This window comes from Symphodus melops, assembly GCF_947650265.1.
Source record: "Symphodus melops genome assembly, chromosome: 19".
Taxonomy (NCBI): domain Eukaryota; kingdom Metazoa; phylum Chordata; class Actinopteri; order Labriformes; family Labridae; genus Symphodus; species Symphodus melops.
Window position 1 is genome coordinate 1,966,615 of NC_136709.1, and position 144,179 is coordinate 2,110,793.

A 144,179-nucleotide genomic window follows, 5' to 3' on the forward strand; every position below is an offset into this window, starting at 1 on the left:
CAAATACTAATGTCATGAATTTGCTTTGCTGTTCAATTTGGAAAATAGTGAAAGTAAAATATTGTACCATCACTGTGACTTATCTGAATTCCCTTCAATGTAGAATTTTGATGGTGAAACAAAGGAGATAGCACTCCCCTACCCACTCGATGTTATGTATATGTATGTGCGAGATGGCCCCGCACAACAAAGAAAATGTGACATTACATCTTTTAAAAGCTACCCAGTTGGAATGATTTCAGAGAAATAAATATGCTGCAGATCCCGAGGGGAGTCGAAGTCTGCTCTCTGGAAATGGGAGTGGGCAGCTGCTTGCAATTGAGACCAAAGTGCTCAGTGCCAGGAATGTCCCCAGTGCCTCAAAACAGAACAGAAAACACAACACAACATTAAAAGCTACAGAGTGAAAGGGCTGGAAGGTTTTGGTTCCCTCATTTACTTCATCACCCCCCCCCCCCCCCCCCCCCCCCCCCCCCCCCCCCCCGTTGTGTAGGGGAATGTATCGTGTACTGTAGGCGGGATGAGGGTGGAGTTGGGGGGCTGCAAAGGACATCAGTTTAAAACTGTCAAGACACTGAATGACAGAATGAAGACAAAAGCAGTACACCAAGCGTTGATTTCAAACACACCGTTTGAAGGGATTTATCAGTTTCAAAACATGTGCAAGAGTTATTTTCATCCCATGAGTTTCCCCCACTGCTCACCTTGTTTACTGAGATTGGCAAGGAAAGAAAATCTGTCAAATAAAGAACATGTAACATGGAGACCTCTGTATTCTAGTTGCTAAGCATCCCAGTATGCTTTCACACTGCGGAGCAGGCTGGCAACGACCACTTTTCTTACATATTTGCCTCCCTCATTGTGTCATAGTCATGCATTTAAATGTGACCCATTACACTAACCCCTATTTTAAAACTCACATTTAGAGTAATGATGCCAATACTAAACTGCACACTGGGCAAAGTTTCAGGTCATGAGGTAAACGTTTCCCAGGATGAATCTACAGAGGGCGCTAAACAGCTTTTATTGCAAATCATACAACAGTTCCCCTGATATGAAACCAATTATTTCATGAGACAGCTTTAGCTTGTAGGTAATACACTAACATTTTTTCCAAAGGCTGTTCTCCAGCACTGGAAGGCCACCCTTCTCTGGCAGCTCTGCAGCGTTTTGCCACTTGAAGGCTTTCCACAGAGCTGACCAATCAGGAGAAAGTGGCCACATTGAAGTCAATCGTAGATACTTTTTTTTTTTTGGTCGTGTTCTTTTAAGATGCTTTTGTGACATTTTGCCCCATTTGCAACAGTCATTGGGATTTTACCTGTCCCTAAGATGTTAGGGTTTTCTTGTTACCTTTGTTTGTGGTCATGGAAACAAGTAAAATATAACGTATTTCTGCTTTCATAAATGTTCTGCTGGCACACTGATACTATAAGAAAAGAAACATAATGAAACAAAGAGAAAGCAGAAGACTTAAGGCAGAAGGTTCAACTTTTTAAACACTTAAGCAAGCATTTAAAATCAATCATTTATGTCGATACAAACTTTGGACTCATTAAGGTTAAAATTAGACAAGTATTGACAATAGCTGTTGATATTTGTCACCCCTGGGACACCATACATAGGATTAGACCAGTGTTTACTTTGGCTCCAAACTCATCCATCTAAATTATCATTACTCCAGTGGCTATTATTTCCTCGAATCTGAAGCAATTTGTCATCTGCTGACGGTTGTAGGAGCTAATGGCTGACCTGGAGGGTATCCCCACCCTGAGTACAGGTGAGGGACAGGGCGGCTCAGAGGTCCCCCTGACACCCTGACCATGTTACCATGGGAACAAAGGTCAAAAGAGAACCCAGATTAGGCCTATGTAATTTGTCTGCTAACACTTGTGTCCCTGAGAGTTACACATAGAGTTTTCCAATGAAGAGCAATTCATGCAGTCTGGGAAATGTTGGAAAAAAATAAATTTCAAGAGCGTCTAATGTGAGTTGATCGGTGAACTCAGAGCAGAGTTGAAACATCACTTACTACCCTCGGCAGCTCCCACACGAAATCCTGTTTTTATTGAGTATTTTTTCAAGTAAGTCGAAGCGTCTAATCTGTGTCTGGATAAAAAGGAAACACTTTGCTTTCATCTTCATGAAAGGAACAGTTTAAATTTTTTCTTGCATTCGTAACCGTGGAAGTGGTTTGTGCAGTGCGTGAGATTTCAAAGGAAACTGTCTTACGTTACTCAAGTTGCCCAGAAGTGCTCGACATGACAGCTGGGCTGTGATGGATTTTTTTGTGTGGTTGAAATCTCTGCGTTGTACTACTGCTCTGACCTCAGGCTTCTGAGGAGTTTGGCAGCACTACACTGATGGCTCTACCGTTGCAGAACGACAGTACCTATGTCGTAAGATAGGAAAAAACGACATACATACCTATGTTGTAAAATTGAAAAAAAAAACAACATAAATAAAACATGCATAAATATATCGTAAAATGAAAAGAAAACAGCATACATACCCCTGTCGAAAATATTTAAAAAACCCGACATACATACCCATGTCGAAAAATTAAAAAAAGCGACATACATACCCATGTGGAAAAATGTAAACAAACGACATACATACCCATGTGGAAAAATGTAAAAAAACGAAATGCATACCCATGTCGAAAGATGAAGAAAAACGACATGCAAACCCCTGTCGAAAAAATGAAAAAAATGACATACATACCCCTGTCGACAAATGAAAAAAATGACGTACATACCTATGTCGAAAAATAAAAAAAACAACATAGATACCCATGTCGAAAAATTAAAAAAACGACATACATACCCATGTTGAAAAAAAGAAAAAAAAAGACATACATACCCATGTCGAAAAGAAAAAAAAACGACATACATACCCATGTCAAAAAATGAAAAAGAAAACAACATATATACCGATGTAGAAAAAATTAAACAAACGACATACATACCCATGTGGAAAAAATTTAAGAAAACGACATGTATACCCATGTCTAAAGATGACAACGACATACATACCCCTGTCAAAAAATGAAAAAAAACGACATGCAAACCCCTGTCGAAAAAATGAAAAAAATGACATCCATATCTGTGTTGAAAAATGAAAAAAACGACATATATACCTATGTCGAAAAATGAAAAAAATGACATAGATACCGCAGTTGAATTTTTTTTTAAAAATCACATGCATACTCATGTCGAAAGATGATGACAACATACATACCCCTGTCAAAAAATGAAAAAAAAAACGACATGCAAACCCCGGTCGAAAAAAAGAAAAAAATTACATACATATCTGTGTCGAAAAATGAAAAAAACGACATGCATACCATGTCGAAAAATTTAAAAAAAACAACATACATACCCATGTCGAAAAAATTAATAAAACGACATACATACCCATGTTGAAAAATGAAAAACATGACACACATACCTATGTCAAAAAAAGAAAAAAAAGAAATACATACCCCTGTTGAACAAACAAAAAAAACGACATACATAGCCATTATGAAAAGTAAAAAAAAATGACATACATATCTGTGTCGAAAAGATGAAAAAAATGACATACATACCAATGTTGAAAAATGAAAAAAAAACAACATACATACCTATCAAAAAATACAGCATACATACCTATGTCTTAAAAATTTGAAAAAACAACATACATACCTGTGTCGAAAAATGAAAAAAACGACATACATACCCATGTCGAAAAAATGAAGAAAACGACATGCATACCTATGTCGTAAAAATTGAAAGAAACGGCATGCATAACTATCTCGTAAAATTGGAAAAAACGACATGCATACCTATGTTGAAAAATTGAAATAACAGCATACATATGTCGTAAAATTGGAAAAATGCATTTCTATGTGTATGCATGTGTATGTGTGTATATATCTATATATTTGTATTAATGTGTTTATGTATGTATATATTTATATATCTAGTTTGTATGCATGTATATAATTTTTTATGAATGTTTTTATGCATGTATATATTTATATTTGTATGCAAATGTATGTATGTATATATCCATATATTTGTTTATTTATGTATATACTTATATGTATATGCATGTGTATGTATGTACATATCTATATATTTATGTATATGAACGTGCTTATGTATGCATGTATATGTATGTATATATCTATTTATTTGTATGTTTATGTATGTATGTTTATATATGTATGTGTTTATGTATTTTTTTATTTTGTATGCATGTGCATACATGGGCCTATCTCTATGTATGTATGTGTATGTAAATGTTTATGTATGCATGTATGCAGTATGAATCAAAAAATGCATGTATGTGTAATGTAACATAAAATGAATAAATATTTCTTCAGGACATTCATGTTAACAAGACCAAGTTTTATTCACCTTTCAAAAAACAATTAAAGAGTGCAAAAACACAGTTTGATATTTTCATAGATTGCAATAACCAGTTAATCTGTTCAAATAATCCTTTTCGACTGATCACAGAAACAGTCCTCCTCTAAAGTTTAAGAAAGACGGCAAACAGGTACATGAAATACGTCAACCTCATATGATGTACGTACGTCGAAAAATGAAAAAAGAACGACATTCATATGCATGCCGTAAAAATGAAAAAAAAAAAAAAACACACATACCTATGTTGTAAAATTGGGATAAAATGGCATACCTACCTGTAGTAAAAAAATTGTTTTTTAAAAAACACGAAAAATCTTCATGCATACCTGTAAATTGAAAGAAAAATAATTGATATCGTAAAAACAAAAAAAATAAAACATGAATTTTTCGACAGGTATTTATGTTGATTTTTTTCCTTTATATACAACATAGGTATACATGTCCTTTTGTTCCTTTTTATGACATAGTGTCTATGTATGTGTTTTTGTCTCTGTATGTACATCTATGTTGATGTATATATCTATATATATATGTGTATGTCTTTTTGCGAATGTATCTATGTACATCTGTATTTATATATGAATGTTTGTATGCTTGTGTATGTATATATCTATATATTTGTGTTTATGTATGTATATACTTGTGTATGCATGTATGTATATATATTTGTGTATAAACTTGTGTATGTATATATTTATATATGTATGAATGCATATAGCTATATATTTGTATGTATTTATGTACGTATATATCTCTATATATGTATGTGTCTGTATGTATTGATTTATATGTATGTATGCATGTGTATTATGTATATATCTACATAAATACCTGTCGACATACATGTTAACAAGACCAAGTTTTATTCACCTTTCAAAAAACAATTAAAGAGTGCAAAAACATAGTTTGATATTTTCATAGATTGCAATCACCAGTTAATCTGTTCAAATAATCCTTTTTGACTGATCACAGAAACACTCCTATGTTCTTTCAGCCTCCTCTAAAGTTTAAGAAAGGTAAACAGGTACAACATGAAATACATCAACCTCACATAAAGTTTGTCTGTAAACTTCAGAGAGCGCCTACAATCACTCTTCCTTCTCTTAAAGGGGCAGTCCGCTCTTAAAAAAAAGTCCAGAGTAGCTGCAGGCCCCTTGAACTCAGCATTCATTGGGTTTCGCAGTGCAGAAAGGTGGACCATCTCTGATCCCAACCAAAGACACAGGGAACACAGACTTTAGATTTGAACCCCCCCTGAATCCATCCACAGTGCTTTTTTTCTTGTTTCTTCTTCTTTTTTTCCTTCTTGCAGCGATTCAGAAGCTTTGGTGGTCCAGACAAATCCTGCTGTCATCTCCTGCAGATCAGCGAATCAAACAGGTGGTTGACGTTTCCACAGGTTCAGCTGGAGCTGCTGCCCAGCTGCCGAGTGGAAGCTGAAACACACACACAAAGAACAACGTCAGATTAAAATTGAAGTTCATTAATATTCTTTTTAATCCAAGTCATCAGTCATCGTTGAAGTGCTTCACTTGCATGGTAAGACATCGGCAACTTTGTACATGTGTGTTATTGTTTCAATAAAAGCATCATGAGAAAGTGAACATGTGTTGATGTATAGTGATGTGTGAAAGAATAAAGCAGACACACCCACCTACATACATGAATATTTCAAACACACAACCAGTCACTTTCTATGTGTGTGTACCTGTCAGGTCTCCTGTGTGTCTCTTTGCCTCGGCTCTCTCCTCGGAGTCAAAGTACCAGGGGGCGATGGCGTACCTGAGGCAGAAACATCAGCTGATTTATTACCTGTGATCACTCTCGCTCAGTTTTTACACCTCTCACATTTAAAGCTGATTTAGTCAATTTGAGCCCGCTGAAATATCTGGGCCCCCGAGAGGTCCAGGGACTGGACCCTCCCAGGATGTGATTTTTTTTTTTTTTGTCTGAACAGCACTATATAAATAAACTTGCCTTGCCTTAATCTAAGTATGAACATTTGAACAGTCGTGTTAGCGCTAGCCACCTGGCTAACAATAGCTCCACCTGGGACTGGCTCGTGGGCGGCCTTGTGTGTGAACATCATTCTGTCGTTCTCGGACAGATGTTGAAGTTCATCTTTATGTTTTGTGTCCTGCAGCTTTTTTTCCAAATTATCATGGAGGCCTCTGACTGAGAGCTGCTTTTATTCGTTTAAACGTGAAGCATCAGCAGGCGAGAAAAAGGGGCCGGGCCTTTAACTTTTATCAGAAGTTTGAAACTAATGTTTAAAAACGTTACTTGACTGCTGTCTGCAGAGATCAAACAGAAGTACATGCACGCAGAAATGAATGTGCGGAGATATGTGAACATTTTCAGATATGGTTTTACTCGGACGCTGCAGTGCCACCACCTGATGAAGCATTCACAGATAATGCCTTTGACGTTTGACTATTTGTTTTGAAACCAATATTGCGTCGGCTCTGGAGCCTGCAGCTGGTGATCTGGGCATATTTATTGTTCTTACAGCAAGCTTAAAAGCTCTCAGTGTGTCGGCATGATAAAAGCCAGATTCCCTGACTGCAGCAGGCAGACACAGTGGAGAGGGAAACAGGCTTTTTTTAAGATGTGGTTGGTCTCCAGTTGGACTCTTCCAGTCACTCTTTTATCATGACAGTAGATAGTGCTTCAGTATTGATGTTCTCTTCCTAGAGGAAACACAGCTGTCTCTATAGTAAGGGGTGCAACACTGAACACTGTGTCCAGACTACACAGGGATTAGTCCACTCACACTCTCCTCCATGAGTGGCAATAATTCAACTCGCTTACTTATCCGCAGTGATAGGAACGAGCACTGTGTGATATAACCAGAAGACAAATGGGGGGGATGGTAATTGTGAAGCAGATTGTGAGTGGGAAAGTTTAAACATATTTTATTACTCTGACTCAGGGTCACCACTGGGTCCCACTCAAACTTCTGTGAATCTAAACCAATGACAATCACCCATCCTTCAAGAAACAAGATACAGACATGTTAGAGCTTGCAGATGGCCAGGATTGTCAAGAGGCCAACAAGAGTCAAGTTGCACAGTTTGATAATTAAATAAACTGGGAGTTTTTGTTTGTCTTGGGGCCTTTAGGGATCTATCACTTATGTTAATCTGAAATCTTTATGGTTTAGACAGGGGTCACCTGGATCAATACATGGTCTTAATCTCGAGATTATTGCTGCATGGACCAGTAGTGTCAGCTTCCCATATGCTCAAGGCTCCACAGTCAAGGTAACCTTAAATAATGGATGCAACATCGAGGTTGGGATTTTTAAAACTTATATATATTTTTTTTTAAATCTTTTGGCCCACATAAAAGTGATTTACAAATAAGTTATAATTTGTTAATTTCCCTTGAAGAATATGTAAAAAGGAAATGATATCACACCCTGCTAAATTCTCATAAAACCCTCCAGGTGAAGACATTTCTGAATTCATGACTTATGATTTCACCCAAATTTCACACTTGGGGCCATGTTGTCCATTTTCACATGTTTTACAATGAGTTTGTGTAACGTCATATTGTGTAAAATCTGATTGAAACATGGAACACAACAAAAAGGATTTAAATAAATCTCTCTTAATATTTGCTAATTTCAAACCTCCATGTGGTTGTCCTCAGTGACTCTCCTCAGAAACTCCGAAATGACTCTAACTTTTCACACACTTTTGAGGCCTTTGGTTAAACTTAAAGAGGGATTATAGCAATATGATGAATTACACGTGTTTCCCCTTTTCTGTAACATTAAATGTGATCATATATGTTTGCTGTCTGACCTGGTATGTGTGTTAGAAATGTACACTTATTTGTTTTTCTAAGGGGTCATTAAATCACTCACTCGACTGTTGGGTACCTCTGGTCTGGGGCTACAATGTTTTTCTAGCTAATTATAACAAAATACCATGAATTGCTGCTACTAAAAACAAAACAACTCGGAGCATCAGACATAAATGTTTTCGTTTGGTTATTAACAATTGAAATTGCAGCTTGGCAGCCTCAGCGACTGCAATCAGCTCGTCTAATTGTGAGGCATTTTATTTGCAGCTGAGCTCAGAGCAAACGCAGTAAACGGGGCGAGGCTGGATTCTCTTCACTTAACATGCCATTACTCAGCACAGCTTGAGCCTGTGTGGACAAGGAGAGCTTTTCTTAGCGCACAGCTCCCGTCATTACCTGACATTAACAGGCTAAATGACACTTTGACTGATGCTTGTAATTTGGTTGGAGCAGAAACATTAGCTTCTGCTCTTGGAATGGATGCTTAATGAGAGGCAGGCACCGTCACTGACCTCCTGTTTTCCTTTCATCTGTGCAGGCAAAACATTGATGGCAATATTATAAACTGTCACGCATTAGCTCAGAGCTTAGGATCGCAAGATGACTAACAAGAGGAAGAATTTCAAAGTCACATCATGAAATGTCTGGCATTAATGAAAATTCTGAATCAACATTGATTTGATTAAAAGACTAAAATGGCCGGTGTGAAAAGTCAACGCACCACTACAGTAGTCCATAAAGATCTAACTATCGACGAGCAAGCTAGCTAGCATGTAGATATAATTGAATAAAATGATCTACACATTTTAAAGTCTTACTATGCAACTTTAAGAGTTTCAGATCGAAACAGACGCTCTCTTTAAAAACAGCCCCGTCGTCCCTCATCCCCCCGGTTCTGTTTCGCTAACAGAGTTCTGTAAGGCAGCAGTATAAATAAACATCTGAAAACATCAATGCTTGATCAATTTCAATCAACCCAACATTATTCATATAGCACATGTATAACAGCCAAAGTTAAAAATAAGTTAAAATGCTAAAGAATAGTAAGAGTGAGTGGACACTGAGGTTGGGATAGGAAGTCATGATATGCATCTGAAAGTGGATTTAGTTTGGCTTAACATCGCAGAACCCAAAAGTTGAAGTTGATCACGTTTCCTAAACTTAACCATTAAGTTGTTGTGCCTCAAACAGGACAAAGCAAACAGATTTTTTCCTGATTAGCACATACAATCACACGTGGAAATGAAGGCTGAGAAGACCATGTGTTCCACATCTGTATGGGACATCGAAGGACAGCTAGGAGTTGGTGCTGGATCAACCCAGAATGAGAAGACTTTGCACATTAGTTGATTTTCCAACATGAACTTAAAAACGTGGTAAAAAAAAAATGCACCTTCGTAAAGAATCATGTTGTTTGTATTGCACTCTCCAAACACATGGGTTAACCCTTACGATGACTTCTCTGGAGTTTGACAGAAAAAAGGGAATTCAGTGTAGCCAGCGGGTGTCATCCAGTCCTCTATCGTTTCTTTACATTCAGAACAGCAAAGGGAGAGTGGAGCGAGAGTGGAGAGACAATGTTCAGGACCAGGTTATTAATCTCACTCATTGGCAGATGTGTGTTTATAGAGATCAATATACAGTTGTTGTCAGGACATAGCCAATGGCTTGACAGATTGCAGTCATCGAACTCCACTCTTTCTGCTCTCCACAGGGACGGTTTTCCCTGCAAACATCCACAGACTGCTCAAACATTATGAGTCATTACGACTTGGATTACAAACAGAAACTGATACGCGTTTACAGAGATTACTTGTATTGTAGTCATCTCAATCATTCAGTTGTTCTTCATATCACAAGCTGTACCACAGTTGGATAACATGCGAGCGCCCTGTCCATATGTTCTTCTGAATGTTTTTTCCAGCGTCTCAACCATCAGTACTTCCCCGTGATTGTTTTCTGCCGTGCGAAATGATTGATGACTGAAAAAGAAGCTTTCCTCTCTTCATCTGTGTGTGTGTGTGTGTGTGTGTGTGTGTGTGTGTGTGTGTGTGTGCGTGTGTGTTTGTGTGTTTGGAGCGCGGGCGGCGGAGCCTGGGACGTTGCTAAGAGAAAGAAACTGTTGAGAAAATAATCATTTGGCAAGTGTGACCTCACATGTGCAGCGCTGTTTTGGGTAGGCTAATTTCCCCGTTTTGATGGTCTCTGCCAAACTCTGGCTCCAGAATGTTGCTTTTCAAAATGGTTAACATTTCTTGGCTGTAACATGCGAGAGCTGAATTAACAATATGTGAAATTTTAAATAAATAACCCACATGTAGCCAATCATGCTTGTCAGCAGCCCTCAAAGCTGTAATGGTCCCGAGGGTCTAATGTTTATCTAAACTCAGAGCTTTGCAGCCTACAGTTGTCCCGGCCAGGAGGTCATCATAAGACCATTAAATACTTTGAGCGAGCGACCACAAGTGCTGCTTCTCCCGGTGTCTGGATCAATCACGTTTATCACCGGCTGTAATGTGACTCTGGGGTTTGACATTGCTTATCTGTAAAAAGGATGACGGTGAGGACTGGGAATCAAACTCAGGATCATCTTCTCTTTTAGTAAAAATAAACCGAGATGAGGTTTTGAATTTTAAAAAGGTTCATTAAAGGGTAACTCAGCCTCTGCGGCAATAATCAGCGTTTAGCTCATTATTGAGAACTGGAGGAGCAGCAAAGACTGTTCTTGGTCTCCTGTAGGCCACGGCGGTCAGCAGCAATATAACTTATTTCATCCATCCACTGAACAGCACTTTATTTGTGTTAGTGACGCACTCTCCTGTGCTGTTTCCAAACTGTGTGTGTTTACATTAGTGATGTTGTCACTCATGTTTTCTCTGTGTCTTGATATCAACATCGAGAAGGTACGGTGAGTCAAGCTTCAGTAAGAGAAGAATAGTCTGTTACATCGGTCATGTCAGGTATGGATGAGCGAAAAGATGAAGAAAAGGAAAAAAAAGTTAAGCACAGATGTGTTGTTACAGGGCGATTTACTAAATAAGAGCTGCTGCTTTGATTGAACACCAGACGAGGCGCTCTGAATGATAATACTGTATCATTTGAATATTTGAACATTTGCAAAAAAAAATATTAACACCAGTGTTCTTGCCTGTTCAGAAACAGATTCAGTTGCATGTATATCCTTCTAAACAAGATTTGCAGGAAGACTTGGACAAACAAAGATTTGGTTATCATCGAGCCAAAGCCAAAGTCTCACAATAATTCTACCTGCTATGACTGACACTAAGGTCACATTGAGATGCTGGTTATGTCCGGAACAAACCAGGAAAACATGCACGATTTGCTTGACAAAATGTGAGTCTATGAAAACATGAGCCAGGCTGCAGCAGTGTGGATGCACAGAAACATGTCACGGTCTGCAGTCGGCAGCTCCCCCAAGAAAAGCAAACATGGCGGTGCGGTGCAGTGACAGAGATGGAGCACATGATGAAATCTGAGGGCGAGTGTCTGGGTGGAGGTGACGGCTCTCTGCAGAGATAACACCTCGGCAGTACGACATACACACACACACACAGCAGCAGCAATGTGCTTAATCTGTGTTTACTTATAGAATTATTAACCCGCAATTACCTGCAGATGGGGTTTACTTGTCGAGACTTGGGACAAAGTGATTATGAGGTTAATAATCGTTTCTGGGTCGAAAAAAAACCACACCAGCCCCAGAATCTGGATTATCAGAAGGGGACCACTTGTATGATTTTGGGATTATTTTCTGACATACATTAAGTAGCCAAATATGAATTAATGTTCACAGAAGATGAGACCATGATGTTGTTGTTGTTATGCGACTGAAATGTTGTCTTGTTTGTCCAATTCAAAAGTCTTTTTTCTTCCTGAAGTTTCTTGAATCCACTCGTTCCATCCTACGCAAAGTCTAAACAGCAAGTTTGATCGTATTTTTAACAACTTATTTTTAAAGGTCCAATATGTGTGAATGATCTCCTGAATGAAATGATAAAGTGACCTTACTGTCTGATCAGATATGAAGGAAACATGCTGTGTTGAAGCTTCTCTGACAACAATGCAGCAGCCAGTATGTCCTCCTTCTAACTTTAGATTCTGCTCCTGAATGCTCTGGATTTGATTGGACCAGAGAAGGTAGGCGGGGCTTTGAAGGCCGTTTTGGAAGCCCCTGGGTTTGCCAGATATGAGAGCAGTTATCAGGTCAACAGGTGTTGCAGCGATGGAAGCGGGCAGTGGAACTGCTTCAGATAGAAGTGATTGTACCTGAGCTAAAAAGCCTCTGCATGTTTCTAATAAGCTCCAGCAGCAGAAAGCTGCTCAAACTAGGATCAATGTTGGAGATGCTTTTGAAACATGGAGAGAGGTTAGAACGCAGAAAGCTTTACAGAGCCATGCAGAGCTGGCTAAACACTGAAGCTACAGTGTCCACCACATGCAGAGCTGGCTAAACACTGAAGCTACAGTGTCCACCACATGCAGAGCTGGCTAAACACTGAAGCTACAGTGTCCACCACATGGCGACCTGGTGAGCATCCACTCTAGAGAGGAGGAGGGAGAAAGACGTCTCTACAATGTTATTTTTAAATTTGGACTGCTGTACCCATTTTAAACACTAGGTGTCAGAGTTACATATTTCTCCTGTAAGCTTCATCCCCACAGCTGTAGCCCAATCAGATCAGGTCTTTACTTTAGAACAACTCCCCCCCCCCCCCCCCCCACCCACACGCACACACATACCCACACACACAATTTTAAAACAAATTATTTTTATTATTATCCTCAATTTAAATATTAGCACTCAAATTCATTTTCTAACCTAGTAACCCTTGACCTATCCTGTTTATATAAACCTATATCTCTGTATTATTCATTTTCAAAAGCACACATATACATGCACACACACACACACACACACACACACACACACACACACACACACACACACACACACACACACACACACACACACACACACACACACACACACACACACACACACACACACACACACACACACACACACACACTTGTTGAAAAAACATTTCTGTAACCATAAAGCTCTGTATGTCCAACAAAATCAGTTCAACTCACATTTTTCTTTCCTACTTTACATTTTTTTACAATGATGCAAAGAAATGTAGTTTTTGTACATTATTGCACATCAGAGGTTTTTATACACTATACAACAAGGACACAGGCTTTAAACACTGACCTGCAGGGAGTGTTAATGTGGTCAACAGGATCTGGGTTATCTTTTCTGTCAGGTCCGGGGTCTGTGTGTCACTTCATTATCAACATGTGACTGTAAAAACTCTCGACCTCATCATGTAAACAAAGCCTCCGCTTTACGGTGATGTTGTCCAAAACAAATTTCCCCTTGTGAGCATCATCACCATTTTTTCACCACTGCACTTTTGTCTCGTTAGTCTTGTATATTTAATCTGTGTGTATTGATATTGAATGTTGTACTTTTAGTACATAGAGAGCACAGTTAATTCCTTGCATGTGAGTGAATAACTGGCTCAATAAAGACGAGTCTGACGAGGCCTGACTGTAAAGACATAAAAGGGGAGGTCAGTTTGATTGCATCTCTTGATGAACCTTAAAAAGGTCACAACGTGAAACAGTTCAAAAACAGTTAGTGAGTTCTGGTAGACGAGTTTAAAACTGCACCTCACCTCCTGCAGAGGGAACCAGCACATCAACTCATCAGTCAGCCAACAATGAAGCCGAGACAAAGAGAGCATCGAGTGTTTACCTGGAGAAAGGACAACATTTTTTGAGGCGTCGCCCCTTCAAAAGCTCACTGTTGACATCGCTCGCTACACTTCACAGATCGTATTACTGATTAACGTGTGAGAAATGCTCAGAGACGCTGGAACTTTCCTAAGCAAAGATGCTTAATGATGCCTCTTTTTTAAACTCGTGTTTACATGTCAAACAGTCGTTTTTCACTCATGCTGAGCAAACGTGTTGCTCTTTTGAAGGTAGAAGACAATGCATGTGTGATGTGGGGCGAATCAACTGAGCACACGCAGCCTGATTACATAAACACCTGTGGAAAAGTACGGCACACTGACTGACACTGGTCCTCCAAGCAGGCGGCCCGGGTTTGAATCCAACCTGCTGCTAATTTCCTGCATATCATTCCCCTCCCTCCCTCTCTCTGATTTCTGACTCTGTTCACTGTCCTGTCTCTGAATAATAAAGGTATCAAAAATCCACAACAAAAATAAATAAATAATTGAAGATGAGACTGGATAGGAAAAAAACAAGTTTTAACTGATGAGCCTACTCGAGCCCTCGGGTCTTCTGGATTGTTCCACCTACAGTGAGGCATCTTTTTTATTATAACGGTCCCCGTCTGTGGAACAGTTTACCTGGAGACCTGAGGGCAGAACACGATGGAAACAGTTTTAAAAGAAAATTCAAGACCTTCCTTTTTAGTCTCGCTTTTAACTGAATCTTATTTTACCTCAATTAGTTTTATTACACTTTTAACCTCCAGTGTTTTTCTACTCAGGGAAGAATTAACAATAGTGTCAGTACCTGTTTTAATCTAATTATTTGACCTTAGTTTTTGAATTGTGGGGTGGGCTGGGGGAGGGACTTGTGTTGTTGCTGTTTGATTTACTGTGATGTAAAGCACTTTGTTATGCAACTTTGTATGAAAAGTGCTGGACAAATAAAGTTTGATTAATTGATTGAAACATTACTGACTAAATGAACCACTGACAAAGGAAACTCTCTACTCATGGAAAAGTTCATTAAAACAGTGAAAGAGGAAAGTGAAAATGTGTGACGTGACAAACATGATTTTACTTTTTGACTGAGCTTTCTGGGAGTTTTTTTTTAAGTGAAATTATTAATCATTCAAAGCTGTCGTATATTATCGTCACTCAGCCTGTAAGAAAATGCTAAATGGATTAACTATGGTTGGTCAAAAGGGACAAAATGTCACAGCATTAGTGCGATAATTCATGCATTAATTTCAGGCCTTAAACAATCAGGAGTTAATGTTAGGAGACCATCAGAGCTAGAAGTAGGGATGTGATCCTTTTTGAATCCTTGGACCCTTTTTGGTAGATGTTTGAGGCCTCAAAGACACAAGACACCAGCGCTCCAAGAGAAAGCCTCCAACTATATCAGAATGTAATAGTTGCACCAAATCAAAGACAGGTTTACCCCCCCCCCCCCTCCCAAAAAAAAAATGAATTGAAAGAGTTGATGTTTTTGTTTGAATCCAGATCCAGCCGTCTTCTTTGTCAAACCACCAGACTCCATTCACAAAAGAATTCCTTTTACCTGGCAGAACGAGGAAGTGGTCTGCAGATTCGAGTGGATTCACCGCTGTGCTCTGAAGAGTAAATTTAGCATTCTCGCAACAGAGTGTGGTGATTTTAAAGGGAGTGATGTACCAACAGAGAAGCAACTTTCTCTTTCACAAAAAGGTCTACTTCTGTAGTTGAAGATATTTTAAACACTTCAACATCCAGGAGTGTGGACTAAATACAAGAGGTGAGTTTTCAAACACCAGAATCCCTCCTGAACAGACTTGTAGTTCTCCTCTTCACTATGTTATTCAAAGCCTTTATTTCCCATAAATCCGAAACATGACCTCTATTGTTTGTCCATGCAAACAAATCCCTCTTTAAACCATCCTCAGAAAATGCTGAAATGTTCCTTTTGTAACAGAGATCAAACACAACACAGCTGCATTGTTTTCTATTCACGGGGTGTGCATCACTCGTCAGGAATGTATGATGGATGACTTTAGAGGAACAAGAATTTGAAGCATTGTGACTTCATCGTCGCTCCTCGGTGTCCCTCGCTGCTGGTCTCAGATCAGTGAAGACATGAAGGCTTTCAGCAGTGAACCTCAGTCACCATGCCGTAAAGTTTGTCCTTTGTATCGCTCTTTACTTTCAGCAGAGGAAAATTGGGTTTCGTTCTCTGATTTGATGGTTGATTGCAAACATTAGAAAACTCCATTCTTCCCCCCCGACTCCAGCGGCCCGAGGTCTCATTAGGAGATTTATCACCTCAGCTCTTTACTACTGAACACAATCTGCTTCACAGCCTCAGAGCTGAAATGGACGTGACACTCAGATGATGGAAAAAGGACTCCTGGACTGGGTCGCAAGTTATCATGTTCGGGTTCTGATAATGTTGGCGTTGACTTTTCTTTGGGGGTTACCTCCTTAATCATCACCTTGCTCTGGTAGCTGTGACTCACTGGAGGAACTTCCACCTGGCAGGAAGCAGGAAGTCAAGTCTCCATTTTCAACATTATTTCAGTGCAACTCCTGCTCTCCTGAAAATGTTTAACGCTTTAATCACGGTGGGATTGAAGTCAGAATCCATGCATGACATATTTCTGCCCATCAATCCACAGCAGCATCTTCTTGCAGCCAGAGTGATACAGAGTGAAATAAACAACATGAAGTCACCTTTCACCTGATCAGTTCACTGGTTTTTTAACGAAACAGTAAGTGACCGGAGCGTCTTTCTAACAGCCAGAGTTTTATCCAGTGAGGATGAAATTCAAATTTGGTTTTAAACAGTACAAAATAAAAAAAGTCAAAGTAAAACAAAATCTGTTTTCAAATGCAGCATAATGGAGGTTCAAACATGCAGTAAAAAATATGATAAATCACAATTAACTGCTGACATTTGGTAATTAAATTTTTCATAGTTTGGCAGTCCCAGTAATTTTAATATCATGGTTTGCACAATAGCACGAAGAAAACAATTCTGTAGCTCCAACTTTTATTGCCTTCATTGTCTTTCTGTGTTGTTGGTTGTTGAATGTTTCCACACACACTCTGCTACAGGAAGTGGAAAACAGACACACCAACAGGTAAAATGAAGGTCAGAGTGACAGGAGCTGCCCCTTGTTGTTTATGTGCATCATTTGAGAGGGTGTATCAGAAATAGACTAAATAAAGATAAATTCATAATTCTGAGGGATTAAAGGGCGTTTAATCAGAAGTGACCATACATGGACGAGAGGATGTCTGACGTCTTCTCTGAGGGGAAACCAGAACTAAAGTCCTGACACTCAGACATCACAAACAATTATCAGCTAACAAGCCATGGACAGGAAGTGTAGATGCTAATACCCGCTAATAATTGTGAACATGTTGTTACAAATAATATTAGTATTTAAGGAGCACAGACCTTTTTTCATTTAGTTCTCTGCATTATTTGTCTGATATTTATTTCACGTGAAAAAAAAATCTCCAAAAACCCAAACAAGGTCAAGAAGAGTTCGAAAGCACCCGTCACTCAGAGAGACCCCACCCGTAATTATAAACAACATTCAACAGGGGTCGTGTGATTAGCATCCAACAGTAAACATGTTTCTGTCTGTTCTAAAGTCGAACATTTTAAAATGACTCACCTTCGAAGTCAGCCTCTAGTGGACATTCAAGGAAGTGCAGGCTTCTTATTACACGCCGACATCCTCCAACATGCTGCGCTTACCCTGCACCGAGCTCTGTGATTGGTCATCTTTCATTGTAGCGACCATTAACACTGCATGGTACATATGGGCCGACATCCACGACATGGCTGATTGTTGTTTTTCAGGTGGATATGTACGTTAACTGCACTCCAATGATTTTGTTCTTTCACAACACATGCTCCTGTGGAGGAGCAGCAGCTACCATCTGTGCTGTCTTTTTAATCAATTAAGAATGTCCTCGTATTTATTTATGGCGTAGTCGTGTCTGCAGTAATGATCTCTCAGCGCCTGAGGGAGAGAATCCAAACACAATGAAAAAGCAGGTGCACTGGGACACCTCCAGAAAAGACTTTTTCTGGAGCGTGTACACACACATACACACACACACAGCAGGGGGCCTTGAGGTGCATTTAACACCAAAACACCTCACTCAGTTTCCAACATCCCAGATTATTATTGAACATTTGGCTGATTCTGATATGTAAAGCTTTAACATCACATGGTAAGCACTTTAAGATGTTCTCCTAATCTCTGAATTCCCACTTTATCAGAAGAAAAACAACCACATCATCCATGTCTCAGAAGTGGCCTTGTGTGGGATCTATTCCTTCTGCACCGAGCCCCTCTGGCTAACAGCATGTTTAACACATGTGCTTCACACTCAGCTCATCCAATAAATCTGTGCAGCAATGGTAGACAGCTGGAGAATCTGGCACCTTCTCTGTCCATGAAAAACGGAGCTCCATCTTTAACTGCCTGCAATACAAGACAGGTGGGCTTTGTTGTTTTCTTACATTGGTTAGACTTCTCACTTCTCATTCCTCTTCTTCTTCTTCTACAACATGTCTGTTTTACGAGCGTTTTCAGCCGAAGCTTGAATATTGTGGTGGCAGATGGATGAGAAGTGAAGTAAGGGAGATGCTCATTGTTATCGGGCCACAATGGGGAAAATGATCCTCAGAATTCAACATGTGTCTTAAATCATCTTTCTTAAAAATGAGACTGGACCCGTTTTCAGTTTATGTGGCATGTTTGATTAGAGCGTAGCAGAAATATGTGTATTGCGGCAACCAAGACAAGAAGACCAAGCTCAATAAAGAGGAGACTTTCTTGGAGCAAGTGACAATAAACAGAGAATTCTGCCCCGCGGTTATGTTGCGTACTCCGTTTACAGAGGCTGTAGTCGTCATAGCAGTAGACATGGGTTCGAATGAAATGTAGAAACAGGCATTTGGGAATGTGGTGAGTATGTGACTTCTGGGGTACCTCACCCTCTGAGGTAAGACGTGACATTTAAAAAAAAAAAAGGACAAAAAAGTGGAAGTAAGGGACGAAGATACAGAGTCTGCTATACGATGCTTTTTGACAAGATTTGTCTTTTTATCAAGTGCAGTTCAACAGAATCACACTCAGTTCTGTTCTCTGGTGGGAAGACCGAGTTAACAATGTTTAGCGTTCACACATGCAGCTCCTCCAGCAAATTTCCATGAGTTTGTCAGGAGTTTTCTGCAGCCCTATTACCAAGGCCCTCTTCTCCCAGCACTGGAGAACATCCCTCCTCTGCAGCCCTGCAGTGTTCTGCCCCCCCAAGCCGGCCAATCAGAGGACAGTGAGCATGTGAGGAGAGGGGCCTTAAAGAGACAAGAGCTGAAACAAACAGTCTCAGGCACAGGGTAAAATGTGTACGCCAATAGAAGACAGATAAGAAGCTTTATGAGTTGAAGACCCTGCAAAGTTTCTCTAAAGGTCTCACAGACAAAAAAATAAGGATTAAAAGGCGAAAAATCCAGCAGGTGAATGACGAGAAGTGTGGCCTTCATCGTGTCACTTTGCAGGAGTCAAACAGTCGATTCAGTCAGAGAGAGGGGACAGAGTCAGCGTTTTATGGACTCTCTGACAGGCTCACTGCGGAGGGAACAGCTTTGATGAAGAGCAGCGACTCCCTTTATCCAATGTAGCTACTTACAGAGCGCTTTCAGAGGAACTGGACATGCTTAATACACATTATCTCTCTCATTTATCACCACGGAGCTGGTGAAATGACAAGAGCCGGGCCTCCGAAACTTTCCCAGGAGAAGACGTCTCACAGGAAGATGGAGAAGCTCTTTTATTGAACGGAGCGTCTGAAGAACCGCCTGCTTCTCGTTTCAGACGTCTAATTATGACAGCTTGTCGAGAGCTCAAATGAAAACATGCAGAGTGTATTATAAAATCACTTAGTCTTCATTCAGGATCCTTTTAGAGCTAAACAGGCAGATGTGCATGGCAACAAGTGGCTTTAATAAAGTTGGATTTTTGTCTTTGTGTTTGCAGAGATAAAAGAATGAGAGATTTTCATCTCTGCATGACTTCAGATAAACTATCAGAAACATCACTCTGGGATACGGAGCGCCGTGGCTTTTTCCTGTTATAAATACATCAGCGGTCAAAGATGAGAAGCAGAAACCTTAAAGAGAGTTTCTCTCTACATTAACGTTTCTTATTCTTTACATCTTAATTCAACAGGCACATGCAGGCTGTACGCATGAAGTCAGAGGAGTTCCTTTACAGAACTGATTATCTGCTCAAGATGGATTTTATTTCTCATGAATCAGAGCTGATCTTTGCAGTTTTTACTTTTTAGGTCTCAGCCGCAAACATCCCGTCGGGATCTCCTCGTAATGAGAGTACACAGCTCCACCAACGACAACGACAAGGAATCCTCATTAGGTCCCATTGTACAACACCTTAAAGTCAAACAGATGGGTCGTTTTTATAGGTAACTTATCTGTTTGAATTTTATGCAGCATCAGAGTTGTGCATACGTTTGCATAACTGGAGGTGTGACTGAGTTGACTGACAGGTGACCCGAGAGGCTTCAGGCAAGCCTTAGCTCCTCCATTGATATGAAGTCATTTGGAGTTAGCGTTTAAAGTATGGCGGCCGCCACTGATGGGCTTCAAAACGCCACGATCAGAAACCAAGGGTCCCATGTCACAAAGACAAACTTCCCAATGCTTTTACTGGATAGGCCAGTTGAAGAGAGAGAATAAACTGTTCAGAGGGGAGAGCGGGGTCTGACATGCAGCAAAAGCCCGAGGTCAGATTGGAAATCACCTGGACCATGGCGCTCTTAAACCAGCTTAATTTATATCTTCAATCACTACAGGTGACAAAAATCTCTGCACATACGGATGTACCCTCGACAGAAAGCTGCTTCAGTTTCTGCGCCGTTGTTTGGATATTATACTCCAGAGACATGATGGGAAAGAACAGAGACTGTGAGAATACCCCGTCTCTTTTTCAAATCTTTAAAGTCTTCAAACAAACAAAGATTTTAACATGTTCCAGACATACTGCTCTCTTCACTTTGCTTCTGGACGATTACCGAATGAGAAAAACAGATTTGGATTTGGAGGGATGTTCAAGTGTGGCGCTGAACATGTGAAAGCTCCGTCTCTCAGCACGTCATGAGCTCCAACGTCACTCGCTGTTGATTCATAATAAACGACGTCTTTTGAACTCAGATGAAAGCGACGCTCTAGTGTCTGTTCTGGCTCAGTTAACTTCTATTCAGCGATGTTGACTTTCAGCAGCTGAAACTCAAACATGTAAGTGAGTGAAGTGTGAGCGCTGCCTGCCCGTCCATGCCCCTGTGACACCCTCCCATTATGACCAGCCGTGAGTCAACCGGGAATTAGTCCCTCAAAGAGCGACGCTGAAAAGAGATTTCTCAAGTAGGGTTAAAGAGGGCAACACATGAAGGGGCGAGGGGCGTGTTGGGCTCTACATCTCTACACTGACAGCAGGGGAGGGGGGGCTTTAAGGTGCACGGGGGGGGGGGGGGGGGGGGGGGGGGGGGGTATTTACTCTGCTGGTGCTCGAGTCCTTTGGTCCACATTTGTCCCCTGTTTGCCCGCTCCTCCCTTCTTCTTGTGAACAGACATGACAAACACGGCCAGAGGACGCTGCCCACAGTAACACCACCTCATCTGTCAGGGTGGAAACTGAAGCAGCAATTACTTATTTCACAAATAATATCAATTATAGTCAAAGTCACTGAGGCTGAAATAATGGAAAGCGCTGATGTCAGGAGGCTGGAAATGAAACTGTGGTTACAAACATGCAGCTGCAGCACACAAGCACTTTCTAACGTTTCATGGGAAGTCCTGAACACGACCTGATGTCACCGAGGTCACTGCGGAGGACGAAGACAAACATGTTTCAGGGTTACAGAGGGGGTCAGGGGTAGGAAAGGATATAATACCCTGTGGGAGAAGGGTCATTGATGTATCAGGATAAACCTCTTTAGATCTAAACACAAACTGAGGTGTGTGGTTTGGCCTGCAGAAACCCTCCTCTCTCTTCTTTAATGTTCTATGTATTTCACGTGGTCACTTCCTGGGTGGGAAGATGGAGTGTTTCCTCCAGCCAATGACAGGTGACTTTGGGAGTGAATACAATTCAGCAAATCGAATGCCACTTAGAGCTGCTAATATTACGGAGGTGGACTCAGCGGCTGAGAGAAGTAAATGTAATCATAACGTAGTGAGGCGAAACACCCCTCAGATAAAGCTTGTTCCATTACGAGGTTGTTTTTACCTGCAGACAAGGAGTTTGATTTCTGTTGAAGCTCGCCGAATACCTGCGGTTAGCTTATGCACACGTGCGTTAGCTGACAGTGTAGGCACAAGCAGTAAATGTACACGCGTCTTTTAGTTTTCATTTATGTCTCTCTACTTCAAACGAGTTGAACTACAGCTCGGACAAAAAGCTCAAACTGGGGCGATGTACGGAGGCTTTGACCCACGAAGCGGGCGGCCCGGGCTCGAGTCAAGTCCGACCTGTGGCTCCTTTCCCCCCGTGGGAGGAAATGTCTTTCCTCTCTCTCTCTCTCTCTCTCTCTCTGTCTATGATTTCCAACTCTATCCTCTTTTCTATGTCTTCAATAAAGACTCAAAAGCCCAAAAATCAATCCTAAAAATATATATAAATGATAGTAATTGTGCAGTGAGCTCCTCAGAACACCTGGTGTGGCGAGGAGGCCTGTGGGTGCCGGGTACGGCTCCCCCGTGTGATCTGCTGTGGATTTATGAGGTGTGATACCAAAATAAGAATGCCACATAATGTATTCGTCAGCCGGGTCCAACAAAAATGTGAGCTTAGAAGGCCTGTATTCAGGCCTGCCACAGACCGCAGGTCCTCACTGTTTCTAATTAGAATGATTTGTACAAACAGTCTCTGAGGTCTGACGAGCAGCTTTGTTTTGCATTACGCTTATTTTCTCGGTTTCAAAACAGGAGAAGCCTTCGACCGTGAACACTGTGTCCCTAAACTATATTTCTTTCCTTTGTGTTTTTAATGGAAATCAGACCCTCAGCGGAGGAACTCACAAAGCTTGAGATGTTCTCAGAGATGGAAAAAAAATCCCCTGCATTTCGTTTTGTTTCTCACACAATCGAATTAAAAATGACTGCAGTGCAAACAACAACCACCCGACGGCCGTGAGACCCCCGCGGCTGTTCAGTGAGCGCAGCCCCCTGAGCCCGCGTGTCAGCGGCGGCGGCGGGGAGGGACGGCGGGGGGGCTGCAGGCGTTCAGACTCACATTGTGTACACAGTCCGACATTTCAAACAGTGGCTCACAGAAGGAATTTCTTGTCAAAACACGAGGGTTTAGCAGGAGGAAACTGCCGGATGTTCCACAAGTGTCTTCCTCTGCCAGAAGCCGAGTGTGTGAGAGTGTGTGTGTCAGATCTGAAACTGGCCCGTCTCTTCAGCGCCAGCGTTTACATTACCGAAGAAATGATCCTTTATAAACTCAGCTTGAGGACTATGTCAAAGTGCAGTGTTTCTGTGGGACACTTAACTGGAATCATAAAAGTCTGATCTGGAAAAAGACGCTGCTGGCTGATTACCTTCAAGATTCATAAAAGATCCTTAAGGCTAAAAGTCATGTGCAGTCACTGCAGTGATGTCTAATGTTGAGGGTCTGAATCCTAGTTTAGTTGGCTTGCTGTACGGGCGTCACTCAGCACTCGACCATATCTAACAGAAACTTGTTTGTGTGTATTTCCACTAATTTCCAAAGCCATTCTCTTCCATTTTCATCACCCCATAATTACCTAATTATTATAATTATAATTATCATTATTATTATTATACCGCCCCCTTCTTACTTTTCATACAGTTCCTGCTGTATCCCACCAGATGTGTGTTTGGTAAATCTCTTAACTGTGTGGGCTGCGTCAATCCGGAGCCCTTATCAGCTTCTATTTTTCCCCCCTTGCAGGAGCATGATTGAGATTGAAAAGGACAGGAAGTCAGACATCAAAACAACATTAAATCTGGTCAATTTTCAGAATAAAACACTCAGTTTTGACTCTCGATCATATTTCACGACATCAACGAAACATCAGAAATCTTCCCGACAGAAAAGAAACGAATCCAAGCAGGTCAACTCTTCTTCCTGCCTCTCCATCGGTTTGTTGTGTTTACACCGGCTTGATGCCACGTCTCGCTGTTGTGAGTGATTTTGTAATAAACACAGTAACTCCTAGGTCTCTTAACTCCAGCTGTCTTGCGGTGTTGCTCCATGCTGTGCTCTGAAAATGCAGCCTGTGGGCGTTGAGAGACGAGGGATCACAGAGCCGTGTCGGAGCGGAGCCGACGTGCAACGCAAACGCATCTGGTGGAAGTTTGAAGTTTGTGTAGCCTCGCACAAATAAGAAACACGAGAAAAAGCTTTGGAGATTTTTCGGGATGCAATGCATGTGTGAACTCAAACAGCTGACGTTTATCGGGAGTTTCTCCTTCCAGAACTTCTCTTTCTCTGCAGAGAAGTGAGCTGAGAAAACAGAAGGATCGAATCAATCAGGAGGATTCCCATTCTGCTATCAGTGGATGCACACGACTGCTGAGATCTCCATGCACGTGATTAAAAGGCCGCATCATGTTGTCCGTGTGTCGGTGTGAACTTCTCCGCTGTTTTGCTGAAACTCTGTTTCTGTCAAACTGTGACTTTGTCAAACTTCTCCTTTCACTAAAGTGCAGAGAAAAACACTCCTTAAGCTCCTTTCAACTTACAATAAATGGACTTACACACTCACTCACTTTATTAAATGCGAGGCAGCTGGAGGACTGGTTCTGAGTGTCTGATGTTGCCAGAGATGAGTCTCATTTGTTGTGATAGTGTTATTATGTGAAGCTACACCCGGTGAATGAGAACAGTCTGAAGCTGTTGGTTTGATTTCTCCTGGTCAGGTTAATCAAGTCATTTCAAGGTCAACATTTAAATCCTGGGTATTTAGATCGGCATTTGAATAAAACATTTATTGACAGGAAGTCGTTCAGTCCTTTCAGTGTTTCCTTTGTGTCTTAAAGAAATTGATTTCCTGTGTTGCGGACATGTAAGCAGAGCCAGGGACGCAGCCCGTCATCAGATCAGGATGCAAACGTTGCATCTCTTCAGTAGTGCCTCCTCCTCTTCCTCCTCCTCCTCCTCGCCGTGGAGCTGTCACACAGAGCCGAGTTGGCCGGCTTCCCGCTCAAAGTTATCCACTACAAAGGACTACTGATTCAGATGTCTTTTCCTGTTTAGACAAGGGCCTGAGGTATGCAGCATGGTCCCAGGACCCAGAGTGTCATGTTAAGGGTGCATGAGAGTGTGTGTGTGTGTGTGTGTGTGTGTGTGTGTGTGTGTGTGTGTGTGTGTGTGTGTGTGTGTGTGTGTGTGTGTGTGTGTGTGTGTGTGTGTATACAGTGTGTAATTTTGAGTGTGTGAGTGAAGTGGATTGTCACAGACAGATCTCCTCTCTCGTGCTCAGAAAAGTTTTGAATGTAAAGTTTGAAACAAAAGTGATGAAACTAAATGTACAGAAAACTTGAAACACACCTTATTGTAATTAATGTTAACAAATGGAGCACATCCAGTCTGTTCTCTCCCTTCTATATCATCTACTTTAACTTCACTGGCTCCCTGTACAATACCGCACCCAAAGCTTTTCATCATTTAGCCTCCACGTACCTCTGTGACCTCCATGACCCTCACGCACCCTCGGCTCAACCTCTGCCGGACTGCTAACCATCCCCACACCACACCTCAGGAGCAGGCAGCCTTCAGCGGCTCGGCACCCAGGCTTTGGAAGTCCCCATTCCCCACACAGTCAGACTCCCATCTCCACCTTCAAATCCAAACTCAAAACTCAAACTGGCATACTCACTCTGATTGGTCACTGCACACTTGTCTTTTTTATGTCAATGTTCGGTTTGAATATTCTGTTATTTGACACTTTTATCTGATGTAAAGTGACCTTGGGTGGCTTGAAAGGCGCCGCGACCGTCAAAGAAATAAAACGTATTACCGTGAGTGCAGCACTGTAAGGAACATCAAGTGAAGTGACAGTGCAGCGTTGGGCTATGAAGAAGAAGTGGACAGATGTAAACAAACTTTAAACAGCTACATCCAGTGTTAAAGAATTAGCAGGAACAGAAAAATAAACGGGCACTGAAAATCATGGATCAGAAATCAATGAGATGTCTGTGTTGCCTCATTTTAACGAAACACAATATACATCGTTTTGACAGTTTTTCCCTTTAAATCACTCTTAACTTGTATTTTTATATTTCAACTTCTGTTATAACAGTTTTTTTTTGTTTGTTGTTTTTTTAAGATTTATTTTTGGCCTTTATTATAGAGAGAGGAAGGTGGAGAGAGGCGGAAATCAGGGAGAGACATGCGGGAAAGGAGCCACAGGCCGGACGTGAACCCGGGCCGCCCGCGCGAGGAGCATAGCCTCGCTACATGGGATGCGGCCCAGTTATAACTGTTTATGCCCTTCATGTGAATATTAATAAACTTGTCTTGTATTTTATTTTCTTATTGAGAGCAGAGCAGCTTCTTCTTAACTCATTCATTGTGTGCATTAACATTTCCTAAAATGTTACACTGAACATTTAAAAGTTCACCTTTAACTCATCAAAACACCTGCAGCACGTTCTGGTAACTCTTCCTTGTCCTGTAGGTTCTGAAAGCCGTTTGTTAAAAGTGTTCCTTGGTGGACGGTGGCTTGTTGGGTCAGGTTCATGTCAGACACAATCATGATTCAGGGTTAATCTGCAGCTTGGAGCCGCGCTGAACACCCACAGGGTGATCACACTGTGTGGTGATCAGAGATAAGATACGATTAGATAAACATCGAGGAGTGTGTGAGCGATGACTCAGAGACAGGAATGAAACCGTAACAAAAGACGACTTTATTTTATGTTGGGGAGGAATCCAAGGAGGGGGGATTAATAAAAGTCAGATTCCTCTCCTATAGGAGAGTTTGAAGAGGATTAAAGTCATAAGAAGGTATTTAAGATCTGCGCCAGATGTCAGACTTTGTTTGCAGAAAAACGTAAAAAAAAAAAAGTAAAAACAGAAGAATTCAAAGTTAAAATGAATAAATCACTAAAACTGAGATTTAATTCAGAGATTGTGGTCAGAATTTAAAGATGTGAGTTTAATTGCAGAACATTTCTCTCAGCTTTACGTGCACATTAAGTCCTGGACTAATTCTTTCTGTTATTATGACTCGTCTGTATTTTTTCGTGCAGCGGTTGAGGGGAGTCTTGCATGCTCTTATTGTGGAAACGCTCATTTCCTTCGCCGTGACAGCTCGGGTTATTATCTTCATCACAGGTAGGACAAGAGACAAGCTCAAATACCTGCTTTAACCTGCTTCATTAAAGGGATCAGCGAGCAGCCGGCATGCATAGCTAACAGCTGACCAGTGAGCAGTGAGAGAGGGTGTGTGTGTGTGTGTGTGTGTGTGTGTGTGTGTGTGTGTGTGTGTGTGTGGACGCTTGTCGTGTGAACATAGAGAGGACTGCATGACAGATACATGGAACTGGGGTCCTTTCATTTGACGTGATTCGAGGTCCATGACGATAAACTTTGGATGAGCTTATTATCACAGTCGTTGAGCAGAATGAGCAGTTACATCTCTGAAGTCAGACTTTCACTCACAGCGACTTGATGTTACTGCAAAGAAGATCTTTTTGACTTGTTCGAATGTTTAAGGAAAATCCTGGTTTATATACAGTATTATTCTTAGTCTTTAGATTTTTACATTTAGAAATAAATTCAAAACAATGTAAATATATTGAAATAATGAAAGAACTTGGTCGACTTTGCCTTTTTTTGTTGTGGCTTTCTTTTAAGCCTTCAATGGAGATCTCAGAGAGAGAGAGAGAGAGAGAGAGAGAGAGAGAGAGAGAGAGAGAGAGAGAGAGAGAGAGAGAGAGAGAGAGAGAGAGAGAGAGAGAGAGAGAGAACAACATGCAGAAAAGGAGCCACAGGTCGGATTTGAACCCTGTACCGCACTCTTTAGGGACCACCACAGCCTCCATGCAAGGGGCCATGCAAACTAAGCACTACTTTACCAATATTATTAAAAGCGGTTGCACTCCTGACTTCACTCATTTCCTGTCCAACCCCCGTCCTATCAGCATCATTTTACATTTACATTATATTTAATTTGTGGTAACCCTAACCCTTTAATTGAGGAACTCACTTGTGAAATTACTGAATTAAAAAAAGTTCTTTGTTTAATCTCAGCTTTGACATCATTTATATAAGAAACATTTTAATGCTTTATTTAAATGATTCAAAATATCAGAACACTGTCGTCAGAATATGATTCTTTGTGGGTGACTTAATTCACTTTTTAATTCATACCTGTTCTTCGTCCTTTGGCGAACCCCTCCAGGTGGTGGCGCCCTGCACGACAGAACGTCACCTTTACCTGAAAGCTCTCCTGACCACGCCCCGTACGTACCCATCACTGTATGCAAACATTCACGTGGCTTGCACAGTGACTTTGTGGAGGTGGACTGGCAGCGAAAGTTTTCTCTAATGTAAAACAAATGATGGTAAAAATGGCAACGCACGCCAATAAACGATATTCAAGCGATGCTTCTCAGGATCAAATTTAACCGACAAACCATCGCGAGCACGCTTAGAGCGAGGTATCGGTTCCCAAAGGCCTAAAAAACAAAGATGAACGCAGATCAGTTTGCAGAATGAGAGCGGCGTCTGACGAGGTTCTTATAAAGCTTTGGTTTACACATTACACAGACTCATTATGCCTGTCCTGCTCATCAGTTTGAATGTTTTATTGTCATAAATAAACCATAAATCTTCATCTCGCGGCAGCCAAAAAAATTAGCGGCCGTCATTATGACACCGGTGATGCTATCTGCAGTGAAAACAGGTGGGTGTGTGTTTTCTATTGGCTTCTCTCAACAGCACATTCCAGCAGAGCGAAACAGCTTAACCACAGTACAACTTCTGTTCTCGAGATGAAACAAAGGAGGTTTGTGCTGTCTGTCTGTCAGGGAGGCTGAAGCGCCGCGGGCAAATACTCCGCACGGCTGACGCACTGTTATTGTTTATACAAGCATATACTAAATAGCTGCAGATATGAAAAGTGGCTGTCAGGGGCGGGGCTGCCGCAGCACAATGCTAATGTCTAAATCAAACCTATTTTATGGTATGCAACGATAAATACATTGTGTAAGGATTGTAAAGCCTTTAGCATTAGCCTTGTTATCCGTTAAAGGTAAAAAAAAAATGCACATGTGGCCGTTTCAAGCGATCTTTCTTAAGGTGGCTGCTCCCCGAAGTGACTGCCAAAATCTGAATCTCATTTGATGGGAGTGTCAGGACAGTTGAGAGCAGACTTGAATGCACTTGCTTGTGATGCTGAGATGTCCTGGTGACGCTCATAAACAGACGGAGGAGGAAGAAGTGGCTGACCTCTTTATCCTCTCTGGGAAAAAAAGAAAAAAGCGCGAACACTCACACTTCAGTCTTCTGTTGTTTTTTTTTGACGCTAATTACACAGCCGTGTTTTATCACCACGTCTCACAGTAGACGATGTGAATGTTGACCCGCCCTTTGACTGAATTCGTCAGCGCTTCGCCTGATTGTTAATTGTCAAAGTTGACTCATCGGAGTGTTTTCTGATTTTGCGTCGCGTTGGTGAAAGAAGCTCTGTGAAGTCGACTTAAAGAAACAAACACTTCACCTCGACGTCGAACAAACTCACAATAACGAAGCTAATAGTTAAAATACCGTTTGAAGCTGATGCACATTCCAACATTCGTCCTCTCACTCTTTTTACATAAAAGATTTTTAATGTGCAGAGCACAAACGTTACAGGCAGAGTGACACATTCAGGTCATACTGCTTTGTTATAACAGTAAACATGAGCTCTGATGCTCTTGTTTGTTCATCTGTAAAACATCTGTCAACGCCCTCTCTCTCTCTCTCTCGGTTATTTAATATTGGTGTTGCCTAATGGTTTAACTAGATCCAACACAGTATACTTCATGATGTTCTGTCCCCCGGCTGGTTTTCTCTGTCTGTAAAGGACCCGACTCTTGAGATGAACAATGTGGGGATACACTTGAACGATTGCAACAGTGAGGGTTTTGCTGTATGCAGATGATGTCGTTCTATGCTGGCGTAATCAAAGGATGACTAACAGAAGATGTTCAATCCAGTAGATGTCGCCCGTGAGCGCCAGCATGAAACCAAAACAAACAGTCACCAGTGTCTGCACTGTTGTATTAGCATGTTAATATTAGCAACACTTAGCTCCATGTTACGCATAAATAGGACGGAGATGTAAACACACTTGCGTGACAGCCAAATAAGCAGTGAGTATGTTCTTCTTCTTTTCTCTAGTCCTGGACTGAAACAGCTTTATATGCTGTAATGGTCATGTAAACATAGCACGACAACAACACAGCTTCTCACTCACTGAACACAGTCAGGACTCAGAGAGATATAAACTTGTTTCTGCTGTATTCATGTGTGAAATGTTGCCTTTAAGACTTGATGTTACAGATGATGGCTGTCAATGTACCACAGTCAAACAAGTTCCTTATTTAGTTCCTAAATATCAGTAGTTATTATACAGCATGGCAGATTAAATATATCTGAGTGAATGTGTAATAAGATTCATTAAAGCACAACTAACCTGCTGCTCGGCCCTCTTCATTCTCTGTCTTTTCCTCTTGTTCCTCTTCCTCTCTGCTGGAGAACAGAAATGAACTGTTTTTACTTGATACGCGTTTCATTCATCAATTTCAATCTTTGCTTGCAATGTTTTGATGAGAGCCAGATGCAGGGCAATGACTGTGCACATGCGTGTGTGTGTGTGTGTGTGTGTGTGTGTGTGTGTGTGTGTGTGTGTGTGTGTGTGTGTGTGTGTGTGTGTGTGTGTGAGTGTGTGTGACATATTCCACGTGTCCCCACTTATCTGCTCATCGATGTGTTTTGATTTGTTCATTAACAAATGATTTTATTTATGATATGGATTTTTTTCGTGGCTGTACTCAAAATAAATGTCCACTCAAAGCCGGACGAAGCCCCTTTAAGGAAGTCCCAATCCCATTAAAGAACTGCGGACCTGGACCGGCCTGGAACAAGGACCAGAGACACTACAGCTCTGTGGGCCGAGTCCTGACTTAACTCGTCATCTTCACGTCTTTGACTTCAGAGGAGAGTTTTCTCTCACACTACGCTCTGACGCTGGAGGTGACTTTAATTCAACTTTAATTAAATCAAATTAAAGCAGAGTTTGCCGTCTATGTGGTTTTTACTTCTTCTCCTCTGTACATTGTCTTTTCAAAGAATATTACCCAGTCAGATTTAGGATATGCTTTTAGTCATCTTCTCTGTTAATTATAACTTCAATACATGGATGTTGTTCCATTTATAACGAGTGTGGTTTTGTTTTGATGTTGACAGGTTAGCTCTCTCTGTCATCATTAATAAATGAGTCTCTCTCTCTACACCTGATCTCTCCTTCTTCTGTCAGTCATTCCTTTATTATGTTACTATTCTACTTCTCTTCTTGCTTATCTATGTCCATAAAACCCCTGCTTTTAGAGTCACTAATGAATTTAAGTCCATTTGATTAACTAGATAATGTACAATGAGGACTTCAGTCAGTAATCTTCCTCATCCTTACAGATTTACTGTGGAAGGACTTTCTTTGTATTTCCTGATTTCTATAGAATAAATCTCTCCATCACTGCAGGTTCATCTGAGCCATGGAAATCTTTCCTTCACTGACTGATTTAAGACTTCTGTATTCAGTGTTTCTGCCATTCAGCACATGCTGGCATGCAGTGATCAGAAACCTTGAGCCTGAAGAGGTCAGTCAGCGCTCCGCTGCAGGATCCTAACGCAAGCAGAGCTGCAGAAGGCCCCATCAGCTCGTGCAGCAGGCCCATGCACGAGTCGGCAGGGGTGAGAGGAACTGAGCCTGAGCCAATGAGAGTGAATGTGCTGCCCTTAATGTGCAGGAGGGCAGGAGAGGACACACACACACACACACACACACACACACACACACACACACACACACACACACACACACACACACACACACACACACACACACACACACACACACACACACACACACACACACACACACACACACACACACACACACACACACACACACAGAAAGGTCTTACAGTGAGAGAGAGTTTACGCAGGAATTCGGGGAGTTGTCTGACGATGGGTCCTAAAATAACAAACACCTGTATGTATTCCCTTCACAGAGCACTGCACTGTTAAGAACCTGTTTTTCATCCAGCTCCTTCTTCTGACGAAGACATGCACGACTCAACATGTCGATCCTCCGGGGTACGGCGGGGAGAGTCGCTGCACGTGCCCGAGGCCCAGTCTGTATCTCTGCTCAACATACATGCAGGGATGCAGAATCATATATTTTGCGGCGCCACGAGGGCGAGCGGAACAACCCCGGTGTACACGAGCTATTCCTTCACAGCGGCCTTGGACCTTTGCTGCATCTCATTCCTCACACTCTCTCCTCCAGATATTTCCTGCCTCACTTCAGCTGTCCAGTCCAATAAAGACAAAAACTAGCCCAAAAAAATAACGTCTAAAAAAAAGATGGAATCAAATGCAAACATTAAGACTTCGAGCAAACGTGCAGCAGATCAGAAATGAGGCAGCCAGAAAGGAAACAGAAAATATCTAGATGTACAATATGATCCTCATCACACCGCCTCCTGCATATGACCTTCATAAATAACACTTGCATATGAATACATATTAGCCTTTTATTCGATTTAATGAGCCCGTAAATGTAAACTCATGTAAACAGTCTCGTGACATGATATCTTATTATTTTATTTAAACTCTTAAAACTGTTTCATTTGTAACATAGTCATTCTACTACACCTCTGTCTACGTTAACATGTCAGAAATATGAACGGTCAAGGAGTCAGAATTAAAAAGAAAAAAAATCTAAAGATGTCACAAGATTGCCACAGTAAGCTCTGAAATAAATATACTTGTCCTAGTGAGAGGATGAGCATTTATCCGGGCCCCTACAAACCACTGATAAGTTACATAACCGACCTCGTGGCCCTTAGTTGCCACAGCAACCAAGACAGAAATGCCCCCATCAACAGCCCCAGAACAGATAAACAGTCTCCCTGCTAGCCGATACTACCGAGCCATACCTCCCCCCCATCATGCAGAACCTCTCTTATTATCTTATCACAGCCCGAGCCGCTCCGCCGCCTTCAACAGACTCAGGCTCCGTTAGCTCCAGCTAACGACCACGCTGATGCTACCTACCCCATCACATGGACCCTGACGGCCGTCACAAACCAAATGCAGATATTTCAGGTGCCAACATCACACTGCTAATGGAGTTAGCAACTGAAACACTGTGCAGGAGTTTTTGGACATTAAACAAGAAATAAGCCAACACTGCACGGCCAGGGCTTGTGGTTGGTATTTCTACTGTGTTATGGAAGGTTTTACTAGAATCATGTGAAGTTCACGAAACTGGTATCATGATCGCTCAAGTAACAACTTTGACCAGCAGACAAGAACCAGAACAGATTCGAATACAGAAGATTGTTAAACTGACATTTTCATCGCATTAAACCACCCTTAAATATATTTATTATGGACGTACATGCAGTATATTCTAACCAGTTTACAACTTTTAAAACACTTCTGTTTGTGCGGTTCATGTTTTCCTGGTATAGGCGGTGATGGGGGGAAAAACCTTTCATTTTTGTCAAGATATTTAATCCTGAATTTCCTGAAAACTCTCCATCAGTATCTCCCGTGCGACTCTAACAGTCTGACTTCCTTAATACTTTACATACTACACTCAGACATCTGTGACCTATTGTTTCAAAGAAGGTAAGGTGAGATACTGGAAGCGAGTCCCACGTGTCTTTGACCGAGAACAGGACTGAGCTCTTATTTCTAATGAGCAAGAAATGTGGTCGGACGTGATACGATGAAGCATCATTAGGAGGTTCAGTCAGTGCTTAAAGGCCTTTACAAGAACACGTATGACGGTTTCCTCCCACATGCTGCACTGAGGAAAACACTGCGTAATTGCTCCACAAACCGTTTCTAACAGCGAGTGATTGACAGCTGCCTTTTGCTGTGGCATTCATGTGTAACTGTAAGCGTGTAGATCTAACTGTGGAGCATAGTGCAGGGTGCACCACGGCTCAGTCTGAGCCTGCTTCTTATCTCCTGTCTGTATCAGGGGGGGATGAAGAAACACAGAGTCAGCCATACAATCCAACTCTGGCAGTTGAAAGCGATCCCAAAATGTGCCAAAAGAACGAAAGGTGTTTTCCAAAAGCATCTCTTTAACAAATAAGCATTGTTTGAAAATTGGCAGGAGGGAGCCGTGCAGGATCCGTCCTCACAAAACATTCCTTCTTATTGTCACCAACACCCACACCTGACTTCCAGCTCCTTATTAAACCAATAAATCGTTGATGGCTTGACACCCGCTCAGTGATAGAGCAACAGAAAAACATGTCCGTGTTGTGTAAATGATCAGTAACGCCTGCACAGGAACTCAAGCTGCTGTTTTCACTGACACACAAACCGCTGGGAGACTCTCAGTTTCTGCCTGAACAACACTCCTGTTTTAACTGTCACTGGAAGAACGTCTGTGTGAGAAATTATTACAAAGGCAGCCAGAGAGATTCAACCACAATAAACAACAAGAACACGTTTTTTAAAAAAAGAAGTTGATATTGGTTCATAAAGATTCAGAATCAACAGATCTTCCATCTCCTGAAGCACTTCCTGTAAAGTTTTGACTCATATTTACAGACCGCCGGCCTGATTGACAAAAGCATCGCACTCAAAAAGTGTACATGTACTTAATAGACACCATCTAATTCATGTAACACATGCAAAGGGTTAAATTCATCCCTTATAGCGCCCGCAGAGCAAATAGCAGCTCTGTAAATCTGTCTTTGACCAGTGGGGGAAATCTTCTGCACGAGGATGTGAGTCGTGTCGTTTCTTCGACGTGTGCCGTTCAGAGCGGAAGCTTTGTTCTGCATGATGATTTGTTCACAACAAACACTGGGAAAGATCCCCCTCCCCTCCAAGCTCATCATCATCTTCACTAGACCAAAGAGCTTCATCAGTCCACAGCACAGAGCAGGACAGCTTTTAGGGTGGCTCCGCGCCTGAAGGTCATCAGTGTGACTGTGTGTGTGCTGCAGGCAGAGCAGATAGCGGCTGCGATCCCTCCTCAGTGAATCAGGCGCCGAGTGTGATGAACCTGCAGAAGGCCTCGTTCAGGACGCTTCATTTACAGTCACATTTGTTTAATTCCATAATCAGATGTCCTGACTGCTGATGCTCGTTCTGTTATTATCAGAGTTCCAGTCAAAGAGCTTTGTAAACATCTGTTTTTAAAAGTGCTACAATATTATTACTATCATTAATATTATTATTACTGTTGCGATAGGAGAGATCAAGACTCAGAGTTAACCCAGGGACGAAAACATTCAAGCGGCTCAGTCCCGACAAAGACGCTCGACTGGATTATCAGAATCCTTCAAATATCTTTGTTCAGATCACAGAGCGAGAACAAGAGCATCTTAAACCCTGCTCTAACACAGATATGACACAGAGGACATTCGCTCTACATTCAGCTACTTAAATAAAGGCTGCTCGACGGTTGTTTGTACATGCTTAGCAAATCAATCAGAACTTTGTTTAAATGAGGATAAAGAAGCCGACGGGCTTCAATGAGTTTTAGTAAACACTATCAACTTTATTTCTATGTAGCTCCTACGTATATGAGCACATGCAGCGTGACAGAAAACACACAATTATAAAAGACTACGACAAGACAGAAAAGGGAAATTAAATCATTACAAAAAATACATTGAAGAGTGTGAATGCTCTGCCCTGAAACCCGTCAAACACTAAAGTCATGATGTCGCTGTTGGTGACCTTAAAAAAAAGTGTTGAATTGCCTTTAAATGAATGTACTTTGTTATGTTCAATATTAGATATTTTAACAAGTGTATCTCTAACACAGATGGCAGCTAAACCAGAACAGGAGCAGCTCTGAAATGTAGGCGCTGTTTTCCACCTCGTACTTTCTTTAAAAGCCTGATGCTTGGCTGTGTTTGTAAAAAGTGCAGGAGCTGCAGTCTGATAGGGTTCATGTTGGACATTCCTACATTATGATGCTTCATTTAGCAGGGGCTCTGGTTATATAGTCCTTGGCAAGTCCCTGTTTTCATAAGCAATTAATTATTTCTCTCACTGGCTCCAAAGTCTCCTTTGAATATTTTTCAGCTTAGGCACAGATGGCTAACAATCAAGCTAAATACAGAATCAGGCTTATCCAAGGCCACTCAAGCGCACCTCTCCTTATTAGTTCCCAAAACTGCTCCACGCTCAAACTGGAGAAATCTTATCAGCGCTGTTCGCTGGACACATCTGTACAGTTTCCTCGTGTCTCTCTGCTGCTGTAGGGACAGAGGTTTGGCTCAAACATGGTTTCCTAGATAGAAGGAATAATATTACACTCTGTCCTATCGATCAAACGGCTGCAAGTGCAAAAGGCCAGAAATACACTGTGCTCACAAAACAGGAAAACTGCTGCATGCATCATCAGTGGTTCCCAAAGTGGGGGTTGGGACCCCGTGAAGGGTCGAGAGAGAGTGTGTTTGCTCTTCTAGTGTTTCTGTTGACTGTTATTTTGGTGGTCGCGGGCTGTAAACTCATGAGAATGAGACAAAACGTACGGTGGCTGACAAGGTCAACTGGAAAACTGGAAACATTCAGAAACAGGCGAAGTCAAACGATGTTACGACGATGAACGCAGACAACCCAAAATAAACGGCCCGAGCCAAGGCCGTTTGAGGCATGAAAGAACTGTTTCTGTTTCAGACCTAAAAAAATGTTTTTTTAACGGTTGGACTGACACTTTGAAGAAGTGTGTATTTGAAGTATTATGTCAAAGAGCAGTGACAGTTGTGGAAGTGAAACCAGTGATGCCAAAGGACAAGGACAAGAGGACAACAGAAGTTTCCTCCTCTGGGGACCATCACATCAACTCCAGTAACCTTTACCCTGCTTTACTAAGTTTTCAACACAAACACACACACACACACACACACAGACTCCCTGTGGCCATCTCTGTGAGCCTCTGTGGGTGTTTCAGGGCTTTCCCCAGTCTCATTACACATGTAATCAGCCATTCATCCAAACCACACAGCAAACCACAACGTCAGCGAGGTTGAATAATCCAACAGCAGCTGGAGAAGGAGTACAGTCGGTGGCTGTCAGTCAGACGTGAAGCTCAGCATTAATCAGTGCAGACAGCCAGCCAGCAGACCCTCTAATGTTACACGTTCAGTGTGGGATGTCTTTAAATAGGAGTCATAACTTTGGAGCTTGAGATACCGCTCTGTCAAATGCCTGCTGCTCGTGTGACTGCCGTATAATGTCAACATTGAAACCCAGAATGTCGTGGTTTTCAGTACAGATTATGTCAAACAGAAGTGTGGAGAATTGTGCTTCAATATTTTTCTGTAAATGTTCCTTCAATTTACAAACTGCTGAACGCGCATTTTGCAGTCTAACTTTTTATTGTTTCAGTTTAATGGTAATTACACTATTTGAGAAACGTTGGCAGTCTCGTACCGTTCTATGCGTCGACATTCAGCTGGAACCAAATCATTACAGTGGTTGTTAGCTCCAGTATATCGAAGAAGTGAAGTCACTGTTGGACGATTCCTCACAGTTTAAATGTACCTTCAGTACTGAAGTCAGAGCCAGTGCAAGGGGGAGGAGTCTTGAGGTGGATGACCTTTAACCTTCTGTTACAGCGTGACAACTCTTAATCACGCTGCGTTGTAATTGAGAACTCCTTCGTGGGAACTCGACTGGAGGGAGGGGTTCGAGGTGTGTCGCTGGAGGAGAACCCGAGGCTTCAGCGTGGAAGAGGGGTCGCCTCACAGAAGTTTGTTTTGGTTCAGTGCTGGTGCTCAACGGTGACCTCTACTGGATCAAAGAGTTGCACAACCAAAAAGAGAGACAACGTAGTGAAAAGCACACAACAAAAAGTTCGGTTCTCTAAAATGGCTGCAGACATCCGACCTCAGCGTGTGTGTGTGGCGCTTGTGTTTGGGTTTCTGTTTGGTAGCCCAACAACAGTTTGCAGTAACCAAACAAACCCACTGGCTGCTCTGGAAGATTTAAAGAGGTCAAGTCTGCGAGCGTTTCTTTGGAATCAGTGATCTCTGAATGCCTCGTATTGTTACACGCTGACGTTTCACCTGAGCTGTGTAAGTGCCTGTCCATAAATTACAGCAGTAACGATGAGCCTTCCACATAATTAGAGTGATTCAGACAACCTGGAGTGTTGGATGGATTGGCATGTTGGAGGGTGAAACAGTTGGTTCAGGAATGTTTGGCTAATAAAGGCTGATATTAAAAAACAAGCTGGCTGCTTGGATTATCTGCAGGGTGCAGAAACCGAGCAGCCCTTTTTTAAGACTCTCTGACCAAATCAGGCAGAGATGAGACGGTAAAAAAAAAAAACAATGAGTCAATCACATCTCAGTATCGGTCAGTTTAAACACAGTCAAGTCTAATGCACGATGTGCTGCCTGGAGTATAAGATCAGTTCTGTGGAGTCTGAATGTGTCTAAGTCCTGTCAGGGAGACAATATCATTACCTTCGCAAGCGGTACTCATCTAACCAATGGCATGGCGTTCCTCCCTCCTCGTCAGCCTATCATGGTTTTAGATGTGGTTCTCCCTCGGCCTTCGGCTCCTTCGTGCTGCCCCTCCACCTTCACATCACCGCACGTCTTCACAGATTCATCATCCATCAATTCTTCACCCGTCCGCTCTCATCAAGTCCTCGGCTTCTCCACCACCACCAGGGTCTGGACTCCATGGGGGGATTTATTCTGTAACACATCAACCAGCTCCATCAAGTCCAAGCGCCAAAGTATTCCTATCAAGACACATTTACATGTTAGTCATTGTAATCAATCATTTTCTTAATTCACTCGTCTTGATTGAAACGTTATGAACCTAAAGATCTCTGCCATAGAAACGCAACCACATAGATCATAGATTTATGATGTTGAAATGCTCTCCTCTTCCTCCACCAGAGGATTTAAATTGCTAACTCAACCATCCTGAGGAAGGCGACATGCTGGTTATAGTTTACATATTAATTCATCTATTAATAAAAAAAACAAACAGGAAGAGAGGCTGCCAGACAAAACGCTCCTGAAAATGTCCCACAAATGAGTAAAGTTTAATTACTTCTGATTTCATCCGGACAGCAAAACTGGCTCCATCTAAACAAAAATGTTTGAATATTATGTGGCAAATAAATTATTATATAATTTAAGATTAGCTACTTAAAAAAGGTGACTATAATGAAATGGTAGTTACATACTGTAGATGATTTAAAGCTCATGTTGGGGCCCAATCCCCCGACAATTCTCCTCCAAAAATCTTCACGTGTGTGGCGTCAATACAACAATACAACCGATTTGCTGCCTCCTAACAAGTCACAGCCTCCCTGATACCACAACAGTTTAGTCAATTAGCTAAAGGCCAATGAGAGCGAGCACACACTGAATGATCCATCTAGTGTGTGTGTGTGTGTGTGTGTGTTTGGAGGATTATGATGGTCTCCCACATGTTTGAATTCGGCTGATTTTGCACCCAGCCTTCATGATCCTCTGTGTGACTGTGGTCTCCACGGCAACACCACAGCTGGTGTAGCTGTGATTAGTTAGGCAGGATGCAGGTGACCTTTACTGCAGGGCGTCTGTCTGTCACCAGGGCAGGATGAGAACTGGGTTAAAGTGAGGTCAAGTGCACAAACACTCACTGATGGACTGATGATTATGACGGGGATGCACAATCCTTTTTTTTCTTTTTTTTGAAAAAAAAAAACCTGAGGGCAGATAACTGCTCTGTACTTGTGAGACTGATGAATAAACATTTTTAAATATAACAACAAGGTTTATGGAGAGGAGACATAAAGAGCAAAAGATGGAATAGTTCCACGTCACCCACAGGTGCTGAGACTTAATGCATGTTTGTTTTCTTTAAGTTGCCCTCACTTGCTCGGTGCGGTGAGGAAGCCTTGTTCTCAACAGTAAAACTCATTTTACATTTTTCTGTCTGCCATCAAAACAAAGCCTGAAAAAAAGTTCCCCCTTTGAGCTCATCATCTTCATGTGGACAAAATAAAAGTGCTCCGTCAGCCTGAGAGCTTATTTCCACTCAGATTATAGGTGCAGACAGCTTTTCTCCACATCCAGACGCACAACAAGCGCCAACTGCTCGGTCCGACACGTCTTTTTGGGCGTGTGAGCCTCGATATCACTTAGCACTATGTAGTTTGTGAATTAGACCTGAAGACGGAGCAGAGAGTGGAGCTAATGAGCAACTTACTCAAGGTCTAAGAGACAACTGAAGAAGACATGAAAGATGCATGCTGTGTTGAAGCTTCTCTGACAACAATGCAGCAGCCAGTATGTCCTCCTCCTAACTTTAGATTCTGCTCCTGAATGCTCTGGATTTGATTGGACCAGAGAAGGTAGGCGGGGCTTTGAAGGCCGTTTTGGACGCCCCTGGGTTTGCCAGATATGAGAGCAGTTATCAGGTGAACAGGTGTTGCAGCGATGGAAGCGGGCAGTGGAACTGCTTCAGATAGAAGTGATTGTACCCGAGCTAAAAAGCCTCTGCATGTTTCTAATAAGCTCCAGCAGCAGAAAGCTGCTCAAACTAGGATCAATGTTGGAGATGCTTTTGAGACATGGAGAGAGGTTAGAACGCAGAAAGCTTTACAGAGCCATGCAGAGCTGGCTAAACACTGAAGCTACAGTGTCCACCACATGCAGAGCTGGCTAAACACTGAAGCTACAGTGTCCACCACATGCAGAGCGGGCTAAACATTGAAGCTACAGTGTCCACCACATGCAGAGCTGGCTAAACACTGAAGCTACAGTGTCCACCACATGCAGAGCGGGCTAAACATTGAAGCTACAGTGTCCACCACATGCAGAGCTTGCTAAACACTGAAGCTACATGTCATGGACATGGCGACCTGCGTGAGCATCCACTCTGCAGTACCTATTGTAAACACAAGGTGTCAGAGTTACATATTGCTCCTTTAAGGCATTCAAAGACTTTCAAACCTTTTCTGTATTTTCTAATCTTTCCTTGTAAAAAACAACAACAACCTTTCCTTTGAAGTATTTGTGTTTGTATTGTGTCATGTTCTTCGGGCTTTTATTTGCTTTCAGCCTACAGACAGTGTGTGGCTGTCTTTGTGTTCCTCTGGTGGAAGTTATGTCTCTAATTGCTGTTTTGTGACACACAGCTGACAGATGGATCTTACAGGACGCTCTGTGTTCATGTTTACTCGACATATCTTTGCAGGATCTGTGATCAGTTGGTACTGCACACTTAAACACAAACAATGCAAAGTTCCCCAGATCTATATTGGTCCTCTCAATATGTGGATATTATTAAGGAGTAATTGTTTAAATTGTCCAAACATAATGTCAGAGCTGTTTAAAGTCACCTCAAGTGGGCACTTGAGGAACTGCACTTTTCGATAATTAATTTGTTCATTTGTCCAGATTGGTTTTATTTTTCCGATCCAAAGATCCTCGCTTGTTTCAAATAATGAAAGAAATAACATAACACAGAGGAAAAAATGTTGTTAATCCATCACAAAAGAAGACACAATGGCCATTAGGATAATTATAACTTTACACTTTCGTTGGAGGTGCGTCTCTAAGAAGCAACAATTATTGACGTGACGATTGAAGCAGATTCCTGACAAATTGCTCGAGCGTTTCCGAAGGATTTACTCGACCACAGAAAGAGCTGCCTTTAGAGAAGCAGGCCAGCCGAGGATCAGAGGGGATTATGGGTGAATAAACCAGGAGGTGAATGATCATTGTCTCCTCGGTTGTCGACTAAGAGGAGGTCCACACACAGCAGTCGTCTGAGCAGCGTCTGCATGTTTGTATTCATACGTTTTGTTGCATGCCGTCTGTCATCAGCACACACTCAAGCTGCTGTGCTGTGATGAAAAGCCAGCCAGCTCTCTGTGAGCCATAATTTAAGACGTCAGCGTCCATGACTGATGTGACCACTGTTTGGTAATCTTTTAAAACCATGTCATAAATCAGACTAAAGCAAAGACAAAGTGTGAAGACGTGAGTGGTCAGAGTTCTGTGAAAATCTGAATATTTTGGTTTGGATATTTAGAGGTAAAGGGTAACTTAAAGGGATACTTCACCCATTTACATGAAGCTGTGTATCATTAGAAACATGGTAGTAGTGTTGAATGGACGTGAATCCAACCCTCATTTTGCCCTGAGACGAGAAAAATACGTTTTTCTTTGCTTGAAAGTTTTCTTCATGTGATGCAAAAAGCGTCATATTGCATCACATGAAGAAAACTTCCAGGCAAAGAAAAACGTCTCAGGGCAAAATGAGGGCTGGATTCACGACCATTCAACACTGCTACCATGTTTCTAATGATACACAGCTTCATGTAAATGGGTGAAGTATCCCTTTAAAAAAAAGTAGTAAAAAAAGTAAAAAAGTCTTTCATTCCACACATTTTCTTTTTCAAAACCTGCACCATGATAACCAACACATCAACTTCTGCTTTCATTTTGTTTTGTTCTTACAGTATTTGGGCTAAGGTAGCTTTAGGCTAATACTCAGTTACAGAGGATGACCAAAAACTGTTTTTGATGTTTTGAATCTATTTAAAATCTCAGAAGATAAGAATCTCCATTTTTACATAAACCGTGTTATTCCCCCCCCCCCGTCACGATTCCTTTGATACGTGTGTGTCACAGCAGTGTCTGATGCTGTGACGTGTCGACTCTGGGTGGAGGGTCACACACCTCAGAGTTTTCTTTTCACACCAGTGATGGAGTAAAGACCGGCTCTGATGAATATGTGATTACTTTAACACTTAGGTATCAACTGCCAGCGCTTATCTGTAGGTAAAATACAAGCATGTGTAGGACCGTTCAGCATCATTAAAGGTAAGGGAGGTTATTTCCTCCAGATACACTTTTTAAGTTTTTGGTTGAAATTGTGAAATAAAAAAAATCCATCATATGTAGCAGTTATAAACACGTAAAAACGTTGACTGATATCGACACTCGGTACACGTTTTATGTTGAATGGGAGAAACATTTTGGGTCAGTTACTGCATCATGGGGCCGGCAGATTATTTTTCTCCGAATAATGTTACAGCTTCTTACAGTTTTGGGCAAAAAGTTTTTTAATTATCGACCAGTTATTACATTTCAGGTCGTTGTTGTATTTCAGGCTCTAACGGGGCCATTTGGCAAGGCATCGAACCCCCACCAGCCCTATCACGCTCCCCATGTAGCAGCCCCTCTCTGAAATCTCTCTATTAAAGCATGTCCACAGGTCCCGTTTGTGTCCACAGGGTCCGTTTGTGTCCACAGGTCCCGTTAGTGTCCACAGGTCCCGTTTGTGTCCACAGGTCCCGTTTGTGTCCACAGGGTCCGTTTGTGTCCACAGGTCCCGTTTGTGTCCACAGGTCCCGTTTGTGTCCACAGGTCCTGTTTATGTCCACAGGTCCCGTTTGTGTCCACAGGTCCTGTTTGTAATTGTGTATGTATTCGGGCCGATGTGCGTCAGAAGCATGTCTCTCTATACCGCGGGGGAAAATCATAATTCTATATGTAGGGACAGATGTGTAGTTGTCAAAAGTGTTTAAGATGTCCTTGTTGAACAGTCAAACATGCTGCACTCTATTATTCTATTTTCTTTTCATGGAAACTAGAAGCTATTCCTTCAAACCTCTCCACTGTTAACGCTCAGGACAGAAGGTAAACAGATAGAGTGTCCAATGTGATTAGATGGTTCAACTTGTTGAAGTTATCACAGCAGATTTTCTTTTTCTTTTTTCGTAAATACATGGAAGTGATTCTCATGAGCCGCTCTCACTGTCCAATCAGAGAGCGGGTATATTTGCTTTGTCTCAAATGTCCAAAATGCTTCCGTAGAAGAATGAACACTTGATTAATCAAAACAAGCGGCTGAAACTGAAGCTGACACTTCGGGACATATAAGGTCTGTTTCCAACATAAATGTTAGCTTGATAAATGTCAAACTTCAAGAAATGAATAACAGTGGGTTAATAATAGCCTCCAGTGAGCATGTAGGAAGCACATGACCCAGGTGAAACATATACACTGTGGGCTAACACAGTCTGACATTGGAAACTTTTTAAAGTATTTTTTGTACCAGTCAAACTGGAAAGTTAAAGTCCTTGTGTGAAAGTGAATTAAAAACAAACTAAGCTGCTTTCACACATGCACAAAACTCACCGCTCCTTCGCATCCAAAGGAGCCAGTTGAGTTGGTTTGGGCATCTGTTAAGGATGCCTCCCGAACGCCTCCCTTTAGAGGCCCACCCAACTGGGAGGAGACCTGGGGCAGACCCAGAATAGGCTGGAGGGATTATATAACCTGTCATGCCTGGGAACGCTTCAGCATCCCCCTCGAGCTGGAAAATGTTGCCGGAGAGAGGGAAGTCTGGGTTGACTTATAGCGCCTGCTGCTATCGCGACCTGATCTCGGATAAGCGGAAGAAAATGGATGGATGGATGTGTGAATGCAAACTGAACATTTTCTCGACGAGAGAGACGAGTGCACGAAGCGACATGAGGGAGCGGTCCTCCACTTCACACCGTCTCTCTCTTTAAGTTAGATGGTTTAAGGATGTTTCAACAATCATAACATATTATGTTTTTCCTGACTGCTGGGAAGCATCCCATTTAGGAGAGTCATTTGTAAAAGAAAAATGGACATACTGCGTTTGACAGTATGTAGTATTTGTTTTTGTTTTTTTGGGGGTTTTTTTAAAGACCAGACAAGTAATTCATTTTGATTTTTTATGATTTTGAGAATCAAGAAAGATGATTGGTGGTATCTTTGTGTGGTTTTGTCTGATTGTGATGATTCCCTGTCGCTTTGCATTGTGGGAAACAGTACCCAAGGGAGACTGGTCTGATGCATACTGTACATTTTTCCAGAGTCTGTACAGATTGCTGTTGTTTTTTTGCATACTCCAGATATTGCATTTGTTCACACACTGCATACTGTACATTTTACTGAATCATTGCGTACTACTACTATAGAAGGCATTATAAAAAAAAAACACGCCTGGGACATAAGTGAGCCGGACTACGTGATCCTTCAGAAAAGAACGTGGATTACCAAATCTGGATTAAACCTTTTGAACCTCTGGGACCTGGACTCTATATAAATAGAGAGGCTGCATTGGTTGTACAGGATTTTAATTATATCTGACTCTTATTAAGAAGTTACATGAGCTCATGCTTGATTCTTTCAAAGCAAACAGAAGGTTTCTGTGTAGAACTCATCTCTGTTTTCTCAACCACCTGGACTGTTATCAACCTCACTAAGCCAAGATTTCCCCATCATGGGACACGTTGCCTTTCCTAACATCATAATAACAATTGTTTTGTCTAAAGCCCCACACAGTCCCGGTTGAATCCAGAGCCTCTGTGTGGAAGGAGTAAGAACATACAGGAACATGAGGGGGGCTGTTTGGCTAAGGTTACCCAAGTTGCTCTTGGAGAGGGATCAAACCTGGAGGAGGCCCTTCATCGTCATGCTTAATCCACGCTGCTTTTGTTATTCTTAGGCTTTTAGATAAACTCCTACTCTGGAGGGCGAGCGCAGTACCGGGGCCAGGGGCGTTTTTTTTTTTTTTTTTTTACTGTCACATTTTGAAGAAACAAAAACCCCCTCAGAGTTACGGGAGGTGCCGGTTGGGTGAGCGCTGGGAAAGATAAGGCTTGTCATCAAACCTTCCCTCATCCGCTCTCTTGAAACAAACATGTCTGTCCTCAGGCCTTAACAGCCTGTGGAGGAGAGACATTCCTCTTTTTGCCCCTGCATTAATCCAATTACCAAACACCTGCAGACATGGAATAACAGTTCCTGTGCCAAGATACCACCTCCTGCCCCCCCATACCAACAACCTCTGCCTTAAAACAACACGTCTCCAGGACTGGGCTCAATCAGCTTTTCGTGAATCTCTCACCATGTTTGTGTCTGAAGGTCTTCACCCGATGACAAACTAAATCAGCTTGCACCATAACAAGAAAACCTAAAGTATAGATTCAAACACTTACATGTGTCAACTATAAGTTTAACTTAAAGCTAATTTTCTAAATCCAGAGGTGGGACAAAGCAGTTGCCCCCAAGCAGTAGCCTGCCTTGCCTGTTGACAAGCAGCACCTCTAAGTAAAGAAAGACAAGTCCCGATTTGAACTTCAATTTATTTTTAATATCAAACACATTTTGGGAAATTCCACGATATTCTACATGTCACAGTTAATTTAATTTTCATTGTCAAACTCTGTGATTCCATCTGAGTTTTTTTGCGTCACGGAATCATAAAGCCCTAAAATGACAAATTTAAATCAAGTCATATGTCATGTGACAAAGTCACAGAAAAACTGAGATATTATGGTAAACTGAGGGTTTGTTGCAGCACACAGGATGCTCATTCAACCACTAAAAATGGCAAAGTCATCAGCAGAACTTCAATGAGATTTACAAAAATTTGCCACCAATGTCTAATCGCTAAGGAGACAAAGTCGTGGGTTCACCAATCCAATCCCCCAGTATCTCCAAAATATGACACTAGAATGGATCCACAAAGCACTTTAATAAATTATATGTGCCCAAGTCATTGTTACACTTCCAGCACTGACTGCTATCGGCAACTCCCATCCCATGTAATCTGGCATCCAGTTGTATCTGAGTAATAATTTATAGTTGCATTCATAACAACAACAACTGTCTTTCGCTTAAAAGATTTTTATTAAATTTTTTTTTAAAAAAGTCTGACAACTTCTCCACAGCGTACAGCAGCAGGAAACCTTTTTTACCCGCATATGTGATGTCACGTTAAAGCTATTAATTGGCTGTAACACTATTTGTAACTTGGCTAGCTTTGAGTTTGGCCCCCTGCTCTTAAAGAACAGTCCCAGAGAGTCATAGAGCACGAAGCTAACCGGTGTCATGTGTCACACCTACTGAGGCCTTAAGCTGGAAATACATCAGCCACATGTTCTGAGGTATTTGAGAAAGGCTTAAAGTCAACTTCAGGTACAAATCCTGTCATCCTTCTCAGATCTCAGAGCTCTGTCACTCTGATCCATTTTTCTCTTCAGTTTCCTTTCATGCTCTGAGTAGGAGCTGCCCAGTGTTTACAGTGAGACATGAAAAGAACCCGGCACATTTTTGCCCGACTACCATTCGTAGGAAGCTGTGGACGGAGTGAAAGGTTTAGGTAAGAGGGTGGGGACTGATGTGGTGTGGATCAAAGTCTAAAGATAGACATTTATTCACATGCCACACTAAACTGGCTCTTTACTCAGGCCTCAAGTCAATTATTGGCCAGGTCAACCTTTTTAAAGACGATGCAGAAGCACGTACATGTGTAAAAATAATGGAAAATTCCAGTCAGTCAGGTCCTCATACTCCACTCTTTGTCATCAGAAGTTAATGTTCAGGGCTTTCCAGGAGCTTTTTTTTTTTCTTCATTTTTCGTGTGATCATTTATCTTTTTAAGATAAATGTATATTCCCCAAACTTGCCAAGACGGTTTCTTCGACAGTAATGGATGTGTTTCCTTTCCCAGAAATGATGTAAAAACCTCCAGAAAACTTCCTTCCAAGGTCTTTGTGCATCCAGCTGAGTTTGACCATATATAATGTCAGTAACAGAGAGAAGGTGAGAATATCCAAGAAAAAGACGGAGCGCTGCCCCTCACTGTGCTGCGGTCTATGAAGCCTCCTGTTGGCATACATACTCGTATCTTCGCAGCGTCCACTATAGACCACTCTCTATACGTTTTTTTTTTTTTTTTGGATGGATTGAGAAATGATGACTCTGCAAAACAAGACCACCTGGACAAAGGACAATGTCTCCCAGTGTTCAGAATATATATACCCATAAGAATGTGTGTATGCATCTAAGATACCCAGTGTAGTAGACATAAACTGTTAACATCAAGTTTTCAATTTTAAATCAATCAGCCTTTCAGTGCAACGCTGTGATCCGCACATATCACTACGATGACTTTGTGCTTCGAGTGTGCGAGGAATGGTCTCTCTCTCTCTCTCTCTCATTGCTAAACAACAAAAGGTCAGGCCATAAATATACCTGCTGAGAGGCATGACTGAGTATAGTCTAAACATGGGAAACACAGCCAACACAGCACTTTGCAACATTCAGCAGGTAGCATTGGCAAAAGAACTCTTCTTTTTAACCGGCTGTCGCCTTGAGCAGAACCAGACTCATGTTGAACATCCATCTGGTGACGCTGTGTTGGCCACGCAGGAAGACAGATCAACAAAGAGAGACACACAAACACCAGCTAGCTTTAACACCAACCAAAAAACAAAAAAAAACAACAACTTGCATGGTCCAGGTCATACATTGTAAGTTGTATCCGCTGTCAGTGACTGTGTGCTTTAGCAGTCCAGGCTGTCAGGACTTAATGATGTCATCAATCTGTCTCATTGTTTCTGTCCTTAAGTCACTGTGTTATTACAAATTACACATGAAGAACCAAAACAGAACTAATGTGACACAGTTTGTTCCATGATGAGAGATATGGCAGTTGTTCCACATTTATGTGAGTGATGCTTGTAATTATGGAAGGGATCTGTAACTACGTGACCATTAGTCATTTAGTAATGGGTTGCATTTTAATTTGAACTCTTTCTGTTCCTGTGATACTTCTCATGGAGAACCAACGTCACTGCTTCGCTGTTTCCACATATCAAACAGGACAGTGAATAGTTCAAGAGAAGGGAATGTGCTAATGTAGGACTCCTGACACCAAGAGCTTCACATGAAAAGAAGAAAATGATCCGTCAGACCTCAGTGCACTCACTAAAGAAGCTATTTGACGTGGGCCTCATGGGCCTGACCGCTGTTGTGTTTGGCTGAGGAGGGTTCGAAGCTGCAGGGCAGCAGTAGCCAACTGTGGCCGCCGAGCAAGAGCTGTTTGTATGGCAAGACAAGACATGGCCACCCCTGGATGGAGGAACATAAAGGAAGGTATAGCAAAGGATGCTCGGAGCTGGAGATGAAAGTGTGTGATGGAGAGACGAATGGCAATCACTCAAGAGCCGGACATGTGTAAACAGGAACGGTTTTTCATGTTTCAGGTTTAACTTCTGCACGTAGGAGTGAACGCTCACAGACACACTGTTTTCTCTCACAACTTCTGAAAATCAGCCAGCTGCTCCGTGGATCCAAACCTTTCAAACATGTCCAACTATGTAACATATCGCAAATGTATTCATTAGTTGACAGTAAAGTCAAACTTCTGATGTTCTCATGGGGTGAGGTAACATTTCAAGAGTGAATATTTCTATCTTGGGTGGAGGTCAGGATCTTTGAAGCATTCAAGACACATCTGACTCATCCATTACCAACTAAGCTTTACTTATGTTGTTAGAGGGGCTATATGTAACTTTCAAAAATACTGCGTTTGTAGCAATACCGCACGGAGCTACACGTCACATACATATGTAACTTTGACATGTAGAATTGTTTTTTTATTGCAAACATTTAACTGATGTGAATAAGTAAATGTTCACTGTCTATCTGTGTTGCCTGTTTAAAATCTTCCTCGGGGTCGAGTGCAAAAAGGCGAACGAACTATCAGGGACTTTTCAAAGATTACCTTGAGTAGTGAAAGTTCTATATGAGATCCAATCTGCAACCTCAGCCACATGAAACGAGAGACAAAAACCACTGAAGTAGTTTGAAAACCATTTCAATTAAATGCACTTTAAACATTCAAAGCTTGACCACAAGAATTGTTTGTTCTGTCTTAAACTGTCACAATAGTTTGAACACACACAAACCCTTTTCTTCCGCTGCCTTTTCACATTATGATTACCGTAAATTCCGGACTATAAGCCGCTACTTTTTTCTCACACTTCGAGCACTGCGGCTTCTACTCCGGTGCGGCTAATGCATGGATTTTTTATGGGGGACAATGAGCTTCTGCCGCAAAAACATTTGACTTCGTCACGTCGGATCTTAATATCAGTCATTTTGCGCTTCATGCACGCACCCTCATGATGGAAAACACACGGAGAAATACATATGATGCAGCTTTCAAGTTAAAGGCGATCGACCTGGCTGTCAAAGAAGCTAACAGAGCTGCTGCACGTTAAGATGACACTGACAGCGACAACAGAGACTGAGGAAGTGAGTAATGAAGTCATTCTGAGGCAGTGAATGGATGGACTTTTTCTTGTGAAATATATTACGGTCATCTTTTTCATCAGCCGTGTTACAGACACCGTCGGCTAGGCTTCGTATTGTAACGGTTCATGTTGTAAAGTCAGTAGTTGATAATGTGTTCATAATTCCGATTATGTGGAGAGTCAGTGAATGCACCAGCGAGAACGTGTTGAGTGGCTGTATGAGAGAACGCTGGGGGAGAGAGTTGGATTGTTACGGCAAGTTACGTGTGTTGCTCTCTGCTGTAAACGGCGTGGTCACGGCCGACAGTGATCGGGTTATTAAAAGTTATTATTTGAACGCTCTCGTCGTCCTTTAACGTCTGTACGGACGCTACAGTATTTGCGGATGTTACCGGTAGCCTACGTCTGTGTAAATAGCTCTTGTTATAGCGTGGACACCTGCGGCTTATAATCAAGTGCGGCTTATATATGTACAAATACATTTATTTACTTATTTTTAGCCGGTGCGGCTTATATCCAGGTGCGCTCAATAGTACGGAATTTACGGTAATTGTGTCAACGTGCGTTTCCAAATCAGTGATTTATCCAGTGTATACGTTTAGAGTCAGCAGAGCGGAGCAGCAGTTGTGCCGAGCACCTGGCAGAAAAGGAAATGAACAACAGATATTTGTAACGTAACACACACACACACACACACACACACACACGAGTGTTTGGTGAGAACATGCACCTAACCCAAAGTGAGAGGACGTGACAGATGGTTCACCGAGACGACAAACCCAGGAGTCGCTGGAGTAGATGGAAGTTCATTTCAGTCTGCATTAACAATTCTCTCCTCCAAAAGAAAAAGTATGAATCGGTTTGTTTGATTATCACATTCAAGTTCCTTCAGGGATTAAATAAATAAGATAAACTAAAATTAAATGCAAAGTATATTTACAACCTCATTCATATCATTTCAGCGCTCACAAGACAAAGTGAGATCCATGATATGCTGGGTGGAAATTAACTACGTCCGGACCTGGCTGAGCGCAGAGATTTACAAATCCATACCTACAGCTTCAAAATGTGTTAAGGCCACCGTCCCTCCACATTTCAGATTGATGCGTGTTGATTAGTCAACAGTGAGCACGGATCGCAAGGAGCTTTTAAATGTCTCTTTACCGCGCCTCAGAGCAACACACATAAGTCCCTTTTAAAAAGGTTTCTCTCGCAACTCTGTTTTCACCACAGGTGAGCTTTGTGTGGGGAGGCTTGTTATCAAGTTGCTAAAAAACTGAGCGAGAGCAGAATCACATAAGCAGCAGAGAGAAGGAGAAAAGTCAGCTGTCCTAACTTCTAAAAAAGGAGGCTGGCCCCCCCGAAGCAGTGAGGAGGGTGTTAGAGCCCGAAATGTAACAACGACCTGAAATGTAAAAAAAAAAAATGTAATAACTGGTCGATAATGTAAAAAAAATAAAAAAATGCTGAGCCAAAAATGTAGTAACTTCTTTTTAGGAGAAAAATATTTTTCCTGCCCCATAATGTAATAAATGTTTTGCCCAAAATGTAACAACTTATTTTCAACATTAACATTTTGGACATAAAGTTCTGATGTTTTGAGTTGAGCATTTTGTTACATTTTTTTCATAATATTTCAGTTTGTTGTTACATTTCATTGGCTTGCTCAAAGGCAACTTTGGCCGTACTCCGGAAGTGAACTGACAAAACTCCAGCCACCACTCCCACTTTCCACAACAACTCCATCAGAACTGTCCTTGTTTTTTTTCATACTGCTAATACGGTCCTTTTATTGTGGCTTTCTCTGATTTCCAACAGCCGCTACTGCCATGAAGCATTTATTGATGTTTTTGTCATTAAGAGGCATCAGCATTAATTTTACCAGCTAAAAACTTCTCACAGGCGCTTTAACTCCTTTATTTTGAAGGATAAATGTTTTTTTATTGCAGACCCCTTTGACAGAAGCTTTAGCGTAACGTAGCTCGTCATTCTTTAAAGCTGAGGCCAACTAAAAAACTTATAAGATGATTTGTGAGTCAGGATGTTGATATTTTCAAACTGTCATTAAAAACCTGATATCACTATAGGATGCTGTTCTCTTAATGCACAGTAAGTTTCCTTCTTCCACATTAGCATTGAGCCTTAACTGATTAGCTTAGCGTGCCTGAGGCGAGGGCAATCACACGCCGTTCTGATGCCGAGGAAGATAAAGCATGCAGGGGAGCTGCTGGACCGTCATACATCTTACATAAATGATATCCAATATCAAACGTGCCCTTAGTCGACAAATAACATCGTACCAAGCGTCTTTTTCTCTCTGACTGTGATTCCAAAAGTTTCACCACTCTGGCTCTCCTTCATCCTCACTACATAAATGAAGTTGAAATGAGGAAACACTGCCCTACAGAGCGGGATGACAATGGTGAAACTGAGCAGAGTTTGGATGTTGGTAAAAGACTTTGAGGTATGCTTTCAAGCACGAGGGGAGTCCGGTGCAAAGTACTCAGGCATAGCAGTTTGATTTCCCCAATGATCGTAATTAAACGTTTTCTATTTAAATAGCCAGCAGGGAACTCTGCAGCTCGTGTTTGTGTAGTGGCTATTGTGTTTGTGGAGCCAAATATTGGAAACTTTGATACAGAATCCCCTGATGTATGTTAACTTTGGCAGCAGCCAAAGGATTCTGGGGATGCTTTTCCTGCATATTATTGCGCCTCCACTGTCCACCACCCACCATCTCCACAGGTCGTGGAGTTCCCTGAAGCCACTGCTCGCTGCGCCGAGGAGGGGGAAGCACAGGGAAGACATTGTGATGCATCTCAGGGTGAAAACGTATCTCAAATGTCTCAGAGGTTTTGAGAGAAAACACTTGGATGTGGGAGCTTTTTTGGAGAGGCCTATCTCGTCTCTCTGAACTCTGCTTCGTCCTCTCACATGCCTTACAGTGTTGTCTCTCGCACTACAAGAAGCCTTAATCCACCTCCAGGATGTGTCCTCTTCTTCCAGCAGGTACGGTGCATGAACCTCTCACCCTGCGATCGCTCCCTCCTCCCGGGGATCAGTAAATGATCAGACTACTGTGGAACAGAGGGCCGGGGCAGGGCTCCTTTGGCCGAGCTCTGTGCAGCACAGGATGAGTCTTGGTTGGATGGGAATGTGAGCTGGGGCCGCACAGGAGGAAAGGCAGAGTCAGCAAACAAGGGGCAGAGCAAATATACGGTTTGTTATCAAGTTCTCTTTTTACTTGTGTGTGTGTGCTGACACAGTACCACTGTTACCGAGATAATCCAGCCTGCAGAGGTCTTCTTTTATAGCCATCTCTTTTGCCGGGGGTTAGTCGTCTTTCCATAAATGCACAGCTGATCTATGACCCCCTCCTTTGGGATGTAACAGCATCAACAGTTTGTTAAATGTAACACGATCTGTGGCTCCACTGAGGTTAACATTTCCTGCTGACCATTATCACATTTGAAAAAGTTTGCAGGGAGGGGTTGAGGTGGTCTTGAACCTAGAGGAGGACTCGAGATCTCTCAAGATGAGGGAACCTGGGGGCGCAGCGGCAGTGCGCGCGTCCCCATGTATCGAGGCTACCGTCCTCACGGGGGCGGCCCGGGTTCGTGTCCGGCCTGTGGCTCCTTTCCCCGCATGTCTCTCCCCACTCTCTCTCTCTCTCCCTGATTTCCGCCTCTATCCACTTTCCTCTATAATAAAGGCAAAAGGACAAAAATAAAATCTTAAAAAAAAAAAAAAGAAAAGATGAGGGAACCTCTGCTCATTGCAGCTCGACACCATCCAAACGTGTCATTCCAAACGCATCAACATTGGGCCCACGCCTCCAAGTAAGCAGTGCAGGTTCGCCTGTGGCCTCATTTCTTTGCTTTAGTATCATCCGAATGGGTGAATTAAAAAATATATATCTATACAGTATGTATAAATAACTGGGCTTCTTTGGCTTTTGGAGACCGCCTCTAGTGGACACGTGAGGAACTACAGTTTTTGCACTTACACGTAGGTTGAATTTTTTCCACACTGGAGGTTTCTGCTTGATCAAAACAGCAAACTGAGCTGTTTGTGATTTAGGTTTTCTAATAGTTTTGGGGGGTTTGTTTCCCTCGGATTCTTTAGACGCTAATGAGAGTCTTGACTTTGATATAGCATATGAGTTTCGAGTCTTTCACGGCTGAAATAAATTAGCATACAATAGAATTCAGTACACTTTTTGAAAATATCATCTGTTCTTCATTTCACTTTCAAGAATTTTTCTCTGAAACATCGAGGTAGAAAAGCATCCATGGAGGTCGAGGCAATAAACTTTTGTCTGGCTGTCGTAAGTCTCCGAGGACTCCACATCAGGAGTCCATGACTCTTGCAGTGCTTTCTGTCAGCTTTCCCACATCAGGATCTGATGTAGGCAGCCACTTCCCCCTCCGCCGGGCCGCCTGCCAGCAGGACAGTGAGCAGCTGGTCCGGTCCCAGCCTTTGATGGGGTAGAGTCAGCCCACGGGGTATTACAAAATGCTCAAGAATGACATGATGGGAGTGTCATGCTAATGCACTTATTAGAGTCAGGTTTCTCATGAGCTAAGAATGGACCGTTCCTCTTTCTGTTACAGCTCTCACATCTGCTTCACAGTGATGGGAGAGTGGCAGCACTTGGTTAAGGGAAAGAACTTAGTCCTGGTTTTAGAAGACAGTCAAAGTCAGCTCTTTATATGCTTACCTACCAGCTCAATCGCCCTATTTTTGTTGAACTATAAATTAGCTGTTTAATCCACTTGTGTAGCTATTCATTCACCGGAAAAAAAACAAGCTGTCTGTGAACACACTGGGGTATTTTTCCAATACCTAAAATGAGGGCTTGAATTAATCTGTGGACCAAAGGAGGCCATGTACGAGAAGTGCTTTCAGATGACGTAGGCAGCAACTACTCGACTGCATTAACAGCCTTTAATTATCTGATTACAATTCAAAAGGGACTAATAACTTTTTTTGTGATTTAGATTATTACTGTGAAAGTCGATTTGATCTTTCTGTTTTCGCTGTGATGTCATCCATTCAGGTGGCCATTGACTCCGCCCTTTGTAAATCAAACTTCTGACACACCGTCGTGCGAGCCGACCACTCCCCTCTGCCAAAAACAGAAACGTGCAACAGAGCGTGCTCTATATTAAAATGACAACTTTGAACATGTTTCTCAACTTTTTCATTGTTCTCTTTTTCTTCATTAACTTTTCTCTTCATTTGCTTTGTTGAAATAAATGTTCAGACTTTTTTCTGTTATTTGTGCAGACTAAAACACATGTGGGGGCACCAGTGGGTCAATCCTGGTTCAAATCCAACCTGTGGTCCCTTTCCCATATGCATGTCATTCCCCATGTGTGACTCTACCCACTCTAGCTCTACAATAAAAGGCACCTGTCAATGTTTGATTTGGGTTCAAGTTACACAAATATTCATGTGGGCATGATTGGGTTCGATCCGGTCGGTCTGTACCTCTTCACAACCATTTTTGCCTAAAACACAGTTTGAACATAAAGGTGTCAGAAAAGCAATTTTGATTTCATTTCAACATTGAAAGGGTGACAGAAGCGATGAGAAGCTGTAATTCCCTGAATTCATTTTGCAGCAGTGGGTTAGATTCCAGATTTATTCTTTATACAAAAAGTCATAACGTGGAGCTTTATCAAATGTTTGATGTTCACGAGAAGGTTCAGAAATATCGTAAAGGGAAACGTTTCAAACACTCCCCACACACTGACTGCACATCTCCAGCAGATTGCATATGCGAGTATACTTGAGCAGTGCAGCTCTGACTCTGAGGCCAGAAGACCCCTGGGTGCTGACGTAGTTGATTGATACCTGATGTGAGAGGGAGTCAGGGAAATGTGGGTGTCTAACGATGGAGAGTTTGAGATTTGCATGTTGGTAGTTGTGAGTTTGAAACCAGGGCTGTTATCAGTCTTTTTTTTGTGTGACACTGTGATGCACTGCTCACTTTTACAAACCATTGTAGCTGCTTTAAGGGGAAAATTCTGTTGTGTAAATAGGAGACAAATGTTGTGGCGTCTCAGCAGCTCTTTTGGATCCTATTTCTGGTCGGGATTAATGGAGACTACGCTGGACTTTTAATTTCGGCCATGGTCATTTTTAAAAAATATTTCCAATGTAAAGAATGCTCACTGGGATGAGCTGTAGGTCCTGTTTTATTTGAATGGTTTAATACATGGGGAGATAACTGCTGCTGATGTACAGAAGACAAACACTTACTTCAAGGTTGAACATATAGTACAGAAATGAAAGATCACATTTCCCATAAACCCTCCTGCTTCCTGTCTCCTTGTCCTTGTCTTTACTGAAGAGCCCAAACATGCTGGAAGTGTTCTTTCCACCTAATGCTCATTCCTTTTTTTCAGTTTCCACTGCCAGAGAAAGTTCTGGAAAGTTTGACTTCGGTGCTTTTGGGAGAACACGACCCCGCTACTGGTTAGTGTCAGTGTGCTCTGAAGTAACGTGAAGAGATGAAGAGGAAGAGCAGGACATCACACGATGACAGCTGAAATCCAATCAGCTGCTAGAAGATGTGTACGACATGTGTTTTACACCTACACATCATATGACTGGGTGAAACAGCAAACAGAGTGAAGTCCTTCATGAGAAGCAGATATTAATATAGCTATCCATTTAGCCAAGAAAAGGTCTGCGTTCCCTCGTGTGAAATATCGGAACACTTTTCTTCGATTGTATTTGAGATGATTAGACTTTAGAGTTTCAGTGATTCTATGAAATGCTGTGATTAAATAGTGACACGCTACGGGCAGCTCATCTCTACGGTAGAAACATGGCCTCACATCCAGCAGAACTGAAAGCTCTCTGGAGAACATTGCCGTCATTTATTGTCATAAGATTCAGGACAGGCCTCTGGGTTGGTCACCTCCTCTTATAGTCAACACCGTCTTCTTTCTGCCGTGTAGATTATTTCTTAACAGAAATAGTACCAAAACCGCTGGAGGTTAAATTCAGAGCATTTTCGTCTTTTAGATTTACGCTGCTGAAAAACATGAACTTATCCGAAACTGAAGGAAAACAAATCTGTTCCCCGACGATGTTCTGATTAAACTGGTCTGATTCAGTATTGTTTATATGAGTAAATATGGCTCCACGAGTGGAGAACACAGACAGCTGCTAAGATCCTTTAACATCAGACATGTCTTCTTGATCTCGCTCTTCAGCTTATTGTGACTAATGTTATTCTATACACGGCCAAAGTATCATATTTATGACATTTTGTGGTTACTTTGTTCAACAGTGGGCTTCTATTTCATGTCAATCTGATTGGCTTTGACTTCGCCTCCTTATCTGCACATCTTTATCCATGAAATGTTTGCTGGGAAGTTTGTTCTCCATGCCGACGGATGCATTTTCAGAGAAATTTTTCATGCTTTGGTTTGTATTCCCAGCATGAAAAGCAGGTAATAGAGAAGGTCAAATTCAAAGGGGAAGATGCTTGTTTTCTGGATATAGTTTTCCTCTCTATGTAAAGGTTCCCTGGGAAACCTCTTCCAGTCCTTCACTCTCCATCCCACTCTGCTTACAGGAAAGGTTGCATGTTTTTGTTCACATGAATGCTTTCTTTTCTTTCTAGGAATCTTTGGAGAGAGATGAAGAGCACTCTTGGGATGTACATTATTCAACATTAAAAACTGGCCCGCTGGCCTGGACAGGTGATTGAACAGCTGAATGCCTCAAAAAATGTCCTTAGTTGTAGTTGAAGTTATAATAAAGGATGGAACATATCTATAATATGACTAAAACGTGGAAACATTTCAAACAAAAGGAAAGTCTAAATCTTAAACAGCTGCCAAATACGGGTCAGAAATTAGTTGGAGTCTCTGTTTTCCAACATGGCGCCTGCCATCGTTTGGCTTCATAACGTCTCGTTACTGTTCTATACAGTCTTTGATTCATGCCTAAACCATAGCCCGTAGATAATGATGGATGAAGCCTGAGTGATGTCATCAGCAGCAGCCGCCATGCTGGAAATTCTGTCTCAGCCTAACTGTCAGTCAGCCTAACGACAGGCTGAGAGCTGGAGCTGAGGCGGGTTTTGAGACTCTTGCAAACCGTGACATCACGCCCAGCTGTCAATCAAGTCAGCTATGCTCCTATGGATAACTAACATGTATCGCTCACGCAATCCAAATGATTCAAAAATGTCCCCTCCGCACAGCATTGCCAGTGATAACAATAACTAATCAGTCTAATTGTTTTTGTTCATTTGTACTGTTTTGCCCTTTGTTGGCTCTGTTTGTTTCTTCCTGTGTTCCTGCAGCCAGCCTCAAGCGGACGCTCGAACACAAACTGAAGGATTTTGTACTTCCACTTTGGCTTCATTTTTCAAAACTCAAGATTGCCACTTGGCCTAAACCTAAGCCATATTCTTGGCCAATCAGAAGTGCCCATGGCAATCTTATGTAATGGCATCCATATCAGTCACAACAACCTGAAAGGTGGAGGCACTCAGGTTGTGTTCACTTCGACTCCAAAGATCTGAACAGGTCATGCTGTTTGAGACAAAGAGGGGAGCTGAATACACACTCAGAGCAGCCACTTGAAGCCAAAAAGGGAAAAATTCCTCACAACCCAGCGATCCATTAGTCAATATTAAAATGAAACAAACACAACAAAGCTGCAGTTAGTGAAGAAAAGAGCAGAACACATGGTACCCCACAGGCACAGCGGTTGCAGCCAGTAAAGATGGTTCTAGCTGCAGGGTCCAATGGAGAGCGACGGTTTCGCTTGTAATTGCCCACATTTCATTTATGAGCGAGTGTGAGTCAACACTAAACGCACCGTGCCATTAAATCATCTGGGTGTTGCCTTTGTAGTGTGACTTGCATTTGAACAGCTAAAGGTTGAAACATTTCTTCTGTTTGAGCCAGGGTTAGGTTTCCATTTAATGTTTGTTTGGTTCCAAGGGAGAACAAATGGAATATGAATTATTAATAGGAAAGTTTTACCACCAGCAGCTTGATTTGAATGGAAAACTACAGCTGCTGGGGTACAAACACAAAGTCATTTCTCACAATGTGACCATGACTGACAGTGATTAGGTATTTCTTGTGCATTGCTGTTTTAGAGCTGTTTTTGTATTACCATGACAGCACAAGGGGAGAGCGGCTGATGGGAAACAACAGTACAACCCAGTTACAGTACATGGATATCACTTCCTATAGATGCTGGCCAGTTTGTTTAATACATCACCGTTCATGATTGATTTCCAGAAGATTCTAGCAGCCAGCTGTTTAGTTTAACAGTCATAAAAAAAAAGGGATGACAATATTACGTACAGTTGTAAAGGTCAACCTCCACATGAATGTGTTTCCAGACGAATAACCTACAGTACAGAAGAGGCCACTTTGTTTGGACCCCGTGTGGAAAAGTCTGCCAAGATACCAACACAGACATGGACGGTTGGTGTGTGCAGTCAGGATAAGCCCTCGCTTGCTCTTACAGTGAAGACAAAATCTTTTCCTTTTGGCAGTTTTTTGGGGTAGAACCAAACAGTTGTACGCAAACATGCACTATCTCTGCTTTTGGTTTAAAGCCAAGCATCCTCCTCCATACTTCTGTCATGTAAATAAGTAACAGGTGTTACGGCACTCCCCTTTCATTCAGCCCACAGTCCACTAACTTTCTACCAATGACACAGCTGTAGCAACACAGACTGTGAAGCAGAAGAGAGGGGGATTCATTTGTTTCGGGCATGCTAAACACACAGGCCGAAACATGAACGCACATGCAGGATCGTCTGGACGTGCACCAATGAAGAGATGGCAGAGTGAGGGGGCAGCACAGGGATCTGTTGGGACTCTCTGCCATCAATGGTCAAGACTTCCCAATGAAACAGAGTCAACTGAGGAGTAACTTTTAGATCTGTGGTCGAGTTTAGGAGCTTCTCCTTTCACACATGGATTCAGTCCTGCTTATCAAATAGATCTTTGTTTTTCATCACTGGTACATGACTAAGTACAAAGTCAGTGCTCCATCAGGGGTTAAATGATCCAAGAAAACCACATTCAGGATGAGTTGGTTCTAAAATCATCGCTTAACTCGTCTTCCCTTTAGGAGTAGTCATGACACATTTTCCAGGCGAGATTTTGACTTGAACAAGTGTTCAAATGAAAGGCCAAGGCGATGACTGTGTGAATGCTCTCCTGACAGATGCTAAGTGTCGTAAAGCATCTGCTGACCTTCTGATAACAATACAAACATCTCTTCATCATCTGTGAGATTCAGCTGGTGTAACACCGCAATGTCAGTAGAAGCACTTTAAATATTTCCTATCATTGCTCGTTTTTGTTGAAATAAAGTTGATGTATGTTTCCGGGTGGTTAAATCTCGCTGTCTGTTGTGCTTTGCATGTTGGTGCCATTTCCATCAGCGTCAATTCCACTTCAAACTCTTGTCGTGTCATGACCACGCTTCCTTTTAAACTTTAAATTAGACTCAGCACCACTGGGATACAGCACACTGTAAGACACACATAAAATATGATGGTCTTGACCTGTATGTGGTCACATACTTCTCTAAAATGGGACTTTCGACGACAAATAGCAGCATGGAGTTCCGGCAGCTCATTTCTCGCCTGCAGCCCGAAGAAGCTGGCGTCCCACCCTCTGGCACACTCTCGCATTCCTGCAGCCTGAGGCATACTGAAATGATCTACAAATTGTTATGGGACTTGTTGCATTCAATTATATCAAAAAACTGGTTTAACAGCAATAAATGTATATTTTATAGACTAAATAAGTGTGTTAGACATGACAATATATTTGCTATGGAGCTGTGCATAATGGTCAGAGCTGCAGGAGTATCAGACCTCGGTGCACAGCGTTAAATTGGGGATAAATTTATGAGCTTTATAAATATGGCTTGAGTAACCAGAACACTGGGCACTTTACCATTTCCTGCAGTGAGTTTTCTCTTGATCTTTATTGTAATGTACTTTATAGTGTGGCCGAGTGCAGAAAACACTAATGGTACCATGGGGATAGCTAAATGGCTCAGAGTTATTTCAGGGGTTAGAAGGTAAAAAAAAAAAAAAGAGTCTGTATTTCGATACGTATGCTCATTTTAGACAAACAACATTCCCACGTCCTGAGGCTGCTTAAATAGGCGAAGAGCCATGTTGGTCCTGCCACAGTTAATCCGTTTGAAACTAAATGTATGGTTATTGAAAAAGACTGCATGAACTATGCTGCTGCCAACAACCCGTGGGACCATTGCTTCACTCAATGCAACCATTTATTAAAACAAATAAACAAACAAATCATTGGATGAAACAATGATCAAATTAAAATGAAAACCATAACGTTGTGTGTCAGGAGGGTGTTGTACTCTTAATGTGCTGCCAGGACAGCGTCAACGGATCTTGGCATTGAGTCGACAAATCTTGAAACTCTACGGCAGGGATGAAGCACAAGTCATCATGGAATGAGCTGCTAACTCAGTGTCTTGGTGGTGGTGATGATGGAAAGTCCAACACATTGATGCAAAACTTGTTGAGGTGTTAAACTTGCTCAGATCTTGAGAGAGTAAAGAGCAGAGCGTTTTATTCACAGCCTTTATGAAACTCATTGAACCATTCAGTCATCTGTTGGTCGGATGTTTTTAAATGCAGACCGGAGAGTCTGGCGCTCATGAGTTGGCTCACAGGTGTGCTGTTAAGTTAGCATGTCCAATATGGCGTCCTGCTTCATAATGCCTCTCCAGAAACCGATGGAGACTTCCTCCTTGTTTATTCGCAGTATCTGTGGAGCTCATCCATGAACATGTCTTTTTTAGTGACTGAGGAACTGGACGTGCCTTCGTCTAAAACTGTGACTTTTGGAACCCACTAGTGGACTGACTTGTAAACCAAAAGCTGTGACACATGGTCTTCATCTCCCCTGCTGTCGAACAGGCACATGCCTTGTTCACAAACACTGCCTGTACAGGATACATGCTTATTTCTGAGACACTGACCACATGTGTGGCTCTCAAACTCAGCGTGCTAAACTGAGGAATGGTGGTGTTGGAACTCGACGTTCATAAATGCTTCAAAAAATGGCTGCTGAACTTGATCTTTGCTGAGCTCTTGGTGTTAGCGGAGAAGAAGAAAAAAAAGAGCCATGTGTGAATCTGAACTTTTGGTTTACAAATCTGTGTGCACAGTTTACGATCTGCTCCCCAATCAGCGTTTATATTTGTAAATGGTTGGGTTTACTGGTGGTGCAGCATCCACCAAATAACAGTTTGATTTAAGGTTCACGTGCTACATTGTCTTTCCCACTCGACTTGATTCGTAACATTACCATCCTCTTTTTACTCCAAAACCAATCCTTAGATCCCCACTCTCTTTTATGTTGGGCAAACTTTTTTGATGCCCACAGTTTATTTAACCATGCCCACAGATTACAAGTCAGTGGTTATTGCTCATGAATCTTCAAGGCCTGGGCTGTAAACAAATTTGTCAACCAAAGTGCAGATTCACATGTGAATCTTTTTTGGGTTTATTGCACGCGTGCATACTTCAAGAAAAGTGGCTTTGGGACTCTTAACTACAGCAGTGGAATAATCACAATCACCTGCACAATGCGTGATGAGAAATAACGGGCGAGGACGTGACACACGCGCGTGTCTGAAACAATGTCTGCCGAGGCCGTCCAGCTCTGCAGCACCATGTCTCCCCCTCATTCCTTAGTGATGAGGTCATTGTGGCATCCTGGAAGATGAAACTCCCATCAGGATAGAAAGGTTGCATCATGGGATAAAAATGATCACTTGAACAACTTTAACTGTGATCACACTGATCATTCCCTCCAAGAGGACGAGTAGACCCAAACCACGTCCACAAAAAGGCCCCACAGGAAAAAAAAAAAAACATCCACCAGATCCTCTTACAGTTTGAGGTAAAGCGGTCAGGTTTTACTCTAATTTGTCCCCATATACGTACGAACATGTTCAGTTCACAAAAAAATATTTCATAGAAATGTTTCGGCCCCAGCCAAGCAAATATAAAAGAGGCTGACCACTTGAATTCCTTTGTGAAATTAAAGTCAAATCAAATTCAGATGACGGCTCATGAGAGCGAGCCGCATCAAATTAATCACTCCAACATGCTGGCAGTGAGGGAGCTGGACCTTTTTTGATTCTTATTAACTTACAGGGTTTCCTGGCCTTTCTAGACAAGCCAAGATTACCAGAGTCGATTTTCATATGTGCACATGATATTCTTACACTACTGCAACAGTTTCATTAGATTAGGACAGTTATAGAGCACTCACCACAGGAACCAGCGTTGGCTATGTTCGCTGGTCAGTCCCTTCCAACAATTACACGATAACAATCTGCATCATTTCCATAAATCATTTCTCTGGATCCACTTTTTGGGCAGATGTGAAAAACAAATTACTTTTGCCACTCTTGACCTTTACTCACAACCAGAAGGTCAACTTCATTTAACTTCACACTCCATTAAAAGAAACACAGATATCAGCCTTGTACATATAGTATATTACTTGATTATATTTTTAGTTAATACTTAAAGTCGACACGTCAGAGCACAGTCTACCTAAGTTACATTCCTTTTGTGTTAAACATACCTGGCCAATAAAACTGATTCTGATACATCTGTGGATTAACTGACTTCTACCATCTTTAAGATGGGAGGACAATTTAAAGCCACTTTCTGACCCGCTGAATGCTCTGCCTCTTGTGAGCATAACAGTTCAATAAAAAACACAAAGTCTACATGGACCCTTGAAACTGATCATCCAACGTCACCAAGGAGACCTGCAAATGTTCATGCATTGACTGATTTGAGGAGTACCTGTGCTGTAGTTCATGAAACATGAAAGAAGAGCCCGACCGGTTTATTCGCCAATATCGACGTCTGTATCGGTCTCACAAATCCCAGATCAGTCGGGCCCTCCTTCAAAGCACAGTGCGACAGAGAATTCTGCAAGCTTTGTCGGTATCAATCGTTGCTTTATAGGCCTGGTTGTTCTGCAGTGATATGTAAAGCTGGTGCACGCCGGTCTATCATGATCAGTACTACCTATGCAAAGTGTTTGCCATGAGCCATGGTTACCATCCACCATGTGGAAGTGATTTTCATCAAGACCTGCTTTCACCTTCCTGGCCTGCTCTGATCCTGCTCTATAATTGTTGGAGGGGAGGAGAGGGGGGGTGGGGGGGGTAGCTTTTCCTCCCATGCTGGAGGAAGCCTGAGAGGGGGCAGCTGGTCCCGGTCGGCTCAGGATCTGTCAGTTCACTGTGCGTCCATCCTGCCACCCTCTAGCTCACCCTGCCTGTAGGAAACTGTAAATGTGTCAGTGGCCCACAGTGACATCTACTGTGTGAAGCACCATCTGATCCCCCCCACCAAGCCCTCTGCCAGCCCTTCCTAAATCATTCAGTTAGGACAGTAGCAGTGAATGACATTTCCCCCAGGTCCGGAGGACGCCGAAGTACAGCCAAGGCCTGCAGTGTAAACATCCACTCTAACATGATACTGATCTTTGACTCGTCTCTTATCAGGCACACCAGGAAACGTTACCACTACACTGTGGACAAACAGAGTACTTCCAGAGTTGCTTCTTAAAGTCGAATGCACGGATCTTGTTAAAATGCTCTTTTATTCGTAAAGATTTAAAACGTGTATTTTGTTTCATTTAAAGTACTTTCATTCAGAGGAGTTGTTCCCCAACTTTTAGGCCCTCCAAACTAAGAGGACAAGACACAGGGGACCCCCGCCTTCCCTTGAAGTGATTAAAGCAAATAAAGAAAGCGAATCTGCAATACTTTTTTTTTAATTAATTCATTAAGTCCATTAGCTTGTTTCGAAGGCATCTCCCGACCCCATTCTTGTATGGATCATGCCCCCCTGCAGGGTCCTGATCCCCACTTTGGGAACCTCTGGAGTAGGGAACAGATTTGTGCTTTTGTTTCACAAAATTATAAAAATGGACAACGATGCGTCCCCTGGCTTTTACACTTCTTGTAGTTGAACTTCTCTGAACGTAGTGCCAGCAGATTCGAGGTGGTAGATGAGGGGATCTAAAATATTTGTGATACATTTAAAACTATCCAAAAAATAAATAAATAAAGACTTTCAAGACCTTTTCACTGTCCATGCACCTTGGAAGTTGTAGAACTGGTGCCAGAAAACCAGTTTGCTCCAAACAAGAAACATATTCACATTACATTCAGGGACTGGCTGGATGTGTTTTCATCTTCATTTTCTGGCTAAACAAACGTATTCTTCATTTGTATAATTAGAAACGTAGAATGTAGAAACGCTCTAGAAGAGGTTATTCTAATATGAGTAGATATGCTGCTAATATGCGTAATTATCCTGCCGTGTGAACCAGGCTTTATCCATTATTTTAGCAGAGAATGAGGCCTCTCTTAGCAGTCTGACTCTGAATCTCGACCCTCTGATTTCTGGCCCAAACAGAAGAAAATAAACAAGCTACCAGCTGAGCTTGTTGGACACTCTCATATAACACAGTCTGCACACGAACAATCACAAAGCTTTATAGTTTATAAAAAAAAAAAATCCAACCTCAGCAATGCAAAGAGAACATGGTCGGGAAAGAATAAGTTTTCGCATCAAAACAAAAAAAAAAGCTGATTGCATGAGCACATGTAAATTCTCCTTTCAAACACCTGATCAGCAAGATGTCAGACACTGTAGTGATGTGCATGCATACCAGCTGGCCCGGCGGCCTCAGACATTAGAAATAGGCTTACGTACTGTATGATGGTCACAGTGGATATGGGAGTCCAGCACAGGTAGCCTTCACGCGTCATCACTGCATGCCGCTTCCGTTTCCTGCACCAGACTGTGTAGGTGAAGTGACGGTGTTCCTTTGCATATAAAGTCCAACTTTTCATTGAAAGTTCATCAAGGAAACGGCGTTTAATCATGTTTGCTGCAGTGTCGTTCTCATAAACAGTAGCTGAAGTTACATCATCCTCCGAGGAGAACGCTATCTGTCTAATTTGGTTGAGATGAAGTGATTTGCGTGACAGGGAACCGGCAAGACTTTGGATGCATTCAAGTGGTGTTGAACAAATAGGAAAAACGAGACTCCAACTTGTAAAATTCGCCCAGTTGGAAATGGGCCCCCTTGAAATCTCATTGGCCACCCCGAGTGCCATCCCAACATCCAAATATTGTCTAATTATTATTATTTCCCATTGGACATCAATAATTATTATTTTATACTTTGGTGCATTAATGTGGGACACATTGGGGGGAAACAAAAGATTTCTGAGTCAGAAAAGAATTTGGTGCCCGACATGCTGACTTGGCTTTAAAATAGTCATCACATGGGTAAATGTAATGGGTTAATGTTAACATACTTATAGTACTTTTTAGAAGTATTGCACATCAACTTTTTGTTCAAACAGAACATATTTAAATTCATTAAAAGTATATTTTCTGAGTTTGTAAGTTGTTGTTCTGACTTGACTGAGCGGGTGTTCGTGAGCATTTTACAACTCGGAAACTCATTCTTCCGATACTTCCGACAACACCTGAATGCAGCAACAGCAGATCGTCTTGTTGATTTCAGCAGCCTAATGGAAGCACTTTAAGTTGTAACTGAACACTTTGCTCTTTTTGTGCACACTGTCTTACTTTAAAAGGACTTAATTGCCAAGAAATATATATATTTTTTAGTAAGGAAGTTTGCATGCAATTTTTTAAATACTTGAAATTGTGACTTTGCACATACATTCTTGTTTATGAGTCTCAAAAGAATCAAACAAAGTCTTCTTTGTTTGATTCTTATGTTGCCGAATTGTGTTACTTATAAGTGTATTCATTACAGTGCATCATAAGTGGGGATATCAAGGGTTAAAAAAGTGTGTGTGTGTGTGTGTGTGTGTGTGTGTGTGTGCTCATAAAGGTCATGACACCCCTGCAGAAGTCAGAGCCTCAGATAGGCTTACAGTTAAAAGCTTTATCACTCCACAGGAAAAACTCTGGCTCCAGATTCTTGCTCCAACATTTCAGCATAATAAGAGTCGCCCAAAAGGCCAATAAACATGAAAAATATGGAGTGTATGTTAACATTTAAAGCGGTATGAATGTGAAGATGTGCCTTTAGGTGTCAGTGTGAGTACGATAAGTTAAAGCTCCTCTGAGGAACTTCTGGGTCGTGTTGATTCTGGCGACCCAGAATGAAAGCAGGAAGCTTTTTCTCTATGATCTTGTTCTGTGTTATGTAAGTAGTATTTACCCCCAAAAAATCTCATTCCACTTTTTTTTTTTTTAAATATCTAATGTGCAACTAAGGGTGACACTTCAGCACAGACACATTTAAAAATGGCTGTTTTGGCAGCTGAGCCGGCTGTTGACATCGACCCTGTGATTTCAGGTATTTCAGATTACTAAGAAGTACTCAGTGTTCTTTCTCATGCTCTCATTAGCTGAACGTGTAATCTATATCACCAGCTTCAGGAGCTATCAGCCTCATCATCATCATCATCTCAGAAAAGCATGGCATCATTAATTAAAGTAGACTTAGAAGTGAGATTTGAAGGTATGGTTTGTTTGTCTGTGTGGGGGGGGGGGTGTTGTTGTGTGTTTTTTAAATGTGTATGTTTGTGTGTGTTTGTGGGGGGGGGGGGGGGGGGGGGTTGTTGTGTGTGTTTTAAGTGTGTATGTTTGTGTGTGTTGGCATGTTTAGTGTGCAGGAAGAAGTCAGCTGGTCCAGGGGAAAGAGGAGAGCGGAGCGGATGGTCGGCCTGTTGCTCACCGTTTCTCTTGTAGCCAGGAACTCATCAGTCTGTCATCAGCTCCATGAGTAGCCATGGACACTGACACACACACACACACACACACACACACACACACACACACACACACATACACATACACATACACATACACATACACATACACATACACACACACACACACACACACACACACACACACACACACACACACACACACACACACACACACACACACACACACACACACACACACACACAGCTGGGCAGCTCGAGATGGCAGGGGATGGTGTACGTGACAGACTGCTTGTGTCAGAAGTGGCTCTACTTCTGTTCTGTCCTGACCTCACGCTGGACAGACCGAAACAAAAGGTGGGTTAGGAGGGGGGGGGGGGGGGGGGGGGGGGGGGGGGGGGGGTGTATGAGGGGCAGCCATGAGAAATAAAAACAATGCACATTGTCACACAGTTTCACACTGACAGCAAAGCATAGCACATTTTGTGGGAGGACCTCCAGGCAACTATTTGAGGGTTTTCTGAATAATTTGACCCACTTGTTTTTTGTATTTCTTATTCTAACTAACTGTCTAATTAAATCTGTCACTTTGGAGGGGACAAAGGCCTTCAGTAGGATACTTAACATTGAAATAATTGGATGCGAGACACAAAACCAGATGAACTGATGTTGATGTTGAACATGGTTAAAAAATAGTTGAATTTAAAAAAGGATCATAATGCTGGAATAAAGCATAAATCCGTCAGTATTTCACAGAGTTATGGGTATTTTTGTGTAAGATGATCACTCACCTTCCGTCTACTACCAAAGAGCACAGAGCGTCAGATGGCTATGGTAGATATGGTGCCTACGTGTAGCTATGCTGGCGAATCCCCGAGCGTCATCTAGTGTTTATATATCTATATACATGTATGGTTAGGTTAACTGGTGACCCTAAGTTGCCCGTAGGTGTGAGTGTGGCTGCTTGTCTCTACCTGTCAGCCCTGTGATTGACCGCACTGTACCCCGCCTCTCACCCAATGACAGCTGGGATTGGCTCCAGGCCTCCGCGACCCCGAACTCAGAAACGCAGAGTGAATTAATCTGATTTATCCCCATGTCATTTGCTAAAATATGAAATCAGTACATCTTCTTCTGCTTGTGTTAAGAATCTCTTGAATTAAGTTTTCTTATCCAGTACGAGAAAAATGTCAGAAGAAGTTTGTGAGCTCATCATCACCACTTCACTCATCATAAATTAAAAAAAATCACATGAAGCTCTGAACGTTTCACTCCTGCAAATGAAGACACAGCGAACCGGTTAAAGTAAAATATTTTATTTAGAAATGATTATTCATTTTGAAAATACGTTTAAGAAATCCAGTGATATATGTAAATAATCAATAATCAGGTTAAAGTGCAAAAATACATTTCTGATATAATGTATCTGTACAAAAATAACATTGGAATGTGATATTGAAAATGTGTCTATGTTAACATGGCTTTGATCATTCTCAGCTTTTGTATTAAAAACATTGCATAAGAGTCGTGTCCCTTTTTTTTAAAAAAGTCTTTGGATTAGAAGTTAAGCGTTCACCAAGCAGCCACTCAGATTTTTTTGAAAGTTTTTGTTCTTCAGGTCCATTTCACATTCCTCACGTCCACTGGGTCCTGTGCCAAATCCGGCTTTCATAACTACGCATACTCTTCTCCGCTAAGGCCGATTTCTGTTATTTCTTTACGAGGCTGGCTGCTGAATCATTTCATCCTTGAAAAGTATTCCCATCGCTGCGGACGGCTCTGAGATGAAAAGTCTTTGGTTTTCTTTCACTGTTGTTGTCTTTGGTCATGGTTTTTTTTTTTCCAGTGTCCCTGTCCCCTCCCTCCTCCCTGCAGGAGTGAATCACTTGATCTTGGCTGGCTTCAGTTCCTTGACCTGCATGTGTAATGTTTTGTGGACAGCCAGAGTCCTGGACTGACAGAAGCCCTTCCCACACTCCTGACATTTGAAGGGTTTTTCTTTGGAGTGGATGTACCTACGGGCGGAAACACAAGCGAGCAGCTGGTTAGTATTCAGGAGGAATCAGAACGGTATCATTAGTCTGAGTGGATAATGCATGTTGAGCTTTGTGACCCTTCCAACATGTAATCAGAATAAACAACACAGCACATTTTTAAAAAACAAACCACATGAGTTATGTCCACTTTAATGCCAATGTTTGGTTTATTCAATGAACAAACACTACAGTATAAAGCCCAGAGATCTTGGGAGCACAAACCTGGCTGTATTTGAGAATTTAATGAAAGATGGTTGATTCATCAGAATCCTTCACAGTCAATGAACCAAATCAAAGAATGTCCACCACTCTTTACTGAGTTGTTTTATTGAACATATATATCGTCTTACTGTGGTAATGTATCCTCATACTGCTCTATGTGCTTTTCTCTTATTGAATTGTATTCTCTGTTTACCTAAAGGTCCGACTGGGGACACAAGTTGGATATTAGAAATAGCTGTCCGCTTCATGCTTTGCATTGAAACAGTGTTAAACTGCATGACCAGGGAGAGGCACAGGTTGTTGATCTAAGTGTCCGACAACATTAAAGAAAAGCATCGCTACAGAAACAGCCTTTTTGTTTAAGAGCAAGATGTCTGTTTTAAACCACAAAGAGTTCTTTCCATTGCTCTTCTTTAACCAACACAACTCCATTGACAGAAACAGTCATTTTTACCTTGCAGAATTAACGACTTCCTGTATGTGGTACCAATATGGTTTTGGATCTGAAACCAGTTCTTGGACGCATCTGACTACAATCTAATCTCAGGGAGTAACGGCTACAGAGGCTGTCGTTGATTTCTGATTTAAGCCCAAGGCATTTTCATTGTTCATTGTTCATTGATGACAGTCACCATGTTGGAGATAATGCAACAACTAATTTAACAAGAAAAAAAGGCTAGAAACAGGCATAAAGGGTGGAGCTGCGGGGCAAAATATTTTGACTTTACAGGATACAATACGCCCAAAAAGATTGGGGTTTTTTTGTAATTCTGAATTGGCTTCACTTCCACGTGTTGCCGCTTCGCTTAAGTCCACCACTGAGCAGTAACATTTCGACAGTATAAGCAGTTTCCATGATGATAAATATTCATAAAAAAAAAAAAAAACACAAATGAGAAGTTTAAAAAACCAACTCTTTAGTAGCCCAGTCACACCCTGAGGTTCACTGACTATTCCATGCAGGTCATAGCATCTCTGGATAAAGGAATCTTCCAAAGTAAACACTTTTCCTGTCATTTAAATCCAACGCATAAAATTAGTGTTATTGGTCGAAATTATACCATGTACCACACCCTCGCTTTAGGCTCTCCTCACATGAATCCAGGTTCATTAACCTGTTTCTGCACGTCGGGTTACTGCAGATACTGATACCGCAAAGACCAGGATTTACTTATCCAGAATTAATCAATCAAAGGTCTTTGACAAGCTCAGTGTGAAATGCAATGTGTTGGTATTCATTCGTGGGAGGAACTGAAGCAGCGTTTTCAGACGTCCATCCGTGTGTTTGATGTAAAACAGTCCACACAGTGCTGCAGATGATCACTCACACTGTACTCAAGTAAACAGGAACTTTTTTTTTTACCGAGTCTTTGTCCTACATATTATGTGAGTAACTGCCTGAATGAATCCTGTTTGGACATAAGTTTGGACTGAGGACTGGAGCTGGTGCTGTTCATGCTAGGTCTTCCGTCTCACATGCTTGAAAGGATTATCAGAAACGATAACCTCGCAGTAACGCGTATCATAGCCAAAGTATCAATTTAAGTCCCTGAGTTTGTCATCAAGTGCAAAAATGATTAGCATAACCAATGGGGTTTTTTTTTTAACAAGTTTGTGGCTCACCCTAATATTTGAAATTCAGAAGTGGATGAAAATATATAATATAAAGTGATAAAAAAAAAAAATCAGCTTCCCTCCAATACACATGGTCGTCCACATGTTTTTATCTTAAACCACCTAGCTGACTACAATCTTTCATCTAGGTAAAATGTTACATTTCAGATTATTAGATACGAGTCATGCGAGATCAAACCGTAACCTGCGGTATTAATAAATGAAGCCATACGGAAGAGCACAAAACTGCAGTTCCTCTTGTGTCCACTTGAGGTCTGCCATAAAAACCAAAGAATCTCCTCATTCTTTTATCGGTAAAACTGAACAGTGGTGTTTTCTTTTTTTTAATTAGCCATCGTTTTGATTACATTACGGCTTTAGGAGCTACTCTCCTCAGCTCCAGCTCTCTTTTCATGTTGCAATGTTTACAGAAATGTAGTTTGAGGCCTCTGGTGAACACCATCAATGGGTTTCAAACGTCTCACAGACTGAAAACTCTGAAAAACGTGCTTCTTAACATACGACAGATCAGCTGAGAGGAGTTTGTGCTGAACAGAAAGAAAGGAACAAAAAGTCTTCGCTTCGATCATTTCTGGTGTTGGTAGCAGGCCTAGTGTATAGACCTCTGAGCAATCATCCCACTGGAGAAGAAGCATGACCAACTCCTTGTATTTGCATATATTTACATGGAGTATTAAAAGGTTAACTAAGTCCAGACCTTGCCTGTTACCCCATCTGCTGAGGTGCCTTTGCAACTTCATGAAGTCGCCCTTCACTCAGACAGAATATAAACACATCCATTCTCTCTATTCCTCTGTATGACAGGTCTGGTTCTCACCTGTGGTCCCGGAGGTGGTCCTGTCGTCTGAAGGCCTTGTGGCAGATATCACAGGTGTACGGCCTCTCGTCCGTGTGCGTCCTCTCGTGGATCAGCAGGTTGTAGGATTTGGTAAAATGGCGTCCGCAGAACTTGCAGACAAACTCTTTCTTTGTCTTGGAAGGCAGGCGCCCTCGGCTGGACTTGCGCTCTGGAGAAGAGAGTTTGGTCACGTCCAGGAGGCATCCCAGGGCGGCGGAGCTCGGGTGGAGAGACGAAGCCTGAGCTGCAGCGGCGGCGGCAGCGCCAGTTATGCTCAGATCTTCTGCCTTCAGGTGATCCTCCTGGGTGGCTGCTGTGGCCAGGTTGGCAAAGTCAAAACGGGGCTTGTTCTTGGAGCTCTGCAGCAGCCCTGCTGAGTCTTGCCTGGGCTGCAGGAGGTGGGGGAACAGGGGGATGGAGCCCATGGAAGAGAACTGAGAAGGCAGCTTGGAGATGGTGCAGCGGGGGAGGCCGAGCGGAGGGTAGCCGAGGGTCCACTGGTGGAGGTGGATGGCATGCAGGGCACTAAAGCTGTAAATGCTGTGTAAGTTATCTGCTGGCAGCTGGAGACCCGTGGAGCTCTGCAGGAGGGAGTAATTGGCCAGCTGTAGGGATGGGTGGAGGGGGACCGGTGCTGGCAGGGTCTTACTGCCCATGGCTGCTCTGCGATATCCAACAGGCGACCTAGTGGAAACAGAGAACACGAGCAGATGAAAATATGCAGATTTTAAACTCAGATAACATCAGCGGTGACTGCACATTCTACGTTTAGAAATAGTCTTCCCTCCCTGTGAATCAGAGTTCAATGAAGAATCTTACAGGATGCTTCAACTCATTGCTTTTGCTCAGGGGGTGCAACATGATGGTCTGTCACATTCCTCCTGCAAACACTTTGTTTTTGGATTAGACAGAAATGATCCAAATGGTTCAGCTTTAGATGTTTTGTCGACTTCTTCTTACTAGTAAGGCTATGCTTTATGCTAAGCTAATCATGCCGTGACTCCAGCGCTGTAGTTCACACACAGGTGTAATTTATATCTTCAATCTTTGAAAGATTTTTTCCTGTGATTGTAGAACAATCAAGCCAATAAAACGAGTAGCTAACAAGGGATGCTATCCTCCTTGTTCGACTCACACTTAGTCGTACTTCAAAATGGCTCAAATTGTGCACAAGTTCGACCTCCTATAGAAGAGCGACCATACTTGTTTCACTCTGGTCACATTAGTAAATGCATTGCACCTACATGTCTGTTACCAATATCAAAAGAAAAAGAAAAAAAAAACTTTCTTTTTGTTGAAAGTTCAAATCAAACAGTCAAAAGATGCACAAATGTTCTCCTAAAAAAGACTCTGGTACAAGATGTAATCTTGAAAAGGGGGTTGGGGGTGTATTTCATACTGAATTAATGATTTAAAAAAAAAAAAGACTAACTGTCACCTGAGTGGAAAAACCTGAAGCCGGGGCAGCCTTTGTTTGAAATGCATATTACTAATGTACCCAGTTCACACCCCCAACACCGCAGAGCATTAGTGCCTTATCAAAACAACACAGACACACTTCTATCAGGAGCCACTACACATCCTGTCATGCATAGTGATACAGTTGTTTTGGGGAGGGGGAGGGGGGGGGGGGGGGGGGGGGGGGGGGTCATTATCAGATAATGAAGTCTGTGCATGTGAAAGAGAGAGAGCTGTAAAACTCTGGTTTGATCCTGCAGAGTTTTTTTTAGTCGGAGGTTTTTCACTCTGTTGATAATAAGGGTTTTAATTACAGCAGAGACAAGGATCAAGTGGACTAAGACACTGAGACAGCGTGTGTGTACGTGTGCTAAATGTGTCAGCGAAAGTGAACACAAAACAATTGGCAGCATTAACACACACACACACACACACACACACACACACTGATGTGTCTGAGAGAAACAAGCTGTGTGTGTGTGTATGTGTGTGTATATGTGTGTGTGGGTGTTTCCTGTTCCCAGAAACACGCCCGAGGCTGTTGAGGGCAGAGAAAGAGAATGACAGTATTGAGCCGCAGAAATACCTGTGAGCTGTTAAATCAGGTTTGATAAGCAGGAATAACAATAGACAATAATGTATCTTTGTCTGAGGCAGACGATGATGGACAGGAGCCGCCGCCGCTCCAAGTCACAGGCCACGCCCCTCACCTGCTCAGCTCGCACAATAGATCTGTTTAATGCTCACGGCTGCTGCACAACGTCATCTCTCTTAGCTGCTGAATGAAGAGATCAGAGCTCCGAATATAAACATGTTCTACTCTTTAATTCAATCAGACAGTCGATGATGTTACGAAGCGTCCGTTTATGAGGGTAGTCAAATAAAACTGGAATTATTTAAATGCATGTGAACATGTTCGTCCAGTTCAAATCATGCTATGTTGAATTTGTCAAAGTCGGACTGACACACCTCGATAATTGAGGGGGGGGACAGTTTACAGTTGCATGTAAATTACACCTCAGATGGCCTTGAGTAGGCCGAGGCATTTACACATGCAGGTTCCACTCGCTGCGCTTTGACCTGCAAGTCTGACAGCACAAATGTGTCAGAGAGAAGAAAAAAAAAAAACAGGAAGAAAACAAGACGAAGAGATTCACGTGCAACTTTAAAACGTTAAAGTTTTTGATGTTTTCAACATTTCCCGCTTGCTATTCTTTGTCGATTGTCTGGTATGTGACTTAAAAGGTCAACCAGAAGAAGGGCCAGTAGTTATTAGCCTAAAGGGAGTGTATCGAACATATTTCTGTCAGTGAAAAGAATCTCACCCAGTGCTTGCATACCGGGACAAGGACAGTTGTCCAAAAAAAATGATGTAATGGAGTTTAAAAAAAATTATTTGTGGCATAAGTTCTAAACCTGACTAATGATTTGGGTACGTGCCATATGGGGTCACAACATGCACCCCACCCCTCCTCTTTTTTAAAACGTATTTTGGGGGTGTAAATGACTAAGAGGAGGAGAAAGACTCGGATGGATTCGGGGCCCTGGTTTTGCTCAGTCAGTGGAACGAGCCCCTGCCTGATTATCTGCAGGCTCCTCTCATATGTTTGCACAGAAGAAAAGCCAAAAACTAAATCTAACACTTGTTATGAATTGGTGCTATACTTAAAATAATTGATTGGTTGGGGAGTGGTTTCAGTAAAAGTTTAGATTGTTGTTGTAAATGTCTGACAGTGAAATAAAAAATAAACAGGAGCTTAAAGTCGAAGAATAAGACACCTCTCACCAGAATCAGGTGCTCCAAAGCTTCTTAAGCAACCAGACTCCATAAACAAAAACATCCGTTTAACGTCGCAGCAGTCAAAGATTGGTGTTTGAGAAATCTGATGGAGCACTTAGAAACTGTTTTACATGTTGATCATTCACAATATGTACAAAGAAACTGTCAGGCTATTGATTTCATATTTTACTGTACCTTATTTTATCTACACAGCACCATGGGGAGGGGGGAAATGTAATTTTGATTTCACTGTATGTCTGACATATTTTGGAATTGACAATAAAGTAAACGAGCAGACTCAGCGACTTCAGGATGTCCGTTTGAACTCCTCAGTAACTTTGAACTTTAAGAGAAAGACACTCCTCACACTAAACCTCTCATCCAAAACAAAACATGCTGCAGGGCACGATTCAGTGTGACAGAACTGAACTCGTCAACAGTGTCTGAAAACACTGACACTGATAATCCAATGGGATCATTTGATATAAAGGGTCCATTCTGTGTTTCTAACCTTTGATTCTGTTGGGTTTGGATTATTTTGGTACATTTCTGCATGTGTTTTGGTATAAACTAGTCACAGGCTCTCATCTCTGGTTACTGCTGTAGTCCCTTTTTCAGATGGAGATTAGGAGCGGGATTTTCTGGCACAACTTCACCGAGTAACAACGAGGTGCACGAAGAGTGAAGAGGTCAAAAATGAAATGCGTCGGTCTAATTTGTTAATAAAGTTGAGCTTCAGATTACAAATGTTGCTGGAGCATTTTGACCTCTTCAGATGGAGATCATGTTTACAGTCAAAGTTATGTGATCACGGTGGTGTAGTGGTTAGTGCATGCAGTGCACATGCAGTAGCCCAGGTGTCCCCTCTCTCTCTCTCTCTCTCTCTCTCTCTCTCTCTCCTGAATCTGTCCTGTCTGTAAAAAAGGCTTAACCTTTAAAAGAGATGTGATAAGTCTTGAAAGGAGCGTTGGCTGTTGTGCTCAAACCAGACACCATAAAGTATGACATGCATTTTCACAAATACATTGACAGTTCTTTCACTCACTTTGAAATTCATTCAAAGGTTTTCAACAGAACTGAACTTTACTTTGAAACTGCACGTCCAGTCAGTGCAGCTCAGTGCGACAGATACATGTTAACATCTCTTTAACTGATCGAAGTTTTTTTCAATCCTAAAAAGCGGCTTTGAGGGTTACGACAAGCTAAAGAGCCTTGAACTGAGCACATGTCAAGACGAGCGTTTTTTACAGATCACATAATTCCTAAACTAATTCTGCTGGATTCAACATTTAAATAATAAGTAGAAGAGGCCGATTATTCATCTTAAATTCCTTCATGATTTTACGTTTTTATCAGTGTGCAATAATCCTGAACTGAGTTATCATTTTAAACAGCAGAACATTTAAATGAACCACACCTTGTTTTGTTTGTTTGTTTTTTAACCTTTAAAGGACAACTGATGATTTGAACATATTAATGACAAGTTTTCTATAACATGAACTTCATATTGAAATAAACAACTTTTCAGCTGACTGCAGAAACAGCACAATGGTGACCACAGATCCCATTTCATAATCAGTAAAGTTACACTTAGAGAAAGAGGCCGTCAAATAAGAAAGGAAATGTGGAATGCAGAGTGAGTCAGTGGAAAAACATGAGCGGGCGTTACGAGGTTCTACAAGGACATGTTCTGTGTTTGCACTCCTTATGCTGGGGGGAAACCTGGTATCTCCCAAACGGATCAGATTTATTTCAAGATGAAGAAAAATGAGTGGGATTATAAAGGAACATGTGAGAATCAGACACTGAATAACTTTTCTGATTTAATCAGCACCTGCACAGGCGTCTGTGCTGCTTAAATAAACAGTTATTTATTAGAATAAACTGCCTTCCAGCCAGAGTTTTTCTTTTGATCCCTTTAGGGTATTAATCTTTGCAAAAGTTATCCTTAAAACAAAGGGGCTGAATTATTCTACAAAAGCCGAGGGAGCAGAGTTGCATGTTTGCAGCAGTGTGGAGGCAATAGAGATTTAAATAAATGGCTTAAATAAAAACTTTAGAAATGGCCGGCCGCTCGTCCAGTGAACTCCGGTGAAGTGTTTGTAATGAGGAGCAGCGGAGCTCGAACAGCCCCCCGCAGCCTGTTCCTCTCTGATCATGACGCAGAAGTAATTGACTTTTACTTAGGAGGTCATTAGAGGAGATAAGTGCAGCGCTGCTGAGCCTCTGCTCACCTTTAACCCTTTGATGTCTGCATACCAGGGGCCTCCACAGCCGAGCAACCGTGTGGCCCCGTGTTTGGGTCGGGGCTGTGAGATTCAGCGCCTCAGACGACCTCGACGTGGTGACTGCGATGCTGCTGCTGCTGCTTCTCACCTCTGTGTAAACGTGATCAGGCTGGGTGCAGTACACACTCCAGAGACTGATATCATGAATGGATATCAAATGTCTCTGTTCTACAAAGCTGGGTAAATAATCTGTCTAAACTCAGGCTGAAAAAACATCCAGGAAAGAGTTGGTGTCCACAGGTTTCTGTTGGATTTACGAGGGCGAGTGTGTGTGAGGTTTTTTTTTTTTTTTTTTAAGCAACCAACCAGCTCAAGTAAGTAAAACTTACAGAGAGTAATTTGCGTGTTAATTGCTCTAATACGTTACACTATTTTTTTAATTATGCCAATAGAACAAATATGTAAGGACCATCACTTTAACTGAAACCGTTGTCAGGATACACAACTAGTAAAACTGAAACTCAAGTAATAAAACTCAAATCCTAATTGGTCCATGTGTTAGTGGTTATAACTTAAACTACTGTTTCACTGTTTCAAGCGGCCGTGTGGAGTCTTTTTGACTCGTGACCTCCCTAAAATCACACTTGATCGTTTTGTGATTCTTTCCCTCGCTCAGAGTTCGTCACGATTCCTCACGGTCGGAGACAAACCTGAATATTCAGAGCGGTTCAAAGAAAGAGAGAATTAGGGACCGAAGAAGAAGAAAAAAATCGTGGGCAGCAGTAACTTTGGGTGACCCCTCAGAATTATCTACAGACCACCTGCTGGGTCCTTTAACCCCCCCCGCTGTGAAGGCATGGTTTAAACTTTGAGTGAGAATCTTATCCTTCAAAGTGGTAGATAAGACCGTCAGATAGACCAGTCAAAGTCATAAAAGTCATTAGGCAGGGAGCAGCACATTAGGGACAAATATTCAGTGAAATGTATGAAGGAAAACAAACGGCCGCAGAATCTCTCTGCCTCATCTTTAAGCACGTCGTTTTTCGTGCAGATGTCCAGGAGTGTGGTTTCACACAAGCCTGAAAAGTCACCGTCTTTGCAGCTGTAAGATCTGCTGCAGCAGGTCATTCAAGACCCCGAGCATGTGGCCGAGGTCCTCGCTTTACACTTGTGATCTTTAACACAGCCTCGGTCAAAAAATGCATGCGTCTTAATTTGCACTGTAATATTCCTCACATGGATTCATGTGAGATGATGCAAGGCACAGTCCTGTATACAGTAAGCTGCAGGTAGCATGCATGCATAGAGAGAGACTGCATTACAACATAACAAGTCATTTGTGTCACTTGCAGAAGTCTTAAAAGTTAAAGCTACAACATCTCTGCACAGCGCACTGAGCATAGGTCGATCTGTTTCCAATAAATCTCCACTTGTTTTTCTTTTTAGCACAATGTTTATTTTCCTGCTCCAGATCCGAGGCCTGCTTAGTCTTTCATGTTGCAAGATGCAGATGCTCATAACTAAGATTTTTTTTCTTTAGCTTACAATCAGGTTGGAAAGTTGCTGCTTCTATAAAACTTCATCTAAAAAACCCAAATGCAATTAAAAAAATAAAAAAATAAATAACACGTGATAACAAATACTCACAGCACTTACAGTCAACATAGAAACATGTGTCACTACTTTTTTTTCAGACAATTTGATGAACTAAGGATATCTCAAAAACACGAACTTGACTTGCAAAATATTCTACTGAATTTCTTTAAACTTTTACTGCACGTCTTTTAGTTTATTTTCTGCCTTTGCAGCACTTCATTTTTCTAGTTGAATCGTAGTTAATTGAAGGCAACAAAAAAAAGTGATCACAATTTTAATCACACCGCTGCAGAGCATCATGCAGGTGCTAAAAGTTACATCAGAATTGTACTAACGCGTCACATTCCTTCACAATAAAAGTCCAAGCCGTGTCGTGATATTTGCGTATATTTTGGCTAAATATAATACGTGCAGGATTTCTGCCTAAAGAGTCAGTGTAAACTCTTTATATTTCTCCGTTTATATTTATCATCTAAAAAGGCACGAGACGCAATAATCCAGTTTTGCAGACTTTGCAGGGCGTGTAATTTACCCCGGGCATGCCAGACTCTCCAGGTTCAACCTTTCTTTTTCTGCACCCCATCCTCACTGGTCGAGGTGCTGCTGACCCGTCAGGCCTTCCTCCCAGCCTTGGCGCTCTTATTACGATGCAGGATGTAAAGGCCTAGACTTTATTAGATCCGGAGCTTCAGCATCATTAATTAAACGCGTAGACAGTGTCAGAGCTGTCACGAGAGGAGGTGATCCTGCTCTTCTTCACACGTCTGTGATGATGTTTATTCAGTCTGCACGCGCTCATTGTGCAGCCGCTTTCTGCATAAATCTTTATGTAACATTTTGGTTAAAGGGATTCATCAAAGAGGGCTGCAGAGCGTTTAGCAGAATTAAATCTCGATTTCACTTTGTAACTTTTTATTTCAAATTGAATTAATTGCTACATAATAATTATCAACCTAGTTTACATATGGAGAGTTGTTTGACTCATTTTTAAAACGTTATCTCCTACATACCTGCAAATCTGTGAGGAAACGCTTTTTGGAATTCATGACACCTATTGTTTTTTTTTTGTTTTTTTTTACTTCATTATCTCAACATAAATCGTCTCATTCACTCCCGTCATACAAAATAACTTAATCTAAATTTTGTTATTGCTAATTATCAATAACGATGTTGTTTAAATGAGAATACCGAAGCACCTGTTGCACAATGTTACCGCAACAACTCCAGCACAGTTTGTTTTTAAAGTGCTAAAATAATCAGATACACATAAACTGAATAAAGTGGTAATGTTTTATGTTTTAGAGTTCATCAAATCCAGATACTCTCTAATAAAGTTTGGGTTCTTTCTCCGCTCAGATGCGCTGACCCATGTAGTTACATTTTCTCTTCCGAACATAAAGAAACACATTTTGGACTCACCAATAGGAAACGCTGTTTTTTGTAATGCTCCTTGTCCAGTCGGGGTCCTGACGGTGGTTCAGGGTGTCGGAGCCCCGCAGAGCAGTCTTGTTCCTCGCGCTGGATGAGTTAATGAGACTGCCGGAGCGGCAGCATGTTCCTCCTCCGCGGTGAGAGCGCACAAACAGGAGGCAGGGACCAAGAAGGCACGGCGGTGTGGAAGAGATGTATGTGCTCGTTGTGGTTGACGGTTGTGATGGTTTTGATGGGGGGGTGATGGTGGTGGTGGCGGTGGTGATGTTATAGCGGTGGTGTTGGGACGCCTCTCTCTCTCTCTGCTCCACTATTGTGCGCTCTCCGCTGCCCGCTGCCTCTTTATTGCAGCGCAGAGTCCGACTCCTACCGGCGCGTCACTCACAGCCAGCCCACAGACACACAACACACACAGCAGGACGCAGAACATCAATGTCATACATGATCCTGTAGTGTCGGACAGGAAACAGGCGCGTGAGCTGGTGTTTTATGCGTGCAAACTTGACTCTGTGCATGAAGCTCCGGAAAATTAAACACAAACGTTTGACAGTAATGTGTTGTTCATACAAAGACTGAGAGGCTGTAGTAGGAAGAGCTGTGACAACACTTTTATGACGAAAAAAAACTTTTCAAAGGGGTCACTCTGGCTCGGATTGATGATTTGTACAAGGGTCCCTTCCTTTGACTGGGTCACAATCTTTAACTGAATGCACTTTTGTAAACACACCACATGGACGACCATCTGAGTATTTGCTAATTAGGTGACACAGTGGAGTCTTGGTTCTGTGCACAAGATCATTACATTAAGTAATAGCACCACATTGTGCAAAACTGATGTCAACTTTTAACCATTTTAAAATAGACATGAACAAACCACTGGTTAGAAAGTAGTGCATACAGCACTGATAACAGGGCTCATTGTTTACCATACTGTACATCTGAACACAATAGAAAGTTCTTGATACCAGATGATGTCTTCATGGTCAGACAGAAGTTTGCAAAAATCAGATTCTGAGGAGCACATTTGTGTGGGAGATTTAAACCATCCAGCAAAGATGCAGACACACGTAGAGCTGAAAAAGGATGACATGGTTTTGATTGTAAGCCGAGCCGTTTTACAGATCAATGCAGGAATGTAAAGCAGAAAATTGTAAAGCAACCTGTGGGTCAACCAATCACTCTATGAGTCAGGTCAGATTTGATCAGATCTGGTGTTACAGTAAAGCTGTCTGGATACCTAGAAAAGAAAGAAGACCTCCTAAAAATCTTCGATAAACCTGGGTCCTACATTTAAAAAAAAAAATGTTCTTTTGGTGGTTCAGTCCGATCTTGCAGCCTCCCTGTCTTCCACTTATTCTACGACATCTGACCACACATTGGTCAGTTTATAATGTTGATTATTTCAGAGTCTGTGAGAGGAGAGTTTGTGACTCTGCAGCGCTGCTCATTAAAACCTGTCTGCTGGTTCTGCATGAGAGCTGCATACTTCCTGCTGTGGACGTTAGTTTATATACTGCTGGATGATTAAATGTGGCTGTTTGGGAACATGCTTGAACTGATAGTAGCAGCTTTTTGGCTCTGTGCTGTAATTACATGTGTGAATAATGAACCCTGAAGGCCTCACAAATCAGTGCAGAGAGACCGCTGGCCCGTCAGCACAGACGCAGGGACTCTTTGAGGGTGATACTCCTCAACTATTGTGTAAGAAAACGACTCCTTGATCCACTTGTAGATTATATTCTCCTGAAACTCTACTTTCTTTCATTATGTTTGTACATGAAATATTAAATTAAGAAGCTTTAACCCCTCAACCGACTAAATATTGTTAGTGATGCAATTAATTTCAATGAGAAGAAAGAAATGGACAATTAAAAGTTTTGGAAGTGACCAAAATATGAGGGAGGAAAGCGTGTAAATTTTTTTTAAAAAAGTCACAAAAACTTTAAAACCTTTTTTTGTGTTTTCATTATTTAAAATGACCCGTAGATGAAAGTCTGTTCAATGTTCAAACAATGACGAATGTGCTATAAAAAAAAAGTGACTCAATGTGGTTCTCTCACTTTTCAAAAATTTTACTTCAAAAAAACAAAACAAGCAAAACTAAGGAGAACCGACTTTGACAATCATCATTTTAGGATCATTTCAGGAACATCAGATCGTTGTGTCTCTGTCTGTGGGTGAAATCTGCAGCGAAGCGTCACGGCCACAGGTGGAGCAGGACGACACCCTGAGGTGCTCTGAGCAGCAGCATGTGTTCAGTGAACAACATCTGCCCTCTGCTGGACGACTTCGAACTAGAGAGGTTTTTGACTGACTCAAACAGCACTGCTGACCTTCGATCGCCTTTCCCTTCTCGTGATAGAAATAAATCTGACACACATGATCGATTCATAATCAGTCATTCATAGCTCTGAAGAAGAGAAGAGAGAAGAGAAGAAGAAGCAGCTCGATGAGATTTATGACAGATTAATCTGACAGAATTTGAAATGATAAATTGAAATAGATTTAAAAATGATTCAAAAGAAAATAAAGCTGAAGAATTGTACTCGTTTAGTTTATTTGACTGGTTTATGGTCTTCAGCTTGTATATTTCAAAGCTCTTTTAAACTGGAGGTCACTCCTTTACATTCACACACTGATGGTAGAGGCTGTTATGTACAGTGTCCATCAGTGTTCATTAATCCACTCACACAGGAGCTGGGGATCGAACCCTTAACCTTCTGATTCAGTGACAACTGACTCTACTCCAACTGACCCTACCACTGAGCCACAGCTGCCCAAACATTTAATCATTTTGTCCACGCAGTGTTTCCTCTGATTCAAACATCAGAATATATCAGAATATATACCTCAATACTGCTGCAGTGTCACTTCAGCTCCACCGACTTCACACAGAAAGTGGACGGGGAAAAACTCTTGTTAGAGATTCAGAGTTTTTTTTAAAGTTTTGTGCAAGTGTGAAAGCACCAATCCAGCAGTGCTCTTCGTGAAGTAAAGGTGAAAGTTACACTCCGTAATGTTTTTCACCGAAGCTAAAGTTTGAAACGTCTGTTAGAGCAGCTGAGAAGTCCACACGATCCCTCATGTGTTTTCTTTATGCTGTTATAGTCGGTTTGTTCTTTTCTCTGTTTCACTGATTACTGTTAATCCTTCACTCTACAGAAGGTATCAGAAACCCCAAAGTCAAAGAAATCACCTCACCGACCTCTTCAACAACAAGTGTGAGCAACCTCAGCTTACATCTGCAGAACTGAAGCTGAGCAGCCGTAGCTCAGTCTGCAGGGACTTCAGGTTGGGAACCTGAAGGTTGCGAGTTCCAGTCCTAGTTCAGACCAAATCTGGTAGAGGTGCCCTGGAGCAAAACCACACCAGCTCAGGAGCGCCCTCTGTGGGCAGCCCGTCACTCAGACGTGTGTGCCCGTGTGTGTGTGTGTTTTGCATGAACAGCAAAGTGTAAACAAAATTGATTTTCCCCTTGTGATAGTCAGAATAGTTTTGTACATTTACACATACGAGGAATTTGTGTTGGTGCAAAAACAGGTTAACATGGGAAATAAGGCTAAAATAGCAAGTACTTAAATAAAAGAAAATAGAATATACTTATATAGACAATATAATTTAATTTAAAATATAATTTAAAAAATTCAAACATAAAGAATATTAATGTATTAAAAGTGCATGAAAGAACATAATTGTATTTATAGAGTATATCTTCTTTATTAAATGTGTTATGCAAAGGTGTAATGAGACGCGCTGCAGATGTCTTGAACATCGTATAACAGTGTGGAGTTCAGGAGTACAATAAAACCAGTCCATCAGTTCATGTTATCGCAGAAGCCCGACTATAACCCCCCCCCCCCCCCCCCCCCCCCCCCCCCCCACACACACACACACACACACACACACACACCCTCTATAAGAGCAATAAAACCCAGCAGCCGGCCATCATTTACATTGTGTGAGGCAGCAAAGATACACACGATAAATAACATCTCTGCTCTGAGTGCCCATTGTCACACACACACACACACACACACACCTACACACCTACACACACACACACACACACACACAGCAGCAGCAGCCCTCCTCTGAAACAATGTTTACCATTCACTTACACACACTGTACACACTGTTTACATCATTTCACATGTAATCCAAACACTCAGCAGTCGATAGGAAGCGGCTGCCAGCACGTCCACATTCATCAAACCCGCAGCACCAAACTGTTTTCGTTTCTTCAGCCCTTTTCACACACGTGCTCCTCAGCATAGTCAGGATCATCCCAGTGTCCTCAAACTACGTCCATGCGTTTTACACTTTGACTCAACTTCACGTGTGTCTCAGTCCGTGTGAGCTGCGTTCAATCAGCGCCACGGTTTCGCTCCAGTCGACGCAGCACGCCCAGCCCTACTGGGGCTGTTTTTGGAGGGTGAGCGTAGACATGAGGAGCTGAACACACGGGGTCAAGGGATCGCTGGAGAACAACACCATCACGTGGGAATAAACAGAAAAAACGTGCAAACATGTTGCTTTGTCTCTCTGTGGTTGATTTGTCGTTTGATGCCTGTTTTGACGTAATGTCAATACAGAGACGGAATCAAGAGTCCGTAAATTGAGTTTTATTTTGAAATTCACCAGATGTTTGGTGCGTTCCTGTGTCTATCTTCCTGTCTGGAACTATCTCCTTTTTTTGGGGGGGTGGGGGGGGGGGGGATGGGGCAGATTGGCGTGGCCCTTGAGACATCAAAGCACGTGCTGTGGAGTAGGGTGGGAACAGCAGAGTGCATAGTGTAAGTGGAAATCAGCAGTTAGTCTCCCGCAAGGGAATCATGGAGTGCTGCGAGGAAATGAAGCGAGTATAAATGAATAAATGTGTTGAAGAGACACGAGACACGCGTTCCCTCTGTGTGTAATGACGGCTTCAGCTGATCACAGTACGGCTTTCAAGTAAGATTAAACAGCTCCGTTTTTTCCAGATTGCAATTTTTTGCCAATGGCTCCGTCTCTGTCGTTGTGTAAATTGACAACATGCAGTCCCTCTGAAAGCGGGGACTTCTTCTTTGCACATGTGGATGATGCTTTCATCCAATAGCAATGCTATTGAACAACTATAATAATGGCTGATCTGCTTGCTTGCTTTGTATTTTGGTGTCACGAGGAGTAGCACCTCCTTGTTGTCAGAAAAAAAGAAACCTTCAGATGTCAGCTGTACACCCACAGGTGGCCATTTTTGCACGTTTACAGCTCACCGCTCTGTAGAAGGAAGAGAACACGCACATGTGCCGGTTGCTTCATTACAAAGTCACATTGACATCTCCAGACATGTACTGTGTAATGTCACAATATCGGGATCTGTGTGCAAGACGGTTGTTTTCAAATGTCTTTCGTCTGAATCCTGAAGAATATTTTGAAAACATACTCTGTTTCCAGTGGAACATTCTTGTGTATGCGTGGACTAACGTGGACTAACGTGGACTAAGATGCGGATCTGGAACTACTGCTGCTTCGAGAGATTGATGAGGACTGTTTAAGAAAATTGAGATTCACAGAGAGCTTTGGGATGAGAACGACGACGCACTCGGCAGACTTTCTACATTACTGGGCAAACTAAATGTCACGTTGACTTCCAGCTTGCAATCTTTTAAATTTGTGCTCATCAACAAACTCGCAGGAGACGAGGTTTAATGTTAAAAGAAGATACGAGCCAGATTTAGAGCTCAAGTGTCAGTTCTTATAATGCCTGTAAAACTTAAAACAGGATTCAATCATTTTACATCCAGTGATCAAGTACATCACCATCCTTCTCCGCTTGACACTGATGATGGATCTTGTCTGGGAAGCTGTCCTCTGATTGGTCCTGGCTGATGAAAGCCCCTGCCATCCGTGCATTCCTCTTCACCCCACCGCGTCTGTAAAACGCTGTCGCGGGGTAAAACCGAAACTGTATCCCCGTAACTGAAACATATTGGAGAGTAAAGTGAAAACTCCTGCAATTTGTTGCGCTGGAGAGTTGCATCACTTCTTGGATCGCAGCGACTTGTCACTCTGGAAACAGCATGATTAGATTAGAGAGCAGCACAGCCAACACTTCAAACTGAGAGATCCTCAGGGAAGTCCCCCCCCCCCCCCCCAGCAGCAAATTCAAATGAGGTTTCATCACGTCTTTACACTTAATTGCTGCTAGCAAGGAAATGAGGTAAACGTCATGACATTATAATATTATGTTTCTGTATCAAAGTGGAAGTCATTATTAAGTTACAACATGATATACCAATCAAAACTTTACAAGGCTCCATGAGACAACAGGGTCCCTGTAACGAGGGGAAATCCACAAAGAAATAAAGCAGCATCTCTGTGACACAGCGTCACATGCTGGATACATAACAGGCTGATGAATTCCATCGAGCTGCACAGGGTGACTTTGGATCCTGCTCATTCCGGTTTTCACTTTAAATATGGATTGCTTTACATTTAATCAATTTGTACCAAGATTTGCTTCGCACATGTTTCACATTTATGACACACATGGCCTCAAAGAAAGACAGAAAAAAAACACACAACTTTTGAAAGTTAAGATCTGACTAAGCAGACTTTATTTAAATCTAGTCTTACTACAGGGAAGACTACAAATAAAAACTACTACTTCCTGTCAAACTACAAAAGCAAACAATGCTGTCAGCTACAAGAGAGGCTATTTCTACTTAGTGACCTGTAATGCTGTGGGGTAAGGGTCAGATATGGGAGAGGATACAGCCCTCTAAAGACACATCTTTTTATTATTTCCACAATGATGATTTACAGTCTCGTCAATGTGACAGGTAAAACACTGCAGGATGAGATTTCTTAAAGTACAATACACATATAGCACCAAGCGGTAACCGCCAGTGTTGAGAAATGCAGAAGTTTAAAAATACTGCAGTTCATCGAATGTCCACTTGAGGCTGGCTGCAGAGGCATCAAAAGTCACATACACTCTCCATTCAAAAGTGTCTGTTCTTTTTTTAGTAGAAATAAACATTAGAATGAAAGAAGTCTGATTTCTTTTGATTTTATGAATCATACGAGTTATGCATAGCTAGCTGTGTAGCTGACATGATTGACAGGTGGGTGCGATGTAGCGGTGTGTCAGGAGGCTTAAGACCCGCCTCAGCTCTCAGCCTGTCGTTAGGTTGACTCAAAGTCAGGCCGAAGCAGCGTTTTCTTCACGTTTGCTGCTGCTGCTGCTGCTGAGCCTCTGGAGCCCCCTGCAGGAACAGACGGATGACGGGTCATTCAGGCTTTAATATTTACAGTGGATGAGTAGCACATACAGGACAAGGTTAGTGAAATGATAAGATTCATGCTTTGGGCACAGAGGGGCGGCAAAATCGTCACCAACCAAAATGTCTTTGTATTAGTATTTTTTTATTCTGAAAAATGTCGGACTCTTTTCGGTCATACTAACTGTGCTCTGAGCAGCTGTAGAAATCCTGGAAAAACAAATCATGGGCCTCCAACACCTCGGGGCCGGGGTTTCGGTAGCTCGCCAAAGGGTCCATAGACTGTCAAAAAACATCAGAGGACAGCAAATGTAGCTTGAAAGCCTCTTCCCAGTTCAATCCAATTAAACCCCGCACACTGCAATTCATAGAATTAGAAAAAGGCCTGAATTCCCACAGTGTAAACCCGGACTCAAAGGGGGGACTCGGTGGTCCTCCTCTGATTGAAAACCTGTTTGGATTGAGTTTCTTCCTTTTAAAAATACAGAGCGTTAAAAACATGATTCTCATCTAATATTAAACACTGTAAGAACAGACAGGCCTGTCAGCCATGTGTCACGTTAGGTTAGCTTAAAGGCAGGTACGAGCAATTTCATATTCTTTGTATCTTTGTAAATGCATCTATTCTTAAACATCTGGTTAACAACTTCATAACATTAAATGAGCTTTTAGCAGCCTTCTTCTTCAGATGGACAATTCATTAAAAACTTACACAGCTTCTCTCCTGCTTCCCAAACAATCTGATGGATGGATGTTCTTGATCGATGTCGGAGAAAATGAAGCATCACACAGACTGACATAAATGTGTTTCATGTCCGTGGGTTAACACTTAATATGGAGTCATGACTCTGAGAAAGAAAACAATTTTTCTCGCAGATTTTTCTTTCCCTCTGAGCCTCTCATTTGACCCCCCCCCCCCCCCCCCCCCCGAGGAAGCTGCTGGCTTTCTCTTTTGGCGTTTTCCGTGGAACGTCAAGCTCTATTACTGACTTTCTCTTGATCGAACTTATGGTCAGAATGTCGAAGTAAAGGACGAGTGAAATGATCGAGGAGCTCGGTGAATGTTTCTATCCTCATCTCATCCTGTAACACGAGTCCTTTATATTAAACCTTTTTTCTGGAGTGTCATAAAACTCTCTGCTGTTGCAGTGACTCAGTTTAGCCACGGGCGTCAATTAAGATTCATCCCATCTAATCTTATTTGTTGTTTGGGGCCCTTGTTAGTTTGAGCTGAGCTCAAACAGCAGGACGTGATTAGTGCTGAGAAAACTGAACGCAGAGAGGCCGGCGCTCCATCTCGCTCCCTCTCTGGGCTCTCTCTCTCTCTCTCTCCTTCTAATTATTCCTTTTGTTTTCCTCCATAAGTGCATGTAATGCTCTTCACCTTGTGACAATATACTTGATGCATTTTAGCACTTGCCTTTGGGTCAGAGCCAGGAGACTATAAAGGAATGTGTAATTTTACGAGCGTATGAAACCACAGAGGGTGGTTGTTCGTAGAAACCAACACACTGTTGACTCACACTGGAACTATTTGTGGTTGGAGCTGCTTTTGATTTGGACAAATTTAGGCCTGCGTGCAGGTGTGTCAGTGTGCATGCACACACACACACACACGCCATGCTGCACACACACACACACACACACACACACGCCATGCTGCACACACCAGGCCTCTATGACTTCAGCATGCCTCAAACTGCTGCTGGTGGAGAGGAGCCTTTTTTATTGCTTTAGAACTATTTCACATTGTTCTCTGTAGAACAGAGGGAAAGTTTGTGTCTCAGGAATCTGTATGAAAACGATGGTTCACAGCAACATGTTCGACAGCTTTTGGCAGGATCGCTGTGACTTTGCCGTGAATTGTTTTTCCTGTCCGTGATAGATTCCCAACAGGGGTGTAGTGAGGAAGAAATTCAGCCCGGACTCATCCACGGGGAGCAGCGTGGGGGTCAGAGAGGGTCGGTTAGCTAGTGTTTACGACAAGAACAAGCCGTACATATACGACGGTCAGTTACAAAAAAATGTCATCATAACGCTACACTCTTCTTTGCGTTGTTCTTTTTCCTGCCTCAGGAGAACCTCCTCCTGTTCGACAGTGATACTCTCAGAGTGTCCTGCTGTGATTTGCGTGTGTGAACAAACAAGTCATGAAGGAAGAAACCTGAAATATTACGGTCGTTTTCAGGAGTGCATGTGTGTCAATAGATCTTGTCATGTGGGGCTCGGAGGTAAGGCTTTGGCTTTATCAATCCGGCTGGTTCTTGTGGCGTGAGGTTTTGGACCTGATGGACAGCAGCCTCTTGCTACTGTCCATCAGCCAAAACGGACTGACAAGGAATTAGTGTTTTTTAACCTCATCTGTAAGTACAGTAGTTGCACGGCAGCAGCGTAGACTCAGGTCTTGTGTAGTAGTAGTCTGTGGAGGGACCTCGAAAAGTTTGGCCTCCCTTTGTTGAGGAACACCTTTTTGGATCGGTCTTTTGAAGGATGACCTCAGACCCCAAATTATGCCACCCTTCTAGCCCCGCCCCCTGAAAAGTTCTGTAGTTCTGCTTATTCTGCGTATTTATCGGATTTCATATGTTCTGTTGCTTGTTCCTTACTTGTGATATTGGTGCAATGCACAATATAAACCTGCAGCCTGTGCACGCACGCACACACACACACACACACACACACACCTACACACACACACACACACACAGTGTAATAGCTTCAGATAAAGCTCTGTAATCCCTGTGAGTAATACTTTAAGATGAACATGATGGAATGAATCAGTGTGCGGACAGTTTGTGTGAAAGTATTTTTTGCACAGAGGCAGAATAATAAATGAACAGCATTTGGCCGGAGCAGGGATTGTAAATCAAAGCTCCGGGATGCACTGTGTCTTGTTACCAGAGCTAAAGATGAAAGTATGGATTTCAGTGATACATCAAATCGAGCCAGAAGCCTGTCTTCAATCTTGAATTGCCCACCTCCATACAGAGCGGGTGTGTGTGTGTGTGTGTGTGTGTGTGTGTGTGTGTCTGCACAGCCTTTCTGTGCCTTGCATGGAAGCTGGGCGTAAAATTTACCAAAGAGAAGATCTGGCTTTGATGGAGAACGTGTACTACCTGTGTATCACAGTCATATTTCCAGTGCAGTAATGAGAGCCACATGGAGAGAGGACTGCAGCCTGTAGTTGCCCTGCCTCAGTCAGAATACCCAGCATGCTCAGGGGCATAGGAGAAGAAGGTAATTCCAGTAAGCATGTCTGTTTGAGGGGACGGACAATCCACTGAAAATGGGATCTTTTTGATTTTAAATTTATGCACCAGGTAAGTACCAATATTTAGCCCAAAAAATGACTATGGTATCTAAACCATAAATTTAACCTGACTCTAAGGGAAGTTTCAGGGTATGCTAGCTCATTCATTGAACAAGCCCCTACGGTAGTGTTCATTGTTTGATAAATTAGCGTTTGCTCGCTATGGTCCCTCCTCCAAATATGGTCACGTCTGGCTCGAGAAAACTGACATATCAGCGGAAAAATGCAGAACTCACAGCTAAGACACTGATGAGTATGTCCATCATTGATACCTGCACTGTGCCAACTCTCAAAAACATGCTTCAACAAGTTCTTTTTAAAAGTCATCAAACACGCCAGTAACAGAGCAGGGATCACGCTGACAACGCAACCTTCAATAAAATACTTTCAATCATGAAAAGCACGACATTTACTGACCTCTTACTGCACGCATAAACATGCTGTAACATCCTGTCATTTCATATTAAACCCAAAGCGTCCACACTGGATCATGGACTGTGACAGGATGATCCTGCTCCTCCATGTGTCACCCATTACAGCTTCCACGTGGCTTAAGGCCGATTTTAATGATCAGAATGAAAACAAAGATGGCAGCGCTCTCCAACAAAAGGTCTGTAACAAGTGATGTCCTTCATTTGAAAACACAAGCTTGAGAGGACGAGGCATGCTGGGCACTCTATTTTTTGAATGTGATGCTATTTTTGAGGTTGATAACCTGATTTCAGGACGTGCTTCTGTGCTGGTCATGCTGCTTTCATTCACTGTTCTAAGTCTGACCTACAAAACAAGAACGAAACGCCTTAACCCACGTAACCATGAGTCTGTTTTAAGGCCCTGGCACACCAAGCAGAGAGTAAAGAACTCGTGGAGGACAAAGGCAGACTGTGGCCTTACGACGTCTTTTGGCCGCCCCGTACGTTCTGCGCACGGTGAGAGGATGTAACTCTCCTTGCCAGCATGGGTTGGTAATCTGTAATCGTCATTCCATAACAGGAAAAAGGCAGGCAGGCGAGGCTGGATAAGACTGCGGCTATATAAACCATTGTTAGGTAATAGGTAAAGCTTCTAATTGACAATCACGTGTGATGACAAGTTGAAGTCATTTAGTTGCTTTCCGGTTTTTTTACTCCGCATGCACTGATTCACTCAGCTGAGCAGCCAATCAGAGTGTTTTCTCTCACTAACTGACCAACGTTGATTCAACATGTCGAATCGTCCTAAAAAACAAAAAAAACAAACAAAAAGGCCGAACGAGGACGACGATCTCCTCGGCGTGTCAGGGTCTTAAAGCTCCTCCCCCAGGAGACGGAGCGCCTCAGAGACGGTTATTCACTGACACTGCTGAGCTCATCATGCATGTGACGTCATGTCACTAATGTTACTTAATGATTCAGCTCATTCATTCCTCACTGAAGAGTCTACTACTGTTCACCGGGCTGGAGGGAGCAGATTTATGCAGCAGGTTGCCAGATCATCAAGTCAGGCATCCCCCATTTAACTGTCCTTCACTGTTCCCCATCCAGACCCAACTTGAGCAGAAATCACACAAGAACAAAGAATAATCATTCTTCACCATCACACACACACGCACACACGCACACACACACACACACACACACTTTTATTGTAGTGCTCTACAGTGGATGATCGTCCTGGCCTCCATATTTTATCTCGCTCTTCCATAAAATGTGTTACGGACCATAACTTTTTCTTAGGCCAAGTCTTGTAAAAGTTATATTATTTTGACATGGGAAAAGCAGTGCAGAACTCAGAGGTCTAACACATGATTCATATTTTCTTCTCTCCTGCTTGTTAAAAATTCAGATGCTTCTATTTCTGGTGGGAAAAGAGAAACATGGAAATATTTTTCACTGTCCGGTCCTGTCCAGCTCATTTTGTGAGGAATGTGTGTCACACCCTTTACTACTGTTCTCTGGACAGAGGGCTGCTCTTGAGCAACAGGTTATTCATCGTTCAGCGTGTGTCAGATCGTTGGATCCGATTCAGCTGCTGCTCTGAGGGCAAAGTGTTTCTGTGAGAGTGAGAAGGCGGATTCCTGAGTGAACTCACAGCAGCAGTTTTAGGTTAAAGTTTCCTCATTCCAACATTTGTGCCGTTTCTTGCAGCAAACACTGCTCTGACTTTAAAGTTCTCATGAAAATAAAACTAAAGATTGGTATTTGATTGTAGAATCGTGGAGAAAATTGGAAAACGTGTGGAGTGAGGAAAAGTTTTTGCAAAGCGTGACAGATAAAATCAATAACAAGGTCAAAGTTATTTGCATGTTTATTGGATCAATGTAGTCACTCTGGCTTGAAAATGTGCTGACAATTTGTCCCTTAATCCTCCAGCAATGAAATCCTCCCAGCCTCTGCACATCACATCACAACTGGTAAAAAAAATAAAGCAAGCTTTTGAAAGTTGTCTCCGCCTGTAAACACACCAGTGATCTGTCGTTCCAAATCAAGCCGGCTCTATGTGTCGGCTCTTTTAAAGCTCCCACGTGTGTCTACTAAACTACGTTCACATCGCTAATGTTCGAAAAAAAAGTCTGTTTTCATGTACATGCAGGCTCTCTCATCTGCCTGCATTTCTAACGCCCACAATCCCCCACAAAGAAAAAAACAAACAATAAAAAAGGTCCTCGTGTGCCAAGTCTGATCTGATTCGTCAGCCGATGTGCTCTCTCATAATTGGTCAGTAATTCAGCTTTGTTCTCGGATAAGTCCCGCCCCTTTGACCATATTGGGAATGCTATAGTCAGTCCGAGGGCAGCTTGTGCTCCCTACAACGAGCCAATGGGCTTGGATCAGTGACATCACGGGTTTGTGACGTCACAAACCCATTTTCAATGAGGGGGCTCGGGACCGAGCGTTACATGGTGCTATTGGAGGAGGAGGAGGAGGAGAATCTGCATTTTTTGCACATAGAAACTAAAGCCAGAAAATGAAGAATATGGGACCTTTAAGGGAATTATGGGAGCCAGAGACGTTATTTTTTTGTGTGTCTCTTTTATGTAGTGTTGGAGACCTCTGACCAGCTGTAGTCCAAACTTCTGAGGGAGCAGCCTGAGGAGGCAGCTTTACTCCAGATATCCTGAATAAAAGGATGCTGGGACACTGATTCTGGAGCGGCAACATGCTGCCGATTACCCAAACTGAAACCAGCTCAAATCTCAGGAGATGACACATCAGAAGGTCATAAAAAATGTGACCAAAAAAGAAAACTCTCTCAAACCACAAGAGGTGATTGTGAAATGTTGTGATTAAGGTAAACCGACCCTTCAAACAACATGTCAAGTTCTGTGTTGAATGTACTTAACACGAGGAAAATCTCTCTTTACCAAACGCTGTAAGGATCTGGAGAGTATCAAAACCATATTTCAAAGAGGAGTCGTTAATCTGCGAGTCGTTTTCAGTGGATCCACATGTTTCCTGTTCTGTTTGACACTGAAGCTGCAGATTCTTCCTCGTCTCTGGTAACAATGAAACCATGACTTATGTCAACGGAGTTCAGAATTTATAACAATGATTATGCAAGTGGAAAAGTAAAAAAGCCAAATCAAGCCCATGTACACAAGTCAAATGTGAAGTCACCTGACTGGAAGTTTGGATGTTTTGTCGTCTTGTTCAAAGTGTTGATTGGATGAAGTTTTATAAACAGCCTAAAGTATAAAACTCTCCTTCAGGGGGTTGTAAGTCTATTTTTTATTCTTTCTAATGGTATGTGTGAAATGACCTCCAGTCATAGCCTTCTTTGTTTGTACACGGCACCGTTTAAAGGCCAATAAAAAACTTGAGAAGTAACGAAACTGATTTCAAGATTAACTGAAAGTTGCGCACGACATCCATCATAATTATTGCAGTGCAGTCATCGCCTTCTCTTAGCAGTCATTAACCTCTTTTACTCTCACTACACGTGGCTTTTTACCGCCCGTGTTAGTGAAAAAGAACTCTTCTACATTAGCGTAGAAAGGGGACGATTTTTTCCCTGACCTTAGCAGTGCACAGAGATGCTCGTCGCTCTACAGCACTGTTAAACCTGAGCATGTGCTTTGGGAATTAGACAGACGCAAAAGCCGCGCGGTCCTTTGATAAATCAGTGTACAGTGGGCTCGTGGTTAATCCCACTGATTACTCGAGGAATGAAGACGCTTTAAAGTCTGGCCACCTTAAAGGCAGCAGTTGAAGCTTCGGTTCAGCCAGGAAACAGGTGACCTCTCTGCAATGCAGAGCAGTGATGTGTCGGTGACGAATGAGCCGCCTCTATGTGTCGCTTCTCTTATGTGAACGATGGGAGACGGCTCACTTTCCCTTCTATTTAATACACAGCAATATATCCACTCCGCTTGTCCACAGGCACGCCGAGTACTCGGTGGTACAACCCGAATGTTCTATACCAAACATCATGTAAAACAGGGTTTCTTTGGGACTTATATGGTTTAATAATTCATGTAAAATACAGGCTCACATATCAACCACAGGTCAAAACATATTTTGCCATATTTTGTTGATGAAGAGCTGATCCATCAGTAACGCAGAGAGACGGAGTCGCCTTTACTCAACCAGCTGTTTCAGTTCAGACGGACTGCTGGTTACCTCCACGTTGACAGACAACCTGAACAACGACCTCCTCTCCTCATGATGGCCGTCTCACAGCGCTGCTACATCTGTCACTTTTCATTTCAACATGGAGTGCACGTCTGCTCCTCTGCGCTGCAGCTCCTGTGCGAGCCAGGTGTCTGAGCGAACGTTCGATTCCAACGGGCAATTTCCTACATTATTGTAATCAATGAGCTAATAATTCACATGGGCATAGAAGATTCGTTCCTCCTCTGAATAACTTTAATCACTGACAGCAGCTCAATTTAGTACAATTAGACAAATTGTCCTAAGCTGAGGCAGATGGGGATAGGCTCGAATGACAGAGGCCGCTTCCTAACTGAAGGGATGGAACACTTTAGGACTTTTTTTATAGGGCAGATTGGTCTGTCAGACTTCTCTCAGTCATACATTACACATTATTATATAAGGCAGCAGATGGTGGGATGGATGCACCGATATTTTTAACAAGCTTCTTCTATAAAATACACAAGAAAAGAGAAGCTGATCGATCTCAAACAACGGTCAAAAGTCAAAAACAAATCCTAACAATGACACCTCAATCAAAATCACATCAAGGTTCACACTGAAGTTTCTCGAGCTGAATGACCCCCTCTGTGCCGGACGCTTCCTCTCCTGCTCTTCACAGAAAAAGCTCCTGATTGTTAAGTTGCCACTGGGCACTGGGTGTGGCTGGGCACAATCAGGCTGAGGAGCAACAGAGAGAGAGAGAGAGAGAGAGACGCACAACACAACAGCATGTAACACTTTTATTGTATTCACATAGACCTCAAACACTTCCAACATTTATCAAAGTCTGAGAAATCTGTGTGTTTAATATATAAATATGGATGTCTAGCCTCCGTCTCTTCATCAGATAACCGACCAACAGAACTGACGGCACACACCTTCTGCAAACTGATGGACACATTCACACAAGCTGCCGATAAAACAGAACAGTCCCAGGCAGATAGTCTCGGTTTGAAGCAGACACTCACGGTTATGGAAAGTTCAATGATGCGTGTGGCGGGGTTGAATACCTATATTGCAGCCAGTCAGCAGGGGGAGCTCTAAATATTATTGGGCTTTACTCCCAGGCGGCTCATGCGCTGTCCATCTTAATATGGAGTCAATGTTTCATGTAAATGCTGTAAGAAAAAAAAATGTCTTTGCCTTTCTAGGCTCCTTTTGTTACTTTTTAAGTGTCTTCAAGCTCGAGGTGCCCGGCTCCCTCCGGTTAATAATTCATTCCCATCTTTTCCTTCAAAGGCGAGAAAAAGGGAGAGTGTGAGTCCAAGTAATGTTTCAAACAGAATATCAACAAATGAGCCCAAATCACCATGACAACAACAGTATCAATGTGTGAGACCATCACATCGACGCAGCAGCTTTCTGTGTTTTATGAAATGAGTTCAGTCGACTCAGCAAGTCTGGTACCAGAATGTTCTCAGACTTTCCGACCCGTTCCCGCTCGAGGCAGCCTTCGGTAAACTTGTTATGTTGTGTCGGATTCATTTTCCGAGTTCTCTGCCTCCTCGTGAACGCGGGGTAACTACGAGGATTAACTTGAAACCATCAAAGTAAAGTTTGTTTAAAAAAAAATCTCTTAGTGTCTTTGAGCTCATGGAGCAAAGTGTCAGTTTACTGCTCCAGCATCTGCACGGTTTACTTTGGGGGAAAATGACGAGCTGAGAGGACCAGGGGGGCTGAAACCAAATCCTCTTTTACAGCCATCTGAAAAACAACTTCTCTTTATAATATAATGCAGTGTTGATCAGTGCCCCGCTGAGCCAGCAGGCTGCAGAGGCATTTTTAATTGTTGCAGGTGGTCTGGCTTCAAGAACATAGCTGTGATGCTGAGGGATCTGCAAATAAAACTCCAAAGCATGCATGTGCGAGCGGGTATGCAAACAAGAGAGCCGGGTCCAACACAGCTGCGGCTGCGTTCGCCGTGCCAAGGTTCAAGGCCTGAGGTAACAGCATGGCCTCCTTTCGCCTTATGTCGCTGATTCAGAGTCTGCAGAAAGCCACTGTGGATTCAAACTGTGTGCTTGATCAGCAGGTCGTCTGAGAGTCCTCAGAGGAGTTCTTTATTATCGAGAGAAGCAGGATAATCAAAGAAGTGTCTTTGTTCCTGGGTTGATTGCTGGACTTCGTTTGGGAAATGTTTAAACAAAACCCAAATATAGACATGTTTCATTATATGAACAACTTAAATCGGTGGGGTTAGTCAAGAGCGTGGAGACCATGAGGTCATCAGTATAAAAGGATTACAGACTCAGGAGCTCAAATATCATTTAGATCTGTCAGGGCTAAGATTTTAAAAAAAGAGAAACAAATCTTTCTCCAGACGTGTACTGACTCCTGGTCAAACACCTCTGGCCTCCTCCCAGCGGACTCCTTGTGACCGGGGTCAGATGTTCTTAAAGTGCAGCTGTGTGAGAGAGTCCCATAGAGATGCATCTGCTCCCTGTTTACAGCGAAAGAAGGCCGCTTTGCAAATTAAGGAGACTGACCGTAGTTTTACCTCAAAAGGTTTTTTTTGTTTTTTTTAAAACATCACACAAAAGGCATCGTATTGACAACCTGTTTTTGAGTCGAACTGTATCAGACTATAAAGTAATGAGCTGCATGGTGGTGCAGAAGTGATGACACACTGTCTGACAGCAGCCTCTCTGTGTGGAGTTTGCGTGTGTTCCCTCCACATATGCTTCCTCCCACAGTCCAAAGACATGCTCGTTAGGTTAAATCTGTGACTCTCACTTGCCTATGAGTGTGATTGGCTGTTAGTCTCTGTATGTTGGTCCTGTGATTGGCTGGCCACCGCTTTAGGTTGTAACCCCGCCTCTCGCCCAATCGCAGCTGGGATCGGATCCAGCCCCTCAAAATCCAGAACGGGAAACTAGAATAGATAATAGATTTGTCTTCAGGTGTGTAATGTGTAAATCAAATCTTGAGTTAACTTGTTTTTTAGAAACAATTGTAGAAATTATAAAACTGTCTTTAAATCCAGTTAGCAATTAAAAATGGCGTCGTTGACAGAACAGTTAATTTGGAGTATTAACTCCTATAAACTCCTACACAAGACTTTGAATGATTTTCTGGACACTCTCCAGGCTGCTCTCATCTCCCACCCAGGCTTCAGTGTTGATTGGCCCCGACTCGTGTGACATCTAGCCAATCAGATAGTTTTGTGGGCAGGACATTGGCTGTGCCAGAGTGCTGTGTGAAAACAGATCCAGAGGAAAAGACACCCGCAGCTGGAGCCAACGTAGCACATGTTTTTATGTTTTTTTTAATTTATCGACAATCTGTAAAAATAAAATGCCGAAACAGAAAATCGGCCCCAGATGAATCATGAGAGATGATCGGTCAACCCCAAAATCAAAAGTATGAAAAAAGTACAGAAGCTTAAATTAAAACTTTATCTTTTTGTCACTCATGTGTTTAAGCTGAAGAGAGAGAGAGAGAGAGAGAGAGAGAGAGAGATGAGAGAGAGAGAGAGAGAGAGAGAGAGAGATGAGAGAGAGAGAGAGAGAGAGAGAGAGAGAGAGAGAGAGAGAGAGAGAGAGAGAGAGAGAGCTGCAGTGATTGATTGAGAGCCTCAGGTTATATCTACTGGAGGACAAGTCATTTCACTGTCAATCATGTTTTTGTGTTGTTTAGAATTAAAAGAATTAAAAACAAGAATTGACCCAAAATTGGCTGCCCATGACTTCTTCTCAAATATTCTGTAACACAGGTAACAGGAGGCCACTTTATTGAGAGGATTATTCATTATTCTTTATAGCCACATATGTTGAGATTAAACGGCATGGTGGATGTTTTTGTATTCATTTGGTTCTGTATAAATCTGAGAGGGGAGAACAGAGATAATGATTTAGGATGCAGCAGTGACATTTATTGTGGTCTCTAAATGCAGCTCACTTCCCCGTGATGCATAAAAGATGTGTGTTCGGCAGTCTGGGAATGATTTGAAAGAGCTGAAGTGAATGCATTCGTTCCACTGTGCGTGTCCCGCACTGACACTCAGGACTCAGCATGTGCAGAAGAGCTCAACAAGTCAACAGAATCGAAGGAAGGAGAGAGGAAAATATTTCCAGAATATACAGCAAATGAAAAAAAACTCGTTCATCATTCTCAGGATGTGCGGTTACTCCGACTCTCCATAAATACACAAACTGCTGCAGGACCAGATTACAGAAGATTTAAAGTCAGAGTCTCATGAGAAAAATGCACCTTTTTTTTTTTCAATCTCAGAAATCTGACTTCATTTTCAAAGTTTTTGGGTTTTAAAAATGTCATTGACAATGCGTTAAATAACAAGAAGTACGAAATGTTATACATTTATGTTTTTCTTCTGCTAATAAACAACAGATCTGTCACTTTCAAGATGAAAGTCAAAAAAACTTGGTTTTAAACCACGTGTGTCATTTATTAGATTTTTTTTTTATCTCCTACTCACTGAACCGCTAAGCTGACATACATTCATATAAGATATGGGATATAATGATGATTATTTTGGGGATTAATTAAAGAGACAGGACAGCAGATAAAGTTGGAAATCAGGGAGCGATAGAGAGTTGGGATGACAGAGCTGGGCGGCTCTTTGATGACAGCAGCCTCTGTACACAGGACGCACAAACTAACCACAAGGCCACCCAGAGCATCAAGACCTCGGCTAAGTTATTGAACGGATGCATTTGGGACTGTTTTTCTTCAAATTTAAGGTTTCCTACTAAGGGTTAATGACTTTAATTGATGACCTCACAGACAGGATTTTTTTCTTGTTCAAACTTCTATTTGCACAAAATAAATTAGAACTTTAGTCTGGAGACTAAAGTCCTGAAAATGTAACACTTTTTTCCCTTTCACTGATACTGTTACATTTCAAAAGTTATGGTAAGAATTTGCTTTTTATTGATTTCTTCCTATTGATTTGTCCTTTTTAAACATAGAGCTCTAAGATCGTGTTGTAAGACCAGAACTCACGTGGCCATTATCAGCCTCCATACTTGACTATGTTCATGCATCGGGCAGTTTTAAGATCCGAATGGAAACCTTTATCAATAAAGTGTCGTTCGATCATGTTAACTTCTCGCTGCAGACTCAAGCCAGTCAGCAGTCATCGCCGCACCGCTTCTTATCCTGAACTGATCCATTTTACTGCTGGCTCTTTCTCCATCTCCACATCATTCATCACCACCTCCTGCAAACACTCCCGTCAGAGCAGAACTAATTCTACTGGACTCACTGCAGTAACGTAGAAATATAGCATGCTAGATAAGAACCACACTCCCGTCAGCAAGAAAAAAAAACTTAAAGTCTGTCTCTGAGTTTCATGAAAGGCGGGCAGTGTTTATGAGATGTAATTTGTAACTTAAAGGGCCGACACTATTTTGCCCACCTGTCATTTGGTTGTAGTTCAGGGGGTCGGGCCATGCACTATAGGTCCTATTGCTGGTGAAATGCACACTGCGTGATGAACAACTTTCCCTTTCCTGCCGTTGTGCAGCTGTAGCGGGCTCACAGCCTCCTCTGGGGCTGTAAATCAGAGCCTTTGTACTCCAGAAGGATCCGATCAGCCGCAGGTGTGGGCTCTGCCTGGGGATTAGACCGGCCCCGTGCTGGAAACACTGAAAACTGGAGAGCAGCAGAGAACCGGAGGCCAAACACAGGAGGAGAGGGAGGAGAGGGGAGACGACTGAGTGTGAAGTCCAGGAGGAGGAAAAGTGCCAAGAGTGTCAGGCAGATTGCTTTTTAAGTTACACAAACAGTTCTCAGAAGAAGGTCAACAAATCCTTGTTCACCCGCGACAAACATCAGACAAGGAGTCTTAAGATCCGTTCACTCTGTTTCTATAAAATCTGGTCAAGTACGTTCTATATCAAAACAACTAGAAAGGAGGTTGTCAGTACATCACTGGTGAAGAAAAATAAACAAATGTCACTGGTTTCTGATCTGCTTTGGTCAATTTTAAGTTTACATTTAAGTTGTTGAAAATAAAGTTCAACCCAATAGAAGGAGCCACTCTTCACATATTTGTGGCAGTCTAAACCAGACACTATAAAACATGGACGTAGTCTTTGTCACATCACCCAGAGAGGCATTGTGAAGCTAAATGATGGTGGTGGCCATATTGGAAATGCTTTAAGTTTTGATCAGTCAAGAAACAGGTTAAGATGTGGAGCTCAGCCTGAAGGGAACTCAGACGCATGTCGACATGTTCACTGACGGTGTACCGTCGTCTCTGAACAGGTGAGCGAGCTGCAACAGCACCTCACACATGGACGATGGACTGCAGATGTAAGAACCTTCATGACGTTGCTTGCAAACAACGAGCTGTAGACGCCTGCAGGGTCACACTTGCACAAATCTGGAATCTGACTGCTTCTCACGGCGCCTTCACTCCCTCAGTTTGTCAACACAGGCTCACCCTACGTGTCTTACAACAGTGCAGTTTGCTCTCAAAGACCTTTTGTGCCAAAACCCAACAAACTAAATTCCTACATATTGGTCACTTTAATTCCTAATTTTGTGGGGTTTTTTAACTATTTAATGACACACGCACATGAATCAGGAGGGGTTCTGCTCAACATGAAGTGCAGAGCTTTTCATCCCAGAGATTCGGTAAACAGTTTGTCAAAATGAAAAATAGGTCATCAACAGTTACATTCTTTCAAGCCAAAGTTGTCTTTTTGCCATTTTAATTAGTCTGTAAAGTAACCTTTTTTTTCTGCAGAGATCAGCCCCACCTACAGAGGTTTAACTTAAACCAGAAGATCAGCCTCCGGAGCAGCTCTGCCTCCAACAGATGTTTGCAGAAAAAAAAAAAAAAACCCTCCAATCTGCATGCCAAGTAGTGAGGGGAGGGGGTGGGTGGGAGATCTGTAGCAGGGGCTGGGGGTTACAAGTACTGTGTGCAGCCAAGCCCCCTTTTTGGACACCAGCGAGGGGAAAATTCACTGATGAAATGTGGCACAGGCCCATGGAATGCAATATTTCAAGCTTCCACATCTGCGAGAAAGATGAAACCCGGTTCCTAATTTTACAATGATGATGTCAGTGAGAATACATGACAGCGCTGGGCCGGTGGTGCCAAGTCCCCCTCCTCATGTTTCCTCCTCCTCTTTTTCCTCTTTTTTTTTTTTTCCCTCTTCTATTTTTTTTTTTTTTTTATATCATCTTGAGTGGTTGCTTGGGAAATATTACAACATGCAGCATTTTCTCTCCCAGGAGGGAAACGGGAGTGATTTTAGGAGAGATTGTGGCTGGTGAACTCACCACATTTGAACATGTTCATCATTCTTTCAGAAGTGAGCGAGAGTTTACCTTTTTAAATCTAAACGCGTTCAAGAAAAAGAGAAGTGAAAACATGTTTGTCCTAACCTTCAGACCTGTATTAACTCACTGTTTTAACACAGATAGGAAACCATATATTTGTAACAAAACAAAGATTTTTGGTATCACTAATAAAGTCCAAAAAGACACTATCAGTTCATCATATGGCCACTAGAGGGAGTTTATTTTGGTTTCGCATATGAAGGACCTCATGGCTGCAGTTTGAGGCCTTAGAGAGGCCATGTTGTGTGTCTGAACCTCCTTGGTTAAAATCACACAGCTCAACTTACTTCTTCTTCTTCTTCTTCTCCTTTGGGAATCGCTAACAGTACGATTGTTTGTGAGTCCAATGTTTTATTCGATTCTTTTACATGCTTCAATGTGCGTAGCTAGCTGAAGCCATGTTTTTTGAGATTTTAAATCTTCTTTACCCACTTTTTTTTTGGATGATTGTTCGTCGTTTATCTCGAGCAGGCCGTTTAATGCACACGATATAGGCTTTAAGAACGTACACATTATAGAGATGTTTGTTAAATATTCATTGTATGTAGAGGTGTTCAGTGACCATTTTCAGACAGGTCAGATAAGTGGTGAGTGCAGTAAATGTTCTCTCTGGGGAAGCAGTAAGACAAAGGGAGACTTACCCACACGGTGGTCACAGTGAAGGTCACTCGTAACGCATGAGCTTCTTCTTTCAGTTTTAATAGAGGGAGGCACTCGGCTTCAAGCTGCATTACCGCCACCTACTGTGCTGGAGTGTCGACTACAGTCTACCTGTTGTGACTCACTCAAGAGGTCTGACTGAAAAAAAGGACTTAAAAAGGTACGGGGCCCAAGGACCAGGTCAGGAAAGCAGGTTATCCATCTGGTTGGTCATGTTTCTCACTATGTTGCTAACGACCAAGCAAACAACAGGAAAGGTTCTGGTGGCAGTAAAGTTATTAAGCCGTGTTGATCTTATAACTTAACTCCTTTGACACCTAAATAATCTAAGACTGTCAAAACAAAGATTAAACATATGTCATGGCACCACTGGCTCAGCCGTAATGATGAGCTGAGACAGGCAGGTCTGTGAGAGGACATTAGCAGGACTGCAGGAGGCACATCGTGAGGACGTTTGGTGCTTGTGGGTCTGATTGCTTCCCCCATTTTCTTCTTGTTACCAGGTTTTTCTGATCTGTTAAAACAAAAATGAACCATCTTCTGACATTAAGGAGGGTGCATCAAACCTGTGCAGAGCCAGCTGGTCAAAGCGACAGAGGAGCTACAACAGGTAGGATCCACCTGTATATAACCTTCAGTTTCAGCAGCCACATGTTAGTATGGCACAGGAAGACATGAGTAAATACTTCCCTGGGTTGTTTGCATCGGCACATATTATCACTAAAGTTGAAGAAAATCTTGAGTCCCTAGATCTTCTCTCTGCCAGTACATCATCATCTTCTCGCTCCCCCTCTGCGTTCCTCTGCTGCTGACTTATTCAGATCAGTTCGTTTTGACATGACAACAAATCTCATTTCAAACCGTGTGGAACCAAGGTTGCAGAGTGACCAAAGTTAATGTAGCCTTTAATGGATACACATGCTTTCACTTCCTTCGTGGCATGTTGGTCCTGCCATCTAAACAGAACACATTGCAGATTTCTGTAAATGGAAAAAAGATGGAAACATGGCGGTTCTGTTGAGAGGATGAGGCAAAGGAAAAAAAAAAAACACAGCGCGGCCAAGGGATTGCTGCCAAAGAAAACGCTCAAATACACTTTGCCTACCTGTGGATCAGGTCCAGTTAGAGGCGCTTTGTTCAGAAGAAAAGCACTTTAAATGTCATGGTCCTGAATTTCATTTCTTCTTTTCTTTTTTTTTTAAACAAAGATGTTTTTCATTCACGTCAAGAAAAACCTTGGGCCGACTTAAATATTCAAGCTGGAAACCACCAAAGTTTTGAAGGTTTTGCCGTTGTAAACTATTTTCTAACAAACTATTTGTTTTAATCATATAAAAAACTTTTATCAAAAACCTATTTAGATATCTAGTGTGAAGTGTTGTACTTATAAAATGAACAAGAAGGCACACAACTCTCTCATGTATATAAAAATGATATCAACTTTAAACATTTATACGATTTCTTTGTATGCAATTAATTGATGTCATTAAATGCATCATGTTTGGGGGGTTTTAAATCAGGGACCCGGGCCCGGTTTCGAGTACGCTTGACCCCAAAGTCTCTGTATTGATTTTTTTTTTTTTTTTTTTTTACATGTAAATTCTTCTGAACCTATTTTTTTTAATTGCCATGTAAGCTATTAATTGTTGCCAATAACAAACAGCTGACAATTCTTAGAAGGGTATCTTTCTTTGAGGTGATACATAGCTCATTAAAAGGTGTCAGAACCACGGACAGCTCCGGGATGGGAGGACAAGAGAGTTTGAACACTCAAATGTGATAGGCTGAAACAGAATGAAGACAGAAAAAAAATCAATACATATTTTAACGGAGCATGCAAATATCCTTTCCTGTCTTTACATTGTTTCATTGGAGGAAGTGATAGAAGCACTTTGAACCATTGTATCTGTTCAATATAAATAAACCTGAATTAGCCAATCAAAAGGAAAAGGCTGTCGCTATGGTGGCCGGGTCTATGTCTCGTTTTTTAAAGTTTATTTTTGTGCGTAAGTGGAGAGGCAGGACAGTGGATAAAATCAGAAATCAGGGAGAGGGAGAGGGAGAGGGGGAGAGAGAGAGAGAGAGAGAGAGAGAGAGAGAGAGAGAGAGAGAGAGCGAGAGAGAGCGAGAGGAGAATGATGCGGGAAAGGAGCCACAGGTCAGATTCAAACATGGGCCGCCCGCTGAGAGGACTACAGCCTCCACACATAAGGGCGTGACATGTGCACGTGACCAGCGCCCGATGCACAGTGTCTTTTAAATTTAATTAACCTTTAAACACGCAGAGTTGAAATTCCACCAGCAGGGGGCTCTCAATGAAAACAGTAACACAAGATGACATGGAGGCTGGCGGCCAATCATGGGAGTGATTCTCTCTCTTCCAACTAAAATTATTATTATGAAATTACAGATGTCTCTGGCTTTGATCACTGTTGTGGAAATATTTAGAGTAATTTAAGTACTCATTAAAAAAAAAAGTATATATATATATATATATATACTGTATATATACACACAACAGGTTTAGTCCATTTTTTAATCTGTTATTTAAAGCTGACTTCCAGAGTATTTCATTGACTTAATTATACACTTGAACCTTCACGGTGGCTGTTAGTGTCATAGATTATGTTCAGCACTCACGCTTCTACAAACTGGAGACGAGGAGACGTAGCATGTTTCCTCCTGCAGAATGGAGAGACCAGCTGGCCGACCAGAGCTTTCACATAATATGGAAATAGAATCAAATTGTATTTTATATACTCTGAGGAGATTTGCTGGAATGTCCATCTGCATTGATGTGTCCTAATGGTTTCCATACTGCTGGTGGGAGACGCTGGGAGGAGGAGACGTTTAAGGAGGGAACACCTGTAACAAATATTGTGTGCTGCCTCTGTATATCAAACCATCTGCACCGCTGTGGACTTCACTTTATTCAGAGATTTATAAACGTAAAACTACAGAACAATAGGTGTCAGAATAAAAGATGAGCACGCAAATAAATCTGTTGTTCTTCATTTTCCAGTTTGAAAGGAAAACAAAGAGAAGGGGGAGTTTTTTTTTCCCCTTCAAGGCTTCTTCAAGTTTTTCCAACCAACCACAGTGCGAAAAGCTTGACCAATAAGACGAGAAGGATTGATTGATTCAGATCACAGAATATACAGTCTTTGGTTTCTAGTTTGTTCCGTCTATGAGGGGCCTGTAGTCTAGTGGTTAGTGGCGGTCTGGGTTCGAGTCTGTGACCTGTGACTCTTTTCCCAGTCTCTCTCTTCCCTTATTTCTGACTATCCACAGTCCTAAAGATGAAGGAATATAAAAACCCACTGAGTTAATGCTATTTCATAATATTAGAGCGGCAAGTTAAGAAATGCAAAGTCAAACATCATATGAAGGTTTGCAGAAGCTGCACAATCCTCCTTTGACTTTAAGAAAGGAGCAGAAATATGATTTGCTCACAGTGAGCGTGAGACTCCATAGAGGAAACCAGTTCATGAGACTGAAGATTTTCCATCGACAGCCCCAGACAATGACTACAGAATGCGTGACAGTAATGGATGAGAAGTAAACAATAACTCTGAATGCAAAACGAAGTCTCCCAGAATGAACTTACGCTCGAGCAGTGATTCTCACCATCGCTTGCCTCAAGAGCCACATTGATCAAAAACATATTTTTGCAAGTGGTGGTGAACGAAAAAAATAAGTAGAAATTTCATGACAAAGTTTGTCAACCGTCATCTCTGGACTTTTTACTGATATTTTGCACTTTATTCTACAAATTCCAACATCGTCCTCCTATCGTTCATTTACTTCTCACGTCTGGCCTCAGAGCTCTTCCATATGGTGACTACCACAGTCATCAAGTTCTCAACCTGTTGATCTCAGTGAATAATACTATGGAAGTCATTGCATATTCCACTTTAATGAATGTGCTTGTTGTGCTCTGTAATAGTAGTCTAGAAATGGTTTTAACTGCGTCGTAAATCCATGTGGTCATGTCCGCTAACGGCCACCCAGCTGTGATGAGCGTCCTGACAGAGCCCTGTTAATCCAGTGATTCATCATGAGCGGATAAGCAGCTCTGTGTTTGAAGTCTCAGATTTCCTGTGAGTTTGGCTGCATCAGGCCGGTCTCTGTGGGTCGGTGAAACACTCTAAGGTATATTTAGATCTCAAGTGGGGTAAACATCAACAAAGAGTCTGATATTTAATCTCCCCAAGAACACAGATGGTTCTGATGAATGTTTCACAGAGCATGGAGGGGAATGCAAACCTTGCGTCTTTAGACCCTGATTAACGCAGATATTCACTCTGGTCACCAAAGGCAAGGTAGGTTTGTGCGTCTATTTCACAAATATGAAAGGCTAATTATATTTCAGGCCTTCCTGAATAAGAGAGTACCAAGAGCTAATGTGGCAACCAGCACCCTGAGACTGTCCCTGCTTACTTCTCAATTACACGTTGATTTCTTCTTGGTTTAACATTTCAAGGTGGCAGCGCTAAATGTCACCACTACCAGCGATTGTGCATTACTTTGTAATATTACCCAACATACCTGTAGGCTCAGAACAAGAAACTGGGACTACAGTAGAAACGCACTCAGTAAGGTTGGACTGAAGACGGTTGGAAAAGATTTTCTCCTCTCATGACTCAGGAGTCTCGCTGCCTCACTGATGATGTTGGCAGAATTCAGTGTTAACAGCATGACAGCATGGCTCCATCCTGTCTTGTGTTCTAGCTGCTGCTGGTGCAGAGAGGGATATACTTTGATCACTTTTAGTGGCCAATGGAATGAGATTGCAGACACAAGCGTCTGTTCCTGCAGGGGGCTCCGAAGGCTCATCGGCAGCAGCCGCCATGCTGGACATCCTGTCACCCTAACAACAGACTGCTGGACACCCTGTCACCCTAACAACAGACTGCTGGACACCCTGTCACCATAACAACAGACTGCTGGACATCCTGTCACCCTAACAACAGACTGCTGGACATCCTGTCAACCTAACAACAGACTGCTGGACATCCTGTCACCCTAACAACAGACTGCTGGACATCCTGTCACCCTAAAAACAGACTGCTGGACATCCTGTCACCCTAACAACAGACTGCTGGACATCCTGTCACCATAACAACAGACTGCTGGACACCCTGTCACCATAACAACAGACTGCTGGACATCCTGTCACCCTAACAACAGACTGCTGGACACCCTGTCACCATAACAACAGACTGCTGGACATCCTGTCACCCTAACAACAGATTGCTGGACATCCTGTCAACCTAACAACAGACTGCTGGACATCCTGTCACCCTAACAACAGACTGCTGGACATCCTGTCAACCTAACAACAGACTGCTGGACATCCTGTCAACCTAACAACAGACTGCTGGACATCCTGTCACCCTAACAACAGACTGCTGGACATCCTGTCAACCTAACAACAGACTGCTGGACATCCTGTCACCCTAACAACAGACTGCTGGACATCCTGTCACCCTAACAACAGACTGCTGGACATCCTGTCACCCTAACAACAGACTGCTGGACATCCTGTCACCCTAACAACAGACTGCTGGACATCCTGTCAACCTAACAACAGACTGCTGGACATCCTGTCACCCTAACAACAGACTGCTGGACATCCTGTCACCCTAACAACAGACTGCTGGACATCCTGTCACCCTAGCAACAGACTGCTGGACATCCTGTCACCCTAGCAACAGACTGCTGGACATCCTGTCAACCTAAAAACAACCTGAGAGCTGGAGCTCAGTCCACCTGTCAGTCATGTCAGCTATGCACCTACAGTATATGGATAACACGTATCATTTTTAAAATCATAACAGAGCCAGTGATGACCAAAACTAATCCGACCTTTTTGTTTTTTTGTGACAGCTGTAAACATGACATTCGACAAACTGCAGCATCTTGAACTTCCACATTGGCTTCAATTATCAAGACCTGAGGTTTCTGCTTGTTTTAAAACAGTGGGCAGTGTGTGTATACGTAAAGGTGATGAGTACTACTTCATGACGATTGAGCTCATCAATCACAACATTAACCACATCGCATGGGAATTTAGAGGGATCGTACCAAAGTATTGGTGGCTTGCTGACTTGTGTTCGTCTTTATAAAAATGAAGGTCCGAGTGTCGGGTAAAACAAATACAGTGTCATAAAAACCACCAAGCTCATGAGCAACGTAAAGAAGACTGCATTGTTATTCCAACAAGTATCATTACAAACTCCAACAAATTAGAACAAGATGTCCAACAACAATCCATAACAATGCAACACAGATGCAAATGAGTCATAGCTAAAGCAAACAAACAGGTGCTGCACCATAAAATCCCCCCTTGAACACAAACAGCAGCAGGACCACAAGCCGAGACCTTCGGTTAAAACATGATCTCACACTGAAAAGTTTCACGTTCTGTGTCACGTAAACACAAAGCTGCAATTACACACACAAACACAGGGTTTCAGTGGACAAACCACATGTGTCCATCATCAAGTTATGCATCCAAACAACAGCAAATAAAGTCAGGAAGTGTCCATGATGTCACCCAAAAGGTTGTTTTACAACAGCACTAAATGTGTCTTTGTTATTCTCTATGAAACAGCTTTGGCTCTGTTAAATTAACGATGGCTCCAAAGAGGCTGACACATCAAAATGATTGAACACCTTCAAAAAAAACAAAAAGTCTGCAGCTGGGAAGCCCAGAGGTCCAAAACATATTTTACAAGTATTGGAGTTCACGCATTGGTGCATAGACATGTGCCACTGGGAAGGGTGAGGGCCTGTATCCACTGAGGACGCTGTTTGGGCCAGCAGCGCAAAAAACCCACGCAGGTTCATCGTTTTCAGCGTTCTGTGTCTTCAGCGTAAAGACGCCCTCTGTCAGCTGGTTTTATTCGCTGCGCTCAATCAAAAAATAGTAACTTTAAGAACACCACCGCGCTCGTCAATGTCACGTCTTCCTCACTGACCAATCAAAATGTAAATGGGGCGGGACTTCTGGTATCAGCTTCGCCAACAATGATGGTTGAGGATAGACTTATCAGACTCATATTTTGGGGGGGGGGGAACAATTTCCAGGGCTGGAGCTGCTGATAATTCCAGTGCCTGATTGGGTTACATTGTTGTGCATTTACTTGGTGGCATTTTATTTAAAGGGAAACATTAAACATAAGGAGCTATAAAAAACAAACAACGGCCATGGTCACAAATACTAACTGAGGCTAAGGGCGCTGCCGGATCTTTAAGGTAAAGACTGATAAGTCTCTCTCAATTTGTCCATTTAGATCTGGACACAATTACAAGACCGCAATTTGCTGTATAGGCTGGTTTAATTGTCGGCTTGTGTTCAGTGGTTTCTGCTGGGTGGATGCTGACAGTGATGGTTTAAGCTTTTTCCCCAAAGTCAAACGCTTTTTAACTAGTGATGAGAAAAAAAATCCCTATCTGTAATGCACTGAACACAGCCCTTTGTTATGTTGCTTCTTTTGTAGTGTTCCTTAAAAATACAAATAAAAAGTAAAAAGTAAGTATTCCAGGATCAGTGGAAAAAACCCTTGTGTTGGACACACAGGGCCCTGAGGTTCGCGTGTTTGGCCCTCAAACGCCTGTAGACTGTTGCAAAGGTCCATGGAAACGGCAGCATCGTTTGTCAAATACAAATGAGAAGAGATATGGGAAGAAATTCAGAGGTCTGGAAACAGGTTAATGCTTTCTGTCACGGTGGTGAAACCATATTCAAAGATTTGCAAACTCTACACATAGTGGCAGTGGCCTTGATTACAGTTTTATTTAGCATGTTTTTAGCTCAAGGCTCCACATCTGGATACGCTGCACAATCCATCTCCGCTGTCTGCTTTCCATTGGACGGTTCAGGCTGCATAAGAGAACTGGAACGGTTTCCAAATTTATATTCTTACTTTACATTAAAGGGTAGTATTTGTTTTTTCATAGTCTTTATGTTGTAGTCTTTTATACCACTTGTACTTGTAGTTAATAGACAAATCCCCCTCTGTGTTTGCTACCCCGTAAAGCATTCCTCCCTCTCGCTGACATTACCACCACAGGACCTAAAAACAGATGCAGTCGTAAAAGCCTTTATTAGGGAGGCTCGCTTTAATGTGAAGGTTGCACCTGCTAGCTGCTAGCCTAATATGATCCCTGCTCCGCTTTGTGGGAGAGGGCTCCTGGTGTTTTAACACCTTCTGGGAGTCCCAGGTGCACACTCCTGTACTGGGGCCAACTTTTCCTCTCCATGTTACTTCTTTTTTTTTTGCAGACAAAGCAAGACAGAGTCGTCTCCTAATGAGAGAGAAAGTTTTAGAGCGAGAAAGAAGGTTTTTTTTAGCTTCATTTAAAGGATAAAGTCTCATCATCTATATTACAGCAACACTCCAAGGCTGCAATTCCCACAGAACTCAACCAACTTTCTGAGTAAAGGGGGTGAGTACAGTCCCCCAAAAAGCCCAGGCTGTCCTGGGGGGGGGGGGGGGGGGCAGTCTTCCCCCTACACACAGTACAAGCTGCTGCCATCTGGTCGCAGATAAACTAGGAGCAGGATTTGTCCCTGGTACCATTGGTCTCCTAAACAGCATCATGTACATTTTCCCACCTTGATGTGTGTATTTAATTGTTAATTGAGTTTTTCTTTTCCCTGCTGGCTGTAAAGCAAATTGTCCCTCAGGGAAAACTAACGTTTACCTTGAACTTTAAAAAATCAAGTCTTAAAGTTAGTCACTTTTTTTGGCTTTATGGAGAGGACAGCTGAAGAGAGACAGGAAATGTTGGGACGAGAGAGTAGAGGATGGCATGCAGCAGAGGGCCGAGGTCAGAATTGGACTCACAGCCGCCGTGACAACGACCTCTGTACATTGGGCGCGCAACATAACTGCTGGGCTATCAGCGTTCCTGACATCCTCGCACTATCTGATCAGTCTCTTGGAGGTGCACCAAGATAAAATATTCTCTGACTGTTGACGTTTTTATGACTGTCTTTTTGGGTTTACAATCTTTGGATATTACGCTCTGTGGTATCATATTTAAAAGAAGCTGTGTTATGATGATTACTTGACCATTATTATGAGCTGTTGGTAACTTGACCTACTTTTGAGCCACTTTGTTCAGGCCGTAAACCGACCCCCCCCCCCCCCCCCACCCCTCCCCTCCCCCTGCCACTGCTTGGCATCTCTTGTCATACAGATAAGCAGCTCTGTCTACCGTTGTGAACACAGTACAATATTAACATTTAAAAGTCTGGACAGAAATTGTATCTGCACTTCTTGGTCTACCCTTTGGGGTCTCCAAACCACCTGGACGAGCAAGTGACAAATGAAGGATCATGGTTGCACTCCAAACTTGTCCCACTTGTCCAAACTCTTCTCCCCTCCCTTGATGGAGAGCCCAGACACCCTGCTTCGAATACTCGTGTTCGCGGTTTGTATCTGTGATGTCATGCCCAAAGCTCATGACCACAGCTAAAGTGGCTACATAGATTCCGCAGTGGTAATCATGAGCTTTAGCCCACTGGCTAAGCTAGTGGTTTCAGAGCAAGTGCATGGTATGTTAACATCATCTCTGCACCAATGATCATTTCACCACAAAAGTGTTTTATGGGCATTCTAATGATGCGCATGGATGTTGATAATTGATAGGCAGTGGAGTCAGTGCATGTGGACGGCTGAGGGCGGGTTAGATAAGAGCTTAACAATGACTGCTTTAGTGGAAACTACAAGCTTGGGGCTGTGAGTTAAGGACCACATTTAACCACCTGTTTTCTGCAAAGTAAACAATGCTGTTACCGTTTTATGGCTCTGACTCATGGCTTACTTAAAAAGCTTCAATGGGCACTTAAATCCATAACTTCAGCACGGCCATCTGGGATGATTCGAGGCTCATCATGCTTCACCACTTATCACAGACAGGTACATTTTTCTGTGGTGCAGACAGACAAACTGAAGTGAACCGAAGCGTGCATAAAATGGAGGGTGAATACTGAATTTGATCAACTTTTGAGGTGTAGTAACCTACATGGACGCTTATTGTCCTTGGACAAAATTATCCTGAAGAAAACCTGGCCAACTGGTTAGAGCCCACCTCTCATATAAAGAGGCTGTGTCCTGCACGTCATCTTTATCTGACTATCATAGTGAACAGTTTACTTTCAGGTTTTCCTTTAAAATAGATTCATTCATCTTTCTTTGCCTGTAGACCTGGCTGCATAAAACACACTATGACCATCATAAAGACAACAAGAAGGCAGATCACTGAGAATTCCCATTTTTAGGCTTTTTCAAACCCAGATTCCATTTCATGGTGATATGATGCCACCTAGTGGGTGAGCTGCAGTATTGCAGCCCTCACAGACAGACGCACTGGTCACTCAGATGTATCTAAAGGCTGATGCAGACATGAATGCTTGTTGTGAGATCGTCACGTTTGTAACAGTGTTCAACTTGTTTTCCCTTTCCTGGTCTTTATCCGTCACGTGAATGCCGTATATGTGGACGAGCTGGAGTCGTTTCAACCCACTGACCTGCTTCTTCTCCTCATGTGAACTTGTTCCACATAACATCCCCCATGAAGAGGCAGATTTATACGTTTCACTCAGAGGCATCCTCGGTGTGATATCATGTTTGCTTGATATTTTTATGTTCAGTTTTGGAGAGTAACTGGAGCTTTTGTGAGCCAGATGAGAATGAGAGGGATTGAGCAACGACAACAAGCTGCAGCGATCCAACAAGCTCAACTCATAGCTACAAACAGTTGTTGTTCAGCTCGTTCTTGAGAGGCTAATGGGTGACATCACTTAGATTAAGTCCATGTTTCCATTAACACAAACTTGTCGGAGTCTGTGGAAGTGCAGCACTTGCCCTTAACTCATGAACTTCCCTGACATGCCCTTTGAGCAAGACATAACCTGCTGCAGGCCTGACTATGCATTCAAAGGCCTGCAAGTCTACGTTGAGAGAGCCAGAGGAAATGCAATATATCTGAATACCTGTATGTCCTTTGAAAGATACGCAACATTTACTGAGCTGAGGTGAGAGAGCAGGCGGATGAACTGATGGTCTTGTGCATGAAAATTACATATCTCTGCAGCACAGACTACAGTAGTATTTAAGGTTTGCAATATCTGCTTGTAGCACTTTGTGTCATCAGTGCTGGACAGTTCAGTTCATGCAAAGCAAAGCACTGATCTTCTGTTTCTTCACAGGCTTTTTAGATGACTCTTCAGTTCCGCTAACTCGTTTTCTTACTTCTCCTGTTCTCAATTTAAAAGTATTTTTGCCATGTCACTTTTGGACTTCCCGGGAGGAGGGGGCTGCTGTGGAGCAGCTGAGGGGGAGGAGCTTGTAGTCCCAGACAAGAGAAGTGATTTTGCAACCTGTTGCAAAGCTCAGATTGCATGTGGACTGAAGAACAACCTGACCTGATTCCTCTGTGGGCCTGCAGCACAGAGTCAGGGACAGATAGCTAAATTCAGCTTTACACTGAACTAAAGTAAACCGCCGTCATGGCCGAGAGAGCTGGTCAGACTGATCATGAAGAGGAGGAGGAGCAGGGAGAGGAGAAAGATGCAAACATGCCTGCTGATCAAGATGACGATGTGGATCAGCCTGAAGAGGAGTCCGAGTGTCCGGGCTGTCAGTCTGTGGGAGTACTGACACTGCCCTGCGGACACAAACTGTGTCACTCGTGCATCCAGGTGAGTCAGGAAGAGGTGGGTCAGACCAGCTGCACCATCTGCTACGGAGCCCAGCTGATGGACTCAGTCCTCAACTCCCTCCTGGAGAGCCTGTTCCACGGGCAGCCCAGGAGACGCAGGCTCCCACCTGGAGCTGCAGAGCAGGGTGTGACGGCGACGCAGGAGGATGGAGGGAAAGCTTGGGCCTTGGACAGAGAGGAGGTGTGTGTGGAGCACGGAGAAATGTTCAGTGTTTTCTGTCTGGAGGAAGAGGAGCCGATCTGCCCGCAGTGTGAGACGGACGAGAGGCATGAAGATCACCAGAGCTGCTCTGTGCAGGACGCCATCCTCGACTGTAAGGTCAGACACACTAAAACAGATTCCTTGACCTGAATAGTTTCACTATGATGCACCAACATGAAATAAAGGGACACGCCTCCTTTCTGACATCACTGAACACGTCTTGAGCCGTGGTGTATTTTGGATGTCTCAAGTAGCTCGGGAGGAATGTTTTCAAGTCTGAGAAAATGAAAAAGTTGATGTCAAATAAAACTGTTCAAACTGCGAAGATCTTAAGAGTCTTTTAAAGATAAATAACGCAGACAAATCATTCAAAATGGAGATCAGTTGAATACATCTTTATACTTAAATGCATGAAGATTGGTTTTCTTTTGAAGTATCCAACAGCCTGTTTGAGTATTTTAACTCCTGGGGCAGGAATTAGCCAGTAAACAGTCTATCACACTTAACTGAGGAGTTCAAACAAACTTTGGATTTTATGATAAAAAAAAGTGAAGGTCTGAATTTCTTGGAATGAAAGCACTTTTTTCTTGTGGAAATGAGAATGAATTAATGTTCTCACTTTTACTCATCACATGTTGTCTCTGCAGAGAGAGCTGCGATCTGCAGTCAGAAACCTCAAGGAGCAGTTAGAGAGTTTGACCTCCATCAGACGAACCTGGGAGGAAACTTCTGCTCACATCAAGGTACAGCATGACGCTTCCTGGATTTTACTCTGTAAATATATCAGGTGTGTTTTTTCTGTGTGACTAAATTACAGAACAGGTTTAAGACGTCAAACACAGATGATTCTTCTTACACGATGTCTCGTGCTTCATCGTCAGAGTCAATCGGTCCAAACCGCTCAGTTCTTGCGGGAGGAGTTTGAGAAGATGCATCAGTTCCTCAACGAGGAGGAGGCGGGTCTGATGTCTCAGCTGAAACAGGAAGAGGAGGAGAAGAGTCAGAGGATGAAAGAAAAGATCGACAGGCTGAACAATGACGTAGAAGTGCTCAGAAACAGTATCAGAGACACAGAAGAGGCCATGGGCTTGGAGGATCTCGTCTTCCTGAAGGTAGTTCAGTAAGCAGCTGCTTTGTGATGACGTGATTTCTGTTGTTTTTTGTCATCTAATCCATCAAGAATGTATCACTTTAAAGGGAGTCCTGACTGTCATCATGTGCTCTGTGAGCATCGACTCCAGAGAGCAGGGGGCAGAGGGGGCGAGCGGGGCAGCTCTCCGATGTTTTGAATTTGGACTGCAGTACCAATTTTAAACACTAGGTGTCAGAATTATTGCTTCCTTTTAAGCGCCATTTATATCGATTTATTCAATTCAAAAGAAATGTTTTGTCCACAGGGGACAATTCAAAGTCACACAGAGCAGTAAATGAAAGACAGAGATAAAGTGTCAACAAAAGAAATATCTGAAATAGGCAACAAAAATTTGGTAGTTGTATTACAAGAGTCAGGACGACGATACAATGGATTTTTTCTGGCCATTTATCCACGGCCTCTAGATATCATGGCAACAGTTGAATACATACAGTAGGCTATACACATAGTTCACATGCCAACATTATGCAATAATATTGTACCTCGACATGGGTTTTTATCTTCTCACAACGTCTCTGCCAGCCTGTTCCCCTCCGCACGAAGGGGAGTCCTAACCGCTGTATGAGCGTTTAAAGATAACGCAGTTGCACTCAAAGACCTTCGGTTGGCGCCAAAGTGCACCAAACAGTTATCGTACATATTGGCGCATAAATATCTACAATGTTTGCAAGGAAAGCAGCTCGTTGACTTTGTTGGTGTATATGGATATTTGATAGGTAGACCGAAAGCACTAAAAGGAAAATGTTTGATGACCTTGTCCCAGCTTTCTGACATTTCTTACTTCGGTTTGATGTTCAAATCCTGATCTGTCTCAAATCCTACATCCATACATGTAGTTCACTTGTCTCTCCTCTCTGCGTCAACAGAACTACAAGAGGGCCTTTGAAAGGTGAGCTTCTCTATGAGATCTACAGGCTTAGTTAATCTTTCATATTTTACAGTCAAAACTTTTTACAAAAAAATATATCTCCATGAAATACACTCAACAAAAATATAAACGCAACACTTTTGTTTTTGCTCCCATTTGTCATGAGATGGACTCAAAGATCTAAAATTCATTCCAGATACACAATATTACCATTTCTCTCAAACATTGTTCACAAATCTGTCTAAATGTGTGATAGTGAGCACTTTTGCTTTGCTGAGATAATCCATCCCACCTCACAGGTGTGCCACATCAAGATGCTCATCAGACACCATGATTAGTGCACAGGTGTACCTTATACTGCCCACAATAAAAGGCCACTCTGAAATGTGCAGTTTTGTCTCACAGCAAAATGCCACAGATGGCGCAAGCATTGAGGGAGCGTGCAATTGGCATGCTGACAGCAGGAATGTCAACCAGATCTGTTGCTCGGGCATTGAATGTTCATTTCTCCACCATAAGCCGTCTCCAAAGGCGTTTCAGAGAATATGGCAGTACATCCAACCGGCCTCACAACCGCAGACCACGTGTAACCACACCAGCCCAGGACCTCCACATCCAGCAGGTTCACCTCCAAGATCGTCTGAGACCAGCTACTCAGACAGCTGCTGAAACAATTGGTTTGCATAACCAAAGAATTTCTGCACAAACTGTCAGAAACCGTCTCAGGGAAGCTCAACTGCATGCTCGTCGTCCTCATCGGGGTCTTAACCTGACTCCAGATCGTCGCCGTAACAGACTTGAGTGGGCAAATGCTCACATTCGATGGCGTCTGGCACGTTGGAGAGGTGTTCTCTTCACGGATGAATCTCGGTTTACATTGTTCAGGGCAGATGGCAGACAGCGTGTGTGGCGTCGTGTGGGTGAGCGCTTTGCTGATGTCAATGTTGTGGATCGAGTGGCCCATGGTGGTGGTGGGGTTATGGTATGGGCAGGCATCTGTTATGGACGAAGAACACAGGTGCATTTTATTGATGGCATTTTGAATGCACAGAGATACCGTGATGAGATCCTGAGGCCCATTGTTGTGCCATACATCCATGAACATCACCTCATGTTTCAGCAAGATAATGCACGGCCCCATGTTGCAAGGATCTGTACACAATTCTTGGAAGCTGAAAATGTCCCAGTTCTTGCATGGCCAGCATACTCACCGGACATGTCACCCATTGAGCATGTTTGGGATGTGCTTGACCGGCGTATACGACAGCGCGTACCAGTTCCCACTAATATCCAGCAACTTCGCACAGCCATTGAAGAGGAGTGGACCAACATTCCACAGGCCACAATTGACAATCTGATAAACTCTATGCGAAGAAGATGTGTTGCACTGCATGAGGCAAATGGTGGTCACACCAGATACTGACTGGTTCTGAGTCCCCAGACCCTCAATAAAGCAAAAACTGCACATTTCAGGGTGGCCTTTTATTGTGGACAGTCTAAGGTACACCTATGCACTAATCATGGTGTCTGATGAGCATCTTGATGTGGCACACCTGTGAGGTGGGATGGATTGTCTCAGCAAAGCAAAAGTGCTCACTATCACACATTTAGACAGATTTATGAACAATGTTTGAGAGAAATGGTAATATTGTGTATCTGGAATGAATTTTAGATCTTTGAGTCCATCTCATGACAAATGGGAGCAAAAACAAAAGTGTTGCGTTTATATTTTTGTTGAGTGTATGTTGCTGAAGTCGAGTTTCCTTGCTTTTTTTTTTTTTAACAAGCTGGTTGATTCTTTCTTACAGTTAACTCCAGCTTTCTCTCACAACTTTATTTGACAGTGAGGAAAATATTCATGTCTCTGCATTAGACCAATAAGTATAGGTTTGTTTCCCCAAATGTGTCAATTTTTTTTAAGCCTATTTAATTTGTATTTTCTATCCCTACGATTTGTGCAAGTCGAGGTATTTGAAACACATAGAATACAAATGGCCGACCACACAGTGTTGTAGTTCATTGCCTGTCCTTGTCGTTTGTCTCAGAGCTCAGCACAAAGCGGAGGAGCCTGAAGAAGAATCTGGAGCTCTGCTCGACGTGGCCAAACTCCAGAGCTGCGTGCAGCACCAAGTCTGGGAGAGGATGCAGAAGACCATTCAGTACTGTGAGCAAAGTCTTACTCTGTGTGCATTCAGAACAGTGGATCATTGAATCCTTCACTTAGTGTTGAAGTCAGGACCACAGTGACTGAGACCAAAGAGATACGAGACCCGAGTGCTCCAAGACCGTGACATTAAAGGATCGAGACCAAGTCGGGACCAAGGCCGAGGCAGTCGAGACCATAGTGGCCGTAACCAAAAGATAAAAATGAAATTATGAATGAATTAAAGTCATTTGTTCTTTTCGAAAAGTGCTGTGAGCTTTCGAATCACAGTACTGACAATAGACTTTCAGTAGTGGTCTTGATTTAAAATCTAGAGTTAGCCCAGCTCGAGACAAGACCGAATAAAAATGCTTTTGTTTCCGAGACGCGACCTTCAAATAGAGGTCTTAAGACACAGTCTGATTTTGAGTATTACAACTCTACTTCCTGCTTCACCAGCTACAGGCCACAATAATTAAAGTGCCTTTGGCTGACTAGTTATTTAACCAAGAAGTGATCATAAGGGATTTTCTTCGCTCTTGGTTTCGTGAGTGATGTTGTGATTGATGTGTGCTGTGGATGTTTTTTTGTTTTGTGTCTCACTGATGTCTTTGGGATCCTTAGTTCCAGTGACTGTGGACCCGAACACAGGCTCAGTGTGTCTCGATGTGTCTTCTGACCTGTCCAGCGTGTCTGTGTGTGAGAAGCAGCCTCTCCCAGAAAACCCCGAGAGGTTTGTGAGTCAGCAGAGCATCCTTGGCTCAGAGGGCTTCATCTCGGGGAGGCACAGCTGGGAGGTGGAGGTGGGAGACAACAGTCACTGGTCTCTGGGTATAGCCAGTGAGACGGTCCGCAGAAAAGACTGGTCCAACTCCGATCCTAACCTCAGTCCTGCCGGGGATTCAGACACAGACCCTGTTGGCGGCCTGTGGACTGTTTCGCTCTCTTCTGGGGAGTACCAGGCTTCTCCTGGCAACAGCGCCCCCATTAAACTGAGGCGTAAGCCACGCAGAGTTAGGGTTCAGCTGGACTGGGAGAGAGGGTGTCTGACCTTCTCTGACGCCAGTGATAACACCCTGATCCATCGTTTTAAGCGGCAGTGGAACGAAACCCTGAGACCATACTTCTCCACCACCTGCTCCAAACACCCTCTGAAGATCGCAGCAGGGAAGGTGACCGTTACTGTAGAGTAGCATCACACACTAAAGCAGAAGCCTGTCTAAGAACACTTGCCATAAAATCCTTTTAGTAACAAAATGTTTTGCAGCTTTTGCGCCTACTGAACCTGTGAAAAAAATCACTGTCTAAGCTTTAATGAACCCAATAACTGCACTGCACGGCAAACATCATCTGTGTGCCAGTGCTGTTTGCAGGTATTTAATTGAGACCATTTTTGTGCAGTCATTTTATAAACAAAAAAAGCAAATTAGCCTCAATGCAAAAATCAACAAATTCTTTAAGTCATGCACAATTAGGTCAAAAAAGTTATTGTCTGCAGAGAGTTGGTGGTAACTGCGCCACAGAGTTCATTGGGATGTCACATGCGATCTTTAAAGCTATCATGACAGCTCCACAGTATGACTGTCAGATATGGCACATTTCATCCAAATACGTGGGGACTCACCTTGTGCTACATCAAGGGAGGATGCTTTGTTTTAAACAGTGAACCTTTTCACACCTTAATACTCCAAAGTGTGTGTGGAGCTTTTTCTTCAAGCCTTCCACTCTTCATGCACCTTGGTAATCAGTGAAGTTGTGCCTGAAAATCCCCCTCTGCATTTTTTTTGACATTTTCAAGTTAGACCTAAACAGGACAAATGTGAAAAAGTTTCGCCCCCCTCCCAGCTCATCATCTTTACGTGGAAAACTAGCGCCCTGTCAGCATGAAAGTGCAGCTCCTCGCAGAGAATGAAGGTGCAGAGAGTTTCCTGCACAATCAGACACAAAACTAGAGATGGAACTTCACTGACTGGAAACACATATGGTCATGTTTGCACTTAAATATTGGCGGTATATGCTTTGTAAACTAGACCTTGAGAGGGAGCAGATGGCAATGCAAATCATGCTCAAATTTTGGTGCTATTAGCGACTGCAGTCTATTCTTAGAATTCATCCGATTTGCACTATTTTGTTCTGTGAAAAGTATTTGTTTCAACAGGGCCACTCTGCACTTTCTTGAAATTATAATCATGAAATGTTATGTCGAATCAAAACCACACAGAGCAAATTTGCCCAACATCACGTTATTGTGACCTGCCAAAATGTTGTGACTTGTTTGTCTACTTGACTCCAATTAAGTTTCATTTAAAGGAATAAAAAGTGATTTGTTTTAACTTATAGTTACTTGCCTGTGGCCTTTTTCTCCCATAGTGAGGAAATTAAGCTGGTATCTGAACTTATGTCAAGTCTGGTTTTTCCACAATATACAGACATAATGGTAATCGTAAAAACAAACAAAAGACAACAAAGTTAACCATAATCCAAAGGATCTTCTTTAGGATCAACAATCATCTTCTTTTGTGTTGAAGGTGCAGCGTAACTTGTGGGTATATTAAATTGGGCGCCAGACAGACCACCAAGTCCGTCAATACATTGTATGGAAGTAGATTAAAGCACACTATGAAGCAAAATTAAATCAAGTTGAAATCCATATATTTAACACAAATTCAGGACAAACAAACATTTCATTCATTGGGTAACTTTTAAATCAAAACATCATATAACCAAAGATGTCCCAACACTTTGGGTTAATAACCCTCAAAAACCCAGTCCAAAGTTTACGTCTGTTTCAAAAATGAAAAAATACATTACTGAAGAAAAAGGGGGCTTGTGAGCTGAGTGGGTGTGTGCGTGTGTGGGTGAGTGAATCACCCACACACACACAATCTTATAGTGGGGAAAAAGGAAGTCAAGGGAAGTCTGGAGGTGAGATAGGAGAGAGAGAGGGGGGGGGGATATCACCTGTCCAGGGTTTTTTTGGAGCAGAGAGGTTGGGTTGACAGGGTCGTCTTCTCCCAGTCATCCAAACATGAATTGATCCATGCAGACTGGATCATGCAGATCCCTGCCACCAACAATCCCAGTAGAAACCACAGTGGTTTAAAGATCCAGAGAACCAAGGCAAAAAAAAACTCCACACGCTTTGCACCTCCACAAAAACATTAAAGGTGGCTTTACCTCCTTTCCTCCTTCCTCCTCTCTTCTCCACTGTCTGTCTCTTTTTTCCTCTTTTCCCTCTCACACCCCCAGGTGCAATCAATCCTCATTTTTCTTCCCTCCAAGACACGCCCCTTTTTTTCCTCTGCACCCTGACTGCTACAAAGGTTACAGTGATTCTCTATATGCTTGATTATGTGTGTTCACATCTATTTGTTGCAACAGAGACATGAAGGTGTTCTGTTTTTTTTGTCATCAAAACATCTCTAATGTTATGCAGAGCTAAAGCCATATGAAATCTGTTTTTGTGACAATAATAAAGCTCCACTGCAGAGGTCACAATGTGAGTCTCACTGAGGTGTCTTTCTTCTGCTCACACACCTGCTGCTGTTTGTCCGTCTGTCTCCCTGCAGCCTCTTCATCTGAGGGAAAACAGCACCTGACCTCCCTCTGGAAGCTTCAATGCAACATGACACACTTACAAGCTTTTGGCTCATATACATGTATTTGACCTTTTAGACTCAACCAACCAACACACACACACACACACACACACACACACACTACACACACACGTGCATAAATATTGTTGACCTCCTTTCCTAAAATACACAGTCATAGGATAAATCTAGACCAGCAGCAAACACAGTGACATCAGCTATATAAAGGACGTTATGGTTTTGTGGCCAGACAGTCCAGTAAAGCATGGAGGGTCATTGGATCACGACATTAGAGTTCAGCCTTTGTGGGCTGATTTACCTTTAACGCCATCCAGGATCAGATAACACGTTTTATTTTTTATTTTAAAAGAAAAGTTAAGTTCGATCGATCGGATCCAGACTGACTTTTAAAGGTGACCAAACCTACATCACAGAACCAGTGCTTTACATACTGTGACCACAAGAGGGCACCAAAATCTACACAAACTTAAAGACACTGACAGTGGCTTAAAATCAATAATTTGACATGATATTTAACTTTATATGGTGACATATCTGATGAAGACAAACTTTTTTATTTTAACAGTATAGCGGCTCCTCTTTGTGCCTGTAGCACTTCTGTGCTTCCAGTTTAATATAGTATAAAGGTATAAAGGTAACGGTACAACACATTTTTTCAATAGTAGTTTTAAACACTGTTTAATGGTTTAAGGTTTTCTTGAATTGACAGGTATGTTGGAGGAGCGTAACATGCTCACATGTCTCGCTTCATGCTGACAAATATCTGATCATACAACATAAGGAGACGGCAGTAGCTCATTCCTTAGGGACTGACTTTGGTCTGATAGCTGGGGTGTTGCACTTGGTGCCCGTGAGCAAGGCACCAAACCCCAACTGCTCTGCTCTGGTGTGCTCCCTTCATAGCAGCCCCACTCTGACATCTCTCCACTAATGCATGTGCACAGGTCCTGTTTGTGCATGTGTGTGATTCAGGCCTCAGTGTGTGAGAGGCATGTCTATAAATAACAGAGTGTAAATCAAGAATTCCCCTCAGGGGTTAATAAAGTATTCCAAATCCAACAAAAAAAAAGTGCTGTGTTTGAGCTGAGCAATATTATCTTGATGTGTAGATTGAATGTGTTGAAAGACAGAGAGTACATGATGTCAATTCAAACTGCTGATTCACCTGCAGTTCCTATGATCATTTGTCCACCTCAGCTCCCTCTCCATTTTAAACACAGGGTGACTCTGCTTTGAAACACACAGAGCAGTAATGAAGAGGTGTCTTTGCATCATCTGGTGGCAGATATCTACAACCTGCTCGATCCTTTGTCCTCTCACACTGCCTGCAATCCAGGTTTCCTACTCACAAACAATCCTCTGAACTTAGCCTAAACAATTCTAGAAAGGATCTTTAACTTGAGCAGTGATTTAGGACTCAGAGCAACACTGTGTAAGGAAAACAAACTTTCATCTCAGTGAGGAGGCGTGGTTGACCCAGTTTCCACGTTTGACACATTTTTTTTTCCAAAGCCAAGAACGGTTCATCCAAGAAAGATAGAAAGAAAAGATCATGATTCTCTAAGTGATTAAAGGAGCAAAGAAAGATGTGGAAATCACTCTGTGTGATCCAATCAGACATTATGTTTTCACGAACGCGACTTGGATTGTGAGGCGTACTTTCAAAGTTTATAGCCTGCAAAGACCCAGAAACACAACCCGAACAGTTAGTTATAGTAGTTTATAGTTACATCAGCATGTAAAAGGCCAGTGATGAGATCCACCTGTCAGGTTACCACATGCATACCTCAGGCCTCGTCCACACTTGGGCGGGTTTTTTTTTTTTTTTTTTTTTTTTTTTAAAGGGAGGTTTTTTTGCTGCGTTTTTGCCTTCATAAACCCAAAGTGTGTTTGTGCTAACCTTTTGGAAAACTTCAGTTTCCAAAAGGTTTCAGAAAATCTGTTTAAGGTGTTCATTTTGGAGACGGGAAAACTGAGTTTGGGGTTTTAGCGTTACACTTTGCGCCGGTTTCTCCTCTGTTTGACGACTTTGTGCGATGCCGTGCGTCACTTCTGTTTACATAAGATTAGTGTAATATTCAAACTATTGGTCCCACTATGGTGTCGTGAAGGGGCAACTTTGTAAAACAAAATGGTCATTGGAGAGGAATGGCGAGAACATGTTTGCGTGTAAAGAACATCGTTTTTGACTTGGCGTGCTCATGGCAGCTGTAACAGTGCCTTTTGTTTGTACAGTCATTGTACAAAGATGTTTTTTAAGATCTTTGTGGACGACGCCTCACTCTGCACTGAAGCTCCCAAATTAAATTATAATTAAAAAATATTTCTCTGTTCAGCCAAACTATGAATCAATAAAAATGTTCTCAATCAAGACTCCCATCTGTTCTCCTGTTGTTCTGTGTTTGAGAGTCCTTCCTTATAATTTTTAGCTGATGTGGTTAATTGATATTTATGCGATGCAGTGACGGAGGCGTGAGGGTTTGTTTGATCAACTCTCTGTTTCTCCTCAGCTTGAAAAAAAAGTATTCCTCACTATGCCTAACAGTTTGTCACCTTAGGAGCTCTCTTTAGGGTTTCGTGAATAACTTTTAGCTTTACAAGGATTCGGTCTTCACTTTAAGGGGAAAATGTTGCAGTTATGAACATTTTTATTTAAGTTTTATCACTAGGAGCAACTCTATCCATCCACTATCTTTACTGCTTTTTCCATGTTGGGGTCGCAGTGGGATGGAGTCAATCCCTGCTCAGTTTCAAACATGACTGAAGGTCTGACGGTTTTGTTAAAGCTTCAGTACTAGATTGAAGTGTTCATTTAAATAGCTGCAATTGTGTCATTTCTAAAACCAGCATAGAAAAATCATGAATAATTTTGACAAGCTTACAGGGTAATGGTAGAATAACACACGTCTGGTTTCTTTCTATTCAGATCTGAGCATGACAGGGTAGCAGTTAGCCATTAGCAGCATATTGGAGTTCAGCTTTCAGCACTTATAATACAAAAGAAAATGCTGATACTCCAGGTGACAGCTCTTTGATAAATGTAGGGCTGGTCACTCTGACAGTATAGGACTTACTTGGCTTCCTCGCACTCTGCTGCGGATTTTTGCCAGCTAAAGTCTCATCAGCTCCTCTGTTTGGCTGGGTCACTGGCAGCGAGTATGAAAAGAGTATTGACCTGTCTGAAAGGACAGACAGACAGCAAACATCCAACAGCCAGTAGTGTGCTTCAAAGCAGACAGTCAAATCAGCAGGAGAGATCTAGCTATTTATTTTGTGTGAATGAGATTTATTTGATTTTATGTCTGGTCAACATGGTCTTTTCCAAGGTTATCTCTTGCAGTAGCCTGCTGTGACTGGCTACTAACACAGAGACAAAGTAATGGCTAATCCGAGGAGACAAATACACATTCAGCCAATTATTACGATCATGCCCATTCAAACTCTGCATGCACCAGCCTTACTGGAGCCTGACACCACCTCTTTATTCAGGGATAGCTGGAATAAATGGGTTAAGTCCTTTGTTTTTTATATCGTATAGATGGGACATGTTCTCCAAAGAGGTTACAACAGATATTTAAATTGTTGGTGAAACCTGGAGTTGTGACCAAATCTAGTTAAAAAAAAAAAGAAAACAACACTTTTACTCCCCATTTTAGTCAAGTAAAAAGTGTCATGGCACACCATTCACTGATCATTAGGGTTACATTATGAAATGAAAAGGCAGCTTTACAGACTGGAGCAATGCTAAGAAAGTAGCTCTTATCTTAAGAAACAATGAATTTCATTACAATGTAAAGTAAAACAGATGGTACATGAGATTAAAATGACCTATTGTCAACAATGCACCAGCCAACACTGACTATAGCAAAGATATCAGGTTGAAAAGTTTCAGATTGTGATGCATGGGAAAATGTCTCACTGTGCACCTCCGAATGTGGGCCTGTATAACTCCCTCCCTTGATTCTTATATGCACAACAATGAGGATGAGCATTATTTATTCTTAATGCCTGAATAAAATGGGACTCAGTTCATGTTTCCTCTATAATGGTCATACACTAAGAACACTTTGATTAGTCCATCTTTTTAAGATGATCCCTTCATCCTCATTATTGCATGGAGAAGATGTGTTAGTATCTCAGGGAAGACTGAGAATGGTTGTTGCCATATTTCTCTCTCTCTCTCTCTCTCTCTCTCTAGGTAAATATGTGTCCTGATCTGCTCTGCTGTTGTTTGGGATACCTCAGGGGTCTGTCCTCAGTACGATAATTTTGTATTTGTTCATGCTTCCCTCTGGCCAGAAAATCAGTAGCTTTTATTGTTAATTGTGTCAGTTTTATTCAGATGAAATCTAACTTCCTGTATTTATCTGAAAAAAACATACTTAAACGTATAAAACTCTATTGACTCATCTGGTGGTACATGAGGTTACCCCTGTCGAATCTGCACAATGACACAAAACAGTTCTTCAAAATATCTTAAAGCAAATAAGCATTAAAGTCAATCTGAATGTAAACACTGTGCAGATCTCTTTAAATATTTACCAGCTCTTTTGTAAGATTATATAAGGTTATGCCACCTGCACAGACTTACTCATTATTACATATTTACTCAGTTGAGGGTTGGGTTGAAGGGATTGGTAATAGAGTCCAGCACCCTGTGTCAAGTTTATTGATCCTTCCACTTCCATGCTCTTTCTCCTATAAACAGTTTATTTATTTAAAAAAAAAAACCAACTCATGCAGTCGTCACATTTTTAAAAAAAAATGTTAAAGAGATGTAAGTAAAGATTGTTCATTTTTTTACTCCAGCTGTAACAAGTTCAGTGTTATGGTGGTTTGAAAACGTGCGTTTATATTGAATCACTGCACCTCACTCAAAGTTCATGTTTTAAAACATTCCCATTGAGTTGATTCCCTGTCCAAATATACTCTCATTGATTGCATAATGGCCATGTGTCAACAATCCTGCTTTCTGCCACTGAATCCTGTTGGGTGTTGTGAAAGTGTCAGTATCTCTGTGTCTTATAAACCTTAAAGTGCAAATATTAAACCAATTTATTTCTATTTTACATTGACAAAATATTTCTATTTAGATCGAACTACAGTGAAAAATTAATCGCTAACTTTTAGAGGTCAGTTGAAATAACGTGACGATCAAGATTGTATTAGTGCGAAAGTTCAGATGGAGGTAGTTACAGGTAAAAGGTTATAGATATTGTACCTCGATCATCTGATGTACACTGATGTTGTTGCCTAAAGCAGAAAACCTCTCACTCTGATACACTGGTCCAGCTGCTTATTGCTTCAGTTCCTTCAGGTTCTAAGGATGTAATTATGTAATTATAACAGTTAAAACATGGAGCATTGGGTTTATGTTTCCTAAAATTAAGACCATACTTGGAATGAACTCGTTGCTCTATGTCACAACAAGGACACACTATCCCAAACATCTACCGAAAATTCAGTTAAGATGTTGGCACGCAGCTGCCATCTTGTTAATGGTCCCAGGGACACTGTCTGCTTTCAGACTGATACGAAATGTTTACTGAGTACACATCTGGCATCCGTATAGAGACATGTGTTATGGAACAATCCAGTCAGTCCATTCACAGAATAAATGCTGTACTTTGAAAGCGGATAATACTCGGAAAGAAAAATAACTTATAGACTTTTAAACTTGGTTAAAATAGCACCCGGGGCGGCGGTGGCTAAGTGGTTAGTTTGCACGCCCCATGTGGGCTGTAGTCCTTGTATATGGGAGCTGCACTAGGTTCAAATCTGACCTGTGGCTCTTTTCCCAGCATAGTGTCACTTTGTTAAAATAATTGCCGAAGTCGTTTTATGAGAAAAATGTTTTTTTTGCCTAAATCAACTCCTTATGATGCTGGCCACCTCTGGTACAATTGCCTATAACCTCAGTTAAACAGATCATGTGGTATACAGCTTTAACATAATGGCCTATAACAAGAGTGTGATTTAGGCAGGTTTATTTTGCCTAAGTCAAAAGACAATGTGACTAAGGGAAAATAAAACAGCCTAAGTCACAGACGCATGTTAAAAAAGTCATTTCTTTTTCTCATGTTGCATAATTGACAAACATTGTTATTAGTATGTCAATAGTGATCTGTTTTCATTACCTTGTTGAGTAAAATAATTTAAAAAAACATCATATATGAAACATCTGGCTCAGTTTTTTTGTTTTTCCTGAAAAACCTGAAAAAATGACTTGGGCGATTATTTTAACAATACATTCACAACGATATACATTTATCTATATTCATCATCTCTCTTCTCCCTACATGGGGATCTATTTATATTCATTTGTGAAACACATGTGACATGTCATATATATAAAGGTCATATATTCTCCTCCTCTATAACCAGTTTAAATAAATCTTAGAGCTCCACAAAACATGTGAGTGAAGTTTCTTGTTGTAAATCCACTCGGATCCTGGATCTGATCATGCCTATAAACCGTTCTATTTCAGCCCTGCTCACAACTTCCTGTTTCTGTGTCTGTAGCTTTAAATATGTAAATGAGTTGACCACGCCCCCTCTGTGGAAGGGGCTTTCTCGCTCCATGTCCTGTTGTTTACAAGGCAGACTCAGAGGGCAGAACAAACACCTAGCTGTGGGACTGTCACCCACCTGGGGGAGGGGCTACTGCCCTTTGTGATGTCATGAGGGGAAAATCTCCACAGGGGTACTAATTTTCTGAAAAGTGGAGCAGGCAAAAGATGGAGGGCTTTTCTCATCACTGGGGAGTTTGTAGATGGACAGATATTTCTACTTTGTGTATTTTTCACAGCATGTGACCTTGAGGCTAACAATGAATCAACATCAGACGTCAGAACTACGAAAACAAAGAAAAGCTATGTGACAAGTCGTATCCCCCTTGAGGAGCAATAAAGAGAAACACACTCCTTCCTTTTGTCACATCCTCACTGTGTGAGAGAGGTTTTTCTGCAGTTGCCTCCTTCACACAAAATTCAAATCAAAGCTGAACACTGAACAATAAATAAGAGTGGAAGTCTCCCAGCTGCACCCCAGACAGCAGAAAAGAAGTCCACACTAATCATTGAAATGATTGTAGGATGTCTGTAGCCTAAAGAAGAAGTGCATCATGTTTTCTTATTAGATGAGTTTTTCATCTTCAGAGTCAGGTTGTTTAAAAGATGTTGCAGAATCCCTTTTTAACAGCTTCCTCTGATTGTTAGAATAATACTTATAATAATAATTATTCGGGCTATGTCTATAATGAATAATGGTTAACTCCATGTTTCAAATTCCATTATTTTGCAATAAAAACAACAGGATTTTATTTTGAATTGTTCTACTGCCTTAAACTGAGAGAACTTTACTTGCTATTTGAATTCAACCTTGCTTTTATTTTTAAATAAGATAAGGACCTTACTTTAGATCAAAGGTTACAACATATACATAAATGTCCCATAATATGCTTTTTTTCTGGTTTTATTTGCTCTTTAGTGTTTTTTCAGGTGTCTTGTGCATGTTTAGGATCATCTATGTACAAAAATCCAAAGTCTGCGGAAACGTGGCTTCCCCCCACGTCCTCATGTTAGCAGTAGCAATAGCAGACTTTAGTAGACACATAATTATATATATGAACCCCCAAAAAGAGCATAACATATACACCTTTCTTTGTGTTTGTCTGCTTTTTGAAGAAGACCAACATGACCTCACCTCTCTTTGGCCTTTATGTGGGTCGCCATGGAGGTCATGGTCTCTTCCTCAGTCTCTGTGCCAGGCTGGAGGGACATTTCACATGCAGAGGACGACGCTTCAGCCGCAGTCTGGCCGGGGTTTGGCAACGAGCATGAGGCAGTTCGTATGGGAGCCTGAGTGGACAAAAGACATCAAACCTTGGCCTAGTAATGCTGCTGCCAGTGTGTTGGGGGGGAGGGGGGGAGGGGGATTATTCAACTCCTTTTAACATCACATAACAAAATGTTGCTAAAAGGGTCACACTACTCCATTCTGTGTTTACTTCACCTGAAATGTGTAAAAGCTGATTAAATGTTAAATAAAATCAACATAGGATGTATAAAAAAGGAATTTAGTATCAGTGACGTCACCTATCGATAACTGAAGGGGATTTATAAAGCCCAAAGATGGTGGTCATATCAGCCACGCCCGTAATAATGTACAACTCTTAACCTTTATAAAATCAAAACAAATACAACCTACAGTTTGTGCTGAGAAAGACAGGAGCTCAATCATTTTGGTACCAGCCTGTAAACATGTTTATTCCTGCTGTGTCCTTGAGGTTCTTGCTGCAGGCCTCTAGTGGACACTTGCAGAAATGCAGGTTTTTTTTTGCATACCTACATTGAGATTATTTCAATGTTCAGAGTGCAGTTAACCCACTCTCTACTATATACTATCATTATAGCTTTATATTTTACCCACACATACACTTAGCCAAAGCTTTTTTATGTTGCATTTCTCTGCCTGGTAAAAAAAACAGTTTAAGCACATTTCAACATCTTGGCCTAGAGGTCAAATTGATTTTTTATGAAATTCCTAAAGGCAAAGTTGCAAAACTAAAACGCTTAGGGTGAAGATAAAGTAAGACAGAGCGAGCTAGATCATCACTATGAATTTTTTACTTGGATCATTTTGCACTCCGAGATTTTTTTATGTCAAACAATCTAAATACACAACATAGTAATTGCATGTGATAGAAAACACTGACTGTACTTGTAGCTTTAAGTGTTTTTTGCAGAAAGGACTCATGGGATGGAAAAATCTTTGTTGTCCTTTGTAAAAAGGGAGGTCTTAGATTTTTATTTATTCATACAGTTTTAAGGTTACATATTACCCTCCTTTTCAACAAAATCCCCCAAACATGTCTTTGAAATGTCTTGTTATAAATCCTCTTAAAGCACAAATTAACGACTGAGAGGTCAAATTTAAAACAGGACATAAATACTATACACCCAGCGAAGCACATCAATATAAAGTGGAACATCAAAACGCCAGACATGTTTTGGTCGAAATAGTAGCTACAGTAAGTGTCTGTTAATTGTCTACATGCAAAAAGAATTACAGAGAAAATAAAACAGAGAAAATAAAACAGTAAAAGCACGCCAGAAGTAAATAACCAGTAAAACAATACAGATGTTGTGCCGACATTGTTTTTGTTAGTGTTTTCTTAAAGTAGCTTCAAATGTTTGTCTGCACAAACCCAAAGGCTGACTATGTTTTAGTAACTACACTCAGGCTATCATTTTATTTTTGAATTATTTCAAAGGATTACATAAAAACAACAAGATCTCTTGCATAGAGAACATTTCTTAATCAACATAAATAATATTTACTCCACCCACAGGAGATCCATTTGAATGAGTTTGAACACTCCAGGTTGTGTCAGTAATAAGACAAAGGATCCCAAAAAGATGCATAACACGGTTTTGATATATCTAAATAAAAACAATGATGATGCATCTGGAAAGCTCTCCTCGTCATTTTTCGTACACATTCGAGGCAGTACCTCGGAGTCATCATGAGGACTAAACTACAGCTGTGCATCATCAGTCAAGCTCTCTCGGGCACTGCGTGACAAACAGCACAAAACAGATTCAAACTTTCCGAGTGAGTCAGTGTTGCACAAGAAATCATCAGAGCCTCAGTGTTACTCCTAAACTCACATTCATTCCATCCTGTTTCACTTGTCTTTGACACACTTTAAAAAATGTTTTAACCCATTACATGTTCTATTTTTGACATGTTAGCTCAGTCGTGATTTTAAATTCAATTTAAATAACGTGATCTGTCCGCGGGGGGAAATTCAAACCATGCTGGCCTGTGATAAGTCCACTTTGAGTAAAGGTCAGTGGTGTCCAACCTTTGACCTCACAAAAGTCTGGCGACCATTCAAAACACAAAAAGCTTTTTGCTCAAATGATCACGTTTCTCTATTGTGTTGAAAGTGAACATTCATTTTAGAGCACATTCAGGGTTTTTGGTGTTTATTTTAGTGGACAGAGGAAGAAAGGCTGGGATGACATTTCTGCACAAAGGACGACGGACAGACAGAGAAGTGACACAGTAGCCTTTGTTCAATATATTTTAATATAAAGTATATTTTGTATTGAGCGATATCTACCCCAAGGTTGGGAAAGCCTAGATGTATTGACAACATTGGATTTGTTTTGTTTGTGTGTGTATGTTGAGTTTAAATCGAAATTGTAAGTAAAATTAACAAAACAAAAAAAAGTCCTGTCTCAAGAATTTTTTTTTACACAAAGTTCAACTTTTCTTTCACTTTCTTTCTCCAGATGCACAGCGAAAAATGACACTTCCCCCAAGCTTTGAAACCTCTGAAAAAAATCTGTACCAGAAACCTGCAGAAAATATGATAACATCGTGTTGACAACCTCTGAATTTGGAGTTGGTTGTGTTGCCATGCACGAGGCTGTTTCCACTGTGTCGTAAGATAAAAACAAGAAGAAGCAAAACAGTGGAAAAAGAGGAAAGTCCAAGTGCAGATGAGGGGGGAGTATACGAGAAGAAGGAGGTTACAGAGGGTTTGCTCTTAATCTGACGTCAGCTTAAAAGATAAGCAGTGAAGCTTTTAATTTGAACTCGTCACTTTGTAGAGAGTTATCGAGTTGCGGCGATCGAACGCCATTACGCACGGCACTGAGCAGCTGGACGGTAAAGAACTGAGGCGTGAGCTTTACCAGAAACTACTTCATTCACCTCCCTCGCTTTCAGCACCGAGTCTTGACCAGCCCATGGACCAGAGAGGTTAACAATGAAGGAAGCGACCGGGACCTTCAACAGAGGGCTGCGCGTCACGCAGAGCAGTTTGAAATAACTGCCCGCCGGTCATATGAACGCTCAAAAAGAGAGATAATGGGAGTGGCAAGTGTGGACCTGCTCGTGACACTCCAGATTTTACCTGGCTTCTTCTCAAACTGTCTGTTCCTCGCGCTCTACGACTCCGTGGTGCTCGTGAAGCGCGCCGTGTCGCTGCTCAGCTGCTCCCGGTCCGCGGGCTCCGGAGAGTGGCCCCGCATGCTCACTTCCGAGGGGTTGCGCTCCATCTGGAACGGCTTCCTGCTGGACGCATACAAGCAGGTAACATGCATACATTTAGTGGGGATCATAATAAGACAACCGGATCCGCACTCTGGATTTGAATTGGGGACAAATAAAGTTTTTGGAATTTAATTATATCTATTACTTAGTGGATGTCTCAGGTGTATTTATAAGTCTATGTGTTAAATGTTCTTTTTTCGACATACTCAACATGTTTGGTGTGTCTCGGTAATGTGTCCAGATACTTAAAGATGAAATACAAAAAAACAGAATATAGAATCTGTTCATTATTGACAGACAATACAGCTTCAGTTAAATAGGGCTGTGAGGGTGAAGGGTCCATTTCTCTGTCATATGTGTTAAAATAGTTTATTTTTCTTGTCATCTTCAGTGCAGTTATATTTCAAATGCCTCGTTTTAGTTGATTCATATTTAACAATTCTAAATATCTTTTTTCTTTGATGAAATTGGCATATTAAATCAAAGAAAGTGGACACATTTGTTTTTCTCTTTATAGAATTAAATACATCAACTTTTATTTTATTTAAAGATTATTTGATGTGGACATAGGAACTACATTGGACAAACCAGATGCATTGATTTTATTTGATTTTAAGTCACTACATTTCCATGTCTCGCCCTGGATTTTATAGATCTTTTACTTTTGAGGTAAACTATAAATAAAAGTGACTTTTCTTCTTGTAATGGAAGAAGCATAGTTGAGTTACTTATTTAGAAATTTCTTGCACTGAAAGAAGTGTACTGTCCAAAATTCACTAGGTGAAGCAATTCATATTTAAACTGTAATTTTAAAAGTTTATGCTGAACACAGCAGCAAAGACAAAGTCTATGATTTTACCTTTGACACATCTGGTTTAAAAAACACATCTGTAAAAGCGCAAAGATACAAACTATATGTCTGCTAACAGGCCGAGAGCCCACAGCGCATCTCTTTTGATTACGTCTTTGTTTAAAAAAAACCCTGACTCCTGGTTTTACCTCCTCAGGTGAAACTTGGCTGCGATGCACCAAACTCCAAACTGGTGAAGGTGTCTGATGTTTCTCGCTGCAGCGGCGGTCTCGGTAACGTGACGAATATGCAGCAAGGATCGAGGACCCGAAATGAAGAAGAATGCCACCTTCTGGATTTTGAGTCATCGGATCGCCCCCTGGTGGTCAACTTCGGCTCAGCCACCTGACCCCCCTTCATCAGCCACCTGCCAGCTTTCCGGCAGTTGGTTGAGGACTTCAGTGACGTGGCTGATTTCCTGTTGGTGTACATTGACGAGGCCCATCCTTCTGACGGCTGGGTGGCCCCTCCCATGGGCTCCTGCTCCTTTAACGTCCCGAAACATCAGAACCTGGAGGAGAGGCTGGGGGCGGCACGCAAACTTATCGAGCACTTTTCCCTGCCGCCGCAGTGTCAACTGGTGGCCGACAGCATGGACAACAATGCTAATGTTGCGTACGGCGTGTCGAATGAACGGGTGTGTATAGTGCAGCAGAGAAAGATTGCCTACCTGGGGGGTAAGGGTCCTTTTTTTTACAATCTGAAGGATGTGCAGCAGTGGCTGGAACAGAGCTACGGTAAACGGTAGGAGCAGGGACAAGTGAAAGAGGACCAAGACAGTTTTTCGACAAATTTTGCAACTGAGGAAGATTACCCTCCTTCAATGAGCATAAAAGGCTAAATCAACAATAGTCTTGATGAAAAGGTAATTAAAAACATCTGACCAAGTACAGTTCTGAAGCACAAATTCAAGGTACACTCATTTTTCACTTTTTTGTTCTGCATTCGTTTTCTTAGCGATAATTCCACAGGAAATGCTTTGAGCATTTGATTCCTTTAGGTAGGCTACTGCACATGCTATTAATTCAAACTGTCATGTACTTTCACTGATTAAGTTGGGACTTGTTTTAGTCGAAACAAAAACATGAGTGATAACCAATCCCATAGCCGACATGTAGCCCTACCTTCACAAACTTTAACATCAGAGTGGTGTACACACCCAAAAGTAATGGAGCTACGACCACATCTAACCCTGATTATCTGGCATGTCACCACTTCCCTCCCCGGGCGACCATTTTCCTCAGTGCAGAAAACTAGAGTGTGCTTATAATGCTATATCGCTGTGTTCCAGGTTCTAAAAGCTTATAACCACAGGACGTCCTAATTGTTACCACAAAAACACACAATGAATAGTACAATCTGTGTCATGTTCAAAGGTCAAACATTTCATTTGATATCCTACAATAGTCCCCATTTAGCACAAGCTAGAGTTAGCATTCCCTTCCTAACATTTTGTTTTTTTTATGATTTGGGCGACACATCAAGTCTAGCTTACCTCGCTGTTAGCCTGGAAGTTTCTGCATGCTAAAACATTCCCTGTTGTCCTACAGCTTAACGTCCCTTGAGATTTTCAATATGCATTGGGATGTTTTTAGTGGCTGTTGATTTAACAAATCAGCAATATTACTTCATGGCTAGGTCCGAAATCATGCTCTCATTCCCATGTCTCTCTTCTCCCCACACGGGGATTGAGTTCTCTGTAGTTGATAATGATTTCGTTCACGCTGGTCGTGCGCCTCCCACCCATCTGCCCTCGAAAATATCAAGCAAACGCCCCTTTCATCTTGTGAAAGCTTTGCACTGCAATGCAGATATTGCTTGGTCTGTGACCATTGGTTATACAATACTTTTCACATTGCATTGTGGGATATAATGATTCCTCTTCATTGGGTATTATAATGCTCACTCATAACTACTAAATGGCGAATGCCGTATTTGCACTATATAGTAAGTAGTGTGTGATTTCCGGACACAGCCTAGAATAATTTATTACACCTTTAAGTCAACTTTTAATTTGGGACTTTTAACATATATTTGAGTTTTTCTACACTGTAATATTATTATTTTTTACTTTGAGTTTCTATGATTTTTTTTTAAAGATAAATGATGAAGTTATTGCCACCTAAACACCTGTATCTGTCTTAACAAAATCATTAAATTCAAGAAAGAAACTCAGAAGCCTTTATGGTTTGAAGTATTGCATGTCTGTTTGCTGCTTCACTAACCAGTCACTAAAGGCTTCAAGTCCCTCCCATGGCATCCTACTCTTACAGATTACAAGATAATAAACAGAACCGAAAGGCACTTTGTTAGCATTTCAGATAAATCTGAATATAAACCCCCACCCCTGATTGTTGGGTTATCATCTGCCCAAGCTGTAAAAACCTTTGAAATTAGGCCAACATTTCGCATGCGGGAACATTCATGAGACGAGCATGTGACCTCGGCTGATCTCCACCATTAAAAAGACATCAAGCAGATCGGGGCGACATATACAATTAGACGCGCTTCATCTATGTTTCAGCCTAATTTTGCAAATATGAGTTTTATTGAATTTTGGAATTCAAATAACTAAAAGAGGGATGAACTAGCAGGATCAACTTTATATATTTATAGATTTATACCTTTGAAACAATGTCGATGAATGTTTTTATTGGTCATCGCAACTTTACCTCTTCCTCTTTAGATGACCAGTTTTACATATCAACCATTGTACCCTTCCACATAGTGCCTTTAAACAGATTTACCTATTTAGAAATGATCTGAATTGGATTAATGTGGCTGTTTTAAAATTGATCAACAATGATCCCGCACTTAAAAGCAACATACATACATACATATACTGTACATAACATTTACAACGATATCCCTGAAGTACTCGCCTCCGAACTGTCAGTATTTACTTAATGCACCCTTGGGAGCTCTTCAACTTGGAGTCTGGTAGTTTTTTTGCTTAAATTAGGATCTTTACATTTGGTTCCTACATGTGTTGATTCTCTAACAACTGAACAAAATTGACTATGAAGTCATTTATCATTTTCTGAAGACATTTTGGTTGTTTTACTGCAGAATGGTTCCACAGTTCTTTAATTAGACCTGCAACCATGATAACAGACTCTGAAGTATTCTTTAAGCAAGACTTCTGAGGCGTTTTGAATGAAATGAAACTGAAACATCAATTCAAAAGTTCAGTTTTAAGGCTTGTTTCCACCATGTTTAGTGCTGGCAGTCCTCATTTATACAAACACAATGTGGTCAATGTCGAAAAAAGAACTCTAAGCAATATAATTCAAGTTTTTCGCTGCGCTGTCAGTGGAAAAAAGTTGAACATTTGGGTAATTGTTTGGGTCAATGTTACTTATCCCTAATCAACCAATCACAATCAGGAAGGGGCGGGACTTCTGATATCACCTTAGTCGACAACAACGGTGGAGGAGAAACTTATCTGACTCGTCTTTCAAAGGGACAAGATCCAGCTCTATTACATTTTGATGTTTTCTGGGTAGAATTAATATTAAGCATATAAATGTACACAGAATCTGCATCCTTGGCACTGCTTAAGCAAAAAAGAAATTTAGTTGTAAAAAAAAAAAAGGTTCTTAAAGTTCAGTGTCAATGTCAGTAATGCAATGATATACAACAAAATTAACATTCTCACATTCAACAAAGCAGGGTGTTAAACTGGATTAAGCTTTTATTCTGCAAATTCACTTCACAAAATTGATACTCTGTCTGGATGAATGGAGGTCACGAGTACATGCCAGGCCAAAAATTCCTTCCTGGATCTGGTGTCTGAGTGAGCGGCTGCAGGAATTTTAATATTTTATTCACTGCATACCTTGGCTCGTACTGCTGGAAATAATATTTTCCTTTGAGGGTCAGGGGTCGTGCAGACCGCCGTAGACGGATGAACACCTCAGAATGATCCCATCTGCTTCACAGTGGGGGAAGTGTTTGATTATGTTTTTAGTGTTTGACTTCCAGCAGACATGAGGCCTGTGTTGTAAATGTGACTACAGGTTTGACGGGTCAGTTAGTAATGCAGATAACAATTCAACCAGTATTAAAGCTACACCTGCTGAAAGGGGAATTCTTTTGATCAAGGCGCTCTGTGATTGCAGCATTAAAGGGGAGTGACAGTTAAAATTATAACCCTTAACCTTCTTATAAACACAGTCCACTTTCCGTCCTCCATTTGCTTCCAACACCAGCATGAACATAGTATCTTATTCCAAATATGCCTTATATTATATAAGGTTTGCAGTTTTTTTGCTGCAAACACAGGCCCCTTGCATGTGAGCCAGACACTGAATACAAGAATACAAATAAAAGGAATTCATTGAATTTCTGGATAGCGTCTTCTGAGAGTTGTTTGCTTTTTTTTGTTTTGTTTAGGTCTTAGGTTCAGTGAAGATTACAGATGGACTTTAGGAGAGTTGATGATGGCAGTGGTCATGGTCTCAACAACAAGAATGTGTCTCTTATGAAGGATAGTGTGATTAAGAAAACATGGTGGGATTATGAGGAAGAAGAAGGTGATGAAGAAGGGGATTGTCTGAACAGGCTGCATTTAGTATGTAAATTTGGGGTGTGATTTGAAATTAAGCTACTTCAGTCATGTGCTGTGTACCTTAGCTACTGCTAGCTAACAGCTGGAAGGCAGTTGTTAGCTATCAGAAGTGGTGTACTGCTGCTTTAAGGTAACTCTGATTAATCTGCTTTTCCATATCCAACTTTAGTCAGTGTTTGTTGAAAGCTGAAGTGGTTTGTAAATTCAAAGATGCTGTTGGTGATTCGGATTGTTTGTGGTTGTTGTATCGTTTTGTGTTTGAACTTGAGTTTGTCCATCTTAATGTACAGAATTAACCATGCTTACAGTTGTGCATGAAGTAACAACATGCTCATTTAATATCTACGCCTGGGATGATTGAATCCTGTTTTTCTTAAGTTGTCTGTATGAAAGGTGGAGCTATATGGAGAGTCTGCATGTTATTTATAACAATTATGATCTACTTGTTATTTCAGAGGCTGCACTGTCATAAAGTCATAACAGATGCAGTAGTAATGGAGCCTACAAACCGTGGCTTAATTTAATAAAGATGTTGAAGTCATGATGTACACGGTCACATGAGCAGCTGAAACAGGGTAGATAGTCATATTCTTTGAAAAGTTGTGGTTAGCAGAATTCTTGGGAAAATCCAGGCTCATGTGGTTAGTAAGTGAACAATAACAATAGCCATGTGCGAGTATGCAGACCACCACAACAATGATGGACTCCTGAGTTCTGTTAGTCTTGCTCCCTCTCAGTCGACATTTCCTTAAAATTCTCTGGCTTCATCATTTCGGGTCACACTGAGTAAACATTCCACCTCAGTGCCCGTCTACATACATGCCATTTAGCCACATGAATGTTTACACCTCACTGCTCTTTGGGGAGTTATTGGGCATGCACGTGTTATTTCAGTTAAAAGCTCCTTTCTACTGGAGTGGCATTAAAACAACATTTGAAGACATTTTTGAGGATCTTTGTGCACTGTGGTTGTTATCAGAACGTTTTTTGTCTAAATGCTGGACTTTTTTCTAAAACTAAAAAAAGAACACATCCATTTTCAGTGGATTGTTCTCCTATAAAAGAGGCATTACGTGCTGCCACATCACTGACTTTTTAAAAATCGTGACTTGTGATCTCCATTTGACTGATTATGTGATCTAAAAAATATTGGATGGCACTGCTAACGATTTAGGGTTTATCATATTAAAGGTAAAAGATAAAATAATTTTGTATACGTTATTTTGGGTTTTTTTAGTTTCAAACTTTAGATTGTCAAAACTGCCAAATTGGACGCCAGTTAGCCTCGAGGTTATGTCACACGATCAATGAACAAGGGATTGTTGTCAAATCTGACTCAGCCCTTTAGTTCATGTGATGTCTCTCTCATCCATACATCTCTCTCTTCAGCTGTCCTATAATACAAAAGCAACATTTACTCAAATCAATGATACAATTAAATAAACAGCCACATTAAATCAACTGTTATTCATTGAGGGAAGCGATATCAAAGTTAAGCCTCCAAGACTTCAGGTGCAAAAAATTAAAACATGAACCTACTCTTTGTATGACAGGTGGCCTTTTAAGAATATGTTTATTTTGGTATTAACAACATCATTGGTGTCTCAGATTGACTTGGGTTCTAATCACAAAAATGAGCAATGTGTCTCTCGCATGGACTAAAGGGGCCTTGTTGGTGCTTGCGTAGCAATGCCTCGAAAACCTTAATAATAGAAGTTAGACTTGGACCTACTTCCTTGGTCTTATATTTCACTGTTTTTATGACCTGGGTGAACCTGTGAAAACCTTGGTGGCAATGTCTTTGATGTCAAAAGTAACTTTTCGTGTAGAAATCAGCCGAGACTCTATTTAAGCATTTTTAAGAAAAATTAAAACCCTTTTGAAATGTGTAAATATTGTCAACATGTCTTTAAGTTGTGTGCTTTGTAAACAGCCATAGATGGGTATATTTTAAGATTAATCATGTGAAATGATTTCGACTACTCAAAACAATCAATGGAACAGAACTTATTTGAAAGTTTTTACGTTGAGTTACGTTGCAGAGTGGTCCGCTTCCTTGCTCGAGCATGGTCGCGTACACTGTTCTTGAGCGGACTGTTCTTGCGTACACATGAATCGTGCCAGAGACCAACTCTTCAAGCGGACTCGGGCCCGATACCCAAGTACGGTACATTCCTGTTCACACTGAACAAATGAACTGGACTTTGGGGTTAAGCGTAATCAGGTCCAGGCCAGGGTCCCTAGTGTGAAACCAACCTTAAAAAATGCTTCCCCCACATTAATAATGTATGTTCATATTTATTAAGACAGGTGACAACCACAAATACAAATCAACAGAAAAAACATGATCTTCAGGAAATCTGACATGCTTGATACAACTGGTCATTTTACGTTTCTGTTCCTTTCGTTCTTTTGAGTAGTAAATTTAAGGTCAATGAGACACTAAGATGGTTTGCTCTGGTCACAGCGACAGAGGTGTGCAAATGAAGACCTCTGATGAAAGAGTCCCTGACTCGGTCTTTGGTTGGAAGTAAACTGCACCTGGTCAACCTGAACCAGACCCAAATCATCTGTTTCATTATCAATCTGCTCCCACTTCAAACAGCCATGTTTTCATCTGTTTCTTTTGTTCTTTATGCAATGTTTGTTTTTCTTATGTGGAAGAAGAGAAATAACATGGATAATAAAGGAGAATGTTTGCTGCTAAAACTGCTTCTCATGTTCTTTCTGGTGTTTTTTCAAAAGTCAGGAGCAGGCAACAACCTCTGCTGTAAAAAAAATGAAGAAAATGCAGGAGTGCATTGACCAAAGTGTGGTACATTAAGTCCACTATAGCACCCCAGGAAATCATCACTGACAAATAGTGACCAAAACCGTGGATCTTTTTCAACCAATCAGATTTATTTAATTAAAAATGGTGCAGTTTGCAGCTTCCGTCAGATGTTTTGTAAAAGTGAAATCTAACAGAAGCAAGAAACAAAAAACGTTTTTTAAAGAAGAGTTTCACAGACTGTTTGACACCAGGATTTTTTTTTTGCTCATGACCAACTGGAAACAGCTCCACGACCTGCCTTTGGGTCCTGACCCACTAGTTGAGAACCACTGCACTATGGTGTATGGCCATGCTCACTCAGAATACAGACACCACTACAATGGGGTATTCACCATATAGTGCACTAGTGTGTGAGTTTGGACACAGCCCATAAATGCTTAAATATCCCAGACTATGAGCTAACAGTGCTTTGTGTGGTAAGTTTTTTTTTTCATTATTCAAAGTTGAAGTTATGATGTGGATACTGGAACAGATTATAAATATACCACTTTGGCAGCTCAGGTTTTTTTCCGGGATAGGAAGCCTCCGGGTTCATG

General features: G+C 42.0%; 3 protein-coding genes and 2 long non-coding RNA genes across 11 annotated transcripts; 2 read left to right on the forward strand and 3 right to left on the reverse strand.

Moving 5' to 3' along the window:
• Positions 1-5,708: 5,708 nt before the first annotated feature.
• Positions 5,709-39,041, reverse strand: LOC306840732. Its single transcript, XR_013781367.1, has 4 exons — positions 38,766-39,041; positions 30,722-30,777; positions 6,124-6,197; positions 5,709-5,851 (listed from the first exon to the last, which is right to left on the reverse strand). It is a non-coding gene; the product is annotated as an uncharacterized lncRNA (long non-coding RNA).
• Positions 39,042-69,505: 30,464 nt separating this feature from the next.
• Positions 69,506-104,612, reverse strand: osr1 (odd-skipped related transcription factor 1). 6 transcript variants are annotated; one of them, XM_079370495.1, is made up of 4 exons: positions 104,586-104,612; positions 87,227-87,385; positions 72,914-73,618; positions 69,506-70,218 (listed from the first exon to the last, which is right to left on the reverse strand). In XM_079370495.1, the coding sequence occupies exons 3-4, from the start codon at positions 73,588-73,590 to the stop codon at positions 70,086-70,088; spliced, it is 810 nt and encodes a 269-aa protein (XP_079226621.1). In that variant the 5' UTR covers positions 73,591-73,618; positions 87,227-87,385; positions 104,586-104,612; the 3' UTR covers positions 69,506-70,085. The 6 variants fall into 6 exon arrangements, with proteins under 6 accessions (XP_079226621.1, XP_079226618.1, XP_079226622.1 ...); XM_079370492.1 differs by having other exon boundaries at positions 87,222-87,385; XM_079370496.1 differs by lacking the exon at positions 87,227-87,385.
• On the reverse strand, positions 88,030-89,517 carry LOC306840885. Its single transcript, XR_013781392.1, has 3 exons — positions 89,402-89,517; positions 88,875-88,971; positions 88,030-88,674 (listed from the first exon to the last, which is right to left on the reverse strand). It is a non-coding gene; the product is annotated as an uncharacterized lncRNA (long non-coding RNA).
• An 11,350-nt stretch (positions 104,613-115,962) lies between the features above and the next one.
• LOC306840400 (E3 ubiquitin-protein ligase TRIM35) lies at positions 115,963-123,042 on the forward strand. 2 transcript variants are annotated; one of them, XM_079369656.1, is made up of 6 exons: positions 115,963-116,659; positions 117,190-117,285; positions 117,424-117,654; positions 118,532-118,584; positions 120,609-120,727; positions 121,331-123,042. In XM_079369656.1, the coding sequence occupies exons 1-6, from the start codon at positions 116,129-116,131 to the stop codon at positions 121,897-121,899; spliced, it is 1,599 nt and encodes a 532-aa protein (XP_079225782.1). In that variant the 5' UTR covers positions 115,963-116,128; the 3' UTR covers positions 121,900-123,042. The 2 variants fall into 2 exon arrangements, with proteins under 2 accessions (XP_079225782.1, XP_079225783.1); XM_079369657.1 differs by having other exon boundaries at positions 118,562-118,584.
• An 11,910-nt stretch (positions 123,043-134,952) lies between these two features.
• On the forward strand, positions 134,953-143,519 carry dio2 (iodothyronine deiodinase 2). Its single transcript, XM_079369962.1, has 2 exons — positions 134,953-135,429; positions 136,398-143,519. The coding sequence occupies exons 1-2, from the start codon at positions 135,205-135,207 to the stop codon at positions 136,986-136,988; spliced, it is 816 nt and encodes a 271-aa protein (XP_079226088.1). The 5' UTR covers positions 134,953-135,204; the 3' UTR covers positions 136,989-143,519.
• The last annotated feature ends 660 nt before the right edge of the window (positions 143,520-144,179 follow it).

Coding starts and splice junctions, on each gene's coding strand:
- LOC306840400 (XM_079369656.1), top strand. CDS start 116,129: ATGGCCGAGAGAGCTGGTCAGACTGATCATGAAGAGGAGGAGGAGCAG. Junction 117,286..117,423: donor AAACTTCTGCTCACATCAAG/GTACAGCATGAC, acceptor CTTCATCGTCAG/AGTCAATCGGTCCAAACCGC. Junction 118,585..120,608: donor TACAAGAGGGCCTTTGAAAG/GTGAGCTTCTCT, acceptor CGTTTGTCTCAG/AGCTCAGCACAAAGCGGAGG.
- osr1 (XM_079370492.1), bottom strand. CDS start 87,319: ATGCACGGATGGCAGGGGCTTTCATCAGCCAGGACCAATCAGAGGACA. Junction 73,619..87,221: donor AAGCGGAGAAGGATGGTGAT/GTACTTGATCAC, acceptor TGTTTCCACTAG/GTCGCCTGTTGGATATCGCA. Junction 70,219..72,913: donor GACCACCTCCGGGACCACAG/GTGAGAACCAGA, acceptor TTCCGCCCGTAG/GTACATCCACTCCAAAGAAA.